At 40.9% G+C, this 139362-nt stretch overlaps 1 protein-coding gene across 1 annotated transcript; it reads right to left on the bottom strand.

Annotated features, from left to right (window-relative positions):
• Positions 1 to 63775: 63775 nt before the first annotated feature.
• On the bottom strand, positions 63776 to 98501 carry LOC118720846 (zinc finger protein 568). The gene is made up of 5 exons (XM_036441216.2): positions 98318 to 98501; positions 97481 to 97533; positions 84208 to 84331; positions 83815 to 83910; positions 63776 to 67945 (listed from the first exon to the last, which is right to left on the bottom strand). The coding sequence occupies exons 1-5, from the start codon at positions 98499 to 98501 to the stop codon at positions 66516 to 66518; spliced, it is 1887 nt and encodes a 628-aa protein (XP_036297109.1). The 3' UTR covers positions 63776 to 66515.
• Positions 98502 to 139362: the final 40861 nt, after the last annotated feature.

Genomic DNA, 139362 nt, shown 5'->3' with positions numbered 1-139362 from the left:
TGATTTGTCTTTTGCCTACCAGAGAGCCTGAATAAGGGCAATTAATTTGGCCTTCTGTGCTGATATCCCATGGGTGAGTGTCTGAGAGCAGATGTTTTGGTCTAAGCCCCTCATCTCATATACATAGAGGGGGAAAGACTTAGTTATATCTGGTAGTGCCAGTTGGCCCATCATCCTTGCTCTGCTTATGTCTGCCTTACTGCCTAATACATTACCTCAAGGATCCTAGCTCTGAATAATTTAGGGAAAATGAATGTCAGTGGGGCTCTTCTGGCTACTTCCATGCTGAAGAGGTACGGGGTTTTCTTTTCAGAGCCAAGAGATCCTTGCTGTCTGTCAGAGGGATGATGGGGCCTGGGCACAGAAGAAGGTGGGCTTGTGACCTGGTGGAGACAAACTCTATTATAAAATTTAGTATTATTGAGCAATTAGAATAGTAAGAGTTATAACAAATCGTCAGGTAGAAGGTAAAGAAAACATTTTAGTTCTAATAACTTCTATTGAAATAGAATTTTTCTCCTTAAAAGTATCATTCTGTTTATTAAAAGAGCCAAATCAAGACTAATTTATCTATTGTATTTAATTTGGCTTTATTGTTTGCACAAACACAATAAGAATGATAACTGACTACCTTTGCCAGAATTTCATGATTGAATCTTAATGTGCCCTTTAGGGCCAGAAAGCCAAGCCATCCAGCTGCCGTTAAGCCTGCCTGTATTATCTGCTGAGTTAGGTGAATTCCTCATCTGCAATGGCTCTCCCCAACCCTACGCCCTAGGCTTTAAGGCCCATCTTAACAGTTCTTCCATCTATTTGTGGCCTAGAGTGCATGAGTGTTCTGCAGGGATGCAGAGACACTCTCATTGCTCCTCTTCTACTCTGACCAACTGCCAGTGATAGTAGGGTATGGGCCTGACACTCTAGTGTTATCTATTTTCCAAGCAGGATACCAGGCTTTTCTGTGGCATTGTCATTGGCTTCAAGTCTTCAGAGGGCTTTCTAAAACATGATATTCCAGTCAAAGTTTTTGGTTAATAAAACCACTATTGGAAACTGGTCTTATTGAATTTATGCAGAAATGTATTGCCATGATTTATTTATTAAGTATTGCCAAATTTTAGAGGAATTATATAAGGAGAAAAATATACTGACCTGCTTTAAGATTTTCTGATTTTTTTTTTTTTGCCAGTCCTTTCTATGGTCTCTCTCTTTTTTTTAAATTTAATATATTTTATTGATTTTTTTACAGAGAGGAAGAGAGAGAGATAGAGAGTTAGAAATATGAATGAGAGAGAATCATTGATCAGCTGCCTCTTGCACACCCCCTACTGGGGATGTGCCCTCAACCAAGGTATGTGCCCTTGACCAGAATCAAACCTGGGACCATCTGCAGGCTGATGCTCTATCCACTGAGAAAAACCAGTTTTGGCTCTATGGACTCTTTAGAGTAATATTTTTCTAAATGTACAATATTATAACAAAACAATAACTGCCTTTAAATGACAAAAAGAAATTTAAAATGTGTCTATACTCAAATAGATAGTCACAGCTGCCTCTGTAGTAGGGCTCCCCAACTTGTCCTTAAATTATATATGGTCTCTGGGAGGGGTGACATGCCTTCTCAGAACAGACTAAGGGAGGTTTATCCCTTCACATGGTTTTACATGTCACAGGACCTCACGGGATCTATAATTTATGTAACAGAGACCTTGTACTCACCATTTCCCTCTGTTCCAAACAAGTCTCCCCAAGTTTCCAAAAGTTGAGGTTTATGCCATCCCTGACATGGGTATGGTCACACAGGCCTGTAAGGCAGTATACAGACTGCCAACTGTCTCTCAATAGAGACCAAAACCTGATAGGTATTTTTCCTTGCCCATTTGGGCACCTGCCCTTTTGGCAACTGTATTCAAATCTGCAAGAGAAGTAAAGGTTAATATAACATATTTACATAATGAAATATAACATTGGCTCTGTGACGGCTTCTGGCAGACAAATCTTCTGTTACCAAACATGACACATGGTACGGCTATACAAACATCTCAGGGAGGTGACTAAAGTCCATTTTTGACCTTCTCACACAAAGCAAATCTGTCCTTGTCTCTCTGGAGTCATGTCCATGAAGAAGCAGGCATTATCTAAGTCCATTATACAGTTTTCTACAGGCCACTGTCAGGGCTGTGTGTGGTGGCTGGTTCTTCTTTCTAGCCACAAACACAGTCTGTCCAGCTTTCCTAAAATGTATTCTGGCATGGGAGAAAGTTGTTTCCTGTATACAGGCAGCTAACCTTTACACTACTGGACTTGGACATCTGCCCAGCAAATACAAGTTCAACATGTGGCCTCAGGTCCTCCCAGCCCCGTGGGGTTTCAGCCAGTCCTTCAGTCAGACTCCTTCTCTATAAGAGTGTCTGAAAGTCCTGAAGGCCCTTTGATCCATGGACAGTGCCTTCCCTTTACCCTCTCCTGTTAACCCTGTTTACCAGTTATAGGGCCTTGCCATCCTTGTCTCCCACCACTGCTTGGTTCCTAATAATGAGCTAAACACAATCAGGGCTGCAGGGAGAGACAAGTTGCACATAGGAAAGTGTTCTGGCAGTGGCTTGGGCATCAGGCCCTTGCCTTCTTTGACTTGGTTTCCCAGGGGCTCAGTCTCTGGTCTGGCTGGCAACTAACTCTAAATCACCAGGGCGGCTGTGGTCTTTAGCTTCTTCTTTTCTCTGCCTGGCTCCTGTTCCATCTGCTTCTTTTCTGATGGTTACTGAAACCTTACTATGTTCCTTCTTATTACATACATAACCTATATATTTAACATTTTCAAATTAGCCTTTAAACCTTTTTTCTATGTCCTTCAAAAATGCATAACTATGTCTTAATCCTTCTACTCAGTAATTCCTTATTCTTAGCAACCTTAATCCTTTAATGATTATTAAAAAGTGAACAGCCAGCATTTCTTAGATTACCATTTATGAACACATTTTAAGCGTACTTTTTCTTGAAAATATAACTAGACCTTTTGTGGTAAAACTATGTACAGGTAAGTTAAAACCTGTCTAGTAAAAAACTGCTACATTCTTCCTTATGCAATTTTAAGTATAATGCATCGGTCTAATTTAGTATTGGAAGGGTTATAGAGAATAAAACAGGGCAGAGAAAGTTTATTGTGCTTTGCGGAAAGGTTGTGGCCTTGAAGAAACCAGCTAGTAAAAATCAACAAAAACATATCTCTCTTTGCTCTTCCCACCAACACCCTACCTCCCTTTCTGCCCCTCAAGGATCCTAAGTTCTCCTCTACCACCCCTGATCTCTCCAACCATCCCCCTGTCCCCTACCCTAAGGCTTCTCCAACTCAGCAGGCTGAGAGCCTACTACTCTACCCAGCAAATCCCACTACCACCATCCTATCTCATACCCACTCTAGAGCAGCCCTGGGCTCTCTTCCTCTGCCTCTCTGGCACTAGCCCCTTCAGAAGATTGCTGGTGCCAAATCTGGCTTTATGCCCTGGGCCATTCAGATACCATCGGCTGGTGGTCTGGCCTCTAGTCAGAGCTGGTGCTGTCCCTGACAGAGACCCACTGTAAATCTATCAGGAAGGTCAGGCAGGTCACAGGTTTTGGGACAACATGATTATCTGCTTGCTAGAAGGGCTGAAAAAGGCAACCTTACAAAGCAGTTCACCCAGGAAAGCCTTAAAAATCTTGCAGTCCTTCTCTCTTACCCTATACAGGCCATGAGAAAATGTATTAGTTTTAATCCAATAAATCTTTTTGAAAAAATATATATTTTACTGATATTTATTTATTTATTTATTTATTTATTTATTTATTTATTTATTTTACAGAGAGGAAGGGAGAGGGATAGAGTAAGAAACATTGATGAAAGAGAAACATAGCTCAGCTGCCTCCTGCACACCTTCTACTGGGGATGTGCCCACAACCAAAGTACATGCCCTTGACTTGAATTGAACCTGGAACCTTTCAGTTCACAGGCTGACGCTCTATCCACTAAACCAAACTGGTTAGGGCAGCCCAACAAGTTTAATTCCACCTCAGTTGGCTTGCATGGAACTATGAGGTCAAAGGCAGGGGTGAGGTTTTTATAAATTTCTCTGCCTTGCTGAGTTTAACAAGTCATGCTTCTCTGCCCTTGGAAACTTCCATCTGCCAGAGGAGATAAGAAAATTGCAAATAACAAGCCCTTTGTTCCTTGAAAGTTTTATAGCTTTTTACTACTTTGTTGCAAATAATTAACTTGAAAGACTTTTCCTTTGCTTTTCCTTACAAGTAATCTTGGAATTTAGCTGGCCTTTGTTTTAACCTTATACAGTAAAATTACAAATCAGGGAAGAATAAACCAAAACCCTTATTGTACAAATAGAGACAGAAAATTCATTAGCTAAGTGGGCTGATTCCCTCCTTGACAGAGAGCAAACATCTCTGGGAAAAAAATAAAATCCTAGCAGCTGATTAAGATCTTGGCAATCTGTCATGGTGTTCAGCCTTTAATAAATCAAATGCTTTAACCAGACGAGTCAACAGAAGTACATAATAAATTACAGAATAAATCAAAGTAGCTTTTGCTTTTATGCAGTTTCTCACACTTATATTTATAGACCAATTAATGGACAGATAATTATGCCAAGACAGACAAACATCCGTACTCACACTCTTTCAGTAGACAATCACTCTTAGGAGCTGGGCAGATAACTGGAACACTGCCCAACTCCCCTGATAGAAACAGACATGGGGGTCTAACAAAAACAGACATGGGGACCCTCCTTGTCTGGACAGAATTCTTGACCAATGTCTTGGTGAGAACCTATTGGAGAAGTTAAGACTGCATCCAGTCCTTCCCTTAGTAGGAATATGACTAGTCACAGACAGACAGACAGAAAAGTGAACTCAAAATTCCTTAATTGAATTTGAATTCTCTTACTTCCAGAGGTTTGTTTCTCCCCCCCCCCACACACACACACCATGACTCTAAAAGAATGCAGGGGCATGTCAGGTGTCCCTTGTCTGGCTGTCATGATCACAGAGAGGCATCCCTGGAGCCCTGGAACTTCATCAGGTGGTACTTCCCCTAGAGATCATCAGGGCCTGGATCAGCAGCCAGGCAGGGGAGGCCGTCCATTCCAGGTGTCTATCAGCCTATCAGCATCCTATCAGCACCTGTCTCTTATCTTGGTGAGACCTCCAAATGTTGTATCATAAATCAGCGAGCTAGATACCAGATGCTTTAACAAGCCAATTAATTAGGAGTCATTTATTGTGTGTGGGTTCAGAATACCTCTGTCAAATTCTGAACCAACACATAGCAGACATTCTCTCTGTTTATACCTTTTTGAGCCCTTTGTCTGCAGATTTTACAGAGTTATTTTTGCAGACTGTAACCTTGGATACACAACAAACAAACACTTGGCATGAGAATATGGGAATTATTATCAGTATCAGCATTAGCCTGTTAATGTCAGATGGCTAGCTTGCAAGGTCAGACAGTTAAGTTTTTATCTTTTTTAAATATTATTCAAACTAAAACAGTTATTTTTACAGAATAAGGGACTATCTAAAAATAACAGAGTTGACCTACAGAATAAGAGACTGTTTAAGAATAATAGAGCAGCCGAAACTGGTTTGGCTCAATGGATAGAGCGTCTGCTTGGGGACTGAAGGATCCCAGGTTTGATTCCGGTCAAGGGCATGTACCTTGGTTGTGGGCATATCCCCAGTAGAGGGTGTGCAAGAGGCAGCTGATCGATGACTCTCTCTCATTGTTGTTTCTAACTCTCTATCTCTCTCCCTTCCTCTCTGTACAAAATCAATCAAATATATTTTAAAAAAGAAAAAGAAAAAAGAATAGCAGAGCAGTTCAAATTGCAGTTTTCTAAAGGAGGAATTACTATGCTTCAAAAGCAGTTCCATTTTTAACTTTGGAAGTAACCACCATTTTGTTTTTCAGAGTGGCTGCACCAAAAGGCACAGGAGTTCCTTTTTCTCCAACTCTTGCCAACACTTGTTGTTTGTTGATTTATTGATGAAAGCCTTCTTGACAGGTGTGAAGTGATATCTCACTGTGGTTTTATTTTGTAGTTCTTTGGTGATTACTGATATTGAACATCTTTACATTTGTTTATTGGCCATCTGTATGTCCCCTTTGGAGAAGTGTCTATTCAGGTCCACTCCCCACTTTTAAATTGGATGTTTTTGTGTCTTGCATTCTTTATTATTTTATTATGTTTTTCACTTAATCAATGCCTTTTTAAAATAAAAATGTTTATTGTTGACATAATTAAAAATGGTGTTCCCATTTTCCTTGCTCTTTGTTCACATCCACTCACCATCACCTCCTTCTCCCTTCACCCTTCACCATAAGGTATATATATTTGTTGTTTAGCTTCTTTATCCAGTCACCTTCTTTATCCAGTCAACCCCACACTCCTCCAGTCTGACACCTGCCAGTCTGTTCAATGTATTCCTGCTTCTGGTTCCATTTTGCCAGTTAATTTAGTTCATTAGATTCCACATATTATTGAGATCACATGGTATTTAACTTTCTCTGACTGGCTTATTTGACTTAGCATAATACTCTTCAGGTCCATCCATTCTGTTGCAAAGGGTAAAGGTTCTTTCTTTTTTATAGCCACATACTATTCCATTGTATAAATGTACAATACTTTAATATATATATATATATATATATATATATATATATATATATAAAAGTATTGTACATTTATATATATATATATATATATATATATATATATATATATATGGCAGTTTTAGTAATGCTTAAGAAATCCAAAGTTAATTTTCTTTGTGGGCTATATTTGCTCTTTGACTCTAAGATGCAATATTGGTCTGACCTTCAACTCATCTCAGTGATGAATGACTCACTCTCTCCTACCTCCTGCTCTTTTAGTGTTACTTGCTGCCTTTTATTCATTTTATATTTTTAGATATATTTTTATTCTTAATAGTATTACAGATATCTCCCATTTCCTCCCCCTTTCCTCAGGACTTCACCACCTTATTGTCTGTGTCCATGGGCTATACATATCCTGTCTAGTAAAAGGGTAATATGCAAGTTAACCATCACTCTATGACAAGTATGGTGGCACCCATAGCCACAAATATGACGGCGCCCATAGCCACAAAGATGGCAGCGTGGGCCAGAGCCACAGAGCTCTGAAATGGGTGGGAGGCTTGGCTTCCTTCGTTGCCCTTTGTCACCGGGTGACAAAGGAAGCCAAGCCTCCTGCATGGCCAGGACGGCCACTGAGGGAGATATGCAGGGAGTGCAGTTAGGAGACATGCAGGAGGTGAGCAAGGTTCCCTGTTTGGGGGTTCCAAATCTTCTATTGGTTCCTTTCACCTCTGATTCCCCTCCTGGCAGGTATCCTCCATAAAAAAAGCTGTTCCATGCAAATATGTCATGTCCTTATGGGAGAATCCTAAACCGAATGAGTGTCACATCTGGGCTACCTAATTCCTGTTAGAAAAAGAACCTGGAAAGAGGGATTTAGAAATGGAGAAGCCATCATGACCTGCTTGGTCTTCGGAACTGCTGTTAAACACATGCAGTCTGAGACCCTCCCAAACACCAGCTGAGCTAAACCTGGACCTGAGAGGGCAGGCTAACTCCTGACTCCATTTTGTACTGTGGGGCAGGGCAGGACTAACTCCTGACTCCATCTTGTACTGTATCCTCCATTTTGTATAAGTATATCACTGTGTAACTGGACCCTAGCTCTCACCCAACCAATCGTGGTCAGCCAAAGCAGTGACCTCACCATCCATTCACCAGACCCCTACAAAACCCTTTGATTTGTTGAAGCTTGTCCCCTTTTACACCTCGCCACTGCATCAGTATAAATGAGACAGAGCTTGGGCTAGCCTTAATAAACAGCTCTTTTGCTTTTGCATTGGACTTGGCTCCCTGGTGGTTTTTGGGGATCAAGAAATCTGGGCATAACATTTGGGGTCTTGTCTGGGATCCTCAAGACCCTAAGGGACTCCCGACCCAGGAGAGCCTGACTGGCCATGGTAGGTGTCTGTTTATATTCTGTCTCTTTTGTGTGAGCTCATTTCTGAAATTCTGGTAGTGCCCAGCGCAGTGTAGGTGGTAGCACTGGAGGACCACAGGCTGGAAGGTTCGGAAGACATTCCAATCCTCCCAGGAGGGACGTGGATTCCCCTCCAGGATCTGGGATGAAGCGGGTTGCTCCTGCCAGTTGGCGTGAGGCTGTCGTTTAGCTTTCAGTTTTGCTTCCATGGAGTTGGAAGGCTGTTCTTAGGGGCCCTCTGTTTGTCTTATTCTGTATTTATTTGTTTTATCTTGCCGTGGACTCACTGGACTGACATTATGGGATAGACTCAGACTACTCCTTTAAGCATTGTGATTGATCATTTTAAGGAGGTTAAGGGAAAAACTAGCAATCTCAGTGTGGAGGTCCAGAAGGGTCGGTGGCAGACTTTTTGTTCTAGCGAGTGACCAGCTTAATGTTGAATGGCCGCCAGAGGGACCCTTCGATCTTCCTACCATTCGCCGGGTTCAGAGTGTCGTCTTTCAACCCAAGACAGGACATCCCCATCAGCTCCCTTACATTATTACTTGGCAGGACCTTGTGGAGAATCCACCCTCTTGGCTTAAACCCTTCCTGGCTCCGTGCCCCCCAGAGTCTGAACCTATTCTTGCTTTGCAAGGAAGGGAGAAGGAGTAGGAGAAGAAAGTCACCCAGCCATCAGCTCCCTCTACCCTGTCCTGCAGGGGGGTACTGAGGGAGAATTAATCTTCCCTCCCCTGTATTAGTCCCCTAGGGTGCCAGAGGAGGGACCAACCCCTCCCCCATCAAGGGAAGCAGGCGCGGCCCTGAGGGCGGAGAGCAGGGGAGTTCTGGTGGAGAGCCTGCCCTACACCAGACAAAGAGCTCAGAGGGAGCAATCCGCCTTTGTTGCGGACTCTACTGTTAAGACTTTACCCCTGCGAGCCACTGTCCCCTCTTCTCCCCCCCCAGATGAGAGGGGCAATCAGCCCCATCACTACAGGCCTTTTGCCACTAGCTATCTCTATAATTGGAAAGCTCAAAATCCTAAGTTTTCTGAGAAGCCAGCAGGGCTTATTGATTTGTTAGTTCTGTCCTTTTCACCCATCAGCCAACCAGGGATGACTGTCAGCAGCTCTTGCAGGTTCTATTCACCACCGAGGAGAGGGAGAGGAAACTCAATGAGGCCCAAAAACTGATTCCGGGCTTGGACGGGAACCCTACAACTAACCAGGCCCAGATAGATACCTCTTTTCCTCTAACTAGGCCTGAAGGGGATTTCAACATGGCAGAAGGTAAGGAGAGGCTCCATGTCTACCGCCAGACTCTAATGGGAGGTCTCTGGATGGCTGCCAGAAGGCCGACTAATTTGGCTAAGATAGGGAGTGTGCAGTAGGAGAAAGATGAATCTCCAGCAGCCTTCTTAGAGAGGATCATGGAGGCACTCAGTACCTATATCCCTATGAATCCAGAGGTTCCTGAGAGCAAGGCAGCTGTTATGGCTTTTGTGAACCAGTCTGCTGCAGACATTAGGAGAAAACTGCAAAAGATAGATAGACTAGGGGAGAAAAGTCTGCAGGACGTGCTGGCAGTAGCTGAAAAGGTGTACAATAACCGGGACCCCCCTAAAGATAAACGGGCATGTGCCATGACTGTTGCGAGCAGTAAGCATACCTGAGACCTGGCCAGAATCCTGCTGGCTTCCACCACAAACTCCCTCGAGGAACGGGACCGTTGCCTACGACAGCTTGCAAGTGATTGAAAGCAGGGTAAGGAGACCACCAGAAAAGGGAGGCAGAGGCTGCAGAGGGACCAGTGTGCATATTGCAAGGAGATAGGACACTGGGCTCGAGAATGTCCGAAGAAGGCCAGCGGGATGGGGAGAAAGACTGATCGAGTGAAGATCTTTGAGCTTGATGAACTGGGTGATTAGGGGAGTCAGGGTTCAGACCCCCTCCCCGAGCACAGGGTAGCTCTTAGAGTGGAGGGGACCCCTGTTGACTTTCTTGTCTACACTGAAGCACAACATTTGGTCCTCTGCATCCCACAAGGAAAACTAGCTAACAGAAAGTCCTGGGTTTAAAGGGCTACTGGTATGAGTATTCATGGACTACCCGAAGAACAGTGGATCTAGGGACGGGACGAGTATCCCACTCCTTTATGGTAATACCAGAATGCTCCTACCTACTATTACGGAGCTCAAATATCTTTCAGACAAGGGGGGCCCCAGGTCATCGATGGCAAGGGCCACTCCATCCAGGTCCTGACCCGGAAACTAGAGGATGAGTACCGCCTCCACCAGGGGGCACTCCCGATAGAGGATAACATGGACAGATGGCTACAAGAATTCCCCACAGTGTGGGCAGAGACCCGAGGGGAGCTAAAGCCAGGAGAAGGTCTGGTAAAAGTAAAAAGTACCCCGTGTCTCAGGAGGCCCAGAAGAGAATCCAACCACACATCCAGAGGTTACGGAGTCTAGGGGTGTTAGTCCCCTGCCGGTCTGCCTGGAATACCCCCCTGCTGCCAGTCAAGAAGCCTCACACAAATGACTACAGACCGGTGCAGGACCTCTGGGAAGTAAATAAAAGGGTCATGGATATATATTCAACTGTCCCCAACCCATATACTTCCTTGAGCTCCATGGTGCCCTCTAGAGTCTGGTATACTGTACTAGATTTAAAGGATGCCTTCTTCAGTCTGCCACTGGTACCCTGAAGTCAACCCTTGTTCGCCTTTCAGTGGCATGATCGGGAGGAGGGCTACAGCGGACAACTCACCTGGACACGACTGCCACATGGGTTCAAAAAGTCGCCCACCATCTTTGATGAGGGGCTACATGAGGACCTGGTTGAGTACAGAAGGGAGAACCCTGACCTCATCTTCCTACAGTACGTGGATGACATCCTGATTACTGCCGACATGGCTGAGGACCTGTGAGCAGGGAACCCAGGATCTGCTGGCCACCCTGAGGGCCTTAGGGTACCCAGCATCCACGAAAAAGGCTCATATGTACAGAGAGAAGGTGAGTTACCTGGGGTACATCTTGGAGGGCAGACAGCAGTGGAAGTTGTCAGATGCTAGAAAAGAGACTGTCCTGAAGATCCCCACACCCATCTCTCGAAGAGAAGTAAGGGAATTCTTAGGATGGGCAGGTTACTAACATCTCTGGATTCCAGGTTTTGCTGAGATCGCCAGGCCCCTATATGAAGCTACCAAAGAGGGGAAAGCATTTGAATGAACTGAGAAGGAAGGGACTGCCTTTAATCAGGTAAAGAAAGCCCTCCTAGATGCCCTGGCCCTGGGCCTGCCAGACGTTACAAAGCCCTTTCACCTCTTTGTAGACGAACACAAAGGGATGGTGAAAGGGGTTTTGACTCAAACCCCTGGCCCCTGGAACAACCCAGTAGCTTACTTGCCTAAGAAGTTAGATCCAGTAGCTGCCAGCTGGCCGTCATGCCTAAGAATTATTGCGACAACAGCACTGTTAGTCAAGGATGCCGATAAATTGACCCTGGGGCAGGAGATCTGGATCACAACCCTCATGCCATTGAGGGAGTCCTGAAACAGCCTCCTGATAGATGGATGAGCAACGCACGTATAAGTCATTATCAGAGCCTTCTGGTCAATCCCCCCAGAGTGCGATTCCACCCCAGTGCGGCCCTTAACCCTGCCACTTTGCTGCCCGACCCTGACCTAGATGCCACACTGCATGATGACTGTGCCAGAATCCTAGAGCAAATACACGGATTCCAGAAGGACTTGACTGACTGGCCCTTGCCAGATGCCGAGGCCACTTGGTTCACAGATGGGAGCAGCTTCATATGGGTTGGGCACAGGTACACAGGTGCAGCAATGGTCACTGAAATGGACACCATGTGGGCAGAAGCTCTACCCTCCGGGACGTCAGCCCAGCGAGCAGAGCTTGTTGCCCTCACCAAGGCGCTGACTCTGGGAGCTGAAAAACAGCTCAACATCTACACAGATAGCTGTTATGCATTTGCCATATTCATGGAGCAATCTATCAGGAGAGGAGTTTACTGACTGAAGAAGGGTGGACCATAAAGAATAAGCAGGAAATACTTGACCTATTGGCAGCTCTATGGCTCCCCACCAAAGTAGTCATTATCCACTGCCTGGGTCATCAAAAGACTGATAACCCAGTAGCAAGAGGTAACTGAAAGGCTAACCAAGCAGCCAAGGCAGTGGCCCTCATGCCAGTACCCACTATGGCCCTGCAACTACCGGACCCAGGGGACCCAGTGTTGCCAGACCAGCCCAAATACTCCCAGGAAGAGTTGCAGCAGATCTGAAAACTCCCTATAGCCCAGGAAACAAAGGGATGGTGGTATACATCTGATGGAGAGCTCATATCGCCAGACCAGCTTGGGGTCTCAGTATTAGAACACATGCACTGGTCTACCCACCTGGGGATATGGAAATTAAAGGACTTAATCCAACATGCCAGAATCAAGATTCATCAGCAGGACACCAAAATAGAACAGGTTGTATTTGCCTGCAGGACCTGCCAACTTACTAATGCGAGAGCCAGGTCGAGTGAAAAAGGGACCAGGCTCAGAGAAGCCAATCCAGGAGCACAGTGGGAAATCAGCTTCACTGAATTTAAACCAAGGAAGTATGGTTATAAATATTTTTTAGTGTTTGTAGACACCTTCTCTGGCTTGGTAGAAGCATACCCCACCAAGCATGAGACGGCTCAGACGTTGGCCAAGAAGCTGTTGGAAGACATCCTATCCAGGTATGGTTTTCCTGCCATGATAGGATCCGACAATGGGCCAGGATTCATCTCTCAGGTAACATAGGCAGTAGCTAAGGCTATTGGGGCAAATTGGAACTTACATTGTGCTTATAGGCCCCAGAGCTCAGGGCATATAGAAAGGATGAATAGAACCCTAAAAAAGACCCTTACCAAATTAACCATGGAGACTGGCAGGAACTGGGTGCTCTCTTACTATACGCCCTTTACCAGGTAAGGATCTCTCCTTACACCCTGGGCTTTACCCTCTATGAGATAATGTTTGGTAGGCTGCCCCCTATCATTTTTAATCTTAAAGCTGAACTTCTCGCTGAATTTGAAAATCAGGGATTGTCTTTTTCCTTGAGAGGGCTCCAGAGGTCCCACACTTGGCCATGCCTCCATGTCATCTACAAGGTTGGCCTGACCCTGACACCTCATCAGCACAGGCCGGGCAACTGGGTATCTGTCAAGAGGCATTGCTAGGAGACCCTCGAGCCATGCTGGAAGGGTTCCTACACTGTGGTGCTGACAACCCCCACTACTCTCAAGGTAGACGGCATTTTGACCTGGGTCCATCACACCCACGTTCGACCAGTGGACCCCTCCTTGATCCGGGAAGATTTCGTCACCAAATGGAGCATGATCAAGATCAATGCAACCCACTCAAGCTCAAGCTATGGCGCACCCAACTCGCCTGACATTGGCAACTCTGTTGACTTTGTTCGCTGTCACCCATACTGCCGGAAGTTCCCTCGCTCCTTACAATCTTACCTGGCAGATCATAGACACCAACTCGGGGACAGTACTTAACCAGACTTCCCAGTTGCATCCTAAGGACACGTATTCCCAGAGCTCCGAGTAGACCTGCTAGACCTCATCTGTGTCCAGTACAACCCAGCATTCGTCTAGAACCTTAACTTCTGTTTGCCCCAGGCACTCATGGACTCCATGGGGTTGCACCCAGGATACATGTGGAGGAACGGAGGATTACTTCTGTGCCTCCTGGTCATGTATCTCTACCGGGCACATCTGGTGGACTCCCCCGAAAATCAGTGATCTGATCACCGTGGAGTGATCGGCTGCCCCACCTTGCAGCTGGGAAGGTCCCTGTAACCTCTTGAATATATCTTTCACTTCTTCTCCTGGGGGGAGTATATCTCCCCCCGCCCAAGGGGAAGAAGGCCCTAGGGCAAGACACTGGCAAAACCTGGGGAATTCGTTTTCATGATAAGACCAGGGTCGGGTACCAGATCACGGAGGGCTGTTCACTATCCGACTGAGATCTTCCCTTCCAGACCGGGCAGCTGGGGTAGGGCCCAACCAAGTACTAGCACCCCGACCTTCCCCTACCCGAGTGTTCCTACTCAAGAACACCCGGGTCCCAAGCCTCTCACCCCTTGTGTCCACTAGAGTATCCCCCCTCTGACCCGCACCCTAACTTCCTACACGGACCCCCTATGGGGAACAGTTATTGGAGCATATCAAGTCCTGAATGCCTCTAGGCCCGACCTCACTGAGTCTTGCTGGCTCTGCCTAGACGTTTTTCCACCCTACTATGAAGGAATCACAATTATGGCCAATTTCACAACAGCTCTAGTTCCAGCTCCTGCAGATGGCAGAAGGCCACTCTGCATGCCTAACCCTCCAGGCCATAGTAGGGCAGGGTACTTGCATAGGCAGCATACCCTGCAAGCAATCGCAATCCCTGATGAGGCCAGTTATTTAGTCCCCCCCTCCCCCAAGAACGCATGGTGGGCCTGTGCCAGTGGACTTATTCCCTGAGTCCACTTCCAAGTACTTAACTCCTCAGGAGAAAGGTTTTCCACATTTGTACAGCTAGTTCCCAGGCTAATCTATCATTTCAGTGGAAGCAGTACTCAGTAGGCTCCGCTCTCATAGCCTCAGAGACAAAAGAGAGCCTATAACAGCCCTGACTATAACTACACTACTGGGGTTGGGACTGTTATGCCCAGATTTCATGATCCCCAAGTACCACCAGGAAGCTGAGTGCAATGCAATTGCAGAAAGCCTGAATTCCATGCTAGCATGGGCTCTGTCCCACTTACACCAACATCAGCCTGGCGGAAGGGCCTGGGCTTCAACAAATCAAGGGGTTTTATATGGATGGTGATGTCACTGCTTTGGCTGACCCTGATTGGTTGGGTGAGGGCTAGGGTTCAGTTACAAAATGGAGGATAGCTCTGCCCTGCCCCACAGTACAAAATGGATTCAGGAATTAGCCCCGCCCCACCCTTCCCTTTCAGGACTAGCTGGAGTAGGAACAGGCATATCCTTGCTTATATTGCAGGATAAAAATTATGGGCTACTAAGGGCAGCTATTGACTTAGACATAGAACAAATTGAGAAATTCATTACCAATCTACAAGAATCCCTTACTTCCTTATCTGAAGTAGTACTCCAGAACAGGAGAAGATTAGATTTACTATTAATGCAGCAAGGGGGCTTGTGTGTGGCCCTAGGAGAGGAATGCTGTTTCTATGTTGACCATTCAGGAGAGTAAAGGCCCTTTTAAGAGAAGGACTACAGAAACGAAGGTTAGAGAGGGAGCAATCCCAATCCTGGTATGAGTCCTTATTCAACTGGTTACCATGGTTAACTACCCTTACCTCAGCCCTGTTGGGCCCCTTGCAATCCTGCTACTACTGTTGACCTTTGGCCCCTGCATCATTAATAGGCTGGTTTGGTTTATCAAGGAACGAATAGGGGTTGTTCAGATGATGGTTCTAAGTACCCAGTACAGGCCTCTATCAGCAGGCAATGAAATAGAAATACAGATGGTCCCATGATTGGGCCCATAAGTTCCAAGACAAAGGGAGAATGAGAGGGCGGGGCTAACTCCTGATTCCATTTGTACTGTATCCTCCATTTTTTATAACTATGTCACTGTGTAACTGGACCCTAGCCCTCACCCAACCAATTCCGATCAGCCAAAGCAGTGACCTCAAACCCCCCCCCCCCCCCCCACACACACACCTAGACTTCTTCGGGCACTATAAAACCCTTTGATCTGTTGAAGCTCATTCTCTTTTCCACCTCTCCGCTGTGTCAGTGTAAGTGAGACAGAGCTTGGGCTAGCCTTAATAAACGGCTCTTTTGTTTTTGCATTGGACTCGACTCGGTTTGGGGGGATCACAAAATCTGGGCATAACAAGAACCAAGATATTTTCAAGGCCCAAAGTTGACGGGGTAAGGAGGCAGCAGAACAGCCACCTCAATCAAAGATGCAGGAGCCTAAGATAACACAGACAAATGTCTGCTTTCCTGCAGATGTGGCACCCACACCCAGCTGAGGGGAGGGAGGGTGTATATGCAAATTTTAAGGCCTCTGGTAGGAGGAAAGTTAAAGCATGCCTAAGGACTTTTTGTATATGTCCCACAGTCGAGAAGCAGAGTCAGAATCAAGAAGTAAAGTCTTATCTCAGTGCTGGAGTGTTTATAAGTATCTAAAAATAGCAGTTCCATTGCCAAGACCACTGCCTTTTTTGCCATGGATGGGAGGCGTGCAGTGGACTTCCAGGGCAGTGCTATAACCTCAAGGGTGACAGCAGCTCTTGAGAGGGAGAGGCTGCAACACTTCCCCTGTCCAAAGAGCCAGCGCTACAAACCTTGGCCTCTCTGGAAACTCGGTGCTGCTGGAAATTGCTGGCTCCACCTTCTCCAGCACTGTGTAAAAAGGATGAGAGGGGAGAGACAGATACGATATAGTGGCTCCAGTGGTCCAAATCCTATCATCATCTCTGTTACCTAGCCTTTGAGCCCTCCAGGACAGCCTTGGTACCAGTGCAGAGGAAGCTTTGGAGAAGGTAGTGGTGAGGAGAATGCTTCTGACTCTGAATACCAGTGAAACTGCTGTCAAGAGCCTTTCTAGGGCTGGCAGGAAAATGCAGCAATAAGGGAAGAATAATGTCTCAAAAAGAAGAGGTTGGTTTTGTTTTTGTTTTTGTTAATATTCACCTCATCAGCAAAAGGTGAATATTACCTAAACCACAGATTTTGCAATAATTATTGAAATAAAATTTCAGAAATTGTATAACAGCCAGGCTAAAGTGGATAAGTGGTTGAGGGTGAGCATGATCCTGTGCAGACTGATGCTCTATCCAATGAGCCAAACCAGTTAGGGCATAATATAACTTTTTAAGGGCATATATGTTACCTACACCAATAAAAGGGTAATATGCTAATTAAAGCAGACATATTTCACACATCCATCTGGATGTCCTTCCAACAAAACCATGATGGTGGGGCTGAGGCAGAGGCTGTTGGGGGTAATCAGGCCGGCAGGGGAACAGTTAGGTGTCGATCAGGCTAGCAGGGGAGTGGTTAGGGGGTGATCAGGCTGGTAGGCAGGTAAGTAGTTGGGAGCCAGCAGTCCCGGATTGTGAGAAGGATGTCTGACTGCTGTTTAAGCCCAATCCCTAACTGGCAGTCAGACATCCCCCAAGGTGTCCCAGATTAGAGAGAGTTCAGATTAGGCTGAGGCACACCCCTCCCCCACGCACGAATTTCATGCACCAGGTCTCTAGTAAGTATATAAGTTCTTTGGCTTATTTCTTCTCATTTTCCCAACCATACATTGAGACATGTCAACTTGTTCCATGCCTTCCTACTTCAGGTTTTATTTTGTTGGTCAATTAATTTTGTTCATTAGATCCCATAAATAAGTAAATACAAAGAAGTCAAAGAATATGCCATATTCTTTGTAAGATCATGTGATATTTGTCTTTCTCAGTTTGGTTTATTTCACTTAGCATGATATTTTCCAGGTCCATTCATGCTGTACCAAAGAATAAGATTTTCCTTTTTTTTACAGCTATATAGTATTCTATAGGGTAAATGTCCCACAGCTTTTTTATCCATTCATCTACTAATGGGAACTGTTTATAAATATTAGCTATTATAAATAATGATGCTATGAATATAAGGGTGCATATATTATATCTGATTCATGTTTTGGTATATTTAGGATATAGTGGTATCACTGGGTCAAATAGAAGTTTCATTTTTAATTTTTTGAGGAAACCCCACACTGTTTTTATAGTAGCTGCACCAATCTGCTTTCTCATCAGCAGTGAACTAGTGTTCCCTTTTCTCCACATCCTCACCAGCACTTTCTGTTTATTGATTTATTGATAGTACCCATTCTGACAGGTGTGAGTTAATAACACATTGTAGTTTTTATTTGTATCACTCTGATGATTAGTGACCTTGAGCATTTTTTCATGTGTCTATTGGCCATCTTCACGTCATCTTTGAAGAAGTATTTACTTAGGTATTTTGTCCACTTCTAATTGGATTATTTGTTTTCCTTGTGTTGAGTTGTACAATTTTTTTGTATATATTGTAAATTAACCCTTATCATTTGTATCATTAGTAAATGTTTTCCCATACAGTAGGTTCTCTTTTCTTTTTTAAAAAATGTTTTTATTGATTTCAGAGAGGAAGGGAAGGGAGAGATAGAAACATCAATGGTGAGAGAGAATCATTGATTGGCTGCCTCCTGCAAACCTCACGTTAGGAACTGAGCCCACAACCTAGGGATGTGCCCTTGATCATAATTGAACCCGGACCCTTCAATCCACAGGCTGATTCTCTATCCACTGAGCCAAACCAGCTAGGGCTCATTTCATTTTGTTAATGATTTCTTTCACTGAGGAGAAGCTTTTTATTTTGATGTAGTAAAACTTCTCTATCTTTTCCTGAGTTTCCCTTGCTCTCAGAAACATATCAGAAAAATATTGGTGCAAGAGATGTCTGAGATTTTGCTGCCTGTTTTCTTCTAGAATTTTTATGGTTTCCAGCTTTAATTATTTTTCCATTTTGAGTTCATTATTGTGTATGGTGTTAATTAGTGGTCTAATTTTATTTATTTATTTGCACGTGCCTATCTAATTTTCCAAATACCATTTATTGAACACATTCTCTTTATTCTATTGGATGTTCGTACCTCCTTTGTCAAATATTAATTGATTGTAGAGGTGTGGGTTGATGTCTGGGCTTTTTGTTGTTTTCCAATGGTCTACATGCCTGTTCTTATGCCAGTATCAGGCTGTTTTTATTACAATGACCTTGTATTATAGATTGATATTTGGTATTGTGATACCTCTAATTTTGTTCTTTCTTCTCAAGATTATTGAGGCTATTTGGGATCTTTTTTGGTTCCATATAAATTTTTGAAACATATACATTGTTTCTAGTTATGTGAAATATACTATTGGTATTTTAATAGGAATTACATTGGCTTAGGTTGCTTTAAGTAGTATGGACCTTTTAATGATGTTAATTTTTCCAATCCATGAATATGGTATATTCCTTAACTTCTTTGTGTTTCCCATAATTTCTTTATCTAATGTCATATATTTATCTGAGTACATGTGTGTGTGTTTTTATGGACTCTTTAGGGTTTTCTACATATAATATCATGTCACTTACAAATAATGACAGCTGTACTTCCTCTTTTACAATTTGGATACCTTTTATTGCTTCTTATCTGGTTGCTATGTCTAGAACTTCCAGTATTATCCTATCTAATGAAAGAGTAATATGCAAATTAACCATAACTCCGTTAAAGGCATGCCTACCAGCCAATAAGGAGCAAGTATGCAAATTAACTCAACAAAGATGGCTGCGGCCACAGAGAGAGCAGGAGGGAGGCTTGGGTTTCCCTGGCAATGGAGGAAGCCAAGCTTTCCTCACTCCCAGGCAAGCCAGGCCTCCACACCAGACTACAAAGTTTCAATTATAGAAGATAAATAAATATCAGCAAAAATGGCAGCAGCCATGGAACAAAAAGAAGAACAGGAGGCTAGGGTTTCCCCCCCCCCGGCAATGCAGGAAGCCAAGCTTTATGCCTGCTCTGGCTGGCCCAGACCTTCACTCCAGGCTACAGTTTCACTTGTAAAAGATTTAAAAAAAATCCCAGATACCAGGGCCTCCACTTGGGTCGCTGGAAGTGTGGCCATCCTGCAAACCACCACAGGCCCCTCGCCCAGGCAGCCCTATGCCCCAAGGGAACGCCCACCCTGATGCTGCACACCCTTCAGGGCAAACTAGCTGGCCCCTACCCATGCACCAGGCCTCTATCCTATATAATAAAAGAGTTATATGCAGATTGACTATCACTCCAACACACAAGATGGCTGCCCCTATGTGGTCAAAGATCCTGCCCTATGTGGACACAAGATGGCCACCACAAGATGGCCAGCAGGGAAGGGCAGTTGGAAGACACCAGGCCTACAAGGGAGGGCAGTTAGGGTCACCAAGCCTGCAGGGAAGGGCAATTGGGGGGGACCAGGCCTGAAGGGGTGGGCAGTTAGGGGTGATCAGGCCTGAAGGGGAAGGAAGTTGTGGCGGGGGACCAGGCCTAAAGGGGAGGGCAATTAGGGGCAAACAGACTGGCAGGGGAACAGTTAAGCATCAATCAGGCTTACAGGGGGTGTTTAGGGGGTGATCAGGCTGGCAGACAGAAGTGGTTAGGGGCAATCAGGAAGGAAGGCAAGCAAGCAGTTGGGAGCCAGCAGTACTGGATTATTGGAGGGATGTCCAACTGCCCGTTTAGGCCCAATCCAGGCACTGGGATTGGGCCTAAACGAGCAGTCGGACATCCCTTGAGGGGTCCCAGATTGGAGAGGAGAGGGTGCAGGCCGGGCTGACGGACACCTCCCTTCCCTGCTGTGTTGAATAGGAGTAGTGAGAGTAGAAATCCTTGTCTTGTTTCTGATCTTAAGGAAAACAATTTCAGTTTTTGCCAATCAAGTAGTATAGTGTTGGTTGTAGGTTTGTCATGTATGGCCCTAATTATGTTATTGTATGTTTCCTCCATTCCCACTTTGCTGAGAATATTTATCATAAATGGGTACTGTTTTTATTTTTAATGATTTTTCTGCATCTATTAACATGATCACGTGAATTTTACCCTTCATTTTGTTAATGTGATAGATCGGATTTATTGATTTGGGGATATTGTACCAACCTTTCACCCCCAGAATCAATCCCATTTGATCATGGTGTATGGTTTTTTAAATGTATTGTTGGATCGAATTCGCTAATATTTTGTTAAGTATTTTAGCATCTATGTTCATTAGGAATATTGGCCTATAACTTTCTTCTTCATTGTGTCTATCTGGTTTGGGTATTAGAATAATGTTGGCCTCATAGAAGGGTATGAAACTCTTCCCTCCTCTTGAGTTATTTTTAATAACTTGAGGATAGGTGTTAGTACTTCTTTGAATGATAAAATTCACCTGAGAAGCCATACTATGGCCCATTACAAGTTCTGTAGTCTTGTCTGCAGAAGTAGTTTCAACTGCCTTGGGTTCAGGGGGATTGATCAAAAGTCTCCAGTTGAGAATGTTGCTCGCCCAATCAGTATGAAGGAGTAAGCATTTCTTCCAGGATCCATACAATAGCCTCTGAATGTCTCACACTTGGAATGACCTGCTCTGAGCTGCTCTCCTGTTCCCCACAGAATGTGCATCCAGTGGGGAGATCCAGGGTTTCTTTTCTTTCCTTTTTTTTGTGCATGCGTGTGTGTGTGTGTGTGTGTGTGTGTGTGTTTTGCAAAAAAAAAAAAATCTTTTTTATATAATAAATCTTTGTTGTTCAGATTATTACAGGTGTTCCTCTCCCCCCTGCCCCCGCCATAGCTCCCCTCCACCTGATTTCCCACCCCACCCTGTCTTTATCCATAGGTGTAAGATTTTTGTCCAATCTCTTCCCGCACCCCTCAGACCCCCATCCCCCTGAGAATTGTCAGTCCACTCCCTTTTTATGTCTCTGATTCTATTATATTCACCAGTCCATTCTGTTCTTCATATTTTTTATTCACTTGATTTTTAGATTCACTTGTTGATAGGTATGTATTTGATGCCTTTTTCTTGTTCATAGTTTTTACATTTACCTTTTTCTTCTTCTTCCTCTTCTTATAGAATACCCTTCAGCATTTCATGTAATCCTGGTTTGGTAGTGATGAACTCCTTTAGCTTTTTCGTGTCTGTGAAGCTCTTTATCTGACCTTTAATTCTGAATGATAGCTTTGCTGTGTAGAGTAATCTTGGTTGTAGGTTCTTGCTCTTCATCACTTTGAATATTTCTTGCCACTCTCCTCTGGCCTGCATAGTTTCTGTTGAGAAATCAGCTGACAGTAGTATGGGTACTCCTTTGTAGGTAACTGTTTTTCTCTTGTTGCTTGTAAGACTTTGCACTCAGCCCACAAAGGGGTGTACCAAGAGCAAACACCTCGGGTGATTGGGGAAGCTGAGCTACTGGCCCCTATATGTCACCTACCAAACAAAGCCACTTATCTTGTTTTTTTTCAGGTTGCTTGGACAATATTTTAGCTGTAAATCCAGTCTGGGCTACTAGCAAGGTTACATAATTTTCATTTATTCTACAGCCATCTTGCTGTCACCAAGTTCTTTATTATTTTAGATATTATTTATTTATGCCTTATCAATGTTTCATTGATGAATAGTTTCTTATATTCAGTAGTTTATCTTTTCATTTTGTTGATGGTTTCCTTTGTTGTGCAAAAACTGTTTAGTTTGATGTAGTACCATTTAGTTTTTCTTCTTTTATTATTATTACTTTTTTGTCCAAGGATATATATCAGAAAAAATACTGCCACAAGAAATGTCCAAGATTTTACTGCTTGTGTTTTCTTCTAGTTTTATGGTTTGGGTCTTACACTTAAACTTTTAAGTCATTTTTAGTTTATTCTTGTATGAAGGTTATCTAATTTTGTTTCATGTATTTGTTTAATTTTGCCAATATCCATTTTCAAAGAGTCTTAATCCATTGTATGTTCTTCTCTCATTTATACAAATTGTTTACAAAGGCCTAGGTTTATTTTAAATTCTTCATTTTCCCCCCCCCCATTTATATATGTGTCTTTTCTGTGCCAATACCATGCTGTTTGGATTACAATAGCCTTGTAAATTAGTTTGATATCAGGTAGCATCATACCTCCAACTTTTTCCTTCTTTTTAAAGATTGCCGTAGTCATTTGAGGTCAACAGTGGTTTCATGTAAATTTTTGAATTATTTTCTAATTCTGTGAAAAACACCAATGGTATAATGAATGAAACTGGGTAAACCCATAGATGCTATGGATAGTATTGAAATTTTACTGATGTTAGTTTTTTCTATCTATGAGCATAGTATGTGTTACCATTTATTTGTTTCTTTATTTAATGTCATAAATTTCTGTGTACAAATCCTTTACCTCCTTGGTTAAATTTATTCCTAAGTTTTTAATTTTCTATTTTTTATAATTATGACTGAATTATTTTTATAGTTTTCCTTTCTCATAGTCCATTATTGGTGTATAAATAGGAAACCAATTTCTGAATATTTATTTCATGAATTGATGCTTTACTGAATTTACTCATCATTTCTAGCAGTTAACTGGTAAAATATTTAGAATTCTCTCCATATAGTATTATGTCATCTGCAAATAATGATAGTTTTACTTCTTTTCCAATTTGGATACCTTTTATGTCTTACTAGAGGCCAGATGCGTGAAAATTGTGCAAGAGTAGACCTTCCTTCCCCCAGCTGTTGGCACTGGCTTCCCTCTGGCACCCAGGACCCAGGCTTCCCTCACAGTCCTGGCTTTGTTCAGAAGGTCATCTGGTCTAATTAGTATATTATGCTTTTATTAGTATAGACTAACTGAATTCATAAACGGTGGGGTCAGGACAGCTTGGGGATGGGCCTGTTGGGAGGAGGAGATAGTGGGAGATTGGCTAGCTGGCCTACCCCAATCAGGGCCTGATCAGAGCCAGACCAGTTGGGGAGAGGTGCAGCAGGCGATTGGCCAGTGGGCCTCACCTCCAGTTGGGGTTGAGGGGCTAATTGGGGGCCAGAAGCTTGGGGAAGGGACCCTGTCCCTGATTGGGGTGGAGGGGCAATCTGGGTGGGACCGGGCAGGAAGGTTGGATGGCCAGCACCACCCTCTATTGGGATGGGGTGGTGATCAGGGGTGGGGCTGGCTGGGCAGTAGGGACTTCAACCTAATAAGGGTGGTGGGGGCCTAAGGGAGCAGGGTCAGCTGGGGGAGGGACTGCAGGAGGTTGGCTGGCTGGCTCTGACCACTATTGAAGTGGGGGGATGTAATCAGAGGCTGGGCCAGCTGGGGGGAGGGACTGCTGGGCTGTCATGGTGGGATGGGACTAGCGGGAGGGAAAGGACGGATGTGGTGATACCTTTGGCTGGCTGATCCTGCCTTTGATTGAGGTAGGAGAGTTTGATCAGAGGTGGGCCAGCCAAACAAGAGGTTGGCCTGCTGGCCGCACCCCCTGATTGGGCCGGTTTGCTGGCCACAGTGGAGTCATAGTGACCAGTTATTCCAGTCATTATGGATATATATATATATATATATATATATATATATATATATATACACACACACACATACACACACACACACATACATACATACTAAAGGCCTGGTACACAAAATTCATGCATGGGATAGGGGGGTGTCCCTCAGCCATTCTGCACCTGCTCCAGTATGAGACCCCTCAAGGGATGTCTGATTGCCAGAATCGGGCCAAAACGGGCAGTCAGACATCCTTATCATAATCCAGGACTGCTGCCTCCCAACTGCTTGCTTGCCTGTCTTCCTGATTGCCCCTAACCACTTCTGCCTGTCAGCCTGATTATCCCCTAATCACTCCCCTGCCAGCCTAATTGATGCCTAACTGCTCCCCTGCCAGCCTAGTCACCCCTAACTGCCCTCCCCTGCAGGCCTGGTCACCCCTAACTGCCCTCCCCTGCAGGCCTGGTCATCCTTAACTGCCCTCCTATTTAGGCCTGGTCCACCCCCCAACTGTTTTTCCCTGCAGGGTCCCCCCAACTGCCCTTCCCTGCAAGGCCCAGTCACCCCCAACTTCGCTCTTCTTGTGGCCTGGTCACCTCTTACTGCCCTACCCTGCAGGCGTGATCACACCCAACTGTCCTCCCTTGTAGGCCTGGATCCTCCCAACTACTCTTCCCTGTTGGCCATCTTGTGGTGACCACCTTTTGGATCTTTGACCACATGGGGCAGCCATCTTGTGTGTTGGAATGTTGGTCAATCTGCCTAATACTCTTTTATTAGATAGGATAGAGGCCTGGTGCATGGGTAGGAGCCAGCTGGTTTGCCCTGAAGGGTGGGGATTCCCTTGAGGCATGGGGTGGCCTGGGCAAAGGGCCTGTGGTGGTTTGCAGGATGGCCATGCTGCTGGCGACCCAAGTGGAGGCCCTGGTATCTTGGATTTATTTATCCTATACAATTGAAACTTTGTAGCCTGTAGCAGAGCCAAGCGTCCTGCTTGTTCCATGGCAGCAGCCATTTTTTGTTGAGATTTATTTATCTTCTATAATGAAACTTTATAGCCTGGAGTGGAGGCGTAGGCCCACCAGGATGTATGGAAAGATTGGCTTGCTCCATTGCCGGGAAAACCCAAGCCTCCCTCCTGTTTGCTCTGTGGACACGGCCATTCTAGTTGGGGCTAGTTTGCATACTTGCTCCTGATTGGCTTGTGGGCTTGTCTTGTGGGTGTAGCAGAGTGATGGTTAGTTTCCATATTACTCTTAGATAGGATGGACTAGTGGCCTGGTGCACTAAATTCAGCCCAGCCTGTATCCTCTCCATTCAGGGACCCCTTGGGTGATGTCTGACCACAATATGGGACCCCTGACTCTTAACCACTCATATGCCTGCATGCCTGATTGCCCCTAACCTCTTTGCCTGCCTGCCTGCCTGATCGTCCCTAACTGCCTCTGCCTGCCTGCCTGATCACCCCTGTCTCTGCCTGCCTAATCACCTCTAACTGCCCTCCTTTGTCGGCCTGATCTTGCCCCCCAACTGCTCTCCCCAGCTGGCCTGATTGCCCCTAATGGCCTTTGCCTTGGCCCCCACCACCATGGCTTTGTCCAGAAGGAAGTTGGACATCTGGAAAATGGCCAATAGACCCAGTCTAATTAGTATATTACTCTTTTAGTAGTATAGGTAGATTATATAGGATAGGATTGCTTAAATGGGATGGGAGTCTTTTTCATCAGGAGGAGATGCTCTTGGCAGACAAAAATGCATAATCCCTATATCTGAACTGATAGCCAGCCATATGCACTATACTTCCAAACTGGTCATTAAAAATGTAAGCTACTGTTGCTGAAACCTGTTTGGCTCAGTGGTAGAGCATTGGTCTGCAGACTGAAAGGTCCCAGGTTCGATTCCGGTCAAGGGCATGTACCTTGGTTGCGGGCACATTCCCCAGTGGGGGATGTGCAGGAGGCAGCTAGTCAATGTTTCTCTCTCATCGATGTTTCTAGCTTTCTATCCCTCTCCCTTCCTCTCTGTAAAAAATCAATAAAATATATATTTTTAAAAAGCCCCCACCTTAGGTTCTGCCTTTGCAGATTAGGTTCTGATTGGTTGGTTTCTATGCAAGTCAGCATCAAAAGCCCTGCCTCCTAGGCAGCCATTGGCTCCTCACACTTCACCAAAATTTGATTCTGATTGGTCTGTTTCTATTCCAGTCAGTTTATCCAGGCCTATCAATGGGCCTAATCAGAGAGGTGGGGCTGATCAGCAGCCACAGAAGAATCATAAAAGGTGCAGCTGCTGGCCAGGCCCAGAGGAAAAGAGAAAGGCAAGTGCTGATCAACAGCTGCCACGGAGGCTATGGATCAGACCCTGCCTCTCTCTCCTTGATCCTCTCTCCAGGCCTGATCCACAGCCCCCCAGCAGTCAGTGCTGGATATGGGTACCCACAACAGCACCAGTTTGTACTGGGTCACTACAGCAACCCAGCACTCACTTCCGGTTGGTGGAGCCTTCAGTCATTTTGGATGTTACAGACCCTGGGTTTTTATATATTAGGATCCTTATCTCATTGCTGTTAGGACTTCTAATACTTCTAAATACTTCTACTATATCTTAAAAGCCTAATATGAAAATTGTCCCCTTGACTGGGAGTTGAACTGGGAGTTTGACTGTTCACTATGATGTTCGCTGACCACCAGAGGGTGGCATAGACCATGGTGGTGTTGGTGATGTGGCACTGGCAGGGGGAGACAGTAGAAGCGCTGCTTGGCCCAGTGGGCCCTGATGAGATTGGGACCATGGTAGGATGGTGGAGCAGGTAAGCAGGCAGCGCAAGGCCAAGATAGGTGTGAGTGGGAGCCCAGCCCAGATCAATTGCCCCACAGATGGAAACCAGTGGCAGTGGCAGGGTCCCTGCAGACAGGCCCTAATCACCCCATATGGACCAGGCTATAGGCTGGGAAGAGGAACTTGGGGTGAGATGGTGGTGACCAACCTCCCATGGCACCCAGGCATGGGTCTGCGACCTCTCGACAGCTACCTGGCAGTGGGGGTGACAGGGATAGAGGTGTGGTGAGAAGGCAGGATGTCCGCCAAGCTTGATCTCACTCCCCTTGCTTCCCTCCCTCATGGTCCTAGGGCTCGTGTGCCAGGACAGCCCACACACGGTTAGGTGCCGGGTGCCCATGAGTATCCTACCCTGCCCACATGGCCTGTTTTGGATGAGCTAGGCCACAGCTGCTGGGACCTCAGGGGCCAGTGGGTCTGCACAGGAGCTGGCCTGTGAGGCCAACTGGGAGAGAGTGCTATGCCTGCCCAGCTTCCACACTGCACTGCTGGTCAGCCCAGAGGCCTACTCTGCAGCCCAGCCTGTGGTGTCTGGCCATGCTCACTACATATCCACATGGAGACACAAGCATTATGATTCAGGTGGAGGAGGGCACCTGGGGGCCAGGTGCTGCCCAGGGCCCAGAGGTCAGCTGGGACCTGCCCTTCTATGCCAGATGCTCACACTTCGATTGCTGGCCAGGCATAGGGATTGCACCTATGCTGAAATTTTGTGCACTAGACCTCTAGAATTGTGAATGTGGAAAACTTGTCTTGTTCCTGGTCTTAAGAAAGACTTTTATTTTTTATTGTTTATGTTAGTGTAGATTTTTATATATGTTTTTATTATGTTATTTCCCACTTTGCTAAAATCCTCAACAAAATTCTAGCAAACCAGATCCAACAATATATTGGAAAGATCATACAGCATGACCAAATGGGGTTTATTCCAAGGATGCAAAGCTGGTACAATATCCATAAATCAATAAATGTGATGCATCCCTATTAATGCAATGCAATACCTATTAAAATACCAACAGCATATTTCACATAGCAAGAACAAATACTCCAAAAATTTATATGGAATAAAAAAACAACAACAACACTCTGAATAGCTGCAGAAATCTTGAGAAAGAAAAATGAAGTTGAAAGAATTAAATAAACCAGATTTCAAATTATACTACAAAGCCACTGTACTCAAACCAGCCTGGTACTAGCACAAAAAATCCCAGAAATCAACCCAAGTCATTACGCTCAATTAATATTTGACAAAGGAGGCAAGAGCATACAGTGCAATCAAGAGAGTCTCTTCAATAAATGGTGTTCGGGAAATTGGAAAGATAAATGCAAAAAATGAAATTAGACCACCAACTTACACCATACATTATTATTATCAATTATAAAAATGGATAATAGACTTAAACATATAAATCCTAGAAGATTGACTTAAACATATAAATCCTAAGGTGAAACCATAAAAATCTTGGAAGAAACCATTGGCAGCAAAATCTCAGACATTTCTCATAGCAATGTGTTTATGGATACATCTGGTAGGATGATGGAAATTAAGGAGAAAATAAACAAATGGGACTCCATCAAAATAAACAGCTTCTGTACAGCAAAAGAAACCATCAATAAATAAGAGTACCCACCCCATAGGAGAACATATTTGGCAATAATACATCTGATAAAGAGTTAATATCCAAAATATGTAAGGAGCTCATAGAACTTAACCAAAGAAAGACAAATAATCCAATTTAAAAATGGGAAAGGGACCTAAATAGACCCTTCTCCAAAAGTGACATACAGATGGCCAAAAGGCATATGAAAAAAGTACTCAGTCACTGACCATCTGAGAGATGCAAATCAAAATGACAATGAAGTACCACCTCACACCTGGCAAGTAATATATTGCTAATGGGAATGCAGACTGGTGCTGCCACTGTGGAAAACAGTTTGACATTTCCTCAAAAAGTTAAAAATGGAACTCCCATTTGACCCAGTAATCCCACTTCTAGGAATATATCCCAAGAACTCAGAAACACCCATTAGAAAGAATATATGTACCCCTATTTTCATAGCAGCACAATTTACAATAGCTAAGATTTGGAAATAGTCTAAGTGCCCATCAGCAGATGAGTGGGTTAAAAACCGGTGGTACATCTATACAATGGAATACTATGCAGCAGTAGAAAAGAAAGAACTCTTACTATTTACAACAGCATGGATGGACTTAGAGAGCATTATGCTACATGAAGTAAGAGAAAGCTAAGTATCACATGATCTCTCTCATATGTGGAATCTAATGAACAACATAAACTGATGAACAAAAATAGACTCATAGACATAGAAACATTGAACAGACTGTCAAACCTCAGAAAGAAGGGTGGGGGGAGGTAGGGAAGAGATCAATTAATGAACTCAAATGTGTGCATTACCCATAGACACAGACAATAGGATGGTAAAGACTTGGGGGTGGGGAGTGGAGGAGGAAAGAGGGTAATGGGGGGAAATACGGGACATGTGTAATGCTTTCAACAATAAAGATTTATAAAAAAAAAATATATTAAAACAATAAAAATTGCCCAGTCAGCATAGCTCCTTGGTTGAGCATGCATTAGATTCTTGGTCTGGGCACATGCCTGGGCTCGATTCCTGGTGTGGAGTATGCAGGAGGCAGCCAATCAGTAGTTCTCTCTCATTATTGATGTTTCTACCTCTCTCTCCCTATCTAAAATCAATAAAAATACATTTAAAACAATAACAAAAATGCCAATAAAAATCCTATGTAATAAAGAGCTAATATGCTAATGATCGTGACACCCACATGCCATAACAACCGATCAGCAGGAGGCTGCATGCTCAGCAGGTGTGTGCGGGTGGGCAGGGCTGTGTCCATAGTGAGGTGTATGTGATTGGGCGAGGGCACCAGCTGTAGACGCTGCATCCCCACCTGGGGACATGAAACTGCATCCCCTGTTGGTGGGGCCGGCCAGGTCTAGGTCTTGCCCAATGGCACTTGGATATCTCCTGAGGGATCCTGGATTGCGAGAGGGTGCAGGCCGGGCTGAGGGACACCCTATGCACAAATTTTGTGCACCAGGCTTCTAGTAAAATATAAAAGCATCTCCTCACATATTACTTATTAATTATTAATTATAAAGAGAAAAATATCAACTTTCCAGTAGAGAGACCAGGAAGGTAATATATTAATCGGGTAATTAAAGTTACCATCATCAGTAATAGGACAATTACTCATGTACTCCATTACATAATGCCTGAAGAAATACTATTGAGGAGGCAAAGGAAGCTAGGTAGATAGGGACAGGGACTATGGTGAGGGAGGGGGAGAAGAAGTAAAACTAGGTGGAGTTATTGAGACACCCCAACTAGGTAGGGCAGGAAGAGTGCTCATGGGAGATATGAGCTTTAAAAATGTATGGGTGTTGCTAACAAATCATAGGTAGTCTAAAGCAAAATTCATGAAAGGACTAATCAGAAACTAACAATCATATATACAAAAACAATCAGGCACTTTCTCTCCCCCCACATCCTACAGTGTGCACAATAAATACCTGAAGGTCCTGTTGTGGGAGAGAAGATCTCTCCCACATGGTTTATAGCCATGTACTGGTAAAGGAAGTTCTCGACACAGGGCTGCTCCTGGAACCACATCTACACCTTTTCTAGGACTGGCTTTTCCCAGTAAACTTGTGTGTGTGTGTGTGTGTGTGTGTATGTGTGTGTGTGTGTGTGTGTGTGTGTGTGTGTTTAGTTTTGCCCCTTGCTAGGCATTTGGAGTTTTTTCCCCAGTGAGCTTTTACATCTATACTTGGCTTACTGTCCCTGATCAGGGATGATGAGGCCTGGGCACAAAATGAAGTTGTGATGGTATTTTCTGAGTACAAGTGGGGCTTGTAACCTGGTGGAGACAAACTGTTTTATACATTTTAGTATTATTAGGGTAAAAGTTAGAATAATAAGAGTTATGACAAATGGTCTGGTAGAAGGAAGGAGACATTAGTTTGGAGAGTTGTAATCTATTGTAATATATTAAAATCAGGCTTATTCTTAAATTATTTATTTTTAAATATCCTTGGTTTAGGGAAGATAGGATTTACTATTATATTTGGCTTCATGCTGCTGTTTCATTATTTCAGTTTTTCTATTCTGCTTGTTCTAGCTTATGGCCTCTGTCATTTACAATATTTAAACTTTAATTTTCCAATGATGATTAAAAAGTAAACAGACAGAATTTCTTAGACTGACATTGATGAACATTCTGACTTTTAAAAATATATATTTTTAACAAAGCACAAGACATATTAACAGTTTTAAATGTACTTTATAGATTTTCTGTAATAAAAGCTAAAATTGGGTGAACTTAAAACTTGTTGAAATATTTAGTTGTTTATCATTTAATATAGTAATGTTTTAAAGTTTTAACTTGCCAAAGACTTTGGGAAATTATATGTAGGCATATCAGACTGGAGAAAAGATGGGGGAGGAGGGAGAAGGTCTAGTAGTTTGTTCCCAGGCCTCTAGCCGCTTGCATTTAAAGCTACCATATTTTTCCTTAGAGATAATATGCTAAGGTGTGGGTGATAATGAATTCAGCTTTTTCTAATAGTTGGACTGCTAAGTGTTTGTATTTTTGCAGTAAAGAAAGTTGTTCTTTGGGAAGGGGCATGTATGAGAGAAGGTGCTGAGGTTGGAGAAATTTTCAGAGCATTAAAGGAGAGAGAATGCTGGACTTGGGATCTAAAGACTCAGTGAGGAGTCTCCTTGCCATGTTATCAATACATTAGAGAGGATCTTTGTAAGAAAACTGAAGTTGGGAACTCAGAGGAGAAAGTACCTAATGAGCCCAAGAAAGGAGAGTATTGCTTGTTTAGAGAAGGGGACAGAGATAGAGGAGATAAGGCATTTACAGTCTGTAGGGGTATCGAACTCAATCAGAGAAGGGGCCAATATCTAAAATCCAGCCTAAATCGCGGGCCGAATGGTTTACTGAACAGTCATAAACTCTCATTGTGATGGAAACGCAGCAGAGTGCAGTGATGACAGCGCGGTGCGGGCCACATTGCAAGGCCTGGCGGGATGGATTTGGCCCGAGGGCCTTGTGTTTGACACATGTGCTTTAAATCAACACAGGAGAGAGACATGTGGTCTAAGGGATGGCATGGTTTTGTGGGCATGAGAGTGAAACTGAAGTGACTGTTGTTTGGGACAGCTGGCTTTATGAGGGAATGTCTAAACCATCTTGGTTGGGCAAGAAGAGTGGATAAGGGGTATTTAGTAAGATGCAGTGTAGAGGTGAGGTGGCTAATGACTGTGAGACTAATCTGTCAACACTGAAGAGAAACCAAGATGGTGGCATAGGTAAACACCTAAACTGCTACCTCACACAACAATTTCAAAACCACAACTAAAAGACAAAACGTCTATCACCCAGAACCATGGGAAAGCTGGCTGAGTGGAAGTTCTATAACTAGAAGGAAAGAGAAAAGAGCATTGTGACGTGCACAAGCACTGAATAGCTGAGGTAGGGAGGTGAGTGAATCGGGCTGGTGGCAGGTGACTGGGTGCACTGCTTCTTTCAACTCGAAAGGAGACAAGCTCCCTATTACTCTGAAACCCAATTTCTGGGGAGACACTGGGGACTCAAACTCCTACAGGGATAAGTTGGACTGTCTGCCATCGGGTCGGAAAGTGAGGGTGACTTTCTTATAGAGACTGAGTGGGGGGGGGGACAAGGTTCCCAGCAAATTTGGAGAGGGCAGAATAAGTAGCTCCAGTGTCAATTAAAAAGGAGATAGGCTTGCTTGCCACTACAATTGTTACCCTAGGCTCTGTCCTGGTGATGTAAGTCTGTGGGGCCTTGTTAAGGTCTGGGCAGCTTCAGTCTTCAGTGGCCACTCCCAGAAGGTCTGGGAGCTCCAAACCGGATCCAGAGGGTGACTTTGCTGAAGTCTAACCAGGAGGAGCCAGACTGCAGTATGATTTCCAGTGGCTTTCCTTTCTTCACCTTGGGCAGGGCCCAGGCATGGGTCTCAGGTTGGGCAGGACTTGGTCCAGTGTCCTCTTTTCTTGCATTGAAGCAAGGATCTGGAGGAAGCTTATCCCCTGGCTTACTCTTGGTTGGAGGACCCACACTTCATTTGGGGTTCATGAGAGTGGTGGCCAGGAGCTGAAAGGCCTTTGTCTGGGTTTTAGCCTTGGCCTGATGTCCTCTTTTGTTTTTGGATTTGCGACTCCTTGTCTCTATTATTAAAGACCTTAAAGGTCATATCTCATTGGGGGTTTTTTCTTCTCGGCTTATAGGGTCAAGATTGGTGTATTTTCCCATGGCCTGTGTAAGGCGAGGGAGGAAGACTGCCAGATTTTCATCTTTCCTGGGTGACCTTTGCTAATATTTTTATAATCACCTGCCTTGTAGGCTGTATTTTCAGTCTTTCTAGGCAGAGAACCATGTGGTCTTGAGATCTGTGACCTGCCTGCCCTTTTTGATAGATTTACAGTTGTGCTCTGTCAGAGACAGCATCCACTCAAACTGGGAGGGCAAGGGCCTGCCAGCAGAGGGTATCAGCATGGCCCTGGGCATGAAGCATATTTGAAGTCAGCAATTGTTGGAAGGTGGCACTTTAAGGCTAGTGCTGGCGTGGGAAGAGAACGAGAGCGAAAACCTGCTCCAGAGCAGGTGTGAGATGGAATGGTGGTGGTGGGGTCTCCTGGGTAGGGTGGCATACTGTCAGGCTGCTGAGACTGAGGAGTCATAGGCCAGTGGGGGTTAGGTGGGAATGGCTGGTGAGATTAAAAGTAGTAAAAGAAGAGGAGGATTTGATATTTTGGGGAGGCTTAAAAAATGAAAAATCTGTGAGGGAGAGCAGCTGTTACAGAGAGAAGAATGTGTCCTTGAGTGTAGAAAAGCCTGGATATATGGGACCTCAGACAAGTTGCCCTGCCTGGACAGAATTGTAAAGGTCAGTTAGGATTTGGAAATTGAAAGTATTGTTTTACTGAGGCCAGAAGTTCTGTGCAAATTCTAGAGTCTGAAGGCTTTTAAGTAGATAGCATAGCGGTGTGGTGAGGGAAATGCTCTACTGTGAGTTCCCCATGGCGACTGGCAGTGACTTAAGGTCTGCTTTTCATGAAGTTAAGGCTGAGAAAGGCATCCCACCACCCTCTAACGTTCACCAGAAATGGAAGAATAGAGCCCTTCCTCATGACAGGAGAGTGGGAGAGAGAACCTGGTTCCCCCAGATGACTTGTCCCCACTAGTGCTGGATTTCCGTGGGGCCGGCTGAACAGAATAACCCCTGAGCCTGGCTCCAAACCCAAAATGACAGGACAGTCCAGATGGAGGAAAATAGTCTAAAACCACTTACCTATGAATTTCTGTTTGGTTTGATGCAGGAGGAGGCAAGGCAAGGAGAAGTCCACTATCCAGACCAATCTGGAGGAAGGCCAGGGGAGCCCAAGTAAGTGTCCAGAGTTCAGCAGAAGTTCAGGTGTGCAGGAGCATGGCTGTGGGGCTGTGAAGAGGGGCTTCCCCAGACACAGGAGATTTCAGGAGCCAGACGATCACAGTCTCTCTGAGTGCCAAGTGACCAGTTGCTGGAACCCTGTGATGGTTATTACTGGACCCCTCACTAGACATTCCTGGGTGTTTGGCACCAAATTAAAGGTTCAGATTGGGCAGGGATCAGACACCTATGACATGAGGCCATAATGTATCAAAATATATTTTATTCTGGGCACCTGGGTGCAGGTGGAACCGAGAAAGGCAGCATCCAAGAGAGCAGGGAGAGATAGGTTTTTATTAATTTTTGATGGCTATAAGTCACTCTGCTGATGCAAGAGTCTGGTCTGTCCTTGGTTCCTTCCATGCTAGGTATCTTCTGGTTATCTGAGATATGCTGTGCTCAAGGCTACAGGCTTTGGCAAGATATCTGCTAAGCACAATAAGTTTTCCTTTGCCCCATTTTATTCTCTTTAGCATTTCATGTACCATCTAAATGGTTTTTAAATTTTATTTTAAATCTTAGTTGACATACAATATTATGTTTGAGTTGCACAATAATGTCAACATTTATAAATATTATTTTATAGATATGAACTGCATCAATTTATTTCTTCATCAGATATAGGTGGTATGCCCAGATTTCGTGATCCCCAAAGACCACCAGGGAGCCGAGTCCAATGCAAAAATCAAAAGAGTCTTTTTATTTAAGGCTAGCCCTAGCTCACTCCCTACATACCAGCGAAGTGGCAAGGTGGAGGAAGAGGAAGGGTTTCTCTAGAACAAAAGATTTATAGGGGTGGTGAGGCTTTGCCTGACCTTAATTGGTTGGGTGAGGGCTAGGGTCCAGTTACATAGTGACATAGTTATACAAAATGGAGGATGCAGCACAAGATAGAGTCAGGAGTTAACCCTGTCCTGCCCTCTCATTCCGCCCTTGTCTTGGAACTTACGGGCCCAATCATGGGACCGTCTGTATTTCTATTTTATTGCCTGCTGCTAGAGGCCTATACTGGGTATTTAGAACCATCATCTGAATAACCTTTATTTGTTCCTTGATAAATTGAATCAGCCTGTTGATGATGTAAGGACCAAAGGTCGATGGTAGCAGCAGGATTATAAGGGGCCAGAAGTGGGCTGAGACAAGGGTAGTTAACCATGGGGACCAGTAGAATAAGGACTCATATTAGGATTGGGATTGCTTCTTCTCTAACTTTCGTTTCTATAGTTTTTCTCTTATAAGGGCCATAGATTCTTTTATTACTCCTGAATGGTCAATATAGAAACACTATTCCTCTCTTAGGGCCACACATAGGCCCCTTTGCTGTATGAATAGTAAGCTTAATACTCTCCTGTTCTGGAGTACTACTTTAGATAAGGAACTAAGGGATTCTTGTACATGAGTAATGGATTTCTCAATTCGTTCTATGTCTAAATCAATAGCTGCTCTTAGTAGCCTATAATTTTTATTCTGTAATATAAGTGAGGATATGCCTGTTCCTGCTCTCCCATTCCCTTGTATATCTAGCCTTACTTAGCCTTGGATTTTTTTTTTTTTTCTACTGGATGGTAAAAATGTTCTTATAGTTACCAAGACCCTTAGTACCACAGTTCCCATCAGTATTGTCCTTACTGAAATTCAGTTCCCTTCCTGTAGACATCAAGTATCCTCCCGGCCTGCGTGGAGCTCAGGCTAAAGATCTCACAGATGAGGCCACTGGTTTCCAGGATCCAGGCCATTTTCTGGTGCAGGAGTTGGGAGTGGTGTAGTCAGGTCTGGGTGCCATCTACTTCAACAGACGTGGGCGTGCTCAGGGTAACAGTGTAGAGTCCCTTTCAGGTTGGGGAGAGTCTTTGGGCAGTGAAATTCTTTACCCACACTGAGTATCTGGGCTGGAAGGGTCTGTGGTGGGCACTAGCAGTGCATCTGGAACAAGCTTATGGGTGGCTCTCTGGGTATACTGCAGAGCCTGTAAGGACTGAGCAAGGGAATGGTTATGAATCCCAGCTTTCAGTTTCTCCCTGATCCTGGGAAAGATGGAGGGAGGTCTACTATATATGATCTCAAAAGGTGGGGAACCCTTCCCAGTAGGGCAGGAGGTTGGTCCAGTTTTCACCTGTTTCTAGGACACATTTAGTTAAACTTTTTAGAGTCTTGCTCATGCCTGTCCTAAGGCTTGAGCTATATACTTTGAAATATCTTAGTTACAAAGGTGGGGCTGTTATCTGATCCTATGACTACTGGCAGCCTGAATCTAGGTATAATCTCCTGGAATAATTTCTTGACTACTATAGAGGCAGTTTCTGTCCTAGTGGGGTATGCTTCAACCTAATCTGAGAAGGTGTTTACAAAAACTAGCATGTATTTGTACCCTGATATTAGTGGCTTAATCTCTGAAATCCACCTTCCAATGTTCTCCTGGGGAATTTCCCTGGGGCTCAAATTCCAAGGGGGACCCTATTACCTTGCTTATCATTTACCTGTGCACAGACAGTACTTTTAATGATTATTTTTTAATGATCTTATCTAAGCTTGGTAGTATCTGCCTTGCAGAAGTTCAGAAGTCTTGGTGAGAGCTTAAGTGGGTAACCTGGTGTAACTGGGCAACTAACATCCGATTTAGAGCCTCTGGGACCAACAGTCTGTCATCTGGTAGGGTCCACCAACCATCTGGTCTTTTGATGGCTTGCTTCTGTTCTGCCAATTCCTCCTCTTATTTGGTATAGAGGGTGTCCGGTAGGGTTAAAGGCCCCAATGGTTTTTGGGTGCCTTCTTTGGCAGTTTGGTTTGTGGCTCTATTTCCTCTGGCTTTAATGATCTCCCCTTTCTGATGTCCTTTGCAGTGCACTATTGCAACTGCCTTTGGGACCCAGATGGCCTCTAATAAGGCTAAAATCTCTTCCTTATTTTTAATGTCCTTTCCGGCTGCAGTTGGTAACCCTCTTTCCCTGTGGCATCAAAGGGCCTGGAATAAGGCCAAAAGTTTGGCTTTTTGTGCCGTGGTTCCCCTATTCAGGAAGTGCATCCAAATGGTGTGGTCCAGGGTGACTACTGCTGCCCCTGAATATCAGATCCCATCCTGAACATAACTGCTTCCATCGTGAACAGTACCTTGTCTGGTGATGATCTGGGTGAGCTGTTTGTACTGTGTTACCTCTATGCAGTCATGAATGGGTTCCTCTGGGTCATCATCTGGAAGCAGACTGGCAGGGTTGATGGCCTGTGTCTTATGGAACCAGATGCAGGGCTGATGCAGGAGAAGAGCTTGGCACTGGGTGATCTGGTGCTTGACATCCATCTCTCTAGAGCACCTCAAAGGAGGGCCTCCACACCATGGGTTGTTGTCAGGGCTAGCTCCTGGCCCAGAGTTTGCTTATCTGCCTCCTTCACCAGCAATGCTGTGGTGGCCACTGCCTGGAGGCATGCTGGCCACCCTGCTGTCACAGGGTCTAGTCTCTTCCAGGGACCTAGAGTCTGAGTGAGAATCCCTTTGGCAATGCCCCTTACCTCACTCACGTAGAGGTGGAAGGGCTTCGTGACATCTGGCAAGGCTAGGGCAGGTGCTGAGACGAGAGCCTTCTTTAGCTCCTCAAAGGCCTGTTGTTCCACGTGTTCAGCGGACACGTTCCCCCAGTATGTGTTTCTTCCAAGGTCCATAGTCCTTCTTGATGTCCAAGGAAAACAGGCAGTTTGTCCAATGGCTCTCTCTGGACTGATGTCTTCTTAGAGGTTATGGGTCCCTTTGGCTCTGTCAAGACTGAATAGGCTGCCCCAGTGTCCACCAGGAAACTAACAGGTTTGCCCCCCACTAACAGGTTACCCTGGGGGGCTTAATGGAAAAGAGCCCCAGTCTCGTCAGTCCTCTTCCTCTAAGTTAAAGACCTTTAAAGTCTGAGCCTCCCTTTTTGTTTCTCTAGCTAATCTTCCAGGATATTCTCTCTTTTAGTGCCCCTGCTTCCTACAATAAGTATACGAATTCCTTCTTATTTGCTGCTGGCTTTTTCTTCCTTTCAACCCTTTCTCTGTTCCTCTTCTCATTATATGTACAACCTTTACAAAAACCTGTACTATTTCAAATTAGCCTTCAAATCTTCTTTCTATGTCTTTTTAAAATGTATAACTATCTCTCAAACCTCCCATTATTTTAAAATATTTAGAAAAGGCAGAGGGAAGAGGGAGCAGGCCCAGGACCCTGTTCCCAGGCCTCTAGCCACTTAAAATTTTAAATGCTACATTTTTCCTATAGATATGGATCTAAGATTCTGATAAGCCTGAAAAGGGGAATGGGAGAATTTCTACCTATATCTTTAAGCACCCTACAGAACACAGTGAAAAGTGTCCAAGGAGTCGCCAGGTGTTCTTGGGTCTCATTGGGGTGCAGGGGGTCACAGGGGAATCCCCTTCCTTGTTCCTACCACCCCTACTAAAAACAACCTCTGGAGGGGATGGACGCCGGATGGGCGGAGGCAGGGAGCATGGCACGGGTCCCAAGTGGTAAAGGAGATGCTCCCACTAATGCATTTTCATCTGGCGGTCCGTTGGGAAAATCACTTACCTCCTGTCGATGAAGGTGGCATGGTGAGGGACTGGTGACTTCTATACTGCAATCAGACTTCCTGATCTTTCTGAAAAGCTCCTCTGCTTGAGTGTGTTTCCATCAATATTACTAATTTTAAAATTATAACTTAAGAGTTGACACATATATACACAAGGACCAAGTGGCCCACAAAATATTTTCCTTTCCTTCTAAAGATTTTACGATGTACTGTAATTATTAATCATATCAAATTTAAATGGTCAATTGTGACAAACAGTTCTGAGACTGTTCCTCCACCACTGATCAAGACTGGGTGGTGGCAGGTGTCAGAAATAAGATTTATTTAGTTTTATAGCTTGCTAGGCAGACTTGGCGACTTTGCCAACTCAAGCTTTTTTCTTTCATCTAGTTCTTGGGGGCTGAGTCTGCCTAGCAACCAGTTTTAAATCACCAGGGCAGCTAGAAGTTCTGATAATCCCCCAAGCCAGCAGAGCGATCTGCAGCCAGTAAAAATAAATAAAATCCTATCTCTTCCAGCTTCATAATCAATTGCTGACACTCCCCTCCCCTCCTCTGCATTAACTATTTACTCTGTCCTTAGCAGGGGAAATAAGGCAAGCAGTCTGAGATCCTGTATAATCAGGCTTTTACATTTAAGGATACTTTTTTTTTCTCATTCAAATCTGTAACCATTGTTTTTCTCATAGATTTTTACTCTAAGCCCCTAGACTTTTAGAGGATCTTAAATCCTCTTTTACCACTCTTGATTTCTCCGACCACCCTCTTCCCACTCTGTCTCGTCCCCCCAGTCCAGTTGCTTGTCTCTCTTTCTGATTGTGAATCAGAGGAAGACAATTTCTACAGAGGGGGGAATAGAAACAGTGGGAGTTTCACAGAAAACTACAGACTATTGCTGTAGCAGTCCTCCCTTTGAAAGGCTAAGTTTTGACCTGTGGAAAAATGACCATTAGTCAGCCTGAAAAGATAGGGAGGAGGAAGATAATGATATGTAGGGAGATTTCTTGCAAGATGAAAGCCTGGATGGCCTCCTGAAAGAAAAGATCTTTAATTCAGTTATAGATGCTATTAGAATTGGGGATCCATAGATGGTTAATAATAATTCCAGTCTTAGTTCCATGTTGAACTATGATGTCACAGGCAGGGACATGGACTGTAAATCTCTTTGCCCTGCGGAGCTGTAAGCCCTGTCCTTGAAAGTTTCCAATCACCAAAAGAGATAATAAAGCCATAAATAAAAATTATTTTGTTCCTTGAAATGTCACAAATTTATACCTTAGAACTTTAAAATTTCAATGTAATATAGCGAATTTATAAATCAGAGCAATGAAACCTTTACTTATACAAACACAAACAGAGATAAATTTTTATTAGCTAAATGAGCTTATTCCCTCCACTGTGATAGAGAGGAAACATCTCTGAGAAAAATAACTGAGCAGCGCTGCTTAGATGTTTCAGACCATTACAGCAGGTCTGCCTATCTTTAACAATTTAAACAACAGAAAGATAACATGAAATACTCCCATGCATCCATAGAATAAAACAGAGAAATACAAACATAGACAAACAATGGGCCCTTAAGACAAGCTTTCCAATGCGAGTCAGTTGGAACAAAACTGAAAGTGCGTACTATGGCCTCATGCCAATCAATGGGAGCGACCCACCTCATCCCAGAGGTTTGAGGGGAATACATGTCCCTTGTGAGGAGAATACACGTCCCTCCTGAAGGAGGATTGGAACATCTCTCGATTCTTCCTGCCTGTGGCCTTCCAGCAGTGCGTCTACCTAGGCCGTGCCAGGCACTACTAGAAATTCAGAAATGTGCTCACACAAGAGAGACAAAGAACAAACACACCTACTGTGGCCAGTCAGGCTCTCCTGGTTGGGTCCCTCAGAGTACTGGGGATCTCAGATGAGCCCCCAAATCTTATGCCCAGATTTCGTGATCCCCAAAGACCACCAGGGAGCCAAGTCCGATGCAAAAGTGAAAGAGTCTTTTTTTTTTAAGGTTAGCCTGAGCTCACCCCCATACCAACACAGCGGCAAGGTGGAGGAAAAGGGAGGGTTTCTCTAGAACAAAAGATTTATAGGGGTGGTGAGGTCATTGCTTTGGCTGACCCCAATTGGTTGGGTGAGGGTTAGAGTCCAATTACATAGTGACATAGTTATACAAAATGGAGGATGCAGCACAAGATAGAGTCAGGAGTTAACCCTGTCCTGCCCTGTCACAAGAAGAAAAGCAGGACTGAAGAAAGGAAAAGAAACTTCACTTACTTTGGAAATGATTTACTTCTTTTTAAAATTTTAATTAAAAACAATAAAATACCTAATTACTAAAGTGCTGTTTTTCTGCATTTTTAATCAAAGAAATTTAAAATAAAATTTGAAAGAGTTGAAATAGACAACTCAGGAACAAAACCAGAATTTAGATATTATATAGCAAAAAAATTACTGTAAACAGGTCAGTAGACTACAGTCTCCTGGTCAAATGTGATCTCTTGCTTGTTTTTATAGTTTTATTAGAACACAGCCATGTTAATTTATTTACAGGTTAGGATTTCTCAAATTCAGTATTACTGACATTTAGAATCAGATAATTTTATGAGGGGAAGGAGTACACTAATCATTGTAATATGTTTAGCAGTATCCCTGGCCTTTACTGAGGTGCCAGCAGGATCTCCCTTCACAGTGATAACCAAATATATCTTGGGGCATTTATGAATGTCTCCTGTAGTTGACGGAAGGGAAAGCAAAATTACCCCTGGTTGAGAACCACTGGTGTATGTATTATGTGCTTTCATACTACAAAGGCAGAATACAGATTGTATGACCACAAAGCTGAAAATATATACCATCTGGCCCTTCACAGAAAAAATTGGTTGGCTCCTTTTTTCCACAAGAAAGGCACAAGATACATATCAAGACCAGAAAACAAACTGCAAAGTATATGACAAAACAATCTCTATAAAGTTTCTACAGATTGCTTAAAAAAAAAACACAAAAACAAACAAACAAACAAAAAAACCATCTCCAATTAAAAAAAAGAAACAGGTAAAAACAAGCAATTCACAGAAACAAAATCAAAATGATTCTGTCAGTTAAAAAATGCAAATCAATGGCACACTTTTTTTCTTCATCCTCTTTAAAAAAACGTTCATCCTAGTTAAAACTGTTGGGAATAGAATACATTCCTATAAAGATTAATGGTGCATTTCAGAAAACAATAAGGCATCAACTACTACATTTATTGTATTTTAACTTTTAGGAGATATTTATTAGAGAAAGAGAACCAAAATGGCAATATAATTCCATCATCTAAACAAACCAGCTCCAGGTCAATTTGACAAATGAATCTAAAGATAATGTTCCAATTAAGAATTTTGTAGACTTTCAGTCTTCCCAAATACAGATCCTATTTGAAGCTTTAAAAAATTTTGGGACATAAATGTTGAGAAAGATTTAACTATTTTATGGATTAACTAGAGGCCTGGTGCATGAAATTTGTGCATGGAGGGGGGTGTCCCTCAGCCCAGCCTGACCTTCTCCAATCTGGGACCCCTTGAGGGATGTCCGACTGCCTGTTAGGCCCAATCCCCATGATCGGGCCTAAACGGGCAGTCTGATATCCCTCTCACAATCCAGGACTGCTGGCTCCCAACTGCTTGCCTGCCAGCCTTCCTGATTGCCCCTAACCACTTCTTCTAGCCAGCCTGATCACCCCCTAACCATTCTGCTGGTAGCCTGATTGATATCTAATTGTTTCCTTGCCAGCCTATTTGCCCCCATCTTCCCTCCTCTGCCCTCCTGGTCACCTCCAACTGGAGAATTTATCACCCCCAACTTCCCTCCCTTGCAAGCCTGGTGCCTCCCAACTGCCCTCCCTTGCTTGCCCCACCACAGGCCCATGGGAAGATTCTAGTGTGAAGCCAGCAGGTTACCCAGGACGAACTCCAGCTCCAGTCCTTTGTGCACTGTGATGCCCTGATACTTGCTGGCTTCACCCGCTCCATCGTTGACAGCAGCTCCTCCATGCTCTGATTCTCCAGGGGACTGGTTTTGCTCATTAGCTCTAGTAAGACATTTCAAATTAATTTTCTAAAGTACTACATTTTATATTTTTAATTTTAATTTAATTTAATTTATTTATTTAAATATATTTTTTAATTAAATTATTATTTTTGTACATATACCATTGACCCCCTCTCCCATACATACCCTCCCTCCCCATTGGTTGTACTTATATGCATGTATACAAGTCCTTCAGTTGATCTCTTATCTCCCTCAGATCTCCCCAACCTCCCCACTGTAATTTGACAGTCTGCTTGTTGCTTTACTGTCTCTATATCTATCTTTTGGTTCTTCAGTTTATAATGTTCTTTATCATCCATAAATAAGTGAGGTCATGTGGTGTCTCTCTTTCATTGACTGGCTTGTTTCACTCAGCATGGTGTTCTCCAATTCCATCCAGGTTGCTGCAAACAATGAAAATTTTTTCTTTTTTATGGCAGCATAATATTCCATTGTATAAATGTACCATAGTATTTGGATCCAATTATCTGCTGATGGGCACATAGGCTGTTTCCAAATCCTAGCTATTGTAAATTGTGCTGCTGTGAACATAGGGGTGCGTATATCCTTTCTGATTGATGTTTCTAGCTTCTTGGGATATATTTCTAGGAGTGGGATTATTGGGTCAAATGGGAGTTCCATTTTCAGTTTTTTGAGGAAGCTCCATACTGTTCTCCACAGTGGTTGCACCAGTCTACCTTCCCACCAGCAATGCACGAGGGTTCCTTTTTCTCCACAACCTCGCTAACACTTGTCATTTGTTGATTTGTTGATGTTGGCCATTCTGACAGGTGTGAGAGAGTACTGCATTGTTGTTTTGATTTGCATTTCTCGGATAATTAGTGACTTTGAGCATGTTTTCATGTGCATCTTGGCCTTCTTTATGTCTTCTTTTGAGAAGATTCTATTTAGATCCATTGCCCATTTTTTAATTGGGTCATTTATCTTCCTTTTATTCAGTTGTATAAACTGTCTGTAGACGTTGGAGATTAAACCTTTATCAGTGATAACATTTGCAAATATGTTCTCCCATACAGAGGGCTTTCTCGTTGTTTTGTTGATGGTTTCCTTTGCTGTAAAAAAGCTTTTTATTTTGATGTAGTTCCATTTGTTTATTTTCTCTTTAGTTTCCATTGCCCTAGCAGGGGTCCTCAAACTTTTTAATGTGGGGGCCAGATCACGGTCCCTCAGAGACCTGGAGAGCCAGACTATATGAACTACTAATTCCTACTGTAACACCTCGGCTGCGCTCACTGCCCAAAAAACCTGGCGGGCCGGATCAGACTCCTTTGCGGGCCACATGTGGCCCGCGGGCCGTAGTTTGAAGATGCCTGAAGGGTAAGTATCAGTGAAGAAGTTCTTTTGGCATCTGTCTGAGATTTTGCTGCTTGTGGATGCCTCTAGAATTTTTATGGTTTTCCATCTTATGTTTAAGTCCTGTATCCATTGTGAGTTTATTTTTGTGTATGGTGCAAGTTGGTGATCCAGTTTCATTCTTTTGCATGTATCTGTCCAATTTTCCCAACACCATTTATTGAAGAGACTGTCTTGACTCCAGTGTATGTTCGTGCCTCCCTTGTCAAATATTAACTGAGCATAGTGATTTGGGTTGATATCTGGGTTCTCAATTCTATTCAATTGATTTATATGTCTGTTCTTGTACCAGTACCAGGCTGTTTTGAGAACAGTGGCTTTGCAATACAGCTTGAAATCTGGTATTGAGATCCCTCCTACTTTACCCTTCTTTCTCAGGATTGCTGTGGCTATTCGGGGTCTTTTGCTGCTCCAAATGAACTTTTGAAGAGTTTTTTCTAGGTCAGTGAACTATGCCATTGGTATTTTAATTGGAAGTGCATTGAACCTATAGATTGCTTTGGGAAGTATGGACATTTTGATGATGTTGATTCTACCAATCCAAGAACATGATATGTTCTTCCATCTCCTTACATCTTCCTCTATCTCTTTTTTCAGTGTCGTGTAGTTTTCCGTCTATAGGTCTTTGACCTCCTTAGTTAAGTTTATTCCAAGGTATCTTAATTTTTTTGGTGCGATGGTAAATGGGATTGCATTTTTAGTCTCTGTTTCTGCAAGTTCACTATTGATGTATAGAAATGCCATGGATTTCTTGGTGTTAATTTTGTATCTTGCTACATTGCCAAATTCATTTCTTAAGTCAATTAGCTTTTTAATGGAGTCTTTTGGGTTTTTTATGTATAATATCATGTAATCTGCAAATAAGGATAACTTTACTTCTTTTCCAATTTGGATGTCTTTTATATCCTCTTCTTGTCTAATTGTAATGGCTAGTACTTCCAGTACTATGTCAAACAGGGTTGGTGAGAGTGGGCATCCCTATCTTATTCCTGTTCTTAGAGGGAATGGTTTTAGTTTTTGCCCATTGAGTATGATGTTGGCTGTGGGTTTATCATATATAGCTTTTATTATGTTGAAGTATGATCCTTGTACTCCCACCTTGTTGAGAGTTTTTATCAGGAAAGGGTGTTGGATTTTATCAAATGCTTTTTCTGCATCAATTGATATGACTATATGATTTTTATCTTTCAATTTGTTTATGTGATGTATCACGTTTATTGATTTGCGGATATTGTACCATCTGTGCATTCCTGGAATAAATCCTACTTGGTCATAGTGTATGATCTTTTTGCTGCTCTGCTGGAGCCAATTTGATAGAATTTTGTTGAGGATTTTGGCATCTATGTTCATAAGGGATATTGGCCTGTAATTCTCTTTCATTGAGTTGTCTTTATCTGGTTTTGGTATTAGGATGATGCTGGCTTCATAGAAGGAGTTTGGAAGTATTTCTTCCTCTTGGATTTTTTTGAATAGTCTGAGGAAAATAGGTTCTAGTTCTTCCTTGAATGTTTGGTAAAACACTCCTATGAAGCCATCTGGCACCGCGCTTTTGTTTGCTAGAAGCTTTTTGATGACTGTTTCAATTTCTTCCCAAGTTACTGTTCTATTGAGATTTATAGATTCTTCATGACTGAGTTTTGGAAGGTTGTATTTCTCTAGGAATATGTCCATTTCCTCCAGGTTGTTCAGTTTGTTGGAATAGAGTTGTTTGTAATATTTTGTAACAATCCTTTGTATTTCGGCGGGGTCTGTTGTTATTTCACCTCTTTCATTTCTGATTTTGTTTATTTGGGTCCTCTCTCTTTGTTTCTTGGTTAGCCTGGCTAGAGGTTCATCTATCTTGTTTATCCTTTCAAAGAACCAGGGCTTGGTTTTATTGATCTTATGTATTGTTTCTTTGGTCTCTATGTCGTTTATCTCTGCTCTAATTTTTGTTATTTCCTTCCTTCTGCTTACACTGGGCTTTTCTTGTTGCTCTTTTTCTAACTCTTTGAGTTGTAGAGTTAGATCATTTGTTACCATTTTTTTTTTTTTTTTTTTTTTTTTTTTTTTTTTTTTTTTTTTTTGCAATAGGCTTGTAAGGATATGATCTTCCCTCTCAAAACTGCTTTTGCTGTGTCCCATAGATTTTGGATTGTTGTGTTTTCATTGTCATTTGTTTCCAGGATGTTTTTAATTTCTTCCTTGATTTCTCTGGTAACCCAGTCCTTGTTGAATAGCATGCTGTTTAGTCTCCATGTGTTTGATTTATTTGGATTATTTTTATTGTAGTTAATTTCTAGTTTTATGCCATTATGATCTGAGAAGATGCTTGATATGATTTCTATCTTCTTGAATTTGAAGACACTTTACCTATGTCCCAAAATGTGGTCTATCTTTGAGAATGTCCAATGTGCACTTGAGAAGAATGTATATTCTGTGGCTTTGGGGTGGAATGTTCTGAAGATGTCAATTAATTCCATCTGGTCTAGTGAGTCATTTAGGAGTGATATTTCTTTGCTGATTTTTTGTTTAGATGATTTGTCTAAGGATGACAGTGGGGTATTAAAATCTCCTCCTATGATTGTATTGTTATTAATCTCTCCCTTAATGTCCTCCAGCAGTTTTTTTTTTTTTTTATGTATTTGGGTGCTCCTGTATTGGGTGCATATATATTTACCAGGGTTATTTCTTCTTGTTTGATTGCTCCCTGTAGTATTATGAAGTGGCCTTCATTATCTCTGGTTCTGTCCTTCACTCTGAGATCTAATTTGTCAGATATTAGTACTGCTACTCAGCTGTTTTTGTTTTTTTTTTTTCATTTCCATTTGCCTGGAAAACCTTTTTCCATCTCTTCACCCTCAGTCTGTGTGCATCTTTTTTTCTTTTGATCACTTATGATGTGGGTTACTTGTAGACAGCATATGTATGGGTCTTGTTTTCTTATCCAATCTGTTACCCTATGTCTTTTGATTGGAGTATTTAAACCATTTACATTTAAATTTATTAATGATAGGTACTCATTTGACGTCATTTTTATTCTATACCCCTGTGTTCCTTCTTCACTTCCTATTTCTTTATTTTTACAGTAGACCTTTTAGCATTTCTTGCATTGCTGGTTTGGTGGAGATAAATTCCTTTAGTCTTTTTTTGTCTGTGAAGCTCCTGATTTCATCTTCAATTTTGATTGATAGCCTTGCTGGGTACAGTATTCTTGGATTCAGACCCTTCCTTTGCATGACTTTGTATATTTCATCCCATTCCCTTCTGGCCTGATAAGTTTCTGTTGAGAAATCAGTTGTTAGTCTGATGGGGGTTCCTTTATATGTAACTTTCTGTCTCTCTCTGGCAGCTTTTAAGATTCTTACTTTGTCATTGGTGTTTGCCAATTTAATTATAATTTGCTTTGTTGTCTGTCATTTTGCTTGGGACTGTGCGAGCATCTTGGATTTGTTTGGGTTTTTTTCTTCTCTATCTCAGGAAAGTTTTCTGTCATTATTTCTTGAAATACGTTTTCCATGTCTACCTCAGTTTCCTTTCTCTACGGAATCCCTATTATTCGGATATTGTTTTATTTTGCATTGTCCCAAAGCTCCCTTAGGCTCTCCTCCTGCTTTTTAATCTTTTTTTCTAGAAGCTGCTCTAATTGGGTATTTTTTTCCATCTTGTCTTCTAGCTCACTGATGTGGTCCTCTGCTTCTTCTAGTCTGCTCTTGGTGTTTTTTATTGAATTCTTCATAGTAGCGATGTCATTTTTCATTTCTTTTTCATTTCATTTCATTTCATTTCTTCTTGAGTCATCTTCATTTCCTCTTGGTTTTTCTTCATTTTTCTTCATTTCCTCTTGGGTCTTACTCATATTGTCAAATTTGTCTTCCATTGTTTTTAGCTATCTTATGATCGTTACTCTGAATTCTTGCTCTGGTAGGTTGCTTGCCTCTAACTTGTTTACTTCCTTTTCTGGTGATGCCTGCTTTTCTTTCATTTGTGGGCTGTTTATTTGTCTCCCCATGGTCTCTCTTTTTAGGACGTCTCTCTCCTGCATTGATTTAAAGGTACAAAATACAACACAAACAGGTACAACACACAAGGCACTGAACAGAAATGCATTTGCAATATTAATAACCTCCAATAAAGGTAACCACTAGGGAAAGGCAAATTAGGGAATAGGAGAGAAAGAGGAAGAGTAAAAATAGAAGAGGGAGGGAGCAAAAGAAAAAGATAGAAAAAAGAGTGTCAAAATGAAATTGGGAAACAGGGAGTAGAAAAAAAAGAGAGAGAGAGATAGACAGAGAGACAGAGAGATAGAGAGAGAGAGAGAGAGAGAGAGAGAGAGAGAGAGAGAGGGAGAGAGAGAGAGAGAAAGTAAGAGATAAAAGGGGAATAAACTATATATATGGGTAGAGAATTTCAACTGAACAACCACTAACCCCAACAAATGTTGTCAGCAGTACCTGGAGAATAATACAATCTACAACACCTCCTAATTTCCAGCACAGGAAGGGAAAACAGAAGTAATAAAATAACAATGAACAAAAGCCAATCAAATAAGAAAATACCAAGCAACAGCAACATCAAAAGAATAAGCAAAATACTCTCACTAAAACGCATAAAAATACAATATAATCATCATTCCCACAAACAGCATCAAAAGAACAGTGAGGAAAACAATTTTTTTTTCTAGTTAATACAGCTCAGAGGTGTGTGTGTATGCACTTGGCACAGGGGATTGGAAATTAGATATATAGTAGGGTAGAAATTTTAGGGGGGATACAGAAAGAGTAAGAAAATCTAAAGCAGGAAAGATTAAGATAAACAGGATAGCAAAAAGGGGGAAGGTTAGAAAGAGAGTGATGGTGTAAAGGTCGTGTTGAGATAGGGTTAAACAATGTTAAAGGAGAAATGAAAATAAAATGAAGAACACTAATTCCAATGTAAAATAAAGAGAAAATAAAATGGCACTTAAAAAAATTAAAATAGCAGTAGTAAAAATGCTTATTGAACCTAAAAATGTAATAATTAAAAAGTTAAAATCTAGTGAGGAAAAAATGAGAAAAAATGTTTCTTATGTAAAAGATGCAAAAAACAAAAATAAAATAAAAAAATAAAAAATAAATTTAGAAAAAAAAGGGTGCAGTTGTGAGGGCCATTCACTTCTGTTATTCTATTTGACACTCCCGTTTCTCAGTCCAGACCATATTGCAGTTCCCTGTGTTCTGCTACACCTCAGTGGCGATTCCTTAGTTTCTTGGTTTTTGATCAAATAAAACTAATAATAAACACAGTCAGTTTGTACTCCAGACCCTAGGTGGCAGTGTATATGGATTGATGTCCCGTCTTTTTGGCTGCTCTAGCCTTCTTTTTCTGTGGCACTAAATACTGTTTTTTTGTGTGTGTTTTTTTTTGTTTGTTTGTTTGTTTTGCCTCGGAGCTGAATCCTGGATGATTTCTCCCTGCTCTGCTTCTCAGTTTCCAGAAAAGCAGTTCCCCCCTGCTGTCTCTTAGGGTCAGCCAATCTGGGTGATCTCTCCTTTGTAATCAGAAGCAAACTGTTGCAGGGGAACCAGCCTAGGTGTGCGATGGGCGAGTCTGCGCGCACTTACAAACAGACTGCTTTCCAACTCCTATGTTCTCTTACCATGTTGGATCAGAATGGGTTACTCCCTAGAGAACCCCACTAGTAGCAACCTTGGGGACCCCGTCCACTCTCTTGAATCATGCCAGACCCAACAATGGGGGGCTTCTGTGGACGCAGATTTCCGGGGTCCCAGCGCGTTCTTTTCTCTCTGCCACCCCAGTGGCCACACAGCTGCCGCTTTCGCTTTCGCTGTTGGGACACAGACACCCCGTGTTATCCCTGGCAAAATCCAATTTTTCTGTGGAATCCATGTGTCCGCGCTGGTCGGGGCCCCACAGTTGTGGTCCTTTCAGGTTTCAGGTAAGATTCCCGCGTTGCAGCATAAAGTACTACATTTTAAATACATTATGTTTTGAGGGAAGGAATCCACTTGGTAGAAATCCACCCATTCTACAGAAATAAAAACGTGACAATATACGCTGAGTGGCCAGATTATTATGATTTCTGATTGCATAATAATCTGGCCATTCAGTTATATCCTATATTATAATGCCATTGTCCCCCCGACCAGGAGTTCGACCAGTAAGCAAGCTGGCCAACCATCCATGTTCCTTCCCCCAGTACAGGTTGGCCAGACCCCACCCATGTACAAATTCATGCACTGGGCCTCTAACACACACACACACAGACAAACTGAATGGCCATATAATTATGTGTTCAGAGATCATAATAATCTGGCTACTCAGTGTATATGTAGTGAAACTTACATAATTATTTGTAAAACTAGAGGCCTGGTGCATGAAATTTGTGCATGGGGAAGTTCTCCTCAGCCCAGCCTACACCCTCTCCAATCTGGGACCCCTTGGGGCATGTCTGACAGCCAGTTTAGGCCCAAAACCAGCATTTGGACATCCCTCTCACAATCTGGGACTGATGGCTCCTAATTGCTCACCTGCCTGGTAATCACCCTAATTGACCCTTGCCAGCCTGATCACCCCTAACCGCCCCCTCCTTGCTGGCCTGGTTACTCCTAACTGCACCCCCTAACCTCATAGGCCTAGTCACTCTTACTGCTCCCCCCTCCAGCCTGATCACCCCCAACTGCTCCCTTCTGCTAGTCTGGTTGCCCCTAACTGCCCCTCTGCCAGCCTGGTCAACCCACACAGCCTGCTGTTGTCATTTGGTCATCCTCATTAACCCCCTGATGGCCTGGTTGCCCCACCCAGCCTGCTTGTTCAGTAGTTTGGTCATCCCTCACTAACCCCCCTGCCAGCCTGGTCATAAGCAGCCATCTTATGAGGGTGTGATAGTCAATTTGCATATTATCTCTTTATTATATAGGATAATAAACCTGAAGTTTCATTTGTGGAAGAATGGGCTTCTTATGTTGTGGGTTGCCAGGGCCAGCCTGACAGTTGAAACAGGCTGAGGTAAGGAGGTGGGAATTGAGAAAAGAAAGAAAGACAGGAGAGGAGAGTGGAATGGAGAGAACTGAAGGTAGCCTTTAGTAACTGCATAATGCTTTTTATACACAAAACACTGAATAGGAGGACTGTCAAGAAGAATGTATTTTTTGTTCCTCTTAATCTCTAAGGGAGAGACAGAGCAGAAGGACAAATTCTCAGTACAGCAAATCTCAGTAAATAGTTACAGACTTCTTGGCAAGCCATGAAAGGTTGCTCTCATTCTACTGATAACCATAATCCAAACAAGCCTGGGAAAACTGTCTAGGTAGGGGACTAGCCTTTCTAGCCCCTTTGGGTGCAAGGACCGTGTCAGCTTACACCCAGTCTCCAACAGTGGGTAAGCACAACCCATGTAAACTACTCTATATAAATAAATATACCACCCAAATAAGCCTAATAGTTGTGGATATGCTTTTTTAGTATTTTTTTTAAAAAAGTCTGAGAGGTTTTTGACACTGGCACTTCAGAGAATAAGTATGGATATGCTTTTTCCTTTTAAAACCTTTACAGAATACTCCTGATTTTTTTGTAAAATATGTTATATAAATTTGGAATAAAACTTTCAAATTTTTTTAAAAAAAATTTTCCCCTTTATTGATTAAGGTATTGCAAATGTCATTATTACCCCATTACTCCCTCTCCCCCCCACCCCCACTAATGCCCTCACCCCCTTGGTGTCTGTGTTCATTGATTAGGCTTATATGCATGCATACAAGTCCTTTGGTTGATCTCTCCCTCTTACCCCCACCCTCCTCTACTTTCCCTCTGAGGTTTGATGGTCTGATTGCTGCTTCTTTGTTTCTGGATTTGTTTTTGTTCATCTATTTATGTTGTTCATTTTATTCCATAAATAAATGAGATCATGTGATATTTATCTTTCTCTGACTGGCTTATTTCACTTATTGAATAGTATAATGCTCTCCATTTCCATCTATACTGTTGCAAATGGTAAGAATCCCTTGTTTTTTACTACAGCATTGTGTAGATGTGCCAGAGTTTTCTAATTCACTCATCTGCTGATAGGCACTTAGGCTGTTTCCAAATCTTAACTATTATAAGTTGTGCCACTATGAGCATAGGGATACATATTTCCTTTCTGATTGGTGTTTCTAGTTTCTTGGGATATATTCCTAGAAGTTGGATTACTGGGTCAAATGGGAGTTCCATTTTTAGTTTTTTGAGGAAACTCCATACTGTTTTCCACAGGGGCTGCAACAGTCTGCATTCCCACCAGCAGTGCATGAGGATTCCTTTTTCTCTGCATCAAACTTGTTGTTTGTTGATTTGTTGATGATAGCCATTCTGGCAGGTGTGAAATGGTACCTCATTGTATTTGCATCTTTCAGATGATTAGTGAATTTGTGCCTATTTTCATATGTCTCTTGGCCTTCCTTCTGTCTTCTTTAAAAAAATATCTATTTAGATCCTTTGCTAATTTTTTTATTGGGTTGTTTATCTTACTTTTGTTAAGTTGTATGAGTTTCCTGTAAATGTTTGAGATTGAATCTTTCTCGATGATAACATTGGCAAATATGTTCTCCCACTCCATTGATTTTTAGAGAGAGTGGAAAGTAGGGGGAAAGGCAGAGAGTAACATCAACATTAAAGAAACACATTGATTGGCTACCTCCTGCACATGAACTGACCAGGGCTAGGGATCAAACCTGCAACTGAGGGAGATGCCCTTGACTACAATGAAACCTGGGATCCTTCAGTCTAAGGGCTGAAGCTTCAACCACTGAAAAAAGCAGTCTCTGGCCCAATTATTCTTTTTGTTTTGAAACCTGTAAAGAATTTTTGTGCATTTTTTGAGCCAAACTGTTGACATATTCCAGGAAGCAGAACCTCAGGGAATTGAGATAATGCTCCGGAGAATGGCAGGTTACATCTGTACTTATACATTGCAGTCAAAGGAGGGACATAGGCAGGTTACATGAAATTCATTGGTGAGAGATTAAGGAGGTGGGAAAAAGCAAAGTGTGTATGGGGGGACCCCTGGGAATGGATAAAAAGTAAAATGATGGACACATACTTAGGTGGGTGCAGGAACAGTTAACATGATAATGAAGGAATTTGTGGTATCTGTCCTGACGCCCAGGGGGTCCAATTGTTGTTCTTAATCTCTTCACCTTTTTCAGCCACTCCCCAAGCCTCCTCCTCTCTGGCAATCATAAGTCTGTTCTCCATGTCTGACTTAGTTTGAATTTTGTTTATTCATTTATTTTGTCCTTTAGATTACACACATAAGTGAAATCATATTGTAGTTGTCTTTCCCTGACTTACTTCACTTAGCATAATACCCTCTAGGAATATTAATAGGCCATAAACTTAGGCCATATCTATGCTGTCATAAATATGGTCTAAGTTTATGAACTACTAATATTCCATTGTATATATGTATCACAGCTTTTCCATCCACTCATTTATTGAGGACACTTGGGTTGCTTCCACTTGTTGGCTATTATAAATATTGCTGCAATAAACATAGGGGTGCATATACCTTTCAAATTAATATTTTTTGTGATTATTTGAATATATACCCAGAAGTATAATTGCTGGGTTATAAACCAGTCCTTTTAAAATTTTTTGAGGGACCTCCACACTGTTTTTCATAGTGGGTGCACCAATCCTCATTCTTGCCAACAGTGCATGAGTTTCCTTTCTTCCACATTCTTGACAGCACTAGTTGTTTATTCATGATAGCCACTCTGATATGAGGTGGTATCTCATTGTGGTTTTAATTTGCATTTATCTAATTAATGATGTTGACATTTTTTCATGTCTGTTGGCTATTTGTATGCTTTCTTTGTTGAAGTAACTATTTAGATCCTCTGCCCATTTCTTAGTTGAATTTTTTTTGGGGGGTTTTGAATTGTATGAGTTTTGGATATCAACTCCTTATCAGATGTATCATTGACAAATATATACTTCCATTTGGTATGTTTTCTTTTGATTTTTATGATTTTTCTTTTGCTGTGCAGAAGGTTTAGTTTGATGCAGTCTTATTTCTTTTCCTTTGTTTTCCTTGCCCAAGGAGACAGATCACAAAACATTCTGCTAAGAGAAACATCAGGGTTTCTTACCTATGTTTTCTTCTAGGAATTTTAGTTTTGAGCCTTACTTTTGTCTTTTATACACTTTGAGCTTGTTCTTGTATATATGTAAGGTGGTCTAGTTTTATTTTATTTTTTTTTTGCATGCATCTGTCCATTTTTTCCCAACAATATTTATTGAATAGACAGTCTTTATTTCATTGTATGCTCTTGCTCCTTTATTAAATTTTAATTGACTATATAGGCATGAGTTTATTTCTGGGTTATTTATTTTGTCCCATTGACCTATCTACATTATGTATCTATGCAGGTACCATACTCTTTGATTACTATTTCATCATACATAGTAATACTTCAATACTTCTAAAGGGCACACGTCTTGGAGAAACCAAGAGGCTGCCTAGGTAAGCACCTAAGCTGTTGCCTCGCACAACAATTTCAAAACAACTGAAAGACAGAACGGACATCATCCAAAACCACAGGAAAACTGGCCGAGTGGAAAAATCTACAACTAGAAAGAAGGAAAGAGGCTCAAGGATCAGAGGAGCTGCAAAGGGCTGAATAGGGATACGGGTGCACAGAGAGGAAGGGCAGCCAAGTGCTTGGGTGATGGGAGGGGAAAGGAAGCCCCCAACTGCACTGAACCTCAGTTCCGACTGCACTGAACCCCAACCCCATCCAAAACCCTGTGGACCCAGGCTCATATGGGCGGAGTCTGGACTGTAGAGAAAGGCACCAGGAGACTCAGAGACTCTGGGGAGGAGAGCCGCAGTGAGCAGGGGTTAGAGGCGCCTGTGCACAAGTGAGTGCATGCAGAAGGTCTGACTGCAGAGGTTGCTGCAGCTTCTCCACAGTAGAAGGAGTCGAAAGCTCCTGACTGCACTGGGATTAAAAATATTATATAGAGATCCAACCCAATTTTGGGCAAGCCCCTGGGGCATCCATGCTCTTGCAGGGGGAATCTGGACAGTCAGGCAGAAACTCAGGGTAGCTGCAAAAGGCAGACGTCTGAGGCATGCGCACAAAGGCAGGACTGACTGGAAGCCAAGACTGTCGGCTCAACCCAGGTTTTACCCCATCCAAGCTGAGCACAGAGGCTTTTGCAATTTTGAAAGTATGATCCTATAAGACTGTCTCCAATACAGAAAGTATCCCGGAGTAGGCACAGCTAATACTCACATCCAATTGACCTGGAGGTCAATTCTTCCCAGTGATACCAACAACAATCAAGACTTAACTACAACAAAACTGTACCTGCAGTCCACAAAGGAGAGCACCAAGAGTGTCTACCTCAGGTAACTGAGGAGACTGACTCAGTGGGCCATATAGGACACCAAACACACAAAGCCACCCTACCAACTCAGCGAAGCAGTGAAAATGTTGAGACAAGGAAAGACATCTTAAAGAAAATAAATGGAGGAAAACAAATGACTGGATATAGAGTTCAAAATCATGGTTATAAGGTTTTTTAAGAATTTCCTAGAAAAGGCCGGTAAATTTAATGAGACCCTCGAGGATATGAAAAAGGATTAACTAGAAATTAAACATACACTGACTGAAATAAAAAATATTATACAGAGATCCAACAGCAGACTAGAGGAATGCAAGCATCAAGTCAAAGATTTGGAATACAAAGAGGCGGAGGGCATGCCTCCAGAGAAGCAAGAAGAGAAGAGAAAGTTGAAGATAGTGTAAGGAGCCTTTGGGACAACTTCAAGTATACCAACATCAGAATTATGGGGGTGCCAGAAGAAGAGAGAGTGCAAGATACTGAAAATATTTTTGAAGAAATAATGTCAAACAACTTCCCCCGCCTGTGAAAGAAATAGACTTACAAGTAGTCCAGGAAGTACACAGAACCCCAAACAAAAGGAATCTAAAGAGGATCACACCAAGACACATCATAATTAAAATGTCAAGGGCAAAAGACAAAGAGAGAATCTTGAAAGCAGCAAGAGAGAAACAGTTAGTTATCTATAAGGGAGTACCCATATGATTATCAGCTGATTTCTCAACAGAAACTATGCAGGCTAGAAGGGAGTGGCAAGAAATATTCAAAGTGATGAATAGTGAGAACCTACAATCAAGATTACTCTACCCAGCAAAGTTATCATTCAGAATCAAAGGGCAGATAAAGAGCTTCACAGATAAGAAAAAGCTAAAGAAATTCATCACCACCAAAGTAGTATTATATGAAATGCTGAAAGGTGTTCTTTAAGAAGAGGAAGAAGAAGAAAAAAGATAAAAATTATGATCAACAAATACATATATATCAACAAGTGAATCTAAAAATCTGAGGAACAGAATAAACTGGTGAATATAAAAAAATCAAGGCAAAAAAGGGAGTAGGTTGATAACTCTCAGGGGAAAAGGGGTGCAGAAAGAGACTGGATTAAAATCGTACACCTATATGCTGAGACCGGTTTGGCTCAATGGATAGAGTGTTGGCTTGGGGACTGAAGGGTCCTGGGTTTGATTCCAGTCAAGGGCATGTACCTTGGTTGCGAGCATATCCCCAGTAGGGGGTGTGCAAGAGGCAGCTGATCGATGACTCTCTCTCATCGATGTTTCTAACTCTGTATCTCTCTACCTTCCTCTGTATAAAATCAATAAAATATATTAAAAAATAAATAAACAAAATAAAATCATACACCTATGGATAAGGACAATGCGGGGGGAGGTAAAGGCAGAGGGGGTGGTAACTGGGTGGAAGGGAGCTATGGTGGGAAAAAGGAGAAATAATTGTAATAACCTGAGCAATAAAGATTTGTTAAATTAAAAAAAATAAAGGGCACATGTCTTAAGATGATATGTACTTCTAAAAACAGACTTATAAAGTAACTAAACCAGTGGAAATATAATTAAGTAATCATTTCTCACCTCTAAGAAAAGATTGAAATTTTGTTAAATTGTTCACTAATAAGTTTGACATTTAGTTATGACTCATTTAATTTACTATATAATGCATGTTTACATTAAACTTACTCAAAATTCTATCTAATAAAGAGGGAATATGTTAATTGACCCTCAAGCCATTGCAAAGATGGTTCCCACAGCCAATAAGGAGGGAATATGCTAATTGTCTGCCCCACCCTCAAAGATGGCAGCTCCCACAGCCACAAGATGGCAGCACCCAGTCTCCTCAACCCCACTGGGGTGGCAGGCATGCAGCAAAGCAGGGCCTGCCCCCAAGGTTGGCCCAGCTGCTCCACGTGCCTGCCTCCCCAAGGCCAGCCTGAGGCACAGGCAAGCTTTGGATGGCGGCTGCCCAGCTTCCCAGGGATGGCCCAAGGTGCAGGCAAGCATTAGATTGTAGCTGCCCACTGCTCAGGGTTGCCCAAGACTCAGGTAACCAGGGCTAACCAAGGCTTGGCTAGTCAGCAGTGGCAGCAGCAGAGGTGTGATGGGGCATCACCTTTCCCTGATCAACAGGTCACCTCCTGCCCCTGAGGGCTCCCAGACTGAGAGGGGGCAGGCCGGGTTGAGGGGACCCCCCCTCCAATGCATGAATTTTCATGTACCAGGCCTCTAGTATGTATTATATTCTAAGGTGCGGTGCAAAAGTGGAATCCAAGGTGTGATTATTCTAAACATTGAGCATGTCTAATGATTATGAGGTATGTTTAAGTTAACAACTGGAGTGATTTCACAGTAGTCAAATATACATATGCTTCAATAGTTTTTTGTTTATTACTTTCAGTGGTAAGTTATTTTAGTTTTCAATGTGTAAACACTATATTTATACATTATATTAAAAAAGTTGTTTTTTAGAGAGAGAGAAATGGAAACATCAATGATGAGGGAGAATCATTGATTGGCCTTCTTCTGCATGCCACCTACTAGGGATTAAGCCCACAAAAAGTGACATCCTGGTTCATAGGTTAATGTTCAACCACCTGGCCATGTTGGCTGGGCCACTAGTTTATTTTGTTCATTAGTTTTCTTGTTCACTTATTTTGATTTTTAGAATTGTTGATAATTATGAATTTGTTGCCATTTTATACATATTTTTAAACCATTTCTTCTTCTTTTTAAAGAATACCCTTCAACATTTCATGTAATACTGATTTTGTGTTGAGGAACTACTTTAGTTTTTTCTTGTCTGGGAAGTTCTTTATCTGACTTTCAATGCTAACTGATATTTTTGCTGAGTAGAATAATCTTGGTTGTAGGTCCTTGCAATTCATCTCTTTGAATATTTCTTACTACTCTCTTCTGTCCTGCAAAATTTATGTTAAGAAATCAGCTGACAGTCATATGGTGCTTCCTTGTAGGCATCTAACAGCTTTTCTCTTGGGTCTTTTAAGATTCTTTGTCTTTAATTCTTGGCATTTTTTTTTTTTTTTTTTTTTTTTTTGCAGTTGCCGCCCCTGCCACAGTTTCAACCTCCAGGAGGCCTCCCCTCACCATGCCTCCTATGCCTCACCCCGCAAACCCCCCCACCTTTTGAAAAATATATAATTTATTTATTTATTTATTTATTTATTTATTTATTTATTTATTTTAACAGAGAGGAAGGGAGAGGGATAGAGTTAGAAACATTGATGATAGAGAAACATTGACCAGCTGCCTCTTGCACATCCCCTACTGGGGATGTGCCCACAACCAAGGTACGTGCCCTTGACCGGAATCAAACCCAGGACTCCTCAGTCCACAGGCTGACGCTCTATCCATTGAGCCAAATCAGTCAGGCAATCCTTGGCATTTTAATTATGATGTGTCTTGGTGTAGGCCTCTTTGTATTCCTCTATGCTTCCTGGACATGTAAGTCTATTTCTTTCACCAGGTAGGGGGAGTTTTCTGTCATTATTTCTTCAAATAGGTTTTCAATATCTTACTCTCCTTCATCTTCTGGCACCCTCATGATTTCAATGTTGCTACATTTGAAGTTATCCCAGAAGCTTCTTAGATTGTCTTCCTATTTGTGGAATCTTTTTCTTTTTGCTCTTCTAATTGGGTGTTTTTTGCTTCCTTGTATTCCAAATTGTTGATTTGATTCTTTGAGTCCTCTATTGTTGAATCTCTGTCAATTATTTCAGTTAGTGTATGCTTAATTTCTTTTTGGTCCTTTTTTATGTCTTTCAAATTTTCACTAAGATCTTTGAAGGTCTAAGATCCTGGAAGCTCTTATGAAGATCTTTAAGTAACGTTATAACCATGGTTTTGAATTCTGTATCCAGTAATTTGCTTGCTTTCATTTCTTTCAATTTTGATGTTTGCATCCACATTTTGACTGCTTTGTTTCTATGTATTTGTTTTATTGACTGTTTGTTTCTATGTATTACCGTATTTTTCGGACCATAAGACGCTCCGGACCATAAGACGCACCAGTTTTTAGAGAAGGGAAATGAAGAAAAAAAGATTCTGAAACAAATAGTGTCCTAAAATATTTTATGTGCATTAAAACCCAATGTCACAGTCATAAACACATCTAATCAACCCTGTAAAGTAGGGGTGTCGAACTCAATCAAAGAAGGGGCCAAAATCTAAAATCCAGCCTAAATCGCGGACCGAATGGTTTACTGAACAGTCATAAACTGTCATTGTGATGGAAACGCAGCGGAGTGCAGTGATGACAGCGAGGTGCGGGCCACATTGCAAGGCCTGGCGGGACGGATTTGGCCCGCGGGCCTTGTGTTTGACACATGTGCAGTGTAAAGTAAACAGCAGCATTTAGAACCATTTTAGAGCCGGGCAAGCACACAGAGACCACACAGAGCCGGGCAAGTAAAAAAAAAATTTTTTTTTTAAATATATGTGTAGGCTATATTTGGACCATAAGACGCAGGGACTTTTCCCCCCCACTTCTGGGGGGGAAAAAGTGCGTCTTATGGTCCGAAAAATACGGTAAGTAGAGCTATGTCTCCTGGAATTGGTAGAATGGCCTTGTGTATTAGGTATGCAGTGGCTCAGCCTCCCCAGTCACCTGAGCTTGGCACTCTAGGTACACCAGGAGTGGGCTGTGTGCAGTCTTGTAATTAAGTCTTGACTGCTTTTGGCATTACTGGAAGGAGATGATCTCCAGGCCAGTTGGCTGTGAGGACCAGCTGACTAAAACGAAAAAGCTGATATGCAGGAAACACCTCTATGGCATAGGATGTGCTTGAGGTGGGCTTTGATGCTCACTGTGTCTGCTCCTTGAGTGTGTTGCTTATGGATATATAGAGACCTAGTGCATAAAATTCGTGCATGGGGGTGGGGATGTCCCTTAGCCCAATGGCAGTCGGACATCCCTCTCACAATCCAAGAGTGGTGGCTCCCAACTGCTCACCTGCCTTCCTGATTGCCCCTAACCGCTTCTGCCTGCCAGCCTGATCACCCCCTAATCACTCCTATGCCAGTCTGATTGATGCCTAACTGCTCCCCTGCCAGCCTGGTCACCCCTAACTGCCCTCCCCTGAAGGCTTGATTGCCCCCAACTGCCCTCCCTTGCAGGCCTGGTGCCTTCCAACTGCCTTCCCCTGCTGGCCATCTTGTGTCCACATGGGGGCAGGACTTTGATCACATGGGGGCAGCCATCTTGTGTGTTGGAGTGATGGTCAATCTGCATATTACTCTTTTATTAGATAGGATAGAGGCCTGGTGCAAGGGTAAGGGCCAGCTGGTTTGCCCTGAAGGGTGGTCCAAATCAGGGTGGGGTTCCCTTGGGGTGGCCTGGGCAAAGGGTCTGTCGTGGTGTTCAGGCTGGCCACACACCCTGGCAACCTGAGCAGAGGCCCTGGTATCTAGAATTTTTTTACCTTCTACAATTGAAACTTTGTACCCTGGAGTGGAGCCAAGCCTCCTGCTCACTCCATGGTTGCAGCCATCTCTATGGGACTTACGTACCTTCTATAATTGAAACTTTGTATTCTGGAGTGGAGGCCTGGATCGGCCAGGGTGTGTGGAAAGCTTGGCTTCCTTTATTACCTGGGAAACCCAACTCTCTCAACTGCTCTCTGTGGCTGCAGCCATCTTGGTTGGGGTTAATTTTCATATACACTCTGATTAGCTGGTGGCATGGCTTGAGCAGAGTGATGGTTAATTTGCATATTACTCTTTTATTAGGGAGGACTAGAGGCCTGGTGCACAAAATTCATGCACAGGGTGGGGGTGTGGGTGTCCCTCAGCCCAGCCTGCACCCTCTCCAATCTGGGACCCCTTGAGGGATGTTCGACTGCCCATTTAGACCCAATCACACCAGGATCAGGTCTAAACAGGCAGTTGGACATCCCTCTCACAATCCAGGACTGCTGGTTCCCAACTGCTCACTTGCCTGTCTTCCTGATTGCCCCTAACCGCTTCTGCCTGCCAGCCTGTTCACCCCCTATTCACTCCCATGCCAGCCTGATTGATGTCTAACTGCTCCCCTGCCAGCCAATTTGCCCCCAACTTCCGTCTTCTGCTGGCCTGGCCACCCCTAACTACCCTCCCCTACAGAGTTGATTGCTTTCAACTGCCTTCCCTTGCAGGCTTGGTCCCTCCCAACTGCCCTCACCTGCTGACCATCTTGTGGTGGCTATCTTGTGTCCACATAGGGGCAAGATCTTTGACCATGTGGGGGCAGCCATCTTGTGTGTTGGAATGATGGTAAATTTGCATATTACTTTTTTATTAGATAGGATAGGGGCCTGGTGCATGGGTGGAGGCCAGCTGGTTTGCCCTGCATGGTGTCCTGGATCAGGGTAGGAGTTCCTGTGGGGCTTGGGGTGGCCTGGGCGTGAGCCTATGGTGGTTTGCAGGCTGGCCACGGCCCCTGGCGATCCAAGCAGACTCCCTGCTATCTAGAATTTTTTTACCTTCTACAATTGAAACTTTGTAGCCTAGAGCAGAGCCAAGCCTCCTGCTTGCAGCCACCTTTATTGGGACTTATGTACCTTCTGTAATTGAAACTTTCTATCCTTGAGTGGAGGCCTAAGGCCAGCCAGGGCAGGTAGAAAGCTTGGCTTCCTCTGTTGCCGGGGGAAACCCCAGCCTACTCTCTCCAGGTCCGCTGGGGCCATTTTCCTTGGGATTTATCTTCTATAACTGAAACTTTGTATCCTTGAGTAAAGGCCAGGGTGGGTGGAAAGCTTGGCTTTCACTACTGCTGGGGAAACCCAAGGCTCTCAATTGCTCTCTGTGGCTGTAGCCATCTTGGTCAGGGTTAATTTGCATGCTCATTTTGATTGGCTGGTGGGCGTAACTTGAGCGGAATGATGGTTAATTTGCATATTACTATTTTATTAGGTAGGATACAGTTGTATTCTGGTGTGATCTGAAGCTGTCCTCCAGGTGCACTGGCTCTAAGGCCTTCAAGGAGGTTCAGTCAGTCACTACCTTGGGCCACTTAGCAGAATGAAATCTGCAAATGGATGCTATTTGTATTGGGCTTGGAAGTGCCCAGGTGAGGCCCAGCTATGAAGCAAAGCAGACTGGTGCCAGGTCTTGGCCTTTTATTGATAGGTTTGGAGCATGCTGATAACATCTCCGGCTTTTTGAGAGATTTTAGCAGTGTGAAGCCTGAACTAGGACAGGACATTTATATTAAAAACAGCTGCAAACCACTTCAGTGGGACTGCAAATTGAATGGGATCTCAAGAAATTATCAAACAGCTTAAGCCAGGCTGATGGAGACACAGATATGGACCCTGCCTCTCAGCTCTGCAATAGGGAATTCCCAGCACAGGTCCAATGACCCTTGCAAGCACCCCCATCTGGGATTAAACTGGCCCTGAATTCCTTCCCTGATGCCAGACAATCCAGTTCCATTATGTGTCTGGGTCCTCTAAAGCTGCCAATACTGGAGGTCAGAGGGATTGAGTCTGAGTAAGTTTGCGCACTGGCCCTTTAAAAGGAATATCTGAGTCTCTAGCAACTTCTATATCACACAGCTCTAATCCCCACTTGTCTTTATAGCCTGTAGTTACAGGACTTCTCTTCCCAGATCTGGAACCCTGGGCTGGGACCCATTGCTCCTGATGGGCAGCCTCCTCAACAACGACTCCCTTCCAGTTAAAAAAAAAAGGGGGGGGCACACATGGGTGTTGGAACAGCCCATTCCATGCCTGTGCCCCTCCTGCCAGTATCAATGTGCTTACTTAATTACTAGAGAAGTAAAGAAGCTTTCAAGTATTGTAGTTCTAAGTAATGGTTGTTCTATATTTTAGTTGGAATTTTGATGTGGTTATAGGAGTGGTGTATACTAACACTCACCTACACCATCATCTTGGTTCTCTTTACACATTACATTTTCAAACAATTGGACAGGTCAGGTCACTTTATCTGGATTAAAAAAAATCATATTACTTTTCTATTAGGCTGCTAGATTTGACTTGGTATTTTAATTGGAATATTCATATACAATGAATACAATGTATTATTTTTTATAGCTGATTTGGATTTGGATACTTTCCTTACTCAAATTTGGTTAACAGGTTATGCTAGCCCTATAACTATGACTTTGTATATAGAACACTTAGAAGATTTTATGTGTAAGATTCTCTGGAAATAGAGGAATAACACGGTGTAGTTCTTTAGTTTTTCTCACGATTCTTACTTTATTCAGGAAAATAGTACTTTTCTAGGATTTCAGACAACTGTAAAAAGCTGAATATAAATTAGGCATACTGCAAATTACTCTAAATACACATTTCCTATGAATTACCAAATCACAGTTGAATGTGCATATACACATATAGGCATATTGTGGTTTGCTTTATTGCATGTTACAGATGTTGCTTTATTTTTTTTTTTTACAAATTGAAGACAAGACTCTCCAAAAGCAAAAAGATTTTGTCTCATTTTAATTCCATATTCAATATATTGTAGTGCTCTTAAACCATACCTGAAATATACCCAACATATTAATATGTTTAAGAAAGTAATGCTTTTCCACAATTTGTTATACTGTAAAAAGATGAATATAAACAATTTCCCATCTTACTAACGTTGAATAAATGTGTGTATATATTTATAAAAATATTTTTTCCTGAGACTCAGATATATTTTTAAAAGTTGAGTATAAACTTATAACAGATATGATGGAGTTTCTTTTTCACATAAGTCTGGAACAGGGCAGTTACGAATTGTTTCATCAGCTCAACAATGTTAAGGACAAAGGTAATTCCCACCTATCCCATGCCAATCTGTCTCTTACCCCTCTGGTTGCAAAATGGCTACAATTCCAAATATCACAAAGACATATAGACATGCATTCTGTATATAAGAAAACCATTTCTTCCTATTTTGTTAGGAAAGAAAACTTAACTGAATTGGTATACATATGCCAAGATGCAAAGGAACCTAGGTGGGCAAGCATCTCGCATTTAGACTTAAGTGGGTGGCAGGTAACCCTGACAAAAGGAGAATAGTTAATACCAATGAATAGGCAATCAACAGTATCAGCCACAATAATATTGCTTATTCCTTTAAATATCATCCACTTTTGTAATTATATACCCGCTCTTATTCATGAGTTTTTTCTTCCTTTATAGGATACAGTGTTTTTCATTAAAAAAAAAAAAATGTTTTCAAGTTTTTTTCTTTGTTTTTTGGCTCTATACTTATTTTATTAGAACTTTTCAACATATGAGGGTAAAATGCTTATTCGTTCACTCTCTTATTCCTTTGATCAACAATGTTTACTGGGAACCTACCAGGAATAGGGAATGGGCAGTGGGAAAGAATCCTGGCCTTAATTTTTCCTGTTTCCTATACATATTGAAAGAAGTAAATTTTCCTCAAGTATTGCATTGCTGTATCCTTCAAATTTCAACATGTAGTCTTCTCTTTGTCATTCATTACTAATGATAATTTGCCTTTTAATATAAAAATATTTAGTTTTCTTCTAAATTTCCATATAGAAAAAAATGCATTTAGACTAAGGCTTTGTTATTTTCTAATTATCCAAAACAGAAACCATAGGGTGTGCCCTATGTAATTTTTTTTAATGTCTTAATATATAATCCAAGTCTTCACCCTGACCTCAGAACTACCCACTTTTATTCTACTGGGATTCTTTACATTATGAATCTTCTGATGGGACAAAAATATAAGCTATAACAAAAGTTTGTTTTTAAATTTTTCTCCAGAAGGAATTACCTACCATTCTTTAATAAAGACATGAATTAAGATGTTCATATAGTCACTGACCCCCAGAGGCTTTTCTCTTATATAATCTCTAATAATACCTATGAAAATAAAAATGCTTATTAATAATAAAGGCAACTCTTATCTAGCAGACTTTCAATACAATACAGACACTGTTCTATGGGATATAATGTAATTATTTAATCTTCACAATGCTACTAAAAAATGGTGCTAATATTACCAATTTATAAATGAGAAAACTTAGACATAGTTAAATAATTTGTCCTATAAAATATGAGTTATAGTGGTGAAGGCAAATAAAGACTAACTATTGGTTAAATCCTTTCCCACTCTCATTCAGTTCAAGTTAATTTTAAAGAATGAGTTTGCAAATCTGAACAAGATTTGGGCAGGGTAAACTAATTTTCTACAACTTTAATATTAATATAGCCTTCATTAAGTATGACTATCAGATAGATAATTTGTCAGCTAAAGCAAATTGGTGTCCCATATATATGTCATTTATATTATAAATATTTTATTTCCCTAAAGGTTAATGACCCTGATGTTGAGAAAGATTTAAATGATTAATGTCTCTAACATATTTGCTGATTTCATTTTTCTTACATTCATGAAGGTTTTTGTTTTTGCACCAATTGAATTCTGATATCAAATGAGGTTTAAAACACAAATAAACACTTCCAATTGTGAACATAAGGTTTCTCATCAGTAACAAATGCTCGATAAATTTTGGCCCTTAAATAAAAACTTTATATCTATAGTACAGACTATGTTATTAAATTATTATCCTCAAATGCTTTCCCACATTCCTTATAATCACAGGAGGTGTTACTAGTATGAATTTCAGATTACAATTAAATTCTGAACCTTCCCTCATGTCTCCATTCATTCCTCTATGCTGCATGAATTTTTTGATGTTGACTAAGATGTGACCCACGAATAAAGGCTTTTCCACATTGCTTACATTCATAAGGTTTCTCACCAGTGTGAATTTTCTGGTGTCGATTAAGTTCTGAGCTGCGACCAAAGGCCTTCCCACATTCCTTACACTCATATGGTTTTTCACCAGTATGACTTCTCTGGTGATGAATAAGTTCTGACCTTCTAATAAAAGCCTTCTCACATTCCTTACATTTATGGGGTCTCTCACCAGTGTGAATTTTTTTATGTCGAATAAGTTCTGTGCTACAAGTAAAGGCCATTCCACATTCCTTGCATTTATAGGGCTTCTCACCACTGTGAGCTCTCTGGTGTCGAGTAAGTTCTGAGCCACGGCGAAAGGACTTCCCACATTCCTTACATTTATATGGTTTCTCACCAGTATGAACACTCTGATGTCGAATAAGATGTGAATCAGAGATAAAAGCTTTCCCACACTGCTTACATTTATGAGGTTTCTCACCAGTATGAATTCTTCGATGCAGATTCAGTTGTGAGGAACAACTATATACCCTTCCACACTCTTTACATTCATAGCGTCTTTCACCAGTATGAATTATTTGATGAAGACTAAGTTGTGTATCATAACGAAAAGCTTTACCACATTCCTTACACTTATGGGGTTTCTCACCTGTATGGATTCTCTGATGTCGAAAAAGATGTGAGGGACGGGTGAAGGCTTTTCCACATTCCTTACATTCATAGTATTTCTCATCTGTATGAATTCTCTGATGTAAATTAAGTTGTGAGGTAGATGAAAATGCCTTCTCACACTCCTTACATTTATAGGGTTTCTCACCAATATGAATCCTTTGATGTTTTGAAAGTTGTGAGCTAGAATGAAAAGCTTTTCCACATTCTTTACATTTATGAGCTTTCTCACCAATATTAATGCTTTGAGGTTTAGTAATTTCAGAGTCATGAATAAAGGCACATTTCTCATATTCATTACTTTTCTTTCTTTCATGAATTCTTTGATGTTTAATCAAGCCTGATCTACTATTAAAGGCTTTACCATAGTCTCCACATTTAGAGCTTTTTTCCTTATTATGAATGCTTTCATGTTGCAGGTGGTGTGCTTGGTAACTGAAAGCTTCTTTATATTCCTTGCATTCACATTTCGCTCCAGTATGAATTATATGAGGTAGTCTATTGACCGTACACTGAATAGAAGCAGACCTTTCTTCAGAGGTCATTACCATTGGTCTGAAATGTCCATCCTGTTGTTTCTCCAAGTAGCATTTGATTTCACTATTATTTTTGACCCTAATGCACACAAGGTTAGAACTTATGGGTCTTTTTGTTATCTTTGGTTGCAATGACTTAATTTCATAACTGCCCTCCTTTGGAGACAAATTCTTGGTTTTTCTTCTGGACTCCCAATCTGTAAAATAACAAGAAAATAGGAAGTATTTTTTATTGCAGGAAAAAGGAAAGCTTTTCTAAAGTAGAAATTACAAACCAAAAATAGCAAATAAATAGCTCTTAAGATTGCTTTGCAATTAAAACAAAAACAAAAACAGGGGGCAGGGGAAAATAAGAATGGAGAAAATGAAGTGGGCTTACAGAAGTATTTAGTAGTTCTTTGGATAAGAGTCTATTTAGGTCCTTCACCTCATTTTTAAAATTGAATTGCCTGTCTTCCTTTTGTTAAGTTGTATGAGTTCTTTATATATTTTGGAAATTAGCTTTGTCAGATGTATCATTGATATATATGCTCACCCATATAGTGGGATCCCTTTTCATTTTGTTATTGGTTTCTTTTACTGTGCAGAAGATTTTTATTTTGATGTAGTCCCATTTGTTTACATTTTCCTTTGTTTCCCTTGCCCTAGAAAATGTATTGGCAAACATCTATATTAATAACACCTACACTAATTAGATTGGACAGCCGAATGACCTTTTGGATGAAGCTGAGGCTGAGGGCAGCCACCATGGCTGTGAGAGCCAAGCCCCTTCCACGAATTTCGTGCATTGGGCCTCTAGTATTGCTATAAGAGATGTCTAAAATTTTGCAACCTATGGTTTTTTTCTAGGATTTTTATGGTTTCAGACTTACATTTAAGTCTTTTATCCATTTTTAGTTTATGTATGGTGTAAGCTGATTGTCTAGTTTCATTTTTTTGTTTTTGTTTTTGCATGTACTTGTCCATTTATCCCAACGTATTTATTGAAGAGACTGTTTTACTCCATTCTTTACTTCATTCCTGTCAAATATTCTCCAAAGAGAATATACAGATTAACCAAAGAAATTATATGCATAACCCATGGACATAGGAGGTGGTAGATCTGGGGTAGGGTGGAAGGTGTCAATGGGGATAAAAAGGAGACATCTGAAATACTTTCAACAATAAAGATAAACATTTTTTTTCAATTTAAAAAAGTGGTTCTTCACTTTTGGTGAGAAGCTGAATCAGCTGAGGAACTTGGTAAAATACAATGTGAGGAACCACTAAGATCAATTAAACAAGAATCTAAAGGAATAGGAGATTACAACTAACAGTAAGTCCTCCATTTATAGCCCCAAAATATATCCAGATTATGACTTCTTCTATCAGTATCTTTACCACCTGTCCAACCATAATAAGATTAACATCTATAATAATAAAAGTATAATATGCTAATTAAAAAGGTTAGCTGAACAACCTTCCAGATGTCCTTCTGGGTGAAGTTGCAGTGGCAGGCAGGCAGGTGAGTGGTTAGAGGCTATCAGGGGCAGGCAAGCAAGCAGTTAGGGACAATCAGGCAGGTAGTGAGCAGTTAGGGGTGATCAGGCAGGCAGGTGAGCAGTTAGGAACCATGGGTCCCAGATTGTAAGAGGGTGCAAGCTGGGCTGAGGCTCCCCCCATGCATGAATTTTGTGCACTGGGCCTCTAGTACTATCATAATGGGTCTCTCTACTTCACTGTTGCCTTCCTAATATTTCATACCCAATACAATAACTAGAATATCCTTGTTAAGATAAATTAGATCAAATAATTCTCCTGCTCAAAAATCTCCACTGAATTTCTTTCTCAGGAAGAGTAAAAATGAAAGTTTTTTGAGGCCTACAGTGTCTTCCCTGAATTTTTGCATTACCTCTTTCTGACCACTTTGCCTATCTCCTCCCTTTAGTTGACTCTGCTCTTGCTCTTGACCAATAATATGTTCTTCAAATTTGCCAAACACATCCCTGCTTCAGAATCTCTGACTGGAAATATCTTCCCTAAGATATTTCTTATTGACTTATTCAATATGACTTATTCAATTACTTCATTCTGACCTCTAATCAAATGGCAACTTATGAGATTACTCTTTATAAAATAGAACCGTCATCACTCTTACTCTATTTTTTATAGTGCACTTTCATCATATGCCATGTAGCTATTTCTTAATTATTATTAAGATTTCAAACAATAAAAACAATAAAAGAATTAGACCATGAACCCCCATATTCCAGACATCAGATGTCAGAAGATGTTGTTACTTTTAATATTGGGGAAAACAATGTTATAGATGAATCTTGTGATGACCCCTCATGTACTACCGTATTTCCCAAAAAATAAGACATCCTCCGAAAATAAGACCTAGTGCATGGAAAGATAAGACATCTCCTGAAAATAAGACCTAGCACAACTTTGGGAGAAAAAATTAATATGACACCGTCTTATTTTCTGGGAAACAGGGTATATAGATGAAGGCCACACCTTCATGCTCTAGAAGGTCACACCTTCATTACTGAGCGGGGTAGAAATGAGGTCCTATAGCTCTGAATCCTCAACTTATAAACTGGTACAAAAGAGTAAAATGAAATTTTATGGGTCAAAGTTACTGTAATCTGGATGTCTGTAACACACATCAAAACTATATTTTAACTCATATACTGGCTTCTTGCTGATACTCCATTCATGAAGCCCATTTTCTCTCTAGAGCTTTTGTGCTTATTCTCTCTACCTTGACACTCCCTCCCTGCTGCATCTTCAGATATCTCCCTTTCTCCCTGCTTTCAGGTCACCCCTGGCTCCAATAGTATTTCTTCAGAGGACCATCCAATATTACAGAATCACCTCTCACTTAAATGCAGTAAGATTTTTTTTTCTTCAAAATGTACTGTTATTTAAATAATATTACATATGTATCTACTTTTTCCATTATTCCCACTAGAAGTACAATAAACTCCATGAGACAGAGTCTTTCACTTTTTCACTGTTGTATAAGCAATAGGAAATTGTTGAATGTTGACCAATAGATAACTCTAAATGCAAAACAGAAGACACGAGGTTGATTTCAGAGTGGGAACCTTGGAGAACTTACTTTTTCCTACAAAAACAATAAACAGTCTGCAAATAAATAAATAAGAAAACTGGGGAGATAATTAGGATCTGATATTTTAATTTAAAATTGTGGGGCCATTCTCATTTCCCTTTTAACCAGCCCAATAACACAGCTGCTAGCCGATTTGCAGCCAATGAGAAGTCTGATCTCTTTTGGAGTCCCATTAAAAGCTCCACAATCCATCCAATATTTTTTCAGAACTTATAGCTCTCTGGAAAATATATTCCCAAATTGTTGTTATTATTTAATTTGAGTCAGGGCTCAACTAGGATGGGAGAGTGGAGGCATGAGAAGTTCTATCCCACAGCATTACTGAAAACAATAGAAAGCAATGGCAACATAAGAGCTGATTAAGGGTCTAATTTCAGTTGGGGCAACCAATAACTATAGGGGAATTTGAAAAGATATCTTAAGAACTAGGTGACCACAGAAAATTCTAAAAATTTCCAACAGGTTCCTGGGAATATAAAAAGCCCAATCAGCACTATCTGGTTTAGTTGTGGATAGAGCATTGGCCTGCGAACTGAAAGGTCCCAGGTTCAATTCTGATCAAGGGCACATGCCCTGGTTATGGGCTCAATTCCCAAGAGGCAGCCAATTCATAATTCTCTCTCATCATGGATGTTTCTATCTCTCTCTCCCTTTTCCTTCCTCTCTGAAATCAATAAAAATGTATTTTTTAAAAAGCCCAATGAGGTCCTGTAAAATTATAAAGTGCATACTAAGACTGTAATATAAGTTGCCTAACATTTTAAGGTCAGCTTTCTTATATAGATTTCCTTTTCAAAGGGTAGAAGAAATATAGGCAAGGCATTTATAGAAATCTTCTCACCAATCATTGACTTACCACTAATTTACACTGACCCATGAGCAACCACCAGAAAACCAAGCAAAAATAAATAAATAAATAAAAACAAGAACTTAAAGGGAAAAAAAAGGCTGCTGTAAAACTTAGAGGCTGCAAACTACAGAGAACAGGCTGGACAAAATTAGCCAAAGAAAATTGCTAAATCAAAGAAACAAAACAACAACTAAAAAACAAATCAGGGAAACAACAACAAACTATTGGTGCGAGAGGAATAAGATACCAGAACTGTGACAATACATTATCTAAAATGTCTACATTTGCCAAAAAAGATGAGACATACAAAGATACAGGGAACATACCACATACACAGAAAACAAAAAGAACCAATAGACAATATCCCTGAAGGAGCACAGTTAATGCACTTAGGCATTATATATTATATATTATATATTATATTATGAACTAAGCTAATATATATATATTGTATGTAGCCACTCATCTTGGGCTTCAGCAGAAGGTGACTGGAGCAGTTGACTGGAGCTATGTAAGTAAAAGTCAGTGTTGGGGACTCTGGGTTAGAGCTCAGAAGACAGGCACCCCAGTTTCCTGTCTGGGTCATTCTCTTATACTGTGGAGGTCATTTATCTCATGTAGACATTAGCTATCTGGGCAGTTATTGCTTGGGGGAAGACACTTGACACACTCTATCAGAAAAACCCTTACCCCACAGTGTGGAGACCCATTAAGAAACTGAGAATAACAATTAGCCTCCAGGCAGGAGCAATTGTCCCACCTCATTAGAAAACCTTTCCTCCACCTGTGGACAATTGCCTGATGGTTACTTAAAATTGAATTGAATCAGTCAGCAGGCAGAGGTGGATCTCTGGAGTCTTTGAGTCTTTGCCAGGTCTACTTAGTCAGAAAAAGTGTTAGCCACTGCCCTGCACTAGAGATTCAGAGGCATTGCAGATCTATCTAATACAAGGTCACAAACCCAAACAGTTAGCCAAAAGTGGGGAGGAAAAGCGACAACCTCCAAAGGAAAGAGCAAGAGATTCCTCCAGAAGATGAAATAAATGAAATGGAGATTAAAATGTATCTGGTTTAGGGATCAGAATAATGATGGTGAAGATGCTCAACAGTATTAGAAAAAATATAGTAACTACAAAAAAAAGACAGTTTGGAAACGAACAATGACAGCATTAATAAAGAACATATTAGAAAAGCCTAAAAATCTTCAAAGTGTGCCAGCGGCTTAGACCCAATGGGGAAAGGAGGATACACAGACTTGCCTGCAGCCCCATTGTTTGCACACTTGGTTTTTTTTCCTCTTCTGATTACTAAGCCCAATATATAGGATCACCCAGTTGGGGACACCTGGGAGACTGCAGGAAAAAGTTGTTTTTCTGGAACCTGAGGATTGGAGCAGGAAGTGAACTTTGGAGAGCCAGTTCTGAGGGAGCCTACACCAACAAATCAGTATTGAGTGCTACAGGAAAAGAAGGCTCTAAACACAGCCTAGGGAGGTCAAATAGATTCAGAAGTAAATCCAGAAACACTGCCACCCAGGGGCTGAATCACAAATTGAATCTTGTGTAATAAAAAATAAAGGAATACAAGAAATTAAGACACTGCCTGCTTAAAAATCAGCACTGGCTTACAACACTGAGTAGTGGAACACAGGGATCTGCAACACTGCCTGACTGGGAAAAAGATGTAACAAACAGAACAATAGAGGAAGTGAATGAATTCACTACTGCACATTTTATTTTTTCACTTTTTATTTTTTATTGTTTTTTATTTTTATTTTTTTCATCTTTTACTTAAGAAACTATTTTTTTCTTTTTTTGTCACTTTATTTTACACTTTTAATTATTACATTTTTTATTTTTAATCAGTATACTACTATTTTTTTTACATTTTTTATTTTAAGTGTCATTTTATTTTCACTTTGACTCTGTGATTAGTGTTCTACATTATATTTTAATCTTTCCTTTTGCATTGTTTTACTCTATCTCAACTCTACCTTTATGCCATCACTTTCTTCCTAACCTTTCCCCTTTTAGTGACCTCTCTTATCCTTTTCCTGCTTTAGATTTTCCCTATTCTTACAGTTTACTCTGTTAAAATGTCACCCTACTCATATATCTGATTTGCAATTCCCTGCTCCAAGTCCATACATGCTTCTCTCTTCTCTGTCTTAACTATCCAAAAAATTGTTTTTCTCTCTGTCCTTAAGCTGTTATTTGCTTGAATGTTGACTATATTGATTCTTTATGTCTTTTTGTGAGATTGTTTTGCTTATTTTTTTTTGTTTGCTTTGTTTTTTGCTTCTGTTTTCCCTTGACTTGCTTGATATTAGTTGCTGTTTGTAGTTTGTATTTGTTACTGGCATTTGCTGGGATCAGAGGCTGTTTTCTTGGAGTTTTCTTCCCATATATATAGTTTGTTCCACTTTTCTTTCTTCATTTCTTTCTTTTCTCCTTTATTTATTTATTTTTTTTCCTTTTCACAATTACATTTTGGCACTCCTTTTTTCTTTTTTCCTTTTTCTTTTTCATCTTCTACCTTCTCTCCTGTCCCCTAATTTGTCTTTCTCTAGTGGCTACCTTTATTGATGGTTATTAATAGGTTGAATACATTTCTGTTCAGTGCCTTGTGTTTTATACCAGGTTGTGTTGTATTTTGTGCCTTTAAATTAGGGGTGTCGAACTCAATCAGAGAAGGGACCAAAATCTAAAATCCAGCCTAAATCGCGGGCCGAATGGTTTACTGAACAGTCATAAACTGTCATTGTGATGGAAACGCAGCAGAGTGCAGTGATGACAGCGCGGTGCGGGCCACATTGCAAGGCCTGGCGGGACGGATTTGGCCCGCGGGCCTTGTGTTTGACACATGTGCTTTAAATCAACACAGGAGAGAGACAACTACATAACCAGATATCCATAGAAGAGAGACCATGGGGAGACAAAGAAACAGCCCACATATGAAAGTAAAGCAGGCATCACCACAAAAGGAAGTAAACGAATTAGAGACAAGCAACATATCAGAGCAAAAATTCAGAGAAATGTTCATAAGGTGGCTGAAAAGAATGGAAGACAAATTCGACAATATGAGTAAGAACCAAGAAAAGATGAAGAAGAACCAAGAAGAAATGAAACATGACATCACTGCTGTAAAGAATTCAATTGAAAGCATCAAGAGTAGATTAGAAGAAGCAGAGGACCGCATCAGTGAACTAGAAGACAAGGTGGGAAAAAATACCCAATTAGAGCAGCTTCTAAAAAAAACAATAAATAAATTAAAAAGCAGGACAGCCTAAGAAAACTTTCGGACAACACCAAACAAAACAACGTCCGCTTAACAGGGGTGCCAGAAGGAAAGGAAACTGAGCAAGGAATAGAAAACTTGTTTGAATAATGACAGAAAACTTCCCTGATACAGGGAAGAAAAAACCCGCACAAATCCAAGAAGCTCACAGAGTCCCAAACAAAATGAACCCCAAAAGACCAACGCTAAGGCTTATTATAATTAAATTGCCAAACACCAACAACAAAGTAAGATTCTTAAAAGCAGCCAGAGAGAGACAGAAAGTTACATACAAAGGAATCTAATAAGACCAGCAACTGATTTCTCAACAGAAACTCATCAGGCCAGAAGGGAATGGAATGAAATATACAAAGTCATGCAAAAGAAGGGTCTGAATTCAAGAATACTGAACGAGGCTATCAATCAAAACTGAAGGTGAAATCAGAAGCTTCCCAGACAAAAAAGGAATAAGGGAATTTATCACCACCAAACCAGCAATGCAAGGGTCTGCAGTAAAAAAGAATATAGGAAGCAAAGAAAGAACACAAGGGTAAAGAATAAGAATGGCAACAAGTAAGTACCTATCAATAATAACATTAAATGTAAATGGATTAAATGCTCCAATCAAAAGACACAGGGTAATGGATTGGATAAGAAAACAAGACCCATACATATGCTGTCTACAAGAAACCCACCTCAGAAAAAAAGATGCATGCAGACTGAGAGTGAAGGGATGGAAAAAAAAGGTTTTTTTAGGTGAATGGAAATGAAAAAAAAATAGGGTAGCAATATTTATTTCTGACAAATTAGATCTCAAAGTGAAGGAAATAAGAAGAGATAAGGAAGGCCACTTCATAATACTAAAGGGAGCAATCCATCAAGAAGAAACAACTCTGGTAAACATATATGCACCCAAATACATAAAAACAAACAAACAAACAACAACAACAAAAACCCTGGAGGATATCAAGAGAGAGATTGACAGCAATACACTCATAGAAGGAGACTTTAATACCCCACTATCACCATTGGACAGATCCTCTAAACAAAAAATCAACAAAGAAACATTAATCCTAAATGACTCATAGATCAGATGGAATTGACATCTTCAGAACATTTCACCCCAAAGCTATAGAATATACATTCTTCTTAAGTGCACATGGGTCATTTTTAAAGATAGACCATATGCTGGGACATAGGCAAAAACTTTTCAAATTCAAGTAGATAGAAATCATATCAAGCATCTTCTCAGATCACATTGGCATAAAACTGGAAATCAACTACAGTAAAAACAATACCCAAAAAATCAAACACATGGAGACTAAACAGCATGCTATTAAACAATTACTGTGTTACCAGAGAGATCAAAGAAATAAAATCATAAAATAAAAAATAATAAAATAAAAAATATCATGGTAACAAATGACAATGAAAACACAACAATTCAAATTCTATGGGACACAGAGAAATCAGTCTTGAGAGGGAAGTTCATATCTCTATAACCTACTGCAAAAAATAAGAAACAATGGTAATAAATTACCTAAACCTTACAACTCAAATAGTTAGAAAGAGAGCAACAAGAAAGGCCTAGTGTAAGCAAAAGGAAGGAAGCGATAAAGATCAGAGCAGAGATAAACAACATAAAAGAAACAATACAAAAGATCAACAAAACCTAGAGCTGGTTCTTTGAAAAGATAAACAAGATAGATGAACCTCTAGCCAGGGTCACGAAGAAGCAAAGAGAGAAGACCTGTGGGGAGCTTCTCTGAAAGCAGGGGTCTCACTTGTTGAGACATAGTTCTCCTTTCCTCCCTCTGCTGGAGGACATTAAGGGGGAGATTAATAACAATACAATCATAGTAGGAGATTTTAATACCCCACTGTCATCCTTCGACAAAGTATCTAAACAAAAAAATCAGCAAAGAAATATCAATCCTAAATGACTCACTAGACCACATGTGTCAAACACAAGGCCCGCGGGCCAAATCCGTCCCGCCAGGCCTTGCAATGTGGCCCGCACCGCACTGTCATCACTGCACTCTGCTGCGTTTCCATCACAATGACAGTTTATGACTGTTCAGTAAACCATTCGGCCCGCGATTTAGGCTGGATTTTAGATTTTGGTCCCTTCTCTGATTGAGTTCGACACCACTACACTAGACCATATGGAATTAATTGACATCTTCAGGACATTCCACCCCAAAGCCACAGAATATACATTCTTCTCAAGTGCACATGGGACATTCTCAAAGATAGACCACATTTTTGGGACATAGGCAAAGTCTCTTCAAATTCAAGAAGATAGAAATCATATCAAGCATCTTCTCAGATCATAATGGCATAATACTGGAAATTAACTACAATAAAAATAATCCAAATAAATCGAACACATGGAGACTAAACAGTATGCTATTCAACAAGGACTGGGTTACCAGAGAATTCAAGAAAGAAATTAAAAGCATCCTGGAAACAAATGACAATGAAAACACAACAATCCAAAATCTATGGGACACAGCAAAAGCAGTTTTGAGAGGGAAGATCATATCTTTACAAGACTATAAAAAAAAAAAAAATGGTAACAAATGATCTAACTCTACAACTCAAAGAGTTAGAAAAAGAGCAACAAGAAAAGCCCAGTGTAAGCAGAAGGAAGGAAATAACAAAAATTAGAGCAGAGATAAACGACATAGAGACCAAAGAAACAATACATAAGATCAATAAAACCAAGCGCTGGTTCTTTGAAAGGATAAACAAGATAGATGAACCTCTAGCCAGGCTAACCAAGAAACAAAGAGAGAGGACCCAAATAAACAAAATCAGAAATGAAAGAGGTGAAATAACAACAGACCCCGCCGAAATACAAAGGATTGTTACAAAATATTACGAACAACTCTATTCCAACAAACTGAACAACCTGGAGGAAATGGACATATTCCTAGAAAAATACAAACTTCCAAAACTCAGTCAGGAAGAATCTATAAATCTTAATAGAACAGTAATTTGGGAAGAAATTGAAACAGTCATCAAAAAGCTTCCAGCAAACAAAAGCCCAGGGCCAGATGGCTTCACAGGAGAGTTTTACCAAACATTCAAGGAAGAACTAAAACTTATCCTCCTCAGACTATTCCAAAAAATTCAAGAGGAAGGAACACTTCCAAACTTCTTCTATGAAGCCAGCATCACCCTAATACCAAAACCAGATAAAGACAACTCAATGAAAGAGAATTACAGGCCAATATTCCTTATGAACATAGATGCCAAAATCCTCCACAATATTCTAGCAAATCGGCTCCAGCAGAGCATCAAAAAGATCATACACTATGACCAAGTAGGATTTATTCCAGAAATGCAAGGATGGTACAATATCCACAAATCAATAAATGTGATACATCACATAAACAAATTAAAAGATAAAAATCATATAGTCATATCAATTGATGCAGAAAAAGCATTTGATAAAATCCAACACCCTTTCCTGATAAAAACTCTCAACAAGGTGGGAGTACAAGGATCATACCTCAATATAATAAAAGCTATATATGATAAACCCACAGCCAATATTATACTCAATGGGCAAAAACTAAAACCATTCCCTCTAAGAACAGGAACAAGACAGGGATGCCCACTCTCACCACTCCTGTTTGACATAGTATTGGAAGTACTAGCCATTGCAATTAGACAAGAGGAGGAAATAAAAGGCATCCAAATTGGAAAAGCAGAAGTAAAGTTATCCTTATTTGCAGATTACATGATATTGTACATAAAAAACCCAAAAGACTCCATAAAAAAACTAATTGACTTAATAAATGAATTTGGCAATGTAGCAGGATACAAAATTAACACCAAGAAATCCATGGCATTTCTATACACCAACAGTGAAATTTCAGAAGCAGAGACTAAAAAAGCAATTCCATTTACCATCGCACCAAAAAAATTAAGATACCTAGGAATAAATTTAACTAAGGAAGTAAAGGACCTATATGCGGAAAACTACATGACACTGAAAAAAGAGGTAGAGGAAGATGTAAACAGATGGAAGAAAATACCATGTTTATGGATTGGTAGAATCAACATCATCAAAATGTCCATACTTCCTAAAGCAATCTATAGGTTCAATGCACTCCCCATTAAAATACCAACGGCATATTTCACTGAACTATAAAGAACTCTCCAAAAGTTCATTTGGAACAATAAAAGACCCCGAATAGCCACAGCAATCCTGAGAAAGAAGAGTAAAGTAGGAGGGATCTCAATACCAGACTTCAAATTGTATTACAAAGCCACTGTTCTCAAAACAACCTGGTACTGATATAAGAATAGACATATAGATAAATGAAATAGAATCAAGAACCCAGATATCAACCCAAATCACTATGCTCAATTAATATTTGATAAAGGAGGCAGAAATATACAATGGAGTCAAGACAGTCTCTTCAATAAATGGTGTTGGGAAAATTGGACAGATACATGCAAAAGAATGAAACTAGATCACCAACTTACACCATACACAAAAATAAACTCAATATAAATACAGGACTTAATCATTAGATGGGCAACCATAAAAATACTATAAGCATCCATGGGCAGCAAAATCTCAAACATATGCCAAAAGAACTTCTTCACTGATACTACCCCTAGGGCAATGGAAGCTAAAGAGAAAATAAACAAATGGGACTTCATCAAAATAAAAAGCTTTTTTACAGCAAAAGAAACCATCAACAAAACAACAAGAAAGCCCACTGTGTGGGAGAACATATTTGCAAATGTTACCACTGATAAAGGTTTAATCTCCAACATCTACAGACAGCTTATACAACTAAACAAAAGGAAGATGAATGATCCAATTAAAAAATAGGCAATGGACCTAAATAGAATATTTTCAAAAGAAGACAGAAGGGAGGCCAAAAGACACATGAAAACATGCTCAAAGTCACTAATTATCCGAGAGATGCAAATCAAAACAACAATGCTGTACCATCTCACACCTGTCAGAACAGCCAACATCAACAAATCAATAAACGACAAGTGTTGGCGAGGTTGTGGAGAAAAAGGAACCCTCTTGCACTGCTAGTGGGAATGCAGACTGGTGCAACCACTGTGGAGAACAGTATGGAGTTTCCTCAAAAAACTGAAAATGGAACTCCCATTTGACCCAGTAATCCCACTCCTAGGAATATATCCCAAGAAACTAGAAACACCAATCAGAAAGGATATATGCACCCCTATGTTCATAGCAGCACAATCTACAATAGCCAGAATTTGGAAACAGCCTAGGTGCCCGTCAGCAGATGATTGGATCAAAAAATTATGGTACATCTACACAATGGAATACTATGCTGCCATAAAAAAGAAGGAATTCTTATCATTTGCAGCAACCTGGATGGAACTGGAGAATATCATGCTGAGTGAAATAAGCCAATCAATGAAAGAGAAACACCACATGACCTCACTCATTTATGGATAATAAAGAACATTATAAACCGATGAACCAAAAGATAGATATAGAGACAGTAAAGCAATAAGCAGACTGTCAAATTACAGTGGGGAGTGGAGGGAGATTTGGGGGAGATAATAGATCAACTGAAGGACTTGTATACATGCATATAAGTACAACCAATGGACATAAAACTCTGGGAAGGGAGGGTATGTATGGGAGGGAGGGGGGGCAAAAAAAATCAATAAAATATATTAAAAAAAAGAAAAAAAAAAAAAAGAAACCATCAACAGAACAATAAGAAACGCCACTGTATGGGAGAACATATTTGCAAATGTTACCACTGATAAAGGTTTAATCTCCAACATCTACAGGCAAGTTATACAATTTAATAAAAGGAAGATAAATGATCCAATAAAAAATGGGCAATGGGCCTAAATAGAATCTTTTCGAAAAAAGACAGAAGGAAGACTAAGAGACACATGAAAACATGCTCAAAGTCCCTAATTATTAGAGAGATGCATATCAAAACAACAATGCGGTTCCATCTCACACTTGTCACAGTGACTATCATCAAGAAATCAAAAAACGACAAGTGTTGGCAAGGATGTGGAGAAAAAAGAACCCTCATGCACTGCTGGTGGGAATGCAGAATGGTGTAGCCACTGTGGAGAACAGTATGGAGTTTCCTCAATAAACTAAAAATGGAACTCCCATTTGACCCAGTAATTCCACTTCTAGGAATATATCCTAAAAAACTGGAAACATCAACAAGAAAGGATATATGCACCCTTATGTTCATAGCAGCACAATTTACAATAGCTAAGATTTGGAAGCAGCCTAGGTGCCCATCAACAGATGACTGGATCAGAAAAGTATGGTACATCTGTACAATGGAATACTATGCTTCCATAAAAAGAATGAATTCTTACCCTTTACAGTAACCTGGATGGAACTGGAGAACATTATGCTAAGTGAAATAAGCCAATCAATTAAAGAAAATACCACATGATTTCACTTATTTATGGATAATAAAGAACATTATAAATTGATGAACAAAAAGATAGATACAGAGACAGTAAAGCATCAAACAGACTGCCAAATTATAGCAGGAAGGTTAGGGAGAGGTGGGGGAGATAAGAGATCAATCAAAGAACTTGTTAGCATGCATAATCAATGGATGCAAAACACTGGGAGGTGAGGGCATGTATGGGAGTGGGTTGGGGGGATAATGGTAAGATATGTACACATATAATAACTCAAAAACAAAACAAAAAATAGGACAGTGTAAAGGGGCTTGGAAGAACATGAATCATAACAATATTCACATTTTCAGTATCCCAGAAGGAGAAGAAAGGGAAAAAAAGAGAAAGAATGTATTTAAAGAAATAATGGCAGAAAACTTCCCTAACCTGGTTAAGAAAAGTGTCACACAAGTTCAGGAGGCTCAGAGTCCCAAGGAAGAAGAACCCAAACAGGACCACATCTAGACACATCATAATTAAAATGCAAAAATTTAAAGAAAAAGAATATTAAAGGCAGCAAGAGAAAAGCAATTTAGTACCTACAACAGAGCTCCCATATGCTGACACCTGATTTCTCATCAGAAACTCTATAGGCCAATAGAAATGTCATGGAATACTCAAGGTAATGGAAAACAAGGATCTGAAACCAATAGTACTATATCCAACAAGACTATCATTCAAAATAAATGATGAGATAAAGAAGGCTAAAGAAGTTCATCACCACCAAGCCAGCATTACAAGAAATGCTAAAGGGTCTGTTTAATAATAAGAAGAAATAGAGAGGAAAACCTAGGCATACAAAATTAAAATGGTAATAAGTAAGTACCTAGATTTTAACACCTTGCTGACTTCACTGGATAGATCTTGCAGACAAAAAATTAACAAAGAAATAGTGATTCTAAAAGACACACTGAGCATATGGATTTAATTGACATTTATGTTTCTCACATTGATGTTTCTGTTTCTCTCCTTTTCCCTTCCTCTCTCTCTAAAATCAATTTTTAAAAAAATCCTCAGAATATTTCACCCCAAAGCTGAAGAATATACATTCTCCTCAAGTAGAGCATTCATAGACATAGACCACGTTAGGACACAAAATAAGTCTCTTCAAATTCAAGAAGACTGAAATCATATCAAGTACCTTCTCAAATCACAATGGAATAAAATTAGAAATCAATTATATTAAAAACACCCCAAAACATTCAAACACATGGAGGCTAAGTAGCATATTATTAAACAATAAATGGGTTACCAAAGAGATCAAGAAAGAAATAAAAAACTTCCTGGAAACAAATGAAAATGAAAATACAACAACTCATATTAATATCAGAAATAGAAAAGGAGATATCCCTACCAACTTTATAGAAATAAAGAGGGTTATAAGATGATTGGTGGTGGCCTAGGTCTGGGTGTGGGGAGTGACTACTAACAGGTATAGGGTTTAATTTGGGGTGATGGAAATGTTCTACAGTTAACATTGTTGTGCCAGTTGCAAAACTCTGTGAATATACTAAAAATTGATGAATTACTTTAAACAAGTGAATTTTACAGAATCACAAATAGCATTATATCCCTATGATGTTTTAAAAAGCCTGGATAGCCTACCTGGTGTGGCTCAGTGGTTGAGCATTAACCTATGAACCAGGAGGTCACAGTTCAATTCCCAGTAAGGGCACATGAATGGGTTGCAGGCTCAATCTCAGTAAAGGCTGTGCAGGAAGCTGCTGATCAACGATTCTGTCTTATCACTGGTGATTCCATCTCTCTCCCCCTCCCTTCCTCTCTCTGAAATCAATAAAAACATAATAAAATTTTAAAGTCAGGTTAGTCCTGGCTGATGTGGCTCAGTTGGTTTGTGTGTTGTCCTAGACACTGAAAGGTTGCAGATTCAATTCCTAGTCAGGGCCATTACCTAGGCTGCAGATTTGATCCCTGGTTTGGGTGTGTAGGGAGGGTAGTTTCTCACATTGATGTTTCTGTTTTTCTCCCTTTCCCTTCCTCTCTCTCTAAAATCAATTTTTTAAAAAAATCCTCAGGTGATGACTTAAAAAAAAACAAAACAAAACAAAACAAAAACATAAATAAAATATGTCAGGATAAAACTGGACCCAAAGCATAGGGGAAATGATTATCCTTGGGAAGGAGGAAGGCACTTCCTTCATGAAATCAGAGGGAAATATGAGGAAGGATAGCAATAGAGTATTAAGTGAAGTAAAAATTAGAGGCCTCATTTTGATACATCCTTACTTTGTGTTCCAGATCTCAATCCTTTGCAGGGAGCTTTCCTCCGAACATCTTAGAAGTGCTGCCTTCTCACAGTCCCACCTACCATGGCCTTCTCCATACAAGTCACCATCACTCACCTGGGCACCATTCTTTTGCCTCCTTCTTTTTAACAATCCAGGGTTCTTTCCCCTGTTCCAATAAGGAGATCACATCTGGCTTAGAATCAGAAAGTCCTGCTCAAGGTAAAAAAAAAAAAAAAGGATGTTATGGTTGTCCCAGAATTAAAATTAATCTATGATTATCAAGAAAGAAGAGTAAGTAGTTTAAGGGTGAAAGTCAGAGGAATAAGAAAGATAGAGTTGTAAAATGGAGCAGTCAAGTTTTAAGTTCGCAAGAAACAACTATTCTTTGGTAAGCAAGAGTCATTAATTCAGCCAGACACTTGAAAAAGCACTCACAAGAAATTGATAGCAAAGAACATAAAAATTCCAGAAGGCCAATTCTGAATTTTGAGGGGCAGATAAATTTACCCAGTGAGATCAGGTTGTTATAATTTTCCAACATTATATCTCGGTACAAATCCTTTTGGGTAGAGTGCAAGCATTCCCATTCCTTTTGAGAGAAGAAAATGGCCACATCTTCAAACTTCAGACCCTGTAACCAGAGATAAATATATTGTACTATTTGGGATATTAATGGACAAAACCTTATAATAGAATAAAAGAAAATGGAGAAAGCAATTCAGTAAGGAAATTGCTTGGGAAAATAGGCTATGCTGGACTCTTCAACATGAATGGGTCAGTGTAGAAACAAGAGTGATCAGAGAACACAATTATTCTTGGTGCATATATCATTTTTTTTTTTAAATATATTTTATTGATTTCTTACAGAGAGAAAGAGAGAGGGATAGAGAGCCAGAAACATCAATGAGAGAGAATCATCAATCAGCTGCCTCCTGCACACCCCCTACCGGGGATGTGCCCGCAACTAATGTACATGCCCTTGACCGGAATTGAACCTGGGACCTTTCGGTCTGCAGACCGACGCTCTGGTGCATATATCATTCTTAAACATGCCTGCAACTATAAATGTTACCTCTTGTCATTATCCTCTTCCATTAGCCACTCAGGTCTGGGAATAAACAAAGGCCAGATAATTGGTGTTTCCCAACTAAGTAAAACTATACTGAAGTACACAGCACAATCTATCTTCAGCACATAACACTTGATCATATCCTTCCCTTCTCCCAGTAAATTTTTTATAAGTCTGAATTATTAAAAAATATCTTATAAAACTTCTATTTCTGAAATTGAATTTAAATATAACTTAGTGACTTAATCATATAGTCAAAACTCAAGCTCAGAAATATGCCAGAAAATTAATCCTAATCACTTTTCCTTATTATAAAAAATTATGCTACCAAAGGCTGCTGTCCTGCATCCCCCTGTTCTACAACAAATGTTTAGGTATTCATTTTGCAGAGTCTGGCTTATATAGGGCTGGATTCTTCATGCAGGTACAGTTTGTGGAGCCATACTCTTCATTAGTGTGTGCTTTCTTGATGCATCAAGAATCCCCCGTCTCCTTTCCCTCCATCTTGCTTTCAATAAAACACTTCTTTTGAACTTGTTTCACCTCCTCTCTCTCTCTCTCTCTCTCTCTCTCTCTCTCTCTCTCTCTTTTAATATATTTATTTTTTACAGAGAGGAAGGGAGAGAGATAGAGAGCTAGAAACGTCGATGAGAGAGAACCATCAACCAGCTGCCTCTTGCACACCCCCTACTGGGGATGTGCCCGCAACCAACATGCATGCCCTTGACCAGAATCGAACCTGGGACCTTTCAGTCTGCAGACCGACGCTCTACCACTGAGCCAAACCGGTTTCAGCCCACCTCCTCTCTTGACTTCTGTTGAATAGAGGCAGGAACCCCTTCAATTCTGACAAAAGCATGGAAGAGGGCTCAACCTCATTTAGTACCAAAATATGCAAATTTAAAATCAGAATAATATATCAATTCATACCCACCAACTGACTGAAAATATAAAAGTCTGACAATACCAAGTGTTAATAAGGATATGAAGTAACAGGATTTTTAAATGGGTATAAACACTGGAAAGCAACTGAGCAGTGTCAGGAAGGTTAAAGATGCATATACCCTATGACCCAACAACTCTATTTCTAGTTATATATCTAGAGAAAATCCTTATATATGATACCAAGAAATAAGTTCAAAAAGTCCACATGAATATAAAAGAAAAATGTATATTTATACAATAAATGGCTATATAGTAGGATAAATTCACAATCTGAATGAACTTTCTCAATATACACTAAGAGACAAGTAATAAAGTTGCAGAAAATTTCAAACAGTATGATTTTATTTACATCAAATTTTAAAAAGAAAAACACTAGTTAAGACTATAAATAAAATCAAGAAAATGAAAACATGAAACTCAGAACAGTTACCTCTGGGGGTGGAGAAGGGCACTGAATAGGACTAACTCCTGGTGTACATGTTTATTTTTTTGTTTTATTTTTAACAATAATAAACATTCTATTTCTTAAAATAAGTAATATGCCATTCATCATACCTTATACATTTTCTACTATTCAATCTATACTAATAAAAGGGTAATATGCTAATTAGACCAGACATCCTTCAGTCAAAGCCACTGTGGCAGGGCCAAGGCAGAGGCAGTTAGGAATGATTAAGCCAGGAGGGGAAAGCAGTTAGGGGTAATCAAGCTCGCAGGGGAGGGCAGTTAGGGGGCAATCAGGCCGGCAGGGGAGAGCAGTTAGGGGGCAATCGGCCGGCTGGGGAGAGCAGTTAGGGGGGCAATCAGGCCAGCAGTTTGGGGGAGATTAAGTCAGCAGGGGAACAGTTTGGGGGTAGTTAGGTTGGCAGGGGAGCAGTTAAGGGGTGATCAGGCCAGCCGGGGAGCATTTATGGGCATCTGGCTGGCAGGCAGAAGTGGTTATGGGTGATCAGGCAGGCAGGCTAGCGGTTAGGAGGCAGCGGTCCCAGATTGCGAGAGGATGTCCAACTGCCAGTTTAGGCCCAGTCCACTAAACCGGCAGTTGGACACCCTCTCGCAATCTGGGACCGCTGCCTCCTAACCACCAGTTGGACATCCCTCAAGAATCCTGGATTGGAGAGGATGCAGGCTAGGCTGAGGGCTCCCCTCCCTGTGCACAAATTTTATGCACCAGACCTCTAGTATTTAATAAAAGCAGTTTTAAAAATGTTACAATCAGTGTGATAATAACTATGACAGATGCAGAATAAGGGAATGTGATTCAGAGTCACCGAGGATAATTAGGAGACTCAAGCAGGCTTCATAGAACCCAGAAAAAATGGTGGTATGGTATAAACACCTCTCTTTTATTTCTTGCGCAACAAAGACGAGATAGTACTATGTATTCTGGGAACTACTAGAGGTGTGTGAGGGAGTAGAGAGAGATAAGACTGGAAAGAAGGATCACATCCTTAGATGGTTAGACTTATATTCACAGGTGAAGGGTTTTAACCAAGTTAAATTAGCTCCTATTACAAATAGAAGAATATTGATATGGGAAATGAGTGACTTAATTAGGTTAAGGGTATGCAAAAGTTTCATGTAACATGCAGAAGATTAATTGGGATTGAGAAAAGGAATAGGACTCCAATAAACAAAACCAATTTCAACAACATTCCAAAGTACAGTGAACAGAGTAAGCTGAAGATAGAGAGGGAGAGTAATTGCATCCTGTGTGTCTGAGAAGTAGGAAATTAACTGGGGTAACTGGTGAGAGATTCTGAGAAAGAAATATGTCTAGAAGTGATGGTGGAGAAGTCCAAAGGGGTCAAGATAGATAGGACTTAGATGACAGGTCATCCCCAGCAGGAATAAAAATGCTCTCATTCACCACTTTACGCCAGTACTAGGATTGGTGCTCTAGTAAACATTTACTATGCTTTTTAATATACATCTATATATATAAAAGTGTAAGAAACCATTACAACTGAACAATAAAAACAACCGATCTACCAATCATTATAATGCAAACTGACTATCAGGGGGCAGACACTCAACGCAGGAGCTGCTCCCTGGTGGTCAGTGTGCTACCACAGCCAACCTCCCGTGTTCGGCTGGAGAGGTTGGCATCCAGCATCCATTTCTTCTGCCCCTGGCCCAGCGACCGTAGCCTCCTCTCCTAACCCCACTGGGGCCTTTGAACCTGGGCTGGGATGGGGAACCGGGGGTGGGAAGTGGTGACTGTGGCCTCTTTCCCGGGGGGCTGAAGGTCAGCTCCCTCCTTAGGGCTGACGGCCAACCTCCTATACTTATTCCTCCCTCCGGCCAGCAGGCCCCAATTAGCTTTCCACCCATTCGCTGTGGTGGCAATGCTGTGATGAGGGAAGGAGGAGGGGGTGAGGCAGGGAACCACAGGGTGCTGGTGTAAGCTGATGACTGTTTCCGGCATCCATTCCTTCTGTGCCTGGTGACCATTGTTTCCTCTTCTATCCCACTGGGGCCTTCAGGCCCCAGGCTGGAACAGTGAACTGGGAATGGGTGTCAGCAAATGCAGCCCCCTTTCCAGGGGTCGAAGGGCTAGCTCCCTCCTTGGAGCTGGAGGCCAACCTACCATGCTCTATCCCTCCCTCTGGACAGCAGGCCCCAATTAGCCTGGCTCTGATCAGCTCTCATCCCTGGCCAAGCCTAGGCACCTCACCTGTGCACAAATTAGTGCACCGGGCCTCTAGTCCATACATATAAGAATCTAAGTGACCAAATGACTGGCTGACCGGTTGCTATGATGTGCACTGACCATAAGGGGTCAAATGCTAAACACAGGAGCTGCCCCCTGGTGGTCACTGCACTCCCACAGCCAATCTCCCTCGGACCCTCCCCCAAGCTGCTGGCCCCAGCCAGACAATGGAGGGAGATTGTAGGGCACAAAGGAGACAGAGCGATGACATTTGGCACCTATTGAATGTTGGGAAGATCTGGAGGTAGGAGTTGGGGAACCTCCACATTGAGGTGAATGTCTATTACCATCATATTCCTCAAACCTTGTAGCATGCATTATGCAGAGGAAGTTATGGGGAAGCTCATGGTCACATAACTAGTAAGTAGGAGAAATGGGGTAAGAGTCTACTATTTTATAACAGTACTAGAGGACTGCTATTTTTATAACAGAAATTTTTGCACAGGTCCCTAGGTCTGGTCTACAATCAGGGCCATCTTCTCAGGCTGCTTGCAACCAGCTCTGCCTCCTCCCCCCGCTGCCATCTATCCCCAGTTCCCTGTTCTCCATCAGGTGATTGGAGCCTGCTAGTTAGGAGGAGGGACTGAGAGGTCAGCCATTCCCCCTCGCTCGGTGGCCCCAACCCCACTGTGGGTCACCCTCTGTATGTGGGGTAACTGCCAGGGTGGAGGCCTTGGCCTGGCACCTCCCACAACCCCCACCACCCACCCCCCGTTTCCCATTTGCCACCGGGTGATCAGAGCCTGCCGGCCAGGGAAAGGGACCTAGAAGGTGGTCAGTGCACCTCATAGTGACTGGTTGAGCAGTAGTTTCACCATTAGGGTCAATTTGCATATTATCTTTTTATTATATAGATAGAGGCCCAGTGCACAGGTAGGGGCTGGCTAACCTGCCCTAATGGGGGGGTCCCAGACCGGGGTGGGGGGAGTTTTCTCTGGGGGGCGGGACTGGCTGGGATGAGAGACTGTGGGTGGGTTTCAGGCTGCCATGCCTCCGATCAGGGTGAGAGGGGTCCCCACTGGGGGGTGAACCAGCTGGGGTGAGGGGCTGTGGTTGTTCTGATCTCTGTTCATTCCACTGTTTCAATCAATCACTGGGCTTTTATTATATAGTACTAGTGGCTTGGTGCACGAAATTCATCCATGGGCCGTGGGAGCAGTGTCCCTTAGTCCAGCCTGCATCCTCTCCAATCTGAGACCCACAGGGATCAGGCCTAAACTGGCAATCGGACACCACTCTCGCAATCCAGAATGGCTGGCTTCTAACCGCTCACCTGCCTGCCTGCCTGATCTTCTTGATGATCTGCTTGCCCCCAACTGCCTGCCCCCCCTTCCCTAATAGCCTCCAACTGCTCCTCCTTGCTGGCCTGATCGCTCCCAACTGGCCCCCAATGCTGGCCTGATTGCACCTAACTGCCTCTGCCACAGCCCCGCCACCATGGCTTCTTCTGGTCTAATTAGCATATTACCCTTTTATTAGTATATAGCCTCACATTAATACAGAGAAGAAACAATAACCATTCTGAGGGGAGAAGGAAAGGGAGAAATTTATAATAAAAGGTTGCAGGACAAAAGGGAGCTGGAGTTCCTTCCTTACCAAAATGTATGGTATGGGGAGGATGTAGTCCTTTTCTAAGAATCCTGGGAAAGTTCTAGCCAGGATGGGAATGGGAAGATAAATTCAACAAGTTCTCACAGAATACAGAAGAAAAGTCAAAGAGAAAGGAAGAAACAGATGAATCTAGAAAACAAATACTATTTTGTGGGAAGCCGTGTTCCGTGGGGCCCGAGGGCAAGGATGGAGCATAGGGTAGGGACGCCTACCTGCTCTCCTACAGGGGATTGAGCACAGGGTAGGGACGCCTACCTGCTCTCCCCTAAGCCTTCAGGGGCAACCAAGGACAGGGCAGACCATAGCCCCATTGTTAGAGAGTGCGCGTGATGCACGACTTATCTGGATGTTCTCAGCTAGGCTGTTCTCAATGATATCTATCCAGACGCTTGCTCTATGTATCTTTTCCAAGAATGTCTTGAGGGGCTGACGGGAGGCCTTGTCCTGGGAAAGGGGCACTTGGAGAAATGCCCAGAAAAGCCTCATAAATGTACGCTTGCAACTAATAAAGTTGCTGCAGTCTCATCATGGACTAGCAGTCCTCCTGAAGCCCCGCTTTCTCTTGTCTTTATTTCTCTTAAAACCTCCTAGCCCTACCTCCAGGACCTGTGATGCCGGCTGGATCCGGTAATTGGCGCCCGTGAACAGGGACCTGGAGACACTGGGTAGAAGTAGGAAGGTCGCCGTTGGTAAAGGTCGCGACGAAACAGTGAGTAACGGCGGATTGAGTTTTTTTTTACATTCAGGAATAATAAAATGGGGCAAGTACAGAGCAGGGATCTTTTTATACAGGTCCTGCACAGCATGCTTGTGTCTCGCGGAGCGCGAGTAGAGAAGTCTCAGCTAGTAAAATTTATACAGTTTGTACATACAGTTTGTCCGTGGTTCCCTAAGGATGGGACAAAGTAAAAGTGCTCTTTAGAGTGAATGTTGAAGTCTATGTGATCACAAAATAATGTTGTTTATTGTTGAAATTAGAATCTTAGTATATGTATGGAATTTAAAATCTGTAATAAGTGGAACTCCACTGCTGAAACTGCCTCTGATGCGGATAAATTCAAAGGCAGCTGGTGAGGGAAGGGCTATCTGCTCTCCCACATTAAGATTACTTGTGATAAGACTGCTTAATGCCTTGCTTAAAAATTATAAGAGAACTCGCAGGGAAATGCAAATCTTGGCAAAATTGGGTATTAGTTATTATTTCAGAAAGCCAAAAAGGAAGAAAAAAAATTGAGATCTGTCTATCTTTTAAGCATGAAAAGAAATTCAGCCAGATCTATTACTGATGCTTCCCCTGAAGTAAGCATAATGTGGGGGAAGGGAGAGACATGAGGCGATCCAATATAGAAGCCACTCTCCTAGTATAATAAATTAAAAGTTTCCTTTCTCGCCATAAAAAAGTTTTGAAAATTTAGAAATGCGTCTGGGATATCTGTACACGTGTAAAGAGAAAGCTAGTATAAGACAGAATGCGCGCACATCCAATTTCGGATATTAGATAAGTCTTGAACTAGCCTTAACTCTTTACAAGAGCTACAGAAATGAAAAACCCAGAACTGATTCTTTTTCCTGAGAAAAACAGTGAAAAAATCTTCTTGAAAGAAATTCAAGCTAATTCCAGCGACAAGATTTGCATTTCCATAATAAAGAGTGGTTTTCAAAATGCTAGTGAACCTTATTGAAAAGTTAACTTTTAAGGCCTTCAAGAAAATAAGTAAATCTGTCTCTGTCATAGAATTTATCCAAAGTAAATACTTTAAAATAATTATAATTGATTCTAGAATCTCAAAGAAATTATTAAAATATAGATGAATAAATAATGCATTAATACTAAAGATCTAAGTAGTCCAGGTAACTGGCTACATCCTTTGTTGAGGGAGGAAAGGGTAAAGGCCCTTCCCCCAGCAGACAGTTAATATAGTGTCCTGCCAGTAGCCATCTTAAAGAATGTGATAATTTACAGTCAAATAAACAAAACCTAGTTTCCCAGAGCCACTGGCAAATAAAAATTAAAGTTTAAATTTACCTCATAAATAACCTAGAGGACAAAATTGAATCTATTAATTGATTATGTCTTGTATTTTCCTTAGAAATTTAAAATGTTATTAATCTAAGAACTGCTAAATATATTTCACTTGTCAGCTTTAAAAATTCAGAGTACAAATTAAATTAGAAAAAATTATGGAGTTGTAGTAATTAAATACTTAAAGCATAAAAACTTATTTTTAAGAAAATAAAATGTTATATTTCCTCTAATAATTAGGAATTCAAAATAAGTTACTTATTATTGATCTAATTAAAAAGAGGATTAATTCTATGATCTCAGCAAAAAATTTTATATACAAAAACTACTCTAAATCTAATTGATATCTTAAGATAATAATAGATAATAACAAATATTAAAATATTTAAATCATATATAGATATTTGTTTGATGGTTTTTTTCCATGTTAAAATTTCAAGGCATTAACAGAGATAATTCTTGGAAAGTTCCAAGGGCCCGGAGTAATACAAGAAATTTATTCTCTCTTCTTATAGGAAAACTTTTTAAAACAGATCTAATATACTTGAAATTGCATGGAAAGCCTTATCAAATAAAAATTAAAAGGTATATATTAAATATTATAAAAGTTTTTGCCTGTAAGAAAGGCAAAAACAATATATTTCTTAAATATAGACAAATTTTTCAACAGCAGTAGAATTTCAAGAAAGACAAAAGCCATGTTTTAGATCAGACCAATAAAGTATCAAACCTATAAGTTTTACTGAATAAGTTTCTTTGCCATTATTTTTTTTAAATTAAAGATACCTACTTAAGTTACTTTATAAATTAGCTTTTACAATATAATCAATGTCATATAAATTAAGTTACATGAGAAGCCAATGTTTTATAAATAATTGAATTCTAACTATATATAGCCGCCAACATTGTAATCAAGCTAAAGGCAAGGCAACATTTATGGCTTATAAATTCAAAAGTAAATTTGCCTTATTTTTAAAGTAAAGATACCTTGCCATGATAGCAGTCGGCACCTGTGCATTCCTACAGGTTGCCCAGGATCAAGGGCAAGGCATTGTGGAGCGAGCTCATCAAGAACTTAAAAATCAGCTTTTTAAAATTAAAAAGGGGGAGTATTATACCCACACCCCCAGGAATTTACTTAATCATATAATCTTTATTTTAAACTTTTTGCAAATGGACAAAGACGGCCAGACAGCGGCTCAGCGGTTTTGGGAGCCCACACCAAAATGCTTTCCAGATGTATACTGGAGAGATCCACTGACTAGGGAATTGCATGGGCCGGATCCAGTACTAATGTGGGGGAGAGGCTATGTTTGTGTTTTCCCAACAGGAGATGAGAATCCTCGGTGGCTACCCAAGTGGTGTGTGCACCATGCCTCGAAGTCAGGTGGCAAAGCTGAGGGATCGACTGGACCGCCTGCGGCTGGGGCCATCTAGAAATGAAATGGGACTAATGCAGCGGACCTGCCACAGTAATGTGACAGTGTGCCAGGGAAAGCTGTATGACTGGGCCGACACTGATAATGACTTTCGCCCCCAGAACCTAGTGACTGGACTTTGGACAATGGACAATATTACTTACCAAAGAAATTTGTGGAAAATGGTGGCTGTCATGGACTATATCACTGTCGGGAAGGAGAATGTGACGGTGCAGCCACAAAGGGGAGTCATTAGTGGCTCGGGGAGCAGTTGGAATGTGAGCTTGTCTGCATGTGTACCTGAACCTTATGCTTTGTTACTGGGTAATTTTAGTATTAGCCTAGATAATGAAACTGGAATAACCAGCATCGCTTGTAATAATTATAGTCTAACTAATTGCATTAATGGCACTACCCCTTCCTTGTTAATCTTACATCAACCTGTATTTGTTCTCCTGCCAGTTAACAATACCCAAGAGTGGTACTCTGACACGGGGCTTGCTGTACTTCAGATAGTAGAAAAAGCCTTAAGCCGAACGAAAAGATTTGTAGGATTGTTAATAGCAGGTATCACGGCGTTAATCACTTTAATTGCTTCTGCCACTGCATCTGCCATATCGTTAACAACTTCCATTCAGACAGCAGACTATGTAAACAACCTGGCTTACAATGTAACGCAAGCACTACAAACCCAAGAGAACTGGGACAAGAAAATAGAGCAAAGGGTGAACGCTCTCTAGCTCTCTATGATGTAGTACAAATCCTAGGCGATGAAATTGTAAACTTGGAGGTGAAAAGTTCTCTAAGATGCCACGCCGCATTCTCATGGATTTGCATAACACCAAAAGAATATAATGATTCTAAGTTTCCATGGGAAAATGTCAAAAGGCATCTTCAGGGTATATGGCATGATGCAAACACCTCCCTTGATTTGAGAATGTTGCATAGAGAAATTCAAAATTTGCTGAACGCACCAAAGCTTGATATATAATAGATATAGCTAGAGAAGCCTCGGAGTTTGTATCCCGGCTACGGGACAACTTCCTAACTTTAAGTGCTTTCCTTCATGGAGTAATAGGCCTAATTGCAGTAGCAAGTTTCCTGATACTTTTATGCATGTTGTTGCCTTTCTGTATAAGATTAATCTGTAAGCAAATGTACAAGTTAGCCATGGACATCCACCTGCTTCAGCTGCATCGAGAGAAGGACAGCATCCCGCTTGAGTTGTAATAAATTAAAAAGGGGGAGCTGTGGGGAAGCCGTGTTCCGTGGGGCCCGAGGGCAAGGATGGAGCATAGGGTAGGGACGCCTACCTGCTCTCCTACAGGGGATTGAGCACAGGGTAGGGACGCCTACCTGCTCTCCCCTAAGCCTTCAGGGGCAACCAAGGACAGGGCAGACCATAGCCCCATTGTTAGAGAGTGCGCGTGATGCACGACTTATCTGGATGTTCTCAGCTAGGCTGTTCTCAATGATATCTAACCAGACGCTTGCTCTTTGTATCTTTTCCAAGAATGTCTTGAGGGGCTGACGGGAGGCCTTGTCCTGGGAAAGGGGCACTTGGAGAAATGCCCAGAAAAGCCTCATAAATGTACGCTTGCAACTAATAAAGTTGCTGCAGTCTCATCATGGACTAGCAGTCCTCCTGAAGCCCCGCTTTCTCTTGTCTTTATTTCTCTTAAAACCTCCTAGCCCTACCTCCAGGACCTGTGATGCCGGCTGGATCCGGTACTATTTCTTAGTCTTTAGAAAAAGGAATTCTTCAGAACTGGCCAACATTAATGTAGAGGCATATTCAGATACAGCTAAGAAAAAACACACAACACACTTGAACATACTACAAATAGTGTGCCATTCTTTAAAAATAGTTTAATCATAGATAAAAGCCTAAACACCCTAAATCAGGAATGTGACAACCCACATTTTTTTTTTTTATCACATCTCACACCAGATACCTTAAAGATTAAAATATATGAACAAAAGAAAAAAGTACTTTAGGAAAATATGAATAACTTTTCTATTTTTATAGTAGGGAAAACTTTTGGCATAACATAAAGGGAAGAAAATATTTTTTAAAAACTTTGAATTTAAAACACAAACAAAAATAGATTGACTATGAAAAACATTTCTAAAACAACTTATAAATGATAAAGAGAAATATGCTTGACATATAAACTTATTTAAAATAAACCAAGAAAGATAATACTCTTTGACAAGTGGGGAAAGAAAATCAGTAGACAATTTAGAAATCCTAGTTATATAATTTAATATGTAATTTTGGAACAAGCGACTTAACAATCTATTTTGTCATTTTTCAACTTAAAATATTAGCATATTTCATATTTCATCAATTCTGAGATGATATTGATTTATATATCAGGGGGAAAAAATGCCATCAATGAAACTATGACTTGCTAGAAATTATAAAACCTATCACGATATGAAAGTAAAGTGCATCATAGAATTAATGAAATATAGTCAGACCTATTTTATGGGTTGTTATGTGGATTCAATAAGATAACACATGTGAAGAATTTCAACCTTAAAGTGGTTTAACACAAACACAATAAGTTAGTTGCTTCTATCAGTAACATGATCCCATTCTGAAAACAAATTTACATACCTAAACATATTTTCAAAATAATTTGAAAATAGCCCTGGCCAATGTGGCTCAGTTGTTAGAGCGTAGGTGGGCACATTGAAGGGTTGAGGGTTCCATTCTAGGTCAGGGCTCTGGCGGATAGTAATCAATTGATGTCTCTTGTTTTCCTTCTACTGCCTCCCTTCCACTCTCTCTCTTAAAAAAACAAAAACCCATAAAAACAAAAAAAAAACAAAAAAAGGAAAAAATATTCTCTGGTGAGGACTAAAAATAATAAGAATAATTTGAACCCAGCTGATGTGACTCGGTTGTTTAGTGTCAACCTATGAACCAGGAGATCACGGTTCGATACCCAGTCAGGGCACAAGCCTAAGTTGCAGGCTCAATTACAGTGTGGGGCATGCAGGAGGCAGCTGATCAATGATTCTCTCTTATCATTGGTGTTTCTCACTCTCGCTTTCTCTTTGAAACCAATAAAAATGTATTTAAAAAAAGAATTTGAATATACTAACAGTGATTATTGCTAGATGATGACAAACTGTTTTAATAAGCTTTTTAAGTTTTCAAATATTTGCAAGAATCCTATATTATCTCAGTCATTAGAAAGAGAACAATTAGGTTATTTCTTTGTTGGGGAAAAAAATGTCTAGAATGAAAAGTGCAGACAGGCATCTTAGGCTATACAAATTTGGAAGCAGCCCTGGACAGTTTTTCTCAGTGGTTAGAGCATCAGGTAAAAGTGTTGCAAGTCCCATTCCTGGTCAAGGGCATGTACCTTAGTTGCTGGTTTAATCCCCCACCCTCGTCAGTGCTCAAGCAAAGACAGTGGGTTGATGTCTGTCTGTCTATCTCCCCATCCTCCCTTCCTTTCACTCTACTTACAAATCAATGGAAAAAATATCCTGGGTGAGGATTAAAAATAAATAAATAAAAATTTCCTTGACAAATCACTGAGGTACATTTGGACTGTTGGAGGGATGGGGAATGTTGGGCCCCTGGCCATATAAGGCCCATGAAATCATTTTGTCTGGCCCTGCCAAGGTACTGGGGTGAATTAATTAAATGTTTGACCAAATATAGTAGGATGATTTCTAAGCTAATAATTCTGTATGGCCTGTAAAAGATGCTATAAATACCCAAATGGCTCTTGACAGAAAAAAAGGTGCCCTACACCTGGACTACGGGAATGAACAAAATCCAGGGAAGTGAAAATTCTACATCAGAGCTCTGGTTTAGGCTTCTGTTTGGTTCAGGAAAATTCTCCATAAGTGTGGTTTCCTTCTCTCTTCCCTTTTCTCCAAATCACTAGAATAAATCTCTTAGATAGAAACCTGAAATAGGATAGTGTTCTGAAAACCAATAAACCCTTTCCCAGAAGAAAGTGCCACATACAACTTACCTCTGCCATGACTTTTGATGCACAGTGGATCTTCTTTCCTCCTGTTCTGGTTTCTAAGAGAAGAAAAAAGGTGGAAAGAGATTAGGAAACTAGAAGACAATAGTCTCTCCCAATTCCTGGAAGAGGCACAGTTAAAACAAATCTCTGCTCCACCCAGGCACTAAGAGGTCCAAAGCCAAAGAAGCCTGCAACTCCCACCATCCTTTCCATCATATCACAGAAGCACAGTGGCTTTGGGGGTCCAGATGGGAGTCCTGGGAGAGTGTCCTAGACTGTGGCTGCCTTCCTCCATAAAGCCTGAGTTGGGGTTCTTCCAAGCCTCGTAGATTATACTGAGCCCAGAGCTGTAGCTCCAAGAAACAGCCTAAGTGGATTCATGTGCCAGAGTCCGACACCCCTAGTCTGGGGGCACCTCTATGGGGCCAGATCCCTGGCGACCAGGGTGAAAGAACAAAAAGTACAAGTAGGAGGAGCTCCCAAGCCCAAGCTCTACAAACCAGCTGGATCGCAGAAACAGACCCCGGGCGAAAGCTATTCACAGGGCTGGAGAGCAAATGGCGGCGGTTTGTCTGCAGCGGCTGGGCTGGAGAGTGTAATTGGAGATACAAAGTCTGGAAATGCAGGCGGGGTCTGGGATAGATGCCCAGAACCCATCCAAAATGCGGACACTCCCAGCGTTGACCAAGAATGGACAAAGAGGGCGACTTTCCCAGTTCTGGCCCCAAAGGCAGAGACACAGTCATGGCCACATAGGATTCTCACAACGGGGCCACAAGCACTGCTAGCCCAGCGTGGGGAGTCGGTTTGCGACACGGGTAGGGAAAGAGTCGCACGTACTTGCGGCCAAGGCAACACCTGACCTCCTGACACCGCCAGCTGAAACCACGTCCAGCCCGTGCACGCGCGAGGCCGCTACTCCCCACCCGGAGAGAGGACACGCGGCCACAGACGTCCTTTTTCCAGCAAAGGCATGCAGCCTGGACACGCCCCAGACACCCAGCCCCGCCCGGGAGTCCTTCATGTCCACTTACCCGGGTGCCTTGTACTCCGGTCTGATCGAATCCGCCACTACCAGTGAACTAGTTTGTGGCGCGCTTCCTCAAATTCACCACGGGCCAGCCAATTCTCGCTGTAAATGGATATGCCGCGGAGCCGTAGGGAAATGTAGTCCACCAGAAGGAAATCCAACGAGGGCCCAGCCGGCTCTGAGGCTTCAGCCCAAGCCTTAGTGAAGCTCAGTGCTGATCACCCAGTACACCTGAGCATCCTGCGAGGATCTGGGCGACCCGGCTGGTCTGGGTAGTGCAAGACCGCTGCAGAGGATTAAGAACAGGTTGTGGACCCTGAAGGCTTCTCAGATATGTAGCCCAAAGCTTGGGAAAGGGCGGGGCGGTCCTCTACCAGGATGTCCCGAGGCCCAGAAGTTACCGTAACCCGTCTTCAACAGTCTTCGCCCCAAACTGGGAGATGCCCAGAGATCTCTAAAAACTATTTAAAAGCCGGGAAGCCGACTGTCCAGAGTTCTCTCCACAAGGAGCAGGACTCAGTGCGCGGGGCCAGCAGAGGACGACTAGGAGCCTTGGGGATCTGGGAGATTCAGCCCTCGGAGACCCAAATCCTGATCGGCTGGGTGTTCAACTTCCAGCTGAGAATTTTTTCCCTGGACCTGGGTGCCGCTGGGAAGTGTAGTCCTCAGTTAGGAATGCCATAACACTGCAGCCCAGGCTTTTCAGCACAAATTGAGTTGTGGGGCTACAAAAATGCGAGATAGTGGCTGGGTCCACTCTGGAGGCATCCGGGAAATGTAGTACGGGTCTTGGAATTTGAGGATGTGCCCAGACTGAAGGCAGGCAGTCTTAAGCTCTGGGTGCTGAACTCTGAGAAAGGACTAGGAGGGCAACCATGGTTCCAGAGTGGAAATAATGGCGTACCAATACAAAACTACTATTTTTATGTTTTTATAAATACATAAATACAGATAGAAAGGCCCTTGATAAGCTTTCTGGAAAATTACACCACCTTTGTTAATAATAGTTTATTTATTCTTTTTACAAGTATGCTCATATTTGGGGCATTATCATGACCTTTTTTTGAAACGTTGCTTATTAAATTTAGTTAGATATAAAATGAGTAAGTATACACCTGAAACTGTGTACTAGAAAACAAAAAATGTGGACCAGATTTTTAAAATTCACAATTTGGTTCTAAGAGAGCAATTAAACGAAATATTGATAAGCAATAGCAAAACAAAGAATTAAGTCAAAGCAAAAACATTAGAAATGTTAAACCACATAGCATTTTACAGAAATTTGAGGCTGTTAGGTATTATATGCAACTCTATAGAGATAAATGTAAGATTTTCTAGTAAAATTTAAGTTATTAATTTTATTTTTTTTATTTTTTTAAAATATATTTTTATTGATTTTGTACAGAGAGGAAGGGAGAGAGATAGAGAGCTAGAAACATGGATGAGAGAGAGTCATCGATCAGCTGCCTCTTGCACACCCCCTACCAGGGATATGCCCGCAACCAAGGTACATGCCCTTGAGCAGAATCGAACCTGGGATCTCTCAGTCCCCAAGCCGACACTCTATCCATTGAGCCAAACTGGTTTCGGCTTAAGTTATTAATTTTAGTAAGAAGTAGAAAACCTGAATGGAACAATAACAATAACATTTAAATGTCTTAAAATATGTACTATTGAAAAGTATACAGATGAATACAGCTGAGTTTTAGCTAATTTTTGAACTCATAATGATTATGCAATTTATTTAGATCCTAGGAAATGATAAAATGTCCTCTAATAATTAACTTTGTCTAATATAAAATCTGATAAAGAGAGGCCAAAAGAAAAGTATTATCCATCTTGCATTAAAAGATAAACTGAAGCATGTTTCAATTTTCAAGAGTTTATCTGAGCACTAGAGGACTCATGCGTGAAAATTCATGCACTGAAGGCAGGAGTGGGGTGGGGGTGGGGGTGGGGGTCCCTCAGCCAGGCCTTCCCCCTCTCACAGTCCAAAAGCCTTCAGGGGCTGGAGAGGTGACCCAGCGATCAGGGGAAGGCAACACCCCTTCACACCTCTTGGGTGTTTGTGATTGGTGGTTTTTAAATTTTATTTTCTCCAAATTGAGTCATTCACTCTGGATTAGTTTTTTGTTTGTTTATATAGGGATTGAAGGCAGTATAGCCACCTGAATCTAATGGTGTCCTTGTTTAATAACTTTAACATTTGTAGTTAATTATTGATGCAAAAATTCCAAATAAGAGGCTGATTTCAACAATGTAGTTTAAAATTTGTACAATAAATTTCATCAAAATAATAGAAAAAATGCCAAAAAAAAATGGAAACATCGAATTAAAAAATTATAAATTTTACAAACAATTATAAAGAATACAAAAAATATATACCATCCCTCTCAGGGCGCAACATATATTTCCAGGACGTATTCATACGCCCTACCCGTTCCCGATATTGTTTATGTTTGACTTATTTATAGGTCCCGCTCAGTAAACAGGTTAATAAGTTAAATCTGCTGCCTTTCTGAGATACTGTTTTCCCCCACACCAACCAAGAAACTCTGCATTCCTTCTTCTGCACAATTTTCTTACAGAAACAAATTGAGGAATTATTTCTAGTTCCCTAGTTCTTCTGTCCCAGTGGGGTCTTTTGGAACATCCTCAAGCAGCTTAGTGCCCTCCCATATTTATTTCTTCCATATGATAGAGTCATCTAATAGGAAAACTTTCTTCAGTTGTTTATTTTGAAAAGTTTTAAATCTTCAGAAACATTAAAAGAACAGTACAAAGAACTCTTTTTTAAGGTCTTTATTTTTCTTTATTGATTAAGGTATCACATATGTGTCCTTATCCCCCTATTGTCTCCCCCCCCCCCCCCCCCCCGCCACCCCCGCCTCGCACTCATGCCCTCACCCCCTGGTGTCTGTGTCCATTGGTTAGGCTTATATATATGCATACAAGTCCTTTGGTTGATGTCTCCCCCTTACCCTCACCCTCCCCTACTTTCTTTCTGAGGTTTGATGGTCTGATCAATGCTTCTCTGTCTCTGAATCTGTTTTTATTTGTTAGTTTATGTTGTTCGTTATATTCCACAAATAAGTGATATTTATCTTTCTCTGAGTGACTTATTTCACTTAACATAGTGCTCTCCAGTGCCATCCATGCTGTTGCAAAAGGTAAGAATTCTTTCATTTTTACTACAGCATAGTATTCCATTGTGCAGATGTACCACCGTTTTTTAATCCACTCATCTGCTGATGCACACTTAGGCTGTTTCCAAATCTTAGCTATGGTAAATTGTGCTGCTATGAACATGGGGGTATATATATCCTTTCTGATGGTTGTTTCTAGTTTCTTGGGATATATTCCTAGAAATGAGATTACTGAATCAAATGAGAGTTACATTTTTAATTTTTTGAGGAAACTCCATACTGTTTTGCACAGTGGCTGCACCAGTCTGCATTCCCATCAGGAGTTCACGAGGGTTCCTTTTTCTCTGCATCTTCTCCAGGACTTGTCATTTGTTGATGATAATTATTCTGACAGGTATGAGGTGGTACCTCATTGTTCTTTTGAGTTGCATCTCTTGGATGATTAGTGACTTTGAGTATGTTTTCATATGTCTCTTGGCTTTCTGAATGTCCTCTTCCTTCTCAGGACTACTTTCACTGTGTCCCACAGATTTTTGATTGTTGTGGTTTCATTGTCATTTGTTTCCAGAATTTTTTCCCCTTAGATCTCTTTGGTAATCAAATCATTGTTTAATAGCATGCTATTTAGCCTCTAACTGTTTGAATTTTTAATTGTTTTTATTATAGTTCATTTGTAATATTATGCCATTTTGGTCTGAGAAAATGCTTGATATAATTTCAATCTTCTTGAATTTGGGGAGACTTTGCCTGTGACCCAATATGTGGTCTATCTTTGAAAATGTTTTATGTGCACTTGAGAAGAATCTATATTCCATGGCTTTGGGGTGAAATGTTCTGAAGATGTCAAGTAAGTCCATGTGATCAAGTGAGTAATTTAGGATTGATGCTTCTTTGCTTTCCCTAACCAGTCATTGCTGTCTGGAGAATTTATCCAGTGATGTCAGTGGTGTATTAATGTCCTCTACTATGATTGTATTGTTATCAATTTCTCTCTTGATATCTTCCAGGAGTTTTCTACATATTTGGGTGCATATATATTTACCAGGATTATATCCTCTTTTTGTATCAATCCCTTTAGTATTATGAAGTGGCCTTTCTTATCTCTTGTTATGGCTTTTATTTTGAGGTCTATTTTGTCAGATATAAGTATTGCTACCCCAGCTTTTTTTTTCATTTCCATTTGCCTGAAAGATATTTTTCCATCCCTTCACTTTCAGTCTGTGTGAGTCCCTTGTTCTGAGGTGGGTCTCTTGTAGACAAAATATATATGGGTTATATTTTTTTTATTCATTCAGCCATTCAGTGACTTTTGATTAGAGCATTTAGTTCTTTTATGTTTAAAGTTATTATTGATAGGTGCTTGTTTGTAGCCATTTTCATTTTTTGTGCCTGTGTTCCTTCTTACCTTTTTATTTCTTTTTACACCAGTCCCTTTAGCTTTTCTTGCATTGCTAGCCTGGTAGTGACAAACTCCCTTAGCCTTTTTAGATTTGTGAAGCTCATTTCCCCTTCAATTTTGAATGATAGCCTTGCTGGATAGAGTATTCTTGGATTCAGTCCCTTGATTTGCATCAATTTGTAAATTTTTTTCCATTCCTTTCTGTCCTGATGTGTTTCTGTTGAGAAATCATTTGATAATCTAATGCACATGTGTCAAACACAAGGCCCGCGGGCCAAATCCGACCCGCCAGGCCTTGCAATGTGGCTCGCACCGCACTGTCATCACTGCACTCCACTGCGTTTCCATCACAACGACAGTTTATGACTGTTCAGTAAACCATTCGGCCCGTGATTTAGGCTGGATTTTAGATTTTGGCCCCTTCTCTGATTGAATTCGACACCCCTAATCTAATGGGAGATCCCTTGTACATAACATTGTCTCTCTCTTACAGCCTTTAAGATTCTTTATTTGTCTTGAATGTTTGCCATCATAATTATGATGTGTCTTGGTGTGGGTCTTTTCACATTTATTTTGTTTGCAACTCTGTGCTTGTGTGACTTTCTTTTTCCCCACATCCGGGAAGTTTTCTGACATTATTTCTTCAAATAGTTTTTCTAACCCTTGTTCCTCTTCCTGTTGTTCTGGTAACCCTATTATTTGTATATTGCTTTGTTTCATGTTATCCCAAAACTTCCTTAGGCTCTCCTCCTATCTTTTAATTTTTTTTCTCCAATTGCAGTTTAGTTTGGGTGTATTTTGTTTTCCTGTCTTCTAATTTGGTAATTTGGTCCTCCACTTCTCCTAGTCTACTTTGAAACTTTCCATGGTGTTTTTTATTACAGTGGTATCACTCTTTATTTCTTCTTGATTCTTATATAAATTGTTGATTTTTTCATCCATCCAGTTTATGAACTGAATGACCCCTATTCTGAATTCTTTATACATATATATATATATATATATATATATATATATATATATATATATATATACATTTTACCTAGCGTTTTTCTGTTGATTCCTCCTTTTCTTTCCTTTGAGGGTTACTTTGTCTCCCCATTTTTGCTGTCACTAAAGGATCTAGGTGTTTATATGTGCAGGTGCTCCTCCTCAGGAAGCAGTGGTTCCTCAGGTGGTGGCTGCTCCTGGGAGGTAATGGCAATGGCTGCTCTTCAGTTGGCAGAAGCTCCTCTGGTGGATGTTGCTTACAGCAGTGGTGGCTCCTCTGGCTGGCAGGGGCAGGCTGCTTGTGCAACTGCTACTCCTCAAATGGAGGCAGGCTTCTCACAAGGTTGCTGCTCCTCATATGGGGGTGGGCTGTTTGTGCAGCTACTGTTCCTTGTATTAGGGTGGGCTGCTCTGGGGCTGCTTCTCCTCATATGGATGTGGGCTGCTTGTGCAGCTGCTGCTTCTCTGATGGCATTGGGCTGCTCATGTGGCTGCTGCTCCTCAGACAGAGTCAGGTTGCTCACTGTGCTGTAGCTCCTTGTATGATGGTGGACTGTTCACACTACCGCTGTTCCTCAATGAGGACAAGCTGCTTGTGTGGCTGCTGCTCTTCAGACTGGGATGGGCTGCTTGCATGGCTGCTGCTTCTCTGATGGGGGCAGGCTGTTTGCAGGGCTGCTGTTCCTTGGATGGGTGTGGGCTGTGTGCAGCTGCTGCTCCTCGGATGGGGCAGGCTGTGCAAGTCTGCTGCTCTTCAGATGTGGATGGGCTACTCAAGCAGCTGCTGCTCCTCAGACATGGGCAGGCTGTTTGCATGGCTGCTTTCTTGTATGGGGGACGGCTGCTCACATGGCTGTTGCTCCTGAGACAGGAGCAAGTTGCTTGCAGGGCTGCTGATACTTGGATGTGGATAGGCTGCTCAAGTGGCTGCTGCTCCTTGGACATGGGTGGGTTGCTCACATGGCTGCTGCTCCTCAGATGGGGGCATGCTGTGTGAGGCTACTGCTCCTCGCATTGGGGTGGGCTGCTCACATAGCTGCTTCTCCTTGCATGGGGGCGGGCTGCTTACATGGCTGCTGCTCATGTGGTTGTGGTGTCCTAGGCTAAAGTGTTAGGCTGGCCAAAGGTGAGCACATTTCGGAACTCACAGGATCCTGTGCCTGGAATGGCTTGAGTCTCAGTGAACATGGGACCGCAGCTTAGGCAGCAGGTCTCTGGAAGGGTTGGCTGTAGAGTCTGAGGGCACCCTGGGTGTAGGTGAGGCTGGACTCTCAGTCACAGTAGCTCTCCCCTTCAAAAAGGTGCATTGTCTGTAGAAGAGCCAGCCACTCTGGGATTATTTGCAATGGTAGAAGAGGCTGCCTGGTTAGGCAAGCCTGGTCAGCTTGCCCCTGAAGGTCCTGTTGTATCTAACTGCCACACATACACACACACACACATCCACACACTCCTCTATCACTCCCTCCTTCTCTCACATTCTCTCCCTCACTGCCACCTTCTTCCTGCCTCTGTAGTTGGGTCTGGAGTGTTATTGACTCATTTGTGGATGGAGTCTCCTCTCTGGTTGTCTGGTTATATGGCTCACTCTCTACCACATTGGCCAAAAAGGACAAAATGCAACTCAACAGGACATGACACAAAGGGAACAAAACATGAATGCACTCACAAACTGATAACCCCAATATAAATGACCATCATAGAAAATAGAATTAAGGGAGAATAAAGAAAGCACAAATGATATTGAAGAGAGAAAAAATGGTATGAGAGAAAAGAAAAAGAAGAAAAAGGGAATACATATATTAGAGGCCTAGTGCACAAAATTCGTGAACAGGGGGCAAGGGGGGGGTTGTCCCTCAGCTCAGCCTGCACCCTCTCCAATCTGGGACCCCTCAAGGGATGTCCAACTGCCTGTTTAAGCCTTATCCTACCAGGACAGGGCCGAAACAAGCAGTCGGACATCCCTCTCACAATCTAAGACTGCTGGCTCCCAATTGTTTGCCCGCCTGCCTTTCTGATTGTCCCTAACTGCTTCTGCCTGCCAGCCTGATCACCCTATAACCACTCCCCTGGCAGCCTGATTGATGCCTAACTGCTCCCCTGCCAGCCTGATTGCCTATAACTGCCCTCCCCTGCAGGTCTGGTCATCCCAACTGCTCTTTCCTGCAGGCCTGGGTCCCCCAAACTGCCCTTGCCTGCAGGCCCAGTCATCCCCATTTCCTCCTCAGCCAGCCTGGTCACCCCTAACTGTCCTCTCCTGCAGGCATGATTGCCCCCACTGCCCTCACTTGCAAACCTCGTCCCTCCCAACTACCCTCCCCTGCTGGTCTGATTCCTCCCAACTGCCCTACCCTGCTGGCCATCTTGTGGTGACCATCTTGGGTCCACATGGGGGCAGCCATCTTTGACCACATGGGGGCAGCCGTCTTGTGTGTTGGAGTGATAGTCAATTTGCATATTACTCTTTTATTAGATAGGATATTTATATGGATAAAACACCAGAGAACAAACATATAAATCAAAACATATAAACACCAAATACCTAGTAAAGAGGTTTGGAATAGAATCTGTAGAGGCCGAGCTTATATACAGAAAGTAAGGTTAAGGAATTAGATGAATATGGGGCAGACCTCAGTTCAGTATAGATGAAGTAGAAAGAGGATGTGTGGACAAGAAGAAATTTTTAAAAAACTAAAAAATCAATTTAAAAAATAGGACAAAATAAAAAATTAGAATGATGAGAAATAATGTGAAAAGAAATAGAAACTAAAGAAACAAATGAAAAAATAAAAATAAAAAAGATAACGAAATACTACTAATAAAATAATAATTAAGTGTTGTTACTTTCCGCTGAGTTTTAATTCCTCAAGAGGGCTGGTTTAAGATCCTACTCTTCTGTACTGTCTGCTGCTTCTCAGTTTCCTGTTTCTGGGACTGAACAGCCTCTCTTTAGGCCAGTTCCTGAGGACTCTCAGAAACTATTCAGATTTTTTTTTTTTGTATCCTTTGTACTGCTCAGGGTATAGTCTGGGTATGGTGTATTGATGTCTGGAGATGGCAGGGAAAGGCTATCTCTTCAGGATGAAATGGCTGCTTAGGTCCCTCACATCAGGTATGACTCAGTGCCAGACTCATGGCCGCATCTCCCTGGACCCTCTCCTCTCCCCAGACTCAACAAGTCCGCACTTGCACCTGCACCTCAGGCACAGTTAAGTGTTTGTATTTGAAAGGTCCTATGAATTAGGTTTAGCAAATAAAAGCAAAGACTAAAAGGAAGGGAAAGAGCTGCACAACTGTGAGCTTCTCCCCTTCTTCCCCCCACCAGCATGGTGCAGCTTGAAGATGGCTTCCCTCTCTAGGCTCAGTATCTTGTGACTGTGGACTTAAAGCTAGAATACTCTGCCACCAACAGTCCTGTGGACCTGATTTCCACAGTCAGATGCTATGCCTGTCCCAAGAGATGTGGATTTGGTGCTGTGCAGCTTCCTTCTGACCTATGGGCTTGAAGGTCTCACAGATCCCTAATTTTTGCCATTCTGCAGGTGTCCTCTGCCCATCCTGGCAGTGAATTGTCTCACCAGCTATGTCTACTTAGCCAATTCAGGGTGGATGTTATTTGATTTAGTTGCTCATTCTATCTGCTCTGGGACAAGGCACAGACTATATCCAACTATTCCTCTTCCATTTTATACCCTCCCCTAAAGAAGTCTTATACATTTCTGCTGCCTAAAGAATAAATTATGGGAGAACCAAGATGGCAGCATAGGTAAACACCTGTACTTGCTGCCTCTTACAACTACATCAAAACTACAACTAAAAGACAAAACAACTATCATCCAGAACAGCTGGAAAGCTGGCTGAGTAGAAGTTCTACAACAGGAAGGGTAGAAAAAAGCACATTGAGATTGGTAAGAGGTGCGGAGATGCAGATGTGTGGAGGTGTGCAAGGGCCGGGCTGGAAACTGGGTATGTGTGTTTTGTTTTTTTCAATTGGGATAGAGATGCAAGCTCCCGATTGCTCTGAACTCCAGTTATGGGTGAGACTCTGAGGACCCAAACTCATACAAGGAGAAACTGGACTGTCTGGTATTGGGCTGGAACACAGGGCAGCTTTCTTTCAGAGGTGCTTGCAGCAATCATTGTTCCTGTGCAAGGATGCTGGAAATGGAGACACAGGGATCTCTCCAGTACAGGGCTCACTGAAAGCTCTTGCTCTTTGCTCCATCCTAGTGATTTCCTGAGACCCCGCCCCACCCAATTTACAACCCCACACCCAAGCTGTGCCTAGTGGCTTTGCATATGAATAGCTTGTCCTTTCTCAGCCTAAAATCTGTTAAACTGCAGCTGGGTCAGAGAGCCCCAAAGCTTCCAAAATAAGGCCCATGGCCTGGCAGCAGTAGGCACTTCGAAACTGCCAGAAAGAGGAGGAATCTTCAGATCTCTCTGTAACTACCACTAGGTGGCCTCAGGCAGTGGCTGACTTTGCACCTCCTTGGAGATCCAAGAGCCAGTGTACTCAGTCATCAGTGTGAGACCATACCAGATTACAATTCTTTACATCCATAAGTTACACACTCAAGGGAGAAGACTCAGTGAGCACCAAAGCCCTACTAAAGCAAGTTCTGCCCCATAAAGGTGTCTCCTGCACAGCAGTTCTTCCATTGTAGACACATCTGGTCCTCACAACCAGTTGGCCTGGAGGTCAATTCCTCCCAGTGATACCAACAGCAATCAAAGCTTAACTACAATAAGACTGTACACCCAGCCCACAAAGGGGTCCACCAAGAGTGTCCACCTCAGATGTTTGGGGAGGCTGAGCAACTTGGCCCTATAGGACACTTACCACACAAGACCACTCTATAAACTCAAGGAGACTTAGCAGTTACTTAATATATAGAAACAAACACAGGGAAACGGCCAAAATGCAGATGAAAAGAAAAGTCACAAATGAAAGAAATGGAGGAAAGCAAACTACTGGATATAGAGTTCAAAACCACAGTTATAAGATTCCTCATGAATCTTCTAGAAACCTCTGAGGAACTTAGTGAGACCTTCAAAGATCTTAGTGATAATTCCCCCTCCCTCCAAAAAAGAAAAAGACCAGTCAGAAATTAAGCATACACTGACTGAAATAAAGAATAATATACAGAGATTCATCAGTAGACTAGAGAATCCCAAGAATCAAATAAAAGATTTGAAATACAAGGAAGTGAACCAGAAAAGCAAAAAGCAAAAAGGATAAAAAAAAGTATGGTGATAGAGTAAGGAGCCTCTGGGACAACCTAAAACATACCAACATCCAAATTATGGGGTACCAGAAGAAGACAGAGAGCAAGATATTGAAAACCTATTTGAAGAAATAATGACAGAAAACTTTCCCTACCTGGTAAAAGAAATAGACTTATAAGTCCAAGAAGCAAAGAGAACTCTAAACAAGAGGAATCCAAAGAGGATCACACCAAGACATGTCATAATTAAAATGCTAAGGGCAAAAGGCAAAGAGAACATCTTAAAAGCAGCAAAAGAAAAACAGTTAGTACCTACAAGAGAGTACCCAAATGACTGTCAGTTGATTTCTCAAAAGAAACTGTGCAGGCCAGAAAGGAGTGGCAAGAAATATTCAAAGTGATGAACAGTAAAAACCTACAACCAAGATTACTCTACCCACCAAAGCTATCATTTAGAATTGAAGGTTAGATAAAGAGCTTCACAGGCAAGAAAAAGCTAAAGGAGTTCATCACCATCAAATCAGTATTATATAAAACTAGAGGCCCAGTGCGTGACATTTGTGCACTGGCAGAGGGCTCCTTAGCCCAGCCTGTGCCCTCTCACAGTTCAGGACCCCTCAGGGGATGTCCGCTGAGGAGTCCTTAGCACTGTTTTGGAGGCAAGAGAGGCTCCCACAACTGCCACTGCACTCACTCCTAGCTGAGCAGTGCCCTCCTTGTGGGAGTGCACTGACCACCAGGTGGCAGCTCCTGTGTTGAGTGTCTGCCCCCCAGTGGTCATTTTGCATCATAGCAACTGGTCAGTCCACTGTTTGCTCTATTTGCATAATAGCCTTTTATTATATAGGATGCTGAAGGGTATTCTTTAAAAAAAGAAAGAAGATGACAAATGAAAAGACAAAAAATTATGAACAACAAAGTGACAACAAATACATATCTGTCAACAAGTGCATCTAAAAGTCAAATGAATAAAAAATCTAATGAACAAAAAAAATCTGATGAACAGAATAAACTGGTGAATATAATACAATCAGGAGCATAAAAAGGTAGTGGACAGACAATTCTCGGGGATGTGGGAAAAGATTGAAAAAAATTTTACATCTATGGACGAGGACAGTAAGGAGGGGGTTGAGGGCATGGGGTCGGGTGGAAACCAGTTGGAGGGGAACTATGGGAATAAAAAGAGGAGCATCTGTAATAATCTGAACAATCAAGATTTAAAAAACAATACAAACAAAAAAACTCCTGAGCCCAGAAAAAAAAAGAATAAATCATAAAGTTAACTTCCAACAACTTGCATATGAAATAAAAATGAGAAGAAGAAAAAGGTGATTAGTATATGTATATAAACATAGTATATAACAAGAGAAGGAGAAAACTTGCAAGGCTATTAGAGGCCTCATCTCTATAATAGGATGTGAGGTCATAGTTGATATCTAAGGTTTTATTCTTCAATGACCCATTCTAGTATTTCCATTTTGCCCTCAGTGATAGGCTCATATACTCTAGGTTCTTTACCTGATAGAAGGACCTAAATCCTTCTAAGAATCTAAGTCCTCAAGCATTCTGTACTTTTTTCTTTTTCTTTTGCTGTAATTTTCCCATTAACCTTAAAGGGAATGCCAGAAAATTCCCTGGTTTTAGATATAGCTCTCTATACCTCCAATGTATAGCAGTAACCTGATTTCTCCTTGATAATTAAGATCAATTATTCCAGCTGGTACAGTAATCCTCCCCCCAACCCCTGCTCAGTGGTGTAAGGAGCACAATATGTTCAAGAGATAAATCACATATTTCAATTCAATAGAACCATTGACATTGGTGTGTCCCTAGATGGAAGCATAGCCTCATTGGGGACTAATATATCCACACTAGAGGCCTGGTGCATGAATTTGTGCACTAGTGGGGTTCCTCAGCCTGGTCTGCAGGATGGGGCCAAAACTGGCTCTCCTACATCCCCTAAGGGGTCCTGGATTGTGAGAGGTCAGACCAGACCGAGGGACCCCACTGGTGCACAATCAGGGCCAGGGATGGATGTAGGCCAACTGGGGAAGGACCATGGTAGAACTCCAGGGCCCATCTTGCTCAGTCCTGATCAGTTGGAACCAAGCAGCAAGCTAACCTACCATTCGTAGTGCCTGCCCCCTGGTGGTCAGTGCACATCATAGCAAGCAGTTGATTGGCCTTAGCATATCATTAGCATATTATACTTTGATTGGTTGAACAGAAGACCAGACACTTAGCATGTTAGGCTTTTATTATATAGGATTAGCAAAGCTCAAATTCTGTGAGTAGCTATTAGGTATTATGGTGAAAGAAGTCACTCCCACTTTACTCCTTCATTCCTGGAGTATGTATTTTGGGGATGAGAGAGGCCATAATTGTCTCTGATTTCAAAAATCAGCATCAGGAGAACATCAGCCTTTCAGGGTGATATCTCCAACTGGCATTGAAACTGAATCTTCAGTAAGCCATTCCACCTTTTAATAGGGCCAGTTGATTCCAGGTGATGGAATATGTAGTAATACCAGATATTAACAGCTAATTCCATGGGCATGAATGCATTGCCATGCCACCTTTACTATAATATGAGTTTTTTTGTTCAGACAAAATGCTGTGTGGGATGCCATGATTGTGGATAAAGTATTTGTTGTTGGTAATGCTTGCAGAAACATTAGGCAGGGAAAGAAAACCTCAGATAATGCGTGCTATGCTTGTGAGGATGAATCTATGTCCCTATCATGATGCGAGAGGTCCAGTATAATTGAACTTGTACCAAGAGGCTAATTGGTACTCACAGGGAATCTATACTAGTAATAGAGGAATATGAAAATTGTCCAAAACTCCATCACAGTAACAACCAAACAGCAGGCTGCATGGGGCAACCTGGCTGGCAGGGGGGTTAGTGATGGATGACCAAACGACTGAACAGCAGGCTATGTGGGAAGAGAGGCAGTTCAGGTCAACCAGGCACAAGGGGGCAGTTAGGGGAGACCAGGCTGGTGGGGGGACAATAGGGGCAACCAGGCCAGTGAGGGAATAGTTAGGGGAGACCCGGATGGTTGGGGGGAGCAGTTGGGGCAACCAGGCTGGCATGAGGGCAGTAATGGGAAACCAGGCCAGCAGGGGGACAGTTAGGGGCAACCAGGCCGGTGGGGGGGCATTTAGGGGTGACCAGGCTAGTGTGGGGCAGTAAAGGGTGACCACATCAGCAGTGGGAACAATAAGGGGAGGCTAGGCTGGTGGGGGGAACAGTTGGGGCTGACCAGGCTGGCAAAAGTGGGTAATTGGGGGCAATTAGGTTGGTAGGCAGAGGCAGTTATGGGTGATCAGGCTAGCAAGGGTGGCCAGTGAGGGAGCAGTCAGACAGGCAGGCAGGTGAGCACTTAGGAGCCAGCAGTCCTGGATTGTGAGGAGAATGTCCGACTGCCAGTTTATGCCTGAATCCCAAGGGGTCCAGGATTGGAGAGAGTGCAGGTTTGTCTGAGAGGACCCCCACACACACCCCCGCAGAATTTCGTGCACCAGGGCACTAATAAATCTGTACCAGGGACTCAAAGTTGGTCTCTGCTATTTGCAAAAATTAAGGGGAACAACTGTGCTAGTTGATTGTGTCCCTTTTATTAGAAAAGCAAATGCTTTCAAATATCTTTCATCCCTAAATATATCTGTATATATCTGAAGACCAGATTCATGATACATTGTTGTCCTTAGGCACAAGGTAGGCTGGGAAATAAAATACAGAATTATTCCAACATCAGCTAAGACAATGTGGGCTGAGGCTGTCTATTGTAGCTGTTAAACAACAGTGTCTACCACAAGCACCTACTAACAGATAATTGGTTTGTTGAAGGAAAGATATAAACTTGGGCCCGAGAGTGAAGATTTCAGGAAAAGAGACAATATTTTTGAGCTTAAGACCTGAGCAAAGATTCCAGTTAGAACTAAAAATTTCTGAAAATTATATTTTTTGGAGGGAAATAAGAGGATAAGACATCAAAAATATAATCACTCTTGGGAAGAACCTCTGGCAAAACTTTGAGGAAGGGCCAAGGTGATATTCTTCAGGAAGTGGTAGAGGCAAGTGATGCTTTAAATGGAGCATTTATTACCAGGGTAGAGAAAGAGTGTAGATTCTGGTGGATGGGAGTTGGGTAGCACAGGAGAGAGAAGTTAATACTCTATAACTTGAACACCTCATTTATATATATAAATGGTTTAATTCAAAGTGTTAAAATAGTATGGAGAATTATGATTTCCTTAACATTTGTTTGACTATGATAATAGAACTACAAAAAGTTATGAGTGTAATAGTATTTTGACATATCATTCACCCTTTTGCACATGTTAATGAACAATGTGAACAGATTTTATGTTATGTTTATTTAGATTACATTTATGAAAATCTAGTTATTTGTTAAAGCTAAAAATAAAGAAATGTGGCTGTAATTTTGTATGTCTTTTGTTTTTCAAGCAATTTGTTATAATTTCCAAAATTATCAGTTTACAACCCATTGAAGTTTTTAAAAAGCAAAAGTAATAATCTTGTCTTTCACCACAGATATTTGAGAAGCACTATGTAAAAAAATAAATAATGGGATGGGATCTTTAGTTGGTCTCCTTTGAAAAAGTGATTTTACATATTTTAGATAATTTAAACAAAGACTCCCCCAAAATAAGATCACACTTACATCCTTAATGAAAATTTCAAAGACTTTCAATCAAGATGGCAGAGTAGGTAACTCTGTGCTTGCTTCCTCCCACAACCACATCAAAACTATAACTTAATTAAAACAGTAATTATGAGAAACCATGTTGGTGACATAGGTAAACACCTAAACTGCTGCCTTGCACAACAATTTCAAAACTACAACAAAAAAACAAAACGTCTATCACCCAGAACCATGGGAAAGCTGGCTGAATGGAAGTTCTACAGCTAGTAGGAAAGAGAAAAGAGCATTGAGATGTGCACAAGCACTGAAAAGCTGAGGTATGGAGGGCATGAATTGGGCTGGCGGTGCGCAACTGGGTGCACTGCTTCTTTCAAGCTTAAGGGAGACAAACTTCTGATTCAGTTTCTGGGGAGACAATGGGGGACTAAACTCCTATGGGAGAAGCAGGACGGTCTGCCATCAGGTTGGAAAGTGAGGGTGGCTTGCTTGTAGAGCTGCACACAGAAATAATTGTTTACTGCACTGGGGCATGGGATGAGGGGACTTGGAGACTTGGAGATGCAGAGACAGCTGACTGGCAGCCATAACTTTGCCACGCCCTAGCCTATGACTCCCTGAGATGCTGCCCTGCACAATGTACAAACCCACCCAAGCTCCACGTAGAGGCTTTTGCATATGAATGGCCTCCCCTGTCACAGCTTAACCTAACAAAATGCAGCTCTGGTCAGCTAGCTTCAAAACCTCCAAATCCCAAGCAAAGAGGAGAAAACTATAGTTCTCACTGTAGTTCCTGATGAGTGGCCTCAGACAGTAGTACTGTACTTCATTGGAGATCCAGAATCTAGTATACCTAATTGTCAGTGTGAGATGACACCAGATTTCAACTCTTCACATTCATAAGTGAAACACTAAAGAGGCAGACTCAGTGAGCACCAAAGCCCCACTGAAGCAAGTCCTGCCCCACAAGCATGTCTCCAGTGTAGCAGTTCTTCCATTATAGACATAGTGGGTCCTCACAGCCAATTGTCCTAGAAGTAAATTCCTCCTAGTATACCAACAGCAATCAAGGCTTAACTACACCAAGACTTTGCACTCAGCCCACAAAAGGGTGCACCAAGAGTGTCCACCTCAGGTGTTTGGGAAGGTTGAACCACTGGCCCTTATATGTCACCTACCACATAAAGCCACTCCATCAACACAGGGAGGCAGCCAAATAAGGAGACAAAGAAACATGTCACAAATGAAAGAAATGGAGGAAAGCAAAGTACTGGACATAGAGTTCAAAATCACATTTATAAGGATACTCAAGAATCTTCTAAAATCCGCCAAGAAACTTGATGAGACCTATGATGAGCTTAGGGAGACCTTCAAGGACCTTAATGAGAATGCTAAATAAATAAATAAATAAATAAATAAATAACATGGAAAAGGACCATTCAGAAACTAAGCATACTCTGTCTGAAACAAAGAATATACAGAAATTTAACTGTAGATCAAAGGACCCCAAGAATCAAATCAAAGATTTGAAATATGAGGAAACAAAAAACACCTAACCAGAAAAACAGAAAGAAAAAATAACTTCAAAAAATATAAAGATAGGGTAAGGGAGCCTCTGGGACAACTATAAATGTACGAACATTTGAATTTTTGGGGTGCCAGAAGAAGAGAGACAGCAGGATATTGAAGGCCTATTGAAAGAAATAATGAAAGAAAACTTTCCCTACCTGGTGAAATAAATAGATTTACAAGTCCAGGAAGCACACAGAACCCTAAACAAAAGAAACCCAAAGAAGACCACATAGAGACATATCATAATTAAAATGCCAAGGGCAAAATACAAAAAGAGAATCTTGAAAGCAGCAAGAGAAAAACTATTAGTTACTTACAACTTACAATGTAGTACCCATAGGAATGTCAGTTGATTTCTCAACAGAAACTATGCAGACCAGAAGGGGTGGCAAGAAATATTCAAAGTGATTAACAGCAAGAACCTACAACCAAGATTACTCTACCCAGCAAATCTATGATTCATAATTGAAGGTCAGATAAAGAGCTTCACAGACATGAAAAAGCTAACGGAGTTCATCACCACCAAACCAGTATTATGAAGGGCATTCTTTAAGAAGAGGAAGGGTATTCTTTAAGAAGAGGAGGAAGAAGAAAAAGGTAAAGGTAAAAATTATGAACAACAAAATGACAACAAATACATACCTACCAACAAGTGAATCTAAACATCAAGTGAATAAAAAATCTGATGAACAGAATGTACTGATGAATATAATAGAATCAGAGACATAGAAAGGGAGTGGATTGACAATTCTCAGGGGGAAGGAGGTTTGAGGGGTGCAAAGAGAGATTAAACAAAAATCTTATACCTATGAATGAAGACAGTGCAGGGCGAGGGTAAGGGCCTGCAGTAGGGTGGGGAATCAGGTGGAGGGGAGCTATGGGAAGGACAAAGTAAGAGGAACACCTGTAATAATCTGAACAATAAAAATTTATTGCAAAAATAATAAAACAGTCATCATTGAGAAGCACATGAAAACTAGCTGAACAGAATTTCCATAATTAAAGACATAAAGAAGAAGCCATGATGAGACTGGTAGGAGGGACAGAGATGCAGAAAGGACAGATCTTACACCCATGTGTTGAGGCAGGATGGTAAGAAGCTAGAAAAATTCCTTGGCAAGTGAAAAGGGGAAACTTAGACAAGATAATTAAACAAGGTCCAACAATTTGACCAATTTACAGCCTGCTAGTAAATCACAAGACCTTATGAAACAATTGAGAGCAAATAGTTTGTACTTTCCCTCCCTAACCAGAGAATAAATAGCTTAAATCACCCTGGTTGGGTAGATAGGTAGCAGAGATCCAATTAGTGCTATTTGTGCAAGTCAAATGTATTGGTGTGTCAGGGGAACAACTAACAACAATAACAAAAAATCTGATTTTTTTTTTAGACAGATAGACTCAAGATAAAAGTAAAGCAGTGAAGCTCATTAGAGAATGATTCCAAACTCCTCAATATGCTCATTTTTATTAATGAACACATTGAAAGACACACCTAAAAAACTAATGAATATTCTGATAAAATTTTCCCCTGACATCTCCCTTAGAATTCACACTCACATAAGCAAGATAAAAACCATCAAGACAAAGGATTCCAGTGTGGGCTCTCTCTGGAGCATGCCCTTGAGCATGAACTTTTACTTTCTCCTAAACACTAAGGGTCCCCAAGAGACTTGCAACAAGGGAGCAGTAGGCAGTGGCAACTCATTCAGGGTTTACCTCCTGAACCTGTCTCAAAGACTTCCCCTCTTCTCTGACTTTCCTATGAACTAACAGTAGCCCTGCCTTGACTCACTTTTATCACTGTGACTTTTACTTTTCATATACTGCCTTGTATCATTTTTTTTACTATAACATTTCCAGGGACCCAAAGCAGAGCACCACTTAGGCTTTCTTCTGTTACTTCTACTATAAACCCATGGACTTGTATTGTCAAATCTTTCCTGAATGAAGTAAGGAATCCACACACTACAGGCCGGCTGAAGGCAGACCCATTCCAGGCCTGGTCCCTGTCCAGCAACAATTTTGTGGTGACCTAGATGGGACATGGACTACTTTTCTCTTCTTTATTCTCTCTCTAATTCACCCTTCCTGTCACTTCTTAACACCAATATAGGGAAAACCTATGTATCAACATCAGAGTAAGTCCTTCTTCAAAATGTGCCTCATTGAGAGAGGAGAAAATGGTGGCAGAATAGACAGATGTGTTCTGAGCCTTGTCCCAAAGCAGAAAGAACAGCTGAGGGTCGCACTGGTAGTGTTTGTTAGCAAGCTAAGGGACAGGCAAACTCCAGGAGAAGGCGGTGGACTGCTGGATGGGGTACCCCTGACAGGGAAGCACCCATGGTGGCTGGGTCCCCTTCTGGAGCTACGATCTTGGGTAGGGAAATCTTGCCACCTTTAAAGAAAAGGTGGATCTTGTTAGAGGCTGAATATCCACAGCCACAGCCACTGCCCATCAGCTGTGAGCCCCAGAACGTTGGTCCTATGTAGCACGAATGCTTGGACTCTGCACCATGGAAAGGTCATATTTTGCAGGGATACGGTGAGTCCTGGCAGAAGTCAGAAATGTGCGCAGAGTGCATGGAAGCTGGAGGACCAGGAAGGTGTTTACAAGGAGAAGCCCTGGGCTGTTGGGCTGGTGTGATCCGTGATTGTGGAGGGGGTTCCACAGAGCTGCTAACAGGGGGGGATCTCTAAACAGCAACCCATTTAGATCTGATGTGGAGGGATTGCCAGTGACTTTCAGGTGAGTGCAGTTTGCTAGGACTTTCCCACCAGCCTCCACAAACTGGTTGAGTGTCACAGAGAAAAAACAAACAAACAAACAAACTAGAGTGGCCTTAGAGCCCTGGAAGTCAACCTAGAAACACTGACACCCAGAGGCTGAATCACAAATTGACCCTAGTGTAATAAAAAATAAAAGAACACCAAAAATTAGGGCACCGCCTGCTTAAAAATCAGGACTGGATTATAACACCGAGGACTAGTGAAATACAGGGAACTGCAATACTGTCTAGCCTGGGAAACAGGTATGCCAAACAGAATGATAGAGGAAGTGAATGACTTTTACTACTGCATATTTTATTTTACTTTTTAAAAAAAATTAATTTTTGTTTATATTTTCATTATTTGTATCATTTACTCAAGAAACAATTTTTTAAAATTTTTCCCTCACTTGATTTTACATTTTTAATTATTACATTTTTATTTGTAATAAGCATTATTACTACTACTATTTTACTTACTTTATTATTATTATTTTTAAAGTGTAATTTTATTTGCTCTTTATTTTACTTCAGGATTAGTGTTCTACAGTCTATTTTCACATTTTCTTCACCATTGCTTTATTCTATCTCAACTCTACCTTTATGCCATCACTCTCTTCCTAACCTTTCCACTTTTGGTGTCCTGTTTATCTTAACCCTTTCCTGCTCTAGATTTTCCCTATTCTTTCTGTTTATCCCCTGCTAAAATTTCACCCTACATATATATATATATAATTTCCAACCCCCTGCTCCAAGTCCATACACACCTCCCTTTTCACTGTCCTAACTAACTAACTAACTAACTAAATAGTTTTTCTCTCTGTCCTTTTGTAGTTGTTTGTTGAATGTTAACTACAATATATCAAAGTTTTATGCTTTTTTGTGAGATTGTTTTACTTATTCTTTTTGTTTGATTGTATGTTTTTGTTTGCTGTGTTTTAATTTGTTCTTTACTTCTGCTTTCCTTTTCCTCACTTGATATTAGTGGGTGTTGTAGATTGTATTAATCTCCAGGTATTGTTGTGGGCATTTGCTGTGATTACTGGTTGTTCTATTGGAGTTTCCTCCCCATATATATAGTTTGTTCCTCATTTCTCTCTTAGTCTCATTCTAGTCTCTCTTATTTTTTTCTTCTCTTCCCAATTTTATTTTGACACTCCTTTTCTTTTTCTTTTTACTCTTCTATCTCTCCTACCCTCTAATTTGCCTTTCTCTTGTGTTCACTGTTACTAGAGGTTATTAATATCAAGAATACATCACTGTTCAGTACCTTGTGTGTTGTATCTGGTTGTGTTGTATTTTGTACCTTTAAATCAACATCAACAAGACAATAAGAAACCCCACTGTATGGGAGAACATATTGGCAAATGTTATCACTGATAAAGGTTTAATCTCCAACATCTACAGGCAGCTTATACAACTTAATAAAAGGAAGATAAATGATCCAATAAAGAAATGGGCAATGGACCTAAATAGAATCTTTTTGAAAAAAGACAGAAGGAAGGCTAAGAGACACATGAAAACATGCTCAAAGTCATTAATTATCCAAGAGATGCAAATCAAAATGACAATGCAGTACCATCTCACACCAGCCAGAATGTCTATCATCAATAAATCAAGAAATGACAAGTGTTGGTGAGGATGTGGAGAAAAAGGAATATCATGCACTGCTGGTGGGAATGTAGACAGGTGCAGCCACTGTGGAGAACAGTATGGAGTTTCTTCAATAATCTGAAAATGGAACTCCCATTTGACCCAGTAACCCCACTCCTAGGAATATATCCTAAGAAACTGGAAACATCAATAAGAAAGGATATATGAACCCCTATGTTCATAGCAGCACAATTTACAATAGCCAAGATTTGGAATCAGTCTAGGTACCCATCAGCAGATGAATTGACCAGAAAACTGTGGTACATCTACAGAATAGAATACTATGCTGCCATAAAAAAGAAGGAATTCTCACCATTTGCAACAACCTGGATGGAATTGGAGAACATAATGATAAATGAAATAAGCCAGTCAATAAAAGAAAAATACCACATGATCTCACTCATTTATGGATAATAAAGAAAATTATAAACTGTTGAACAAAATGATAGATAAAGAGACAGTAAAATATCAAACAGAATGTCAAATTACAGCAGGAAGTTTAGGGAGAGGTGGGGGAGATAAGAGATCAACCGAAAGACTTGTGTACATGCATATAAGCATAACCAATGGACACAAAACTCTGGGAGGTGAGGGCATATATGGGAGCAGGGTTGGGGGGACAACGGTAAGATATGTACACATATAATACCTTAATAAAAAAATGAAAAACAAAAACACGTGCCTCATCAATGCTGAGATGAAAGGTAAGCCTGCCCTTTGGACCTGGAGAACCCTCTAGTGAGTCCAGGACCTGATCACCCCGGATGTTCAAAAGAACTCCGTCCTTCCCTCATTTTGCCAGTGTGGATTTGAGTTCCCTGTCTGAGCAGAGTAAATCAATCCTTAGGTCATCTACCATTTATTGGTAAGATTACTCTTAGGACACGGAGTAAACATGTCCACAAGGTAAACACACTTTCTATTTGTATTCTTCTCGCTACTAGGGACTTGATTTGCATGACCTAGTTCAAGGTACATTACCTGAGCTCCTGGACAACGTTACTATTGTGCCTCATACTTTATTTCCTGGTCATCTGTTTTGAACACTTTTTACACTGATTTTGACAACTTCATTCTTGTCATATCATATCTTATTTTCAGTCACTGAGTTTCTCTTTCTCCTGTTTAAACAACTCTTTGAAATGTTACTTACACAATTCCTTGAATTGGGCCCAAGATTTTCTTTGTTTCCACAGCTTATTCACAGCCTTTAATGCTTTCATTGAGAGTCCAACAGGTTTTCCTGCCTGATAATAATTGAAGGAAAAATAGCTGTGGCTATTCAGGGTCTTTTATTGTTCTAAATAAATTTTTGGAGAGTTCTTTCTAAGTCAGCAAAAATATGGCGTTGGTATTTTAGTGGGGAGTGCATTGAATCTATCAATTGCTTTGGGAAGTATGGACATTTTGATGATGTTGATTCTACCAATCCATGAACATGGTATCTTCTTCCATCTGTTTACATCTTCTTCTATCTCTTTTTTTTTCAGTGTCATGTAGTTTTCGGCATATAGGTCTTTTACCTCCTTGGTAGAATTTTGTAACAATCCTTTGTATTTCGGCGGGGTTTGTTGTTATTTCACCTCTTTCATTTCTAATTTTGTTTAATTGAGTCCACTCTCTTTGTTTCTTGGTTAGCCTGGCTGGAGGTTCAACTATCTTGCTTATTCTTTCAAAGAACCAGCTCTTGGTTTTGTTGATGTTATGTATTGTTTCTTTGGTCTCTATGTCGTTTATATCTGCTCTGATTTTTGTTATTTCCTCCCTTCTGCTTACACTGGGCTCTTCTTCTTCTTCTTCTTCTTCTTCTTCTTCTTCTTCTTCTTCTTCTTCTTCTTCTTCTCCTCCTCCTCCTCCTCCTCCTCCTCCTTCTTCTTCTTCTTCTTCTTTTTTTAAAAATATATTTTATTGATTATTTACAGAGGGGAAGAGAGAGGGATAGAGAGAGTTAGAAACACTGATGAGAGAGAGTCATTGATCAGCTGCCTCTTGCACATCCCCTACTGGAGATATGCCCGCAGCCAAGGTACATGCCCTTGACTGGAATTGAACCTGGGACCTTTCAATCCGCAGACAGATGCTCTACCACTGAGCCAAACTGGTTTCGGCACTGGGCTTTCTTGTTGCTCTTTTTCTCACTCTTTGAGTTGTAGAGTTAGATAATTTGTTACCATTTTTTTTTTTTTTTTTTTTTTGCAATAGGCTTGTAGGGATATGAACTTCCCCCTCAAAACTGCTTTTGCTGTGTCCCATAGATGTTGAGTTGTGTTTTCATTGTCATTTGTTTCCAGGATGTTGTTAATTTCTTCCTTGATTTCTCTGGTAACCCAGTCCTTGTTTAATAGCATGCTGTTTAGTCTCCATGTGTTTGATTTCTTAGGGTTATTTTTATTGTAGTTAATTTCCAGTTTTATGCCACTGTGATCTGAGAAGATGCTTGATATGATTTCTATCTTCTTGAATTTGAAGACACTTTACCTATGTCTCAAAATGTGGTCTATCTTTGAAAATGTCCTATGTGCACTTGAGAAGAATGTATATTCTGTGGCTTTGGGGTGGAATGTTCTGAAGATGTCAATTAATTCCATCTGGTCTAGTGAGTCATTTAGGATTGATATTTTTTTGCTGATTTTTTTAGATGATTTTTCAAAGGGTGACAGTGGGGTATTAAAATCTCCTACTATTATTGTATTGCTATTAATCTTTCCCTTAATATCCTACAACAGTTTTTTTTATTTTATGTATTGGGGTGCTCCCATATTGGGTGCATATATATTTACCAGGGTTATTTCTTCTTGTTGGATTGCTCCCTTTAGTATTATGAAGTGGCCTTCATTATCTCTTGTTATGACCTTCACTCTGAGATCTAATTTGTCAGATATAAGTATTGCTACCCCAGCTTTTTTTTTTTTTCATTTCCATTCACCTGGAAAACCTTTTTCCATCCTTCACCCTAAGTCTTTGTGCATCTTTTTTTCTGAAGTGGGTTTCTTGTAGACAACAGATATATGGGTTTTGTTTTCTTATCCAATCAGTTATCCTATGTCTTTTGATTGGAGCATTTAATCCATTTGCATTTAAAGTTATTATTGATAGGTACTTATTTGATGCCATTTTTATCCTATATCCCTGTGTTCCTTCTTTGCTTTCTATTTCTTTAATTTTACAGTAGACCCTTTAGCATTTCTTGTATTGCTGGTTTGGTGGAGATAAATTCCCTTAGTCTGTTTTTGTCTGTGAAGCTCCTGATTTCACCTTCAATTTTGATTGATAGCCTTGCTGTGTACAGTATTCTTGGATTCAGACCCTTCCTTTGCATGACTGTATATTTCATCCCATTCCCTTCTGGCCTGATGAGTTTCTGTGGAGAAATCAGTTGCTAGTCTGATGGGGGTTCCTTTGTATGTAACTTTCTGTCTCTCTCTGGCTGCTTTTAAAATTCTTTTTTTGTCGTTGGTGTTTGCCAATTTATTGTGCCTTGGGGTCCGTCTTCTGGGGTTCATTTTGCTTGGGACTGTGCGAGCATCTTGGATTTGTTTGGGTTTTTTCAGGAAAGTTTTCTGTCATTATTTCTTGAAATACGTTTTCCATGTCTTCTTCAGTTTCCTTTCCTTCTGGAATCCCTATTATTCTAATATTGTTTTGTTTTGTATTGTCTCAAAATTCCCTTAGACTTTCCTCCTGCTTTTTAATATTTTTCCCAGAAGCTGCTCTAATTGGGTATTTTTTTCCATCTTGTCTTCTCTCTCACTGATGCGGTCCTCTGCTTCTTCTAGTCTACTCTTGATGCTTTCTATTGAGTTCTTTACATTAGCGATGTCATTTTTCATTCCTTCTTGTTTCTTCTTCATTTTCTCTTGGTTCTTACTCATATTGTCAAATTTGTCTTCCATTCTTTTTAGCCATCCTATGATAATTACTCTGATGGTTGCTTGTCTCTATCTCATTTATTCCTTTTCTGGTGATGCCTACTTTCCTTTCATATGTGGGCTGTTTCTTTGTATCCACATGATCTCTCTTTTTAAGATGTCTGGTTGTGTAGTTCTCTCTCTCCTGCTTTGATTTAAGGGCACAAAATACAACACAACCAGGTACAACACACAAGACACTGAATAGAAATGTGTTTGCAATATTAATAACTACCAATAAAGGTGACTAGAACCCAGCTAACAAAAACATACAATCAAACAAAAAGAATAGGCAAATCAATCTTATAAAAAAGCATACAACTTTAGTATAGTTAACATTCAATATACAACTTCAAAGAGATAGAGAGAAAGACTTTTTTTGTTTTTTTGTTTTTTTGTTTTTAGGACAGTGGCGAGGGAGGTGTGAATGGGCTTGGAGCAGAGGTTAGAAATTAGATATAAACAAGTAGGGTGAAATTTTAGGAGGGGGTAAACAGAAAGAATGGGGAAAATCTAGAACAGGAAATGGTTAGGATAAACAGGGCACCAAAGGAAAAGTTTAGAAAGAGAGTGAAGGTATAAAGGTAGGGTTGAGATAGAATAAAGCATTGGAGAAGGAAAGGTAGATAAAGAGTGTAGAACAGTAATCCTGAAATAAAAAATAAAATAAAATAAAATAAAAATAATAAAAATAAACAAAATAAAATAAGATAAAAAAGGTAAAATAGTAGTAGTAATAATGTTGATTATGTATACAATGTAATAATTATAAAGATAAAATCAAGTGAAGAAAAAAAATAGTTTCTTGAGTGAACATTGCAAATAATGAAAACAAAAATTAAAAATTAAAATAATAAAATTTAAAAAATTTAGATAAAATTTGCAGTAATGAAGGTCATTCACTTCCTCTTTTTTTGTGATCCAGTCCTGATTTTTAAGCAGGTTGTGCTTTGTTTTTATTACACTAGAGTCAATTTGTGAATTAGCCTCTGGGTGGCAGTGTTTCTAGGTTGACTTGCCAGGCTTTAAAGCCTCTCCAGCCCCCCCCCCCCCCCCCCCCCCCCCCCCCCCCCCCCCCCCCGTCTGCAGCACTGATCTATGGAGGGAGGGAGGGGGCAAGTCCGAGCCAACTGCAATCTCCTGCAACTCTCCGATATCTCTCCGAGCCTGATCCAAATGTGTTGCTCTTTAGATATCTCCCCTGTTAGGAGCCCTGTCCACTTTCACGGGTGACACCCGCCCAAAAACCGGGGCTTCTTCTTGTAATCACCACCCCTGACCTCCAATTTCCGTGAGCCCTGTGTGCACAGGCCTTTGTCTTCGCCACAAGTGCTCACTCACCCTCTCGCTGCTAAGTCTTACCTTTTTGCCCTGCGGTGGGGCTCTCCTGTGAGTCCAAGTGTTTGCGCCTCCTGGGATCAGCGTTCTGGGGGTCACAGCTGCTTGGTGGTCACTGCGGCTGTGGATATTCAGGCCCCTGAAACGATCCAATCTTCGTCTCAAGATGGTGATATTTCCTCATCCAAGCCAGTAGATAGCTCCGGGAAGGGTCGTAGTCCCACATGGGTGCTTCTCTGTAAGGGATACCCATGTCAGCGGCCCCCCAGCAGTTTCTTCTGGTGTTCGCTGTCTCCCAGCTTGCTAATAAACACTCACAGAACAAGACACTCAGCTGCTCTCTCTTTCTGCTTCAGGACAGGGCTCAGAATCCGCCATATTCTTCCGCCATATTGTCTCTCTGTTTTAGAGTTTAATGCTACAATTCAGTGAAGTATAAGGCTTTCCAATCTGGTTAAGTGTGTTTACTTCTCTATTTCAAGGATATTCTGCTTTGTATGACACACATTTTCAGTTCTAGGATCTGTTAAGTAAATAATAGAGCTTCGATACACTGTTTAATGTACTCTTACTCTGATTTAAGGATTTCCTGTATATATGATACCCTTTCTACATTAATAACTGACATGGAGAAGTCTTTTATACCTGGTCTATACCAGTTCTCACCTACTTATGTTACTTTTCATGAAATACTCATGTTTTCTTGTCGTTTCCTATATTTGGCCTTCACCTCTAAGGATAAGCATTGCCCACAAATGCAAACAAATTCCTACACACTGTTATGAACCTGAGAAGCTCTGGAGCATTGTCTGTCAACTACAATTTAGAGTTTAATATTACATTGCAGTGAAATCTAAGGCTTTCAATGCTGCTTAAATGTGCTTATTTCTCTATTTCAAGAATATTTTGCACACACATATGACACACATTTACAGTTCTAGGCTCTTTAAGTAAATAATAAAGCTTTCATACACTGTTTAATGTGCTCTTTACTCTAATAGTTGATTTCCTGCATTTTAGATACCCTTCTTACACTAACAACAGACTTGAAGAAATGTGTTTCACCTGTTCTATAAGAGTTCTCACTTACTGTTCTTTTCTCTGAATGACTACTATTTCCTTGTCGTTTCCTATATTTGGCCTTCTCCTCTAACTACCCAATATAAGCATTGCCCACATGTACAAACAATTTCCTACACACTGTTATGAACCTGAGAAGCTCTGGAGCATTGTCTCTCAACTATGTTTTAGAGTTTAATGCTACATTGAAGTGAAGTCTAATGCTTTCCAAAGTTGCTTACATGTGCTTGATTCAGTGTTTCAAAGATATTTTGCCTTGTTGGATACACATTTACCATTCTAGTCCTCTATAAGTAAATAATAGAGCTTTCATACACTGTTTAATGTGCTCTTTACTCTAATTAATTTTTTCCTACATCTTAGATACCCTTTTACACTAACACCTGACGTGGATAAATGTGTTTCACCTGTTTTATAGGAGTTCTCACTTACTTACTATTATTTTCTTTGAGTTACTCCAATTTTCTTGTCGTTTCCTACATTTCAGTGAAGTCCAAACCTTTCCAACCTGGTTAAATGTGTTTATTTATCTATTTCAAGGATATTTTGATTGTATGACAAGCATTTACAGTTCTAGGATCCTTTAAGTAAATAATAGAGTTTAGATACACTGCTTAATGTGCTCTTTCTCTGTTTTACGGAGTTCTCACTTTTTACTGTTATTTTCTCTGAATTACTACTGTTTTCTTGTAGTTTCTTATATTTAGCCTTCTCCTCTAACTATAAGCATTGCCCACATGTAAAAACAACTTCCTACACACTGTTATGAACTCGAGAAGCTAGGGAACATTGTCTCTCAACTATGTTATAGAGTTTAATGCTACATTGCCATGAAGTCTAAAGCTTTTTAAAGCTGCTTAAATGTGCTTATTTCTCTATTTCAGGGATATTTTGCATTGTATTGCACATATTTACAGTTCTAGGCTCTTTAAGTAAATAATAGAGGTTTAATACACTGTTTGATGTGATCTTAATTTTAATTAAGGATTTCTGGGATCTTAGATACCTTTTCTACACTAACAACTGACTTGGAGAATCTGTTTCACCTGCTCTTTAAGAGTGCTCATCTATTTACTGTTATTTTCTCTGTATTCTCATGTTTTCTAGTATTAGGCCTTCTTGTCCAATATAAGCATTGCCCTAATGGACAAACAACTCGCTACACACTGTTATGAAGCTGAGAAGCTTGGGTTAGGGTTAGGGGTTATTATTAACGTTAAGGTTATTGTTAGGGTTAAGGTAGGGTTAGGGCTAGGATAAGGTTTAGGGTGAAGGTTAGGGTGAAGGTGAAATATTGTCTTTAAACTCTGTTATAAAGTTTAATGCTATATTGCAGTGAAGTGTAAGGCTTTCCAAACCATCTTAAATAGGCTTATTTCTGTATTTCAAGGATTTCTGTCTTGTATGACACACATTTATTTGCTAGGCTCCTTTAAGTAAAAAATATAGGTTTCATACACTGTTTAATGAGCTGTTTACTTTAATTAAGTTTTTCCTGGATCTTAGATACCATTTCCTATAATAGGCCTTCTTCTGCAAGTATATGCATTGCCCACATGGACAAACCACTTGGTACACATTGTTATGAAACTGAGAAGCTAGGGTTAGGGTTATGGTAAGGGTTAGAGTTAGGGTTAGAGTTAGGGGTTAGTGTTAAGGTTAGGGTTAGGGATAGGATTAGGGAATGTTGTTTAATGTGATCTTATCTCTAATGAAGTATTTCCTGTATCTTACATACCTTTTCTACACAAACAACTGACTTGGAGAAGTGTTTTCTACATATTCTATGCGAGTTCTTATCTATTTACTGTTATTTTCTCTGAATAACTGAAGTATTTTTTGTAATTTCCAATTTGAGGCCTTCTTGTCCAAGTATAAGCATTGGGAAAATGGAAAAACAACTTCTTACACATGGTTATGAACCTGAGAATCTTTGAAACATTGTCTCTCAACTATGTTATAGAGTTTAATGCTACATTGCAGTGTACTCAAAGGCTTTCCAAAGCTGCTTAAATGTGCTTATTTCTCTATTTCAAGGATGTTCTGCCTTGGATGACACACATTTACATTTCTAAGCTCTGTACTGTAATTAAGGATTTCCTGGATCTTATATGCCTTTTCTACACTAACAACTGAATTGGGGAGGTGTTTTCTACATGTACTATGCGAGTTCTCATCTATTTACTGTTATTTTCTCTGAATTAAACATGTCGTCATGTAGTTTCCTATATTCAACCTTCTTGTCCAAGAATAAGCATTGCTGGGATATACAAACAACTTAATACACACTAATATTAAAGGAAAAGCTCAGTAACAGTGTCCCTCAACTATGTTTTAGAGTTTAATACTATTCAATACATCGCAGTGAAGTCTAAAGCTTTCCAAAGCTCTTTAACTGTGCTTATTTCTCTCTTTCAAGCCTTGTATGACACACATTTATCATTATAGGCTTCTTTAAGTAAATAATATAATATTCTTACACAATTTAATGTGCTCTTTACAGTAATTAAGGATTTCCTGGATCTTATATACTTTTTATGCACTAACATGTGACTTGGAGAAATCTGTTTCACCTTTTCTATAGAAGGTCTAATCTATTTACATTTATTTTCTCTGTAATACTCATGTTTTCTTGTAGTTTCCAAAATTAGCCCTTCTTGTCCAAGTATAAGCATTGGGTACATGGATAAACAAATTCCTACATACGGTTATGAACCTTGAGAAGCTTTGATACATTGTCTCTCAACTATGTTATAGAGTTTAATGCTACATTACTGTGAAGTCTAAGGCTTTCCAAAGCTACTTAAATGTGCTTATTTCTCTAATTAAATGATATTCTGCTTTGTAAGACACATTTATAATTCTAGACTTCTTTAAGTAAATAAAATAGGATTCATACACACTTTAATATGCTCTGTACTGTAATTAAAGATTTCCTGGATCTTAGATACCTTTTCTGCACTAACAAGTGACTTGGAGAAATCTGTTGCAGCTGTTGTATATGACTTCTCATGTATTTACATTTATTTTATCTTTATTACTCAAGTTTTTTTGTAGTTTCCAATATTAGGACTTCTTGTCCAAGTATAAGCATTGGGAAAATGGACAAACAACTTCCTACATAAGGTTATGAACCTGAGAAGCTATGGAACATTGTATCTCAACTATGTTATAGACTTTAATACTATATTACAGTGAAGTCTGAGGCTTTCTAAAGCTGGTTGAATGTGGTATATTTCTTATTCAAGGATATTCTGCCTAGTATGAGACACATTTACAGTTCTATGTGCTTTTAAGTAAATAATATAGCATTCATACACTATTTATAGTGCTCTTTCCTGTAATTAAAAAGTTCCTGGATTTTTGATACCTTTTCTACATGAAAAACTATCTTGGAGAAGTTTTTTCTACATATTCTATACCAGTTCTCATATATTTACTGTCATTTTCTCTGAATTACTCATGTTTTCAAGTATTTCCTATATTAAGACTTCTTGTCAAGTATAAGCATTGCTCCCATGGACTAACAACTTGATACACACTGTTATGAAGCTGAAAAGCTTGGGTTAGGCTTAGGCTAGGATTAGGTTTAGGGTTAGTGTTAGGATTAGGTTTAGGGCCAGTAGTAGGTTTAGGGTTATGGTTAGAGAATATTGTCTTTCAATTCTGTGATAGAGTTTAATCCTACATTGCAGTGAAGTGTAAGGCTTTCCAAAGATGCTTAAATATGCATATTTCTCAATTTCAAGGATTTCTGTCTTGTATGACATACATTTATTGTTCTAGGCTCCTATAAGTAAATAATATAGGTTTCATACACTGTTTAATGTGATCTTATCTCTAATTAAGTATTTCCTGGATCTTACCAACCTTTTCTACACAAACAACTGACTTGGAGAAGTGTTTTCTACATGTTCTATGCGAGTTCTTATCAATTTAATGTTATTTTCTCTGAATAACTGATATTTTTTGTAGTTTCCTATTTGAGGCATTCTTGTCCAGTTAAAAGCATTGGGAACATGGGCAAATAACTTCCAACACATGGTTATGAACCTGAGAAGCTTGGGAACATTGTCTCTCAACTATGTTATAGCGTTTAATGCTACATTTCAGTGAAGTCAAAGGCTTTCTAAAGCTGTTTAACCGTGCTTCTTTCTCTCTTTCAACACTTGTATGATACACATTTACAGTTCTATGCTCCTTTAAGTAAATAATATAGGATACATACACTCTTTAATATGCTATTTACTGTAATTAAGGATTTCCTGGATCTTAGATATCTTTTCTGCACTAACAATTGGCTCAGGGAAATCTGTTTCACCTGTTCTATATGAGTTCTCATCTATTTACATTTATTTTCCCTGTATTACTCATGTTATCTTGTTGTTTTCAATATTAGCCCTTCTTGTCCAAGTATAAGCATTGGGAACATGGACAAACAACTTCCTACACACGGTTATGAACCTGAGAAGCTTTGGAACATTGACACTCAACTACATTTTATTGATTAATGCTACATTGCAGTATACTCTAAATCTTTCCAAAGCTTCTTAATTGTGCCTATTAATCTCTTTCAAGCCTTGTATGACACACATTTAAAGTTCTAGGCTCCTTTAAGTAAATATTATAGGATTCATACACTGTTTAATGTGATCTTAACTCTAATTAGGGATTTCCTGGATCTTAGATACCTTTTCTACACTAACATCTGACTTGGAGAAGTGTTTTCTACATGTTCTATGGGGGTTCTCATCTACTTACTGTTATTTTCTTTGTATTTCTCATATTTTCTTGTAGTTTCCTAAATTAGAGCTTCTTGTCAAGTATAAATATTGCCCACATGGACAAACAACTTGCTACCCACTGTTATGAAGCTGAGATGCTAGGGATAGTGTTAGGACTAGTGTTAGTTTTAGGGTTAGGATTAGGGTTAGGATGATTTAAGGTCAGGATTAACATTAGGGTTAGGGCTAGGGTAGGGTTAGGTTTACAGTTAGGGAATATTATCTTTCAACTCTGTTTAAAGATTACTGCTACATTGCAGTGAAATGTAAGGCTTTCCAAAGCTGCTTAAATATGCATATTTCTCTATTTCAAGGAATTCAGTCTTGTATGACACAAATTTATAGTTCTAGGATCCTTTAAGTAAATAATATTGTTTTCATACAAAGTTTAATGTGATCTTATCTCTAATTAAGGATTTCCTGGATTTTAGAAAACTTTTATACACTAACAACTGACTTGGAGAAGTGTTTTCTACGGTTCTATGCGAATTCTCATCTATTTACTTTTATTTTCTCTGAATTACTGATGTTTTCTTGTACTTTCCAATATTAGGCCTTCTTGTCCAAGGATAAGCATTGGGAACATGGACAAACAACTTCCTACACACGGTGATGAACCTGAGAAGCTTTGGAACATTGTCCCTCAACTGTGTTATAGAGTTTAATGCTACATTACAGTGAAGCCTAAGGCATTCCAAAGCTGTTTAAATGTGTTTATTTTTCTAATTCAAGGATATTCTGCCTTGGATGACACACATTTACAATTCTAGGCTCTTTTAAGTAAATAATATAGGATTCATACACTCTTTAATGTGCTCTTTACTGTAATTAAGGATTTCGGGATCTTAGATGCCTTTTCTACCATAACAACGACTTGGAGAAGTGTTTTCTACATGTACTCTGCATGTTCTCATCTATTTACTGTTATTTTCTCTGAATTACTCATGTTTTCATGCAGTTTTCTATAATAGGCCTTCTTGTCCAAGTATAAGCATTGCCCACTTATACAAACATTTTCCTACACACTATTATTAACAGGAGAGGCTTGGGAACAGTATCCCTAAACTATGTTATAGAGTTTAATGCTACATTGGAGAGAAGTCTAAAGCTTTAAAAGCTGTTTAACTGTGCTTATTTCTCTCTTTCAAGCCTTGAATGACACACATTTAGATTTCTAGGCTCTTTTAAGTAAACAGTATGGGATTCATACACTGTTGAATGTACTCTTTACTGTAATTAAGGATTTCCTGGATCTTAGATAAGTTTTATGCAATAAGAAGTGACTTGGAGAAATCTGTTGCTCCTGTTCTGAATGAGTTCTCATCTATATACATTTATTTTCTCTGTATTATTCATGTTTTCTTGTAGTTTCTGATATTAGGCCTTCTTGTCCAAGTATAAGCATTGGTAACATGGACAAACAACTTCCTACACACAGTTATGAACGTGAGAAGCTTACATTGAATACTAAAGCTTTCCAAAGCTAGTTAAATGTGCTTATTTCTCTAATTAAAGGATATTTTTCCTTTTATGACACATATTTATAGTTCTAGGCTCCTTAAAGTAAATAATATAGGATTCATACACAGTTTAATGAGCTCTTTACTGTAATTAAGGATTTCCTGGATCTTAGATTCTTTTGCTACACTAACAACTGACTTGGAGAGAAGTATTTTCTACATGTTCTATGCTAGTTCTCATCTATTTATTGTCATTTTCTCTGAATTACTCATGTTTTCATGTACTTTCCTATATTAGGCCTTCTTGTCGAAGTATAAGCATTGACCACATATAAAAACAACTTCCTACTCCTACACACTGTTATGAACCTGAGAAGCTCGGGAACATTGTCTCTCAAGTATGTTATAGTATAGTATGCTACATTGCCATGAATTTTAAAGCTTTCCAAAGCTGCTTAAATATGTTTATTTCTCTATTTCAAGGTTATTCTGCATTCTATGACAGACATTTATAGTTCTAGGCTCTTTAAGTAAATAATAGAGGTTTCATACAATGTTTAATGTGATCTTAACTCTAATTATGGATTTCCTGAATCTTAGATACGTTTTCTACACAAACAACTGACTTAGAGAAGTGTTTTTTACATGTTCTATGCGAGTTCTCATCTATTTACTGTTATTTTCTATGAATTATTGATGTTTTCATGTAGTTTCCAATATTAGGCCTTCTTTTCCAAGCATAAGCATTGGGAACATGGACAAAGAACTTCCTACACACAGTTATGAACCTGAGAAGCTCCGGAACATTTTATCTCAGCTATGTTATAGAGTTTAATGCTACATTACAGTTAAGTCTCAGGCTTTCTAAAGCTGCTTCAATGTGCTTATTTCTCTATTTCAAGGATATTCTATCTTGTATGACACACATTTACAGTTCTAGGCTTCTTTAAGTAAATAATATAAGATTCATACACTGTTTAATATGCTCTTTACTGAAATTAAGTGTAGAGGGCCAAATAGGAAGAAACTTGGACATTCTATAGATCATTGTTGAGTGGGCCCGGGATATTGGCACATTCATGTCAGTTGCACTCTGCCCTGGGAGTGCGAAGATGCTCTTAGTTCCTGACTGATGTGTTTGTTCAGGAGGAAGGAGTGGGTGGAACCTGGGCTCTCCCAGGCTCCTTGTTTTTCTGTGAAACCTCTTGTTCTATTGGAGAATAAATAGATGTGCTGTGTGGCTCAGGAGGTTGTCAGTCTGTCTCTCCAGCAGAGGAGGTCAGCAGCCCTCCAAGCTCCCAGCTTGCAATCTATTTCTGTGTCTTCTCTCTTTATTTCTAATATTTCTCAATCCCTGGGCACCTCCACTTAGAACCGGATCGTTTATCTCTCTTTCCATGCAGGACAAGGAAAAGGGAGATCCCACAGCTTCATGCCCCCGCATTCTGGCGCCCAACATCGTTCAGTGGGCCGAAAGAGGCAACAGGAAGTAAGGCAAGGGATCTCTCCCTAGAATTGCGTGAGCCACAAATTTAAGGAACTGTAAGGTAGAGGGAGTGTATTGCTGTGAAATTGAATTAGCTGGGAGTAAAACATGGGTAATCCTTCTAAATGCTTTAAACTACGCTCATGGCTCAAAGAGATTCTGTTAAGCGTAGGCAAATTCTTTATTTCTTTTTTAACATTTGTTGTTGAAACCTGGGAAACGATTAGAAAGCAGTTGCGTGACCAATACTCAGCAGAAAGTCCAGAGAAAATTCCTATTCCTACTTTATTTTTGGATTCAGCACAGGAGAGTTTGAGAATGTTTAAATGGGGTGCAGCCATAACCTTACAGCCTGGAGTGGAAGGGTGCAAATCTTTAAGAATAACATCTGCACCTCCACTGCCTCCAAGTGTAAACTACTTGCAACCAAGTAAAAAAGATTAAAGGAATTTCTTAGCAACTGCAAATAATTCTTTATCTTAAATCTTTTTCTTTTCTTAAAAATAAAAAGAAATAAAAATTGAAAAAGTAATAAAATAAAAAAACAATAGATAAACGACCATTCCCCAAAAAAGCGACTTTAAAAGGCCTCATTTCAGCATCTTTTTTTTCCCCAGCTAATGACTTAAAGCTTTTATGAATTCATAAATGCATCAGGGATTTCTGTGCACATGTAAAGGGAAACAGCCAGTTTAAAACGAGTGCGCATAGTTTTTGAGCTGGACTTAACTCTTTGCTGGGTACAGAATAAAAACCCGAGAGGCTGTTTTTAGCCTTATAAGTGGTGGAGATGAATACAGGCTAGTTTCCCAAGGCATTTAAAGCAGCACTGGAGATTTCTGCCCAGTGGCAAATAAACACCAGAAAGTAGATAGCAAGTTTACTATGAATGGCTGAGAGTTTGCCTCTTGACTTCCCCTCCCCTGCAGGAAAATTGTGACCATTTTGAAAATCAAAGGCTGGGCCAGGCCTACTGGCTAGAAATTTAAAAGAATTTGGAAATTAGTAAATCAAAAGATAAAAACTTAAATATAAATTTATTGAATTATTATAATACTGAAATGTTGATCTAAGTATGCTTTGCATGAAGTCTAGGGAATTGAAGTTAGTCTATTAATTAAATATACCTTATATTTTATTTGAAATATATCTTTAAAAATGTAAAAGTACTATTGATTTGAGAAATGCTAAGTATTTGATTTTGCTACCTGAAAAATTTTAAAGTTCTGAAGTCTTTTTTTTTTTTTGCCATGATGCCTGAAACAAATCAGTTTCACTAAAAGAGAGATGTTGACAGGAAGCCAGGAAAGCTGGTCAGCAACCTTAATTGCTCTAACCACTCTCCCAGTAAGTTAGCAAAGGTGGTAATTTGCATTGAATGGCTACAAACTTCCTCCAAACTTCTGTGGCAAAAAAAAACAACACAAAACAAAAAAAACCCCACACTTTTTTTGGAAGTTGGCTCTTAATTATATATATATATATATATATATATATATATATATATATATATATATATATAAAAGTAAAGTTTAAATTAACCTCATAAAAAATCTAGAGGACAGAATTGAAGCTCTTAATTGATTGTCTTGTATTTTTCTTAGTAATGTTGTAAGGTCAGGCCTGTTTCTAACTGCCCAGGAAACGGCCAAGAAATTGCAATCTCAACCTTATGTTTGCATTTCCCCAGGCCAATTTGCCAATTTCCCCAGGCCAATTTCCCCAGGCCACCTGCGTGTGGTTTCTGCCTATAAAAGCTTGTAACTAACCTCTGTTCAGGGCTCTCAAGCGGCAGTCTTTTTCTGGACTGCTGCTTGTGGGTCCCTGCGCAGCGCTTGGAATAAACCTCCTGCTCTTTGCATCAAGACTCGGGCTCTGCGTTTGATTTGGGGTCGCCGCTCATCCTTTGGACCGGGGGTCTTTCAGGCCTTACATTCTGGGGGCTCGTCCGGGATCGAGCGCCCCCCCCCTCAAACCCAGAACCGATCTTGGAGGTAAGAAGGGGTACCCCGAAGTTGTCTGTCTTTGTCTTGTGTTCTGTTATCTGATCTGGTTCTGTGTGCGCACTTCTGTAATCTGATCTGGTTCTGAGTTCGCAGCCGTTCGGCAACTCGTGAGAGTGGCCGAACAGTGGTCGGTAGACGTGTCGGAGGGCCACAGGCTGCAACCCTGGGGGACGCCCCAAGGGTGCAGGAGAGCCAGGGGCGCCTGGCGGTCTCCTATCAGGTGTCGGGTTCGAGTCCCGGCAATCAGGTGTCGGGTTCGAGTCCCAGCAATCAGGTGTCGGGTTCGAGTCCTGGCAATCAGGTGTCGGGTTCGAGTCCCGGCAATCAGGTGTCGGGTTCGAGTCCCGGCAATCAGGTGTCGGGTTCGAGTCCCGGCGAAGATCGGATAGGTTTGGTTACTGAGACAGTGAGGCAGCCGCGACCGTCTGCCCCAATCGTGTGTTTGTGGAAGAGATTCAAGTGGAGACTCCTTGGCTCTGTCTGGGTTTGGAGTCTGGAGATTCCCTGGTTCTGGTCTGAGTGAGTGTTTTGTGAGTGTTGAGAGAGTGCGGCCGCAATCGAGTGTGTGGGAATTGGTAAAAGTGCAGTGTTTTTGTTTTTACTCTTTTGGATTTGTTTTGGAATTATTTGTTGCCTAACAAATTGGGAAGAAAGAGAAAAATGGGGCAAGGAAACTCAAAGGAGAGTCACCTAAGTCCCCTTGAATGCATGGTTAAAAATTTTCCGGACTTCAAAAAACGAGGTGAAGGCTATGGTGTTTCGGTAGATGCCTTCACTCTCCGGAGACTGTGAATTGGAGTGGCCGACATTTGGGGTTGATTGGCCTTCAACAGGGACCCTAGACATGGGGCCCTACACGGGAGTCCGGCGGATAGTCTATAGGAGCCCTGGGCATCCGGACCAAATTCCATACACTGATATCTGGATTGATGTTCTTTTTGATAACCCCAAATGATTGAAGGAGTGTGGTTGTCTCCTTGACAAAGGAAAATTGGGAAAGAGACCTCCCAGGTCCATCTTACTCGCCCGGCCACAGGCGAGCAGAGAGAAAGAAAGAAACCTTTAATTTGTTTAAAGCTGAGTGCTCTGGTGGCAGCACCGCCTTCGTCACCTGGGACCCGTTTGCTCCCTGCCTCCATTCACCTCCAGGAGTTGAGTAGCTGGAGGCAGCAGATAAATTAAAAACTGGTTTCCCAAGTTATTGTAAGCAGCTTTTGAAATTCCCCACCATGAGGCGGAAACTATAACGGTAAAGGCTAGGAGTCTTCAGCTAAAGAATGTGTTCAGCTGCATTTGAATGCTAATGTGATCTGCAGAGGGTGGCAGGTAATTCCATGGCCTTGCTTACAATGTTTAGTTTTTGTCATTGATACCAGCTAAGCAGAGTCTTATATTGTAGCTACTTAAGTATGAATTGTGATTGACCTATGATTTTCTGACATTGTCTTAAATCCTAGTAAACTGCCTCTGGTGTGGAGAGGTCTAGGGGAGGCCGGAGAGCGAAAGACTATTAGTTCTCCTACAAAGAGATTATTCAGTGCTTTGTTTGAACTTGCCAGCTTTAAAAGTTCAAAGTATAAATTGAATTAGGAAAAGTTAATTGCAGTAACTAGATGCCTAGAATATGGCAGGCTAAACTGTATTATATATGTTTAGAATAAGCAGTAATGATTCTCATTTGTCAGATGAAAAAGTATGTAATGCTTACACTTAAGAAATTATTCTAAGTCGGGTTTTCTGAAGTAATGTTTAATGTAACATGAAACTTTTGTATTTGATTTGTTTTGTTTTGCTTTTTTCATATGCCATTGTTGTCAATTTGGGCTTGTACCTGCATCTTGTATTTTGTACATTCGGTTGTTTAAACTTTGGGAATCATTTTTGGTTTCAGTCATGTGTATCTACTTTATAGGCTTAAGTAGACTTCATCACAAAGGTTTATAATTTATTTAGAATTGTGTTAAAACAATGTGAAAACGTGGTTTAACCCCCCGTAACTGCTTGGACACTTTTCACCGTGTTCTATTAGGGGATTTAAAGGCACAGTTAAAATTCTCCTGTGCCCCTTTTCAGTCTTATCAGAATCTGAGATCTTTATCTGTAGGAAGAATGTGGCAGTTTAAAATTCAAGCGGCTATTGGGAACAGAGTGCTAGACCTGCTCTCTCTTCCCTCTGCCTTTCCTAAATATTCTAAAATAATGGTTATAGATTTTTGAAGGACATAGGAAGAAGGTTTAAGAGCTAATGTAAAATAGTGAAAGTTTTTATAAAAGTTGTACATGTGATGAGAAGGTAGGGAGCGACTGACAGTCTATCTCCAGATTCTAGTGGCCGGCCTCAGAGGAGCCGCGCGTCGGCCCACCAATTTGGCTAAGGTAAGGGATGTCCTTCAGGGACCCACGGAGCCTCCCTCGGTCTTTCTTGAGCGACTAATGGAAGCATTCAGGCGGTACCCTGCGACCGAGGGGCAGCGGGCTTCGGTGGCTATGGCCTTTATTGGCCAATCTGCTTTATACTTTGCAGGACTTAGTTAAGGAGGCAGAGAAGGTGTAGACAGGAGAAGAATCTCACGCGCATCTTGGCAGCAGTGGTAGGTGATAAGGGAGAGGTAAGGGTAGAACCTGGGCGATCGCCTCCCACTCGACCGAGATCAATGTGCCTACTGTAAAGAAAAAGGACACTGGAAGAGAGAATGCCCAAGAAGGCAGAGGAAGGAGAAGGAAGCCAAGACCATTTTGGCCTTTCATGAGGACAGTGACTGAGGGGGACGGGGCTCGGAACCCCTCCCTGAGCCCAGGGTAACCATCCAAGTGGAGGGGAAACCAGTAGAATTTCTGGTGGACACAGGAGCACAATAAAAGCTCCCTTGGGGCCGATATCTAAGAAAACTTCTTGGGTCATTGGGGCCACCGGTAATGAGCAATACCCGTGGATGACTAACTGGACTGTAGATCTTGGGACTGGGATGGTCACCCACTCTTTCCTTGTGACCAAAGTCTCTTGTTGGACGAGGGGAGAGTCCAATTCGGGGCCCCCGTGACATTGAATCCTGCCTCTCTGCTACCAGAAGCAGACTTGGAAAAGAGAGAGATTCTGCATTCCTGTCAGAAGATATTGGCTGAAGAAACGGGGGCCAGGCGGGATCTCAGAGACACACCCCTACCCGGGTCCCCCCTCACTTGGTTCACAGATGGCAGCAGCTACCTCTCGGACAGGAAGAGGAGGGCAGGAACCGCGGTAGTCAGCACGGATGAGGTAATCTGGTCTAGCAGTCTGCCAGAAGGCACCTCAGCACAGAAGGCAGAACACAAGCCCTCAGGTTGGCTGAAGAGTCAACATCTACACTGACAGCAGAGGCCATACATGCCC

This window comes from Pipistrellus kuhlii, unplaced genomic scaffold (genome assembly GCF_014108245.1).
Source record: "Pipistrellus kuhlii isolate mPipKuh1 unplaced genomic scaffold, mPipKuh1.p scaffold_m20_p_17, whole genome shotgun sequence".
Lineage (NCBI taxonomy): Eukaryota > Metazoa > Chordata > Mammalia > Chiroptera > Vespertilionidae > Pipistrellus > Pipistrellus kuhlii.
Note: the sequence above shows the minus strand (reverse complement) of the source record. Positions and strands in the feature narration are given on the sequence as shown.

Bases quoted from the DNA above. Each gene is read 5' to 3' on its own strand.
- LOC118720846 (XM_036441216.2), bottom strand. From the start codon at position 98,501: ATGAAGGACTCCCGGGCGGGGCTGGGTGTCTGGGGCGTGTCCAGGCTG. The intron at 97,534-98,317 runs GTACGTGCGACT...TTCTTCTCTTAG, and splicing joins AGGTGTTGCCTTGGCCGCAA to AAACCAGAACAGGAGGAAAG. The intron at 83,911-84,207 runs GTAAATTTATCT...TACCTTGAGCAG, and splicing joins TAACAACCTGATCTCACTGG to GACTTTCTGATTCTAAGCCA.